This window comes from Lycorma delicatula, chromosome 6, assembly GCF_047948215.1.
Source record: "Lycorma delicatula isolate Av1 chromosome 6, ASM4794821v1, whole genome shotgun sequence".
In the NCBI taxonomy this organism is placed as follows: Eukaryota; Metazoa; Arthropoda; class Insecta; order Hemiptera; family Fulgoridae; genus Lycorma; species Lycorma delicatula.
The window spans coordinates 127,327,335-127,471,513 of record NC_134460.1 but is presented as its reverse complement, the minus strand read 5'-3'; the positions used below and the strand labels follow the sequence as shown (position 1 = coordinate 127,471,513).

Sequence of the window (144,179 nt, the reverse complement as noted above, 5' to 3'; positions counted from 1 at the left end):
GGTTCAGCTTTCAAGAGAAGCCATGCCTACGGCTCATACACTCTCTGGAAAAAGGCAGAGGCATCACCGGGGAGTAAATTACGCTTTACTACTAAACTGATCAAAGGTACTATTTAGGCTAAATGCCCATATCTAGCTCAAAATAAACTGTTCTTTTACAACGATAATGGGCCTGCAAGCACTCCATGACCTATGTTTCAAAATTCTATTCCATGAGCCATATTCGACATATTCCACTTTTCTAACCTGATGAAATGGGCGAAAATTCACATCAAATGTTAAGGTTAAAGCTGAGATAACCTCTTATTTTACAGTTGGACAAATCGTATTATACTAAAGGTATTAAAAAGTTGAAAAATCGTTTGCGTAAATGTGTCGAACTGCAAGGCGACTTCGTTAAAAAATTAAATTTTTGAGAAATCTGTTTTCTTTGTAAGACTGAGAACTTACGAACCAACCTCACAAATAAATTCCAATAAATGACAATATCCAAAAAAATTAAGCATATAGTTTGACATTTTAGTTTCAGATCAAGCTATAAGACATACTGCTACATGCATCTCAGCATAAGTTCAATAGACAAGTATGATTTGTCCACGACTGAACATTACAATACTTTCGTTAAGTCTAGCTTTGAATATTTAATTCATATTTGTAGTTTACACATTTCAGTTACATGCTGTAAAGTCTCAGGTACATTTTAGTAAATTATTCTATTTTATTTCTACTATAAAGACTAATTTCTTATAGTCTTTATAGACTATAAGAAATTAGTCTATACAATAACCTACAAACTATTCTAGTAGTTTGTAGGTTATCGAATACAATTTTGTTGATTCCAGATTGTAGGCAGCTACATCCATTGTTTGTAACATTACGTGTATCTGTAACTAGATACGTCTTTTAATTGCCAGATCTGGATTAGCATTTAAAATAAACCGAATTTAATAGCCCTAAAATGTCTACTTTTAGCTAGAAAAAGTAAGTGCAAACCATCTTTGCTAATAAGACAGGATATGATTTGATAATAAATTATAAAAACAAAATTTTAGATTATATTATCTAGAAAATATTGTTTTAAAAATAAATAATTTTTTTCTAACATCAATATTTATTTGTTTAATTAATTATTCTTATAAGAATATTTCTCAATTTTTTTGTTAGGCATCGTAACTAGTTGATTGTAGGTTACCACATGACACAAAAGTCATTATAAAAAAAGACATAGCCTTACCAGAAGAAACAAATATTCATAGTAGACACCACAGGCTTCTTCGCTGCACTGAATGTAGTTTGTTCATCACTATTTTAGCCTACCAAAATATAGGTGACATTCAGTTCTAAAAGTCACACGTTATCCTTTTCATCACAGTAACTGAATATATAACAAAATATCATTATTCTCAGAAAAATCAGCTCTGACTCTGTCTTAAAATGTGTTCCGGATAAAAAAAGATACGAAGCAACAAAAAATATATTAATATTGTAATATGGACTTACAATAGTACATGTTAAATTATTCTACTCAGTAAGGGAATTATCTAATTTACCGAAATCAAATTATGAAATAAAACATGATTTTTGTTTAATTCACGTAGATATTAGTTTGCTTCTTGATATATCTTGCCAGATATGTATTATGAACCTTTAATTTTATTTCAAAAAATGAAATAATATGACCTTGTTAAAAATTTTGCATTTTTTTTTGATTTGATGTTTGGGAAATTTAGAAACTTAATTTTTGGTACTTCGAACTACCGTATTTATTCGAGTATCCCCCGCACACGAATAACCTCCACACCTAGATTTTCCGGACCGAAGATCTAAAAAAAAAAATCGAGTATATACTGGTATTTTAAAGTGCAACAGATATGATAAAAAAATACGTAAATACGAAAATATTCAGAAAGTAAAGCATTTAATTCGTTCATTTAAATTACAATATTAATATTACATTAATAATTAATTACCGTAAGTACTAGTTTAGTTCAGAATCAGTAGGCCAGTAAAACGAAAAGAAAGTATCATGTTGAAAAGGATCATTTCAAAAGACTTTTTAATGTGGGATTTTATTTTTAATTAATCACTGTCAATGTCTGTAGAAGAGTTACCGGTAGTCTCCACGTCGCGCTGCCAAAGGTGATCGCCTTCACTACCATCAAGTTCATTAGATATTCCGCATTTTTTTAAAACTTTTCCTTACTAATTCCATGGAAATACCTTCCCAAGCATCTTTTATCCAAACACAAATTTGGTTAAAATCTGGGCGTTTGATTCTTCCTGTAGGCGTGAGAAAGAAATTTCGATCAGCCATCCATTTACTGTACAGTTGTTTTAATGCAGATTTGAACGGTTTATTAAAGCAGACATCTAGTGGTTGCAATAGAGATGTCAATCCGCCTAGAATTATTACTTGGTCTGTCATATCCTTTTTTAAAATATCTTTCACTTTATCAGTCGTATACCCCCGATAACTATCAATTACTAGCATACTGGTATTTTTTTTATTAAGTAAATATCCTGATCGCTTTTGCCATACACACCTGATGCGATCTAAAATTAAGATTTCGTCCCTCCAACCTGATTCCTGTGCTCTGATAATAACTCCATTTATCTGTACGGTAGGAAGAGTTTTTTTTTTAAACAATGTACGGAGGTAATTTTGATCCATCAGAAGTAATGCAAAGCATAATACTACACCTTTGTTTTTCATTACCACCAGTGCGAATCGTAACACTTTTTTCACCTTTTTAGTTTACGGTTTTGTCAAATGTCATTTCCAAATATAGGGGGATTGGATCAGCGTTTCCTATTTGAGAAGGCCTTTATCTTTTCTAAGATTTATTATGTATTTGTGAAAATGTAATATTTTTTGTTCATAAGCGTCTGGAAGTCGTTGAGAAATGGTCGCCTTTAGTCTTATTGACAAATCATTTCATGCAAAAAATCGTGTTATACATCCACGGTTTGCTTTAAAATCAACTTTATTCAATGATTTAGCGATTTCACGAGCATATGATTGACACATTTCTGTCGTGACAGCATAACCGCATATCCTATTTTCCATAACAAAGTCGTACAATTTTTTTTCTATGTCTGTGTATTTTGGTTTTAAGCCACGAAAAGCCCTTTTATTACCAGTGCCTTTTACCAGAAGTTATTTCTTCTTACGCTAGTCTCGAATGCAGCTTTCATCTACGTCAAATTTTCTTCCTGCCGCCCGATCTGGAAGTTTTTCAGCCTCTTCTATAACGCGCAGTTTTTCATTTACTGTAAAAGATCGTAGACGCTGTCATTTTGTACTCATTTTAATGCCGTAATTAAAATAAATCACCGTGTTAAACTTTACAAGATAAACTAAACAGATAAAATACACATAACCCTCCGCATATACAAACAGTACAACGACTATGGCGAATTGAAAAGACGACGATGGGTAACTGATACTGTAACTGTTGTGTCATTAGAAGCGGATGCAGCCTATACAAAATGAATTAGTTTTATAAAATACTGTAACTTCGTTCCTGTCGATAACATGAACAGGATGTTAATAATTAAGGATGTATTCTGTATAAGCGGCATCCGGTATTGATAAACGAAAGCCTAACGTAAACTATATTTATGTGATTGAATTAGGTACTTCTAAGAAAACGTTTACTTCACATAAATTATCCTGGCTAAAGGCTATGTTTCAAGTAAGCCCCGCACCCTTATTTTTTCTCTCCAATTCAAGAAAAAAAGTGCGGGGGGTACTATATACGGTACTGTATATAATAAATATGGTATTTTCTTTAAATTTCATTCCGTGAATTTAGAAACAATGTTTTATAAAGACAGGCAGTAAATTTCTTAGTCAAGTATAAGATTACGGATATAATGAATTACTCTTTGATATTTTTATATATAAAATTTATGATATATTGTAATTATTTAATTAAAAAATTATTACAACTGCTTAAATAAAATAAAAATGATTTTTACTAATTAATTATGAATTAGATTACTTCTGGTAAAGAAAATTAAAAAACGTTTCACTGTTAAACATATATAACACATTAATTGCCAAAGAAGATGATTACAAAACTTTGTACCGGGTGTTAGAATTCCTGTTATAAAGTACAAATTGGGAAGAGGTATACAAGTAGAAGTTTATATTTGAATAATAATACGTGATTTGTTAATTTGCAATGACGTTGGTTGTTATTACAACTACAAGATGCACCATTGTTGTATTTCTTTTTTCATCACACGAATTCGTAATTCCTGTGTATGTGATTCTCTTTCTTTTTTCTCTCCCTCTATCATTCTCTTTTTATCTATTACATTATATTTTATTATATATGTATATATATATATATATATATATATATATATATAGAATGCAACTGTATTACGCGGCAGTTTATTTTCTCTTGTATTCCATTTTCTTTAAATGAAATCCTCCAAGAAAAGAGGCACATCATTTTGTTGTACTTTACGTTTTGTTTTTCATATTGGCGTTGATATTAAAGCTTTGGATATTTGTCAACAAAAGTATAAAAAGAAAGAAATTTAACTAGATGAGAAGAAAATTTTCATCAGACAAAATGACATGCGGATAGAAACAAAAACTACATAACTTTAATATTCTGTTTTTTAGCTTCAATTTTTTTTTATTTTGTAAGAGGACTGAAGACTTTATTTTTTTTTTACCTTAATTCAAGTGTAACATAAAAATATCCTATGCATTCTCTTTAAAAAAAAAAACATTTGTAATATCTTTTAAGTCCAAAGTATTTTAGATTTGCAAGTCTTACTTCTTTAGAATCATAAAATGATTGAAATTGTTTGTGACTACTTGCCCATTAAATCTTCTCTAGTTGTTTAAATAAAGTCTATAATGCAATACAAACTATATAGAAAATAGCTGGAATTTTTTTTCCAGCCATTTCTTAACAAATATATCACTTTAAATTAATATTTGTTACACGATTAAACAAAAATTTTCTTTTATTTTATTTAAAATTTTTAATTTAACATTAAACTACTTTATCATAACTTATCAAGTAAATGCAAAATTTCACACAAAATGGATGTCAATTTTTATAAAGAATGTTTACATTTAATCTTTTTACTTCCTTGTACGAAGCAGAGGAAGTATTGTGATTGTGAAAAATTTCTGTTTTTAGATTTCAACGGAAATATCCATTTTGACTACTTTCGGCGTGATGTATGTACGTTTTTATGTATATACGTATGTATCTCGCGTAACTCAAAAACGCTTGATTAGCCGTGATCGCGTGATTAGCCGTAGTATGTTGAAATTTCGGATTTTGGACTGTTGTAACATCTAGTTGTGCATCTCCTCTTTTGATTGCAATCGACTGGATCAAAAGGGTTAAAAAAGCCCAAAATCCAAACCTTAACCGCAGAAATAAGCCCTCATTAAGAGCTTTTCAACGATGTATCATAAGTGGTACTTATTTTCATTTGTTCCAGAGTTATAACCTAATAGAATTTTAATTAATGAAATACTTGGAACGTACAAGGGGAAGGCACATCGGTTTGAATCTGACTTCATCTCCTTTTTTTGATTTTTTTTTTTAACAAGTATATTGATTTATTAATAGTTATTAACATCTGATTGCAAAAAAATCTTTACAATAAATTCAGTAATTCAATAATAACAATAAAAAAAAATATATATATTAAAAAATATCACAAGTTATTAATGAAATCAAATTTTATTTAATTTTAATTTTAAAAGAATGTGTATATGTAATTTAATAGGCGTACAAGGAAGTTATGTGGTGTCCACATCAATTTTTTTCCAAAAGTTTTCAAATCAGTTTTAAATCTGTTACTTAAGCAAAATATTTTAAAATACGTTCCTTAAAAAAGTGATCTATAGTCATTTGCTTCAGTTATTTTAAGATAAATTCATACACAAGCGGGAAGGTTTATTTTACGATTAAAGTAATGCAATTTTATTTTTACAAACAATGAAATTAAATTTAGTAGATCACATAACTTCCTGAAGAAGTCGATATTGACATAGGCAGCGACTGAAGTTCATTTATTCATATATTTTTCATTTTTACTTATGATTTTTTATATGGTATTGAGATTTGAACTGTGATAAACATTCCGGGGATCATAAGAAAGCTGCAGTTAAAATTTCGTAATGATTGGTTCTACCTTTTCGTGGTTATCAAGAATAAACGAAAAAGACGTTTCTTCTTTGAACAGTATTGAAATTGACCAAAGCATAAGTTATTTTAAAGATTAAGTATATATATATGTATGTATATATATATATAAAATTTTGTGTTAAAAAGATTATCTAAAAATTTACTAGTTTAAGTTTACACTTACTATTACTTAATAGTAAGTATTTAAATTTAACATTAAGTCAGGTACAAAGAGTAATTTTTTTTTTAAATAGTGTTTTTGTTGATTTTGTTATAAATTATTCAAATATTCCAAAATTGTTACATTGAGGCACTTGCCTGATTAAAATTTATGTTACATATATATTAATTCATTCGGAAATGTGTGTGCGCTTGTGCGAGTGTGCTCGCATGCGTGGGTAAAGCATTATGAAAATTAAAAATACGTAGTAAAATAAAAATAATTTTTTTTTAATAAAGAAAAGCATTTACCATACTTCCGTGAGAACTTAATTGACATCGCTGAAAATAACATTCGTATATGGCTACATCTTTCTTTATAAGTCCATTGTTTTCAACAAGGTTATAAAAATAAATAGCAGTATTTGACAGAAATATTAATAATATTTGACATTAATTAATAAAATAAATTAAGATCAAAAAATGGCAAAATAAAAAAATTTTGTTTTACATTTGAAATAAAGAACATTCTTAATAGTAATTACCATACATTGTGTTTTATATTGCTCTGGATTTTTATAAACTAAGAAAGACATCATTAAAGTAAAGTGATGAAAATTGTTTGGTTTCTTAAATGTCAGTGATAGTAATTTTTGTGTGATTTAGAGTAATAATATCTTATCACACGTTGTGATTTGTTTTGTTTTAAATAAACATCTAATTTATTATAAAAATGTTTTCGTTTAACTTTTAATATACAAAATTAATTACTTGATTTGAAATTAGGAAAAGTTTCTCTAATGACATCCCGAACAGCCACTAAATTACAAAAAGTATCTTGTACCCCTAACCAAGAGTGTTTTATACTTGATAAAGAATTTTGATATATTTTTTATTATTTGAACTATTCACAAATATACGGAAATCAGAGATCAGAAACTACAAATAACAAATCAAAACCATTTTGAAAAGTGGAAAATAAATAAATAAATTCTTGCGCATTTTTGCTCAGGAAGTCAAACATTTCCTTATTTTATTTTTTATAATATTTTTTTGCGTAATTTTTTTGCGCAAGAAATATATAAAACAAATTAAATGAGATAACTACAATATTAAATTTAAAAAATTCTTGACTTATTTCTTCATCTTATGATATCACTTTAATCTAGAAAACATTCTTAAAGTGAGGGTATTAAAAATAAAATGATGATATACGAAGTTTGGTTTGCCAAACTTTTGGAGAGTGTGCCGAAACTTTACGGTAAGATGTGTAAACCTAGTGATAATTTCCTCTTGATAACTAATGACAGTGCAGGTACAATCGTTAAAGACATGAAAAAAACTTTCCCTCAATATTTTTAAAACTTAAAAATGTAAAGAAATAATAATAAAACTACTAAAATAATAACACTGTTTTACTAAAAAAATAGTATTCGTATTTACTATGAAAATATTACTGAAATATTAATCAATGATGAAGGAATAGACGAAAAGAGATCTGATTAACAGGCTTATTAATGGAACAGAAATAATCTTTACAATAAAAAAAAAAGATAAGAAATTCAATTTTGTAGTAAATTTAAGGAATAAATATATTTTATATTCCAAAATAAAAATTCTAGATGTATCCGTTTGTAAATATCCATATAAAAAATAACTTTCTCGAAAAAATGCTGTAATTAAAAATTTGTTTATATTATATACAAAATTAGCTACATTCAGTAAAAATAAAAATAAAAGATTTTTCTGGATTTTAATTTAATTTTTTTATTAAAAATAAAATTAGAAAAACAATAATAATATTATATATAAAACAAAAGTACAGTATTTTAAGTGATTGTATCATAATAACATTTCCGTCCAGCCAGCCTTATTCTGTTTCTGAAGAAAAGCAGACGGTCTTCTAGTGGTTATTAAATAGCAATACAAAACGCATTTACTGAGAGAAAAAGATAGTCAGATGCGGAATGAGAAAGAAAGAGGGAACAACAGCTGCACATGACGAGCCAAAACAACTAAAAATTAAAAAGTAAGGCAAAATGATAATAATTAAAATGTACTGGGTATAGAAGTATATATATATAACGTAATTTAAACTTCTAAAAATTATGGCATTATTCAATACTTAGATTGTTTTTAGTTCTTAATATATTTTATAATACGCTTAGAAATAACTTACCTTATTAATAAATAGTCCTAATCCTCTTGCAAAGTTTTAGGTAAAAATTAACATCCATAGTACTGCAAAATAAGTACTGTATTTCCTGTGAAGTTAACAGAGTGGAAAGATGTGAAGGATTCTCTTTAAAATTTTTCTTCCTTTACCTTATATAAAATGTAATCTTTACTTAAACTGAATAAATTACCTGCTAACAGTACATTTATTTAGGATAAACGGTAGCACCAAAAAAAAAAAGAGATATGTACATTTACGTATTTCTTTGAAACAGATTCCTGTAATCACTGAGTATATTTTCATTAAGTTAATGTTTTGTAGTACAATTAAATTGTCGAGCCAAATCACTACATAAAATACTGCCACTAGTATTATGGTTTAATATTCATGCATTCATTCATAGTGTTCTGCCATTAGGGTAGGTCTTGTTCTCATCTTTGCTAACCTCTTTGTTTCAGAATGTTTTCCCTTTTCTGTAATCTCATTCATAACCTCATTCGAAATCTCTTTCTTTCCTTCCCTTCATGAAGCCTTCTATCATATCCACTAATAAACATCTTCTTCTCGTACAATATCCTAGCCAGTTTCATATCTTTTTCCAAATATTCTTTTTAAATATCTTTTTTTCAATATTCAATCGCATTAAGCATTTTCCTGTTTTCTCTAATTCTCCTTAATACTTCATTTGTTACATGGTCTTGCCATCTGACATTTATCATTCTGTGCCACACCCACATCTCAACATTCTCAATTCATTTTCTGTTTGCCTTTCCCATCATCCACGTTTCAGCTCCATAGAGCATCACACTCCATATAAAACATTTCATTAAGCTCTTTCTTAATGCTAAGTTTAACTTTCCACAGAGCAGTCTTCCCTTCATATTAAATGCCTGCTTATTTCTTCATATTCTTGTTTTAACTTCTACTGTGCAAATCAGATCATTAGTTATAAAGCTCCTAAACTACTGAAAGTTCTTCACATGCTCTAAAACTTCATTTCCTATCTTAATCTGAATCATCTCTTCTTGTCCATCCAATACCAAACATTCTGTATTTTTTTGTTGATCCTCATACCCTGACTTTTGCAAGCTTCATTTACATCATAAAGCATTTCATTTAGTTTACTTGGCTCTCCACCAGTACCACCATGGTCATCAGCAAAACATATACATTGTACTCTTCTTCGCTCAATCTTTATTCCTCTTTTCCCATTCAGACAGTGTTTAATTATTTCTTCTAGATATACTAAACGGTGTTGGTGATATGTAGCATCCCTGCCTCCTTCCCCTTCCAATCCTTATTCATCCTGCCACTTTGTTTCCTACCCTTGCATTTATTCTCTGGTTGTAGTATAGCTCTTTTATTAGGCACCTCTCTTTCCAGTCAACTCCCTTCTTTTCCAAAATTAGCAGTAATTTAATTCTAAAATAATATCACAGCTAAAATACATTTATCTCCATCAAACACCTTTTATAGGCTAACAAGTGCATCATATACTCTCCCCCATCTTTCCATGTATCTATCAACTATTACCCATAGCAGCTCTATAGCGTCCCTTGTTCCAACAGCTCTTCCTCATACTATTCTTCCTCAATACTGCAATCCAATTACTTGTATAAACTTTTATTTAGTACCTTAAATACCTTAGCTGCATGTGACATTATGCTAATCGTTCTATTTTCTTCACACTTCTTTGTATTTCTTTTCTATTGGTACCATTATTGCATCTCAGAAGTCCTCTGACCTTCTTCAAGTACTCGATTGCAAAGATGTAGTAATAACAATTCTCCTGTCCCTCCTAATGCTTTGAACAGTTCAATTGGTATTTCATTACATCCCTTGGCTTTTCCTTTTTCTCATAATTTTAATTGCCTCATTTATTTTACTTTTTAATATACTGTACCGTTTTTAATCTTTATGAACTTTGTACTCTTTCTCCACTACGATACCTACTTCTTTTGGTTTTTCTCCTAATGCATATAAATCCACAATGTTTTCTTCCCATCTCCTTTTTATTTCCTCCTTCTCATTAAGTGTTTCCCCATCCTTTGCCTATATCTGATATTTTTTCTTCCCCTGTTTCTCTTTAAAAACTATTTCTGAAGCTTCTTTATACATTAGCTCATATCTACCTTTTTTCCAAGTTTTCTGTCACTGTATATTTTTCCTCTGCAAAATTTAAAGGTCACAAAAGTAATTTAATATATTGATTAATACATTTTTTTATTATCTAGGTTTTCTCTCCTATGAAGTAAAATAAATATTCGTAACATGTACATTATACAAATAAACTCACCGTTATTAAATATTTATCTATGTATACTATTTATTTATGTACTTTACTATTTATTTTATTTATGGATACTTTTATTTCCTTTTAAAATACATCATGGTACGAGTAAAAATATCAGAACAGTTTCAGGGTAGATAAATATCATTTTTTTATTTGATCAAGTAATTACGTATCACATACATGTGTATTCAGTAAATTAAACACTTTAACCTTTTCATACATTTATACTTACAAATGTTCTATCTTTGTTTAAAAAGAAGACATTTATTCCAAAAGAAAACAAATAAAAGTATCCACGTTTTTCAAGTCAAGAAAAAAGAACTATTTTAATAAAACCGACAAACATCTATACAGTTTAACATACTGGTTCAAATATGTTGACATATTTTTATTATAATTTAGCTACACAAAAAAATATTACATATCAAATTTATGTGAACAATTCTTAATTAAACTTTACCACTTGATGCGAACACAATAAAGAAGCAATTTGCTTGACTTATTACAAAAAGCAAACTACAAAACCACTATTTCAAAATAAAAGAAAACCAACATCAACAGACATACTTTCCCACAACAACTCAAACCACACGACCTCACAACTCCCTTACATTTTACTCTCAGCTATTAGAACAAAGATTCACAGGCTTACTTAATCCATTTTACCATAAGATTGTATAAATATTTCAATAAGTACAATTAAAAAAAACTACTACATATGTATTAGGTGTATTAGGTTTTTTTTAATTGGTAGGTGTTCTTTAACATTATTCTTTTTTTAATTTTTATTTAATTATATATGTATAATTATATATATATAATTAAATAAAAATACTCGCTGACTTAGTCCTAAATAAAATTGCTTCAGGAAAAAAATTAATGACTGTTCCAAAAAAAAAATCACATTTATATACAATAAATACGATAAATATTTGATGTTAATAAAAAGTAATAGGGAGTGGAGGTTCAGTGAGATATGAGATTTGGTCGGTAGGGCGCAGGCAAACATACCCTCTCTTAATAACATCCATCGGAACCTGTTAGCGAGTTCGACACTCCACTCCGCCCGTAAATTGGGTTCCTCAGACTCATCTGAAACAAAAAAAAGAAAGAAAAAACTTAAGTAAATTCAGTCCGATTTGTATATTTAAATTAATTTTTTTTTTTTTTTTTGTTATAAATATTTTTTTTTCATTACCGAAAGATTACTACACTAATTTACGCTAATTGTTTCAGTTTTTCTTATAGCTGTCTTGTTCAGTGTCCCAGGGATAGCTAAACTCAAGGGACTGATTCAGAAAATCAAAATAAACAAAAAATTTTACTTAAACAACCGCTTTATTTTCTCTTTGTTCGTCTATTTTTATTTATTTCTTATTTTTTTTCAATAAAAATTTATATTCTAAGAACGGATTGAATTATCTTAGTAAAATCGTACGATAAATGCAGTCAATTTTCTTCCTATTTTCATGCATAAATTTTCGATCCAATTTCATAATTACAGCCAAATCTCAGCTATATATCAACCGATTTGAACAAATAAGATCTTACTTTGTTCGTATTAAAAGGCTTAACTTTTTATCTAAATATGATCCGATAAAATAATATTTACGGTGTTATTAATAATTAAAAAACATTCAATGACATTATGGAATTTTCTAAGGTAAAATTTCAATTATTTTTTTTATTTAGTAGTTGTTGAACAGGGTACCTGTTCACTAAATTTCATTAAAATACCTCAATTCGTTTTTAAGATAAAAACTTTTATTGATAAAAGACAAAGTGACGAACAGTGGGAAAATAATGGTGGACAGAGGATTTTTCTACCTGAACCTTTTGTTTATTGTGATGTCCTGAAGCAGTTCCTTAAATTTAGCCTACACCTCTTGAGATACTCTGTATGTAAACTATCAATATTTACCAATCAGAATAACTTATTAAGAAAATTCTGATGTTAAATCACACCATTGACTATGGGAAATAACTGAAAATAAACCTGAATTTTGGTTGGTTGACATTGTGATATAAAGCAACGTATTCAACTTAGTGGAGATGCCAGCAGGAAACCACTTCACTCCTTACTTTCCCTGAAAATTTTAGCTCTGTTCAGTATTCTTGAGAATAATTATATTTTATTTTATAACTTGAGCCTCATTCAATATTTTTTTAAGTGGACCCGGGTTCAATTAGTATAAAATTTCTATTGTTTCTAATCACGATTGTAATAATTTTAACATGTTAATAATTTTAATTGAACAGTATAAATAGTCGAAAAACCAAATAAGTAGTTAAAATTGAACCGCAAATGTTTTGATATTTTAATTGGAACTAATAAATGTAATTTTGTATTTTAAAAATAAAATAACAAAAACAGGGAATTTATATTCAGTATAACGATATACCCTACTGAGTATATTGTGACAGCTCGGTGTAGTCTGTATGAGCATATTACAACAGGCCCCGTACGGAACTCACCCACACTGATGAACACAAAAAAAATTTTAAAAAATCGTTAAACAAAACAAACTTTTTTTTAATATTTCTATCTTTATTTAATGCTTTTATTACTTTCAAATTTAGCGACAATAAAATTATTTACATTGGAAGAAATATATATGAGTAACAGGAGATGGTATAGCAATATTTTTTTTAGATCATGAAATTAAAAATTACATTTTTTATATTAATTATAGAAATTTGTTCACTAAATACTTTCTTTCGTTTTTTTTTTTAATAAAAATTTGCATGTATTTTTATTTTAGAGAAAATGTAATGCAAATTTCTCAAATGTGTAAAATTGAGAAAGAAAGAACTTAACGCTGTGGTCAAACTAAAAACACTAATGTATTTAATTTAAGAGAAGACTGTCAGTGAATTTGAAATTATATATTTTACCAAAGTAATTTTTTTATTTACCTATTTATTTGTTTTTTTAAATAAATACTATATTCAGATTTGTATAAAATTATATATTATATTAATTAGATGTGATCCACATCTTGAAATGTTTCTCCAAGGAAATGAAAATAAAATTTGTGTAGAATTATGAAAAAAGCAATAAATAAATCTTAGTTGGATAATTGAATCACGAAATAGTAAATGCAATTATGTGAAGAGAATAAATCAAATATATTTAGAATAAAGTAATTATTTTAAAACCGTTAATTAAAATTGAATACATATTTAAGTACGCTTAAAGCAAGAACGAAGAAAGTATAGGCCAATTTAGTTAAGCTATTTAAAAAAGCTTCAACGAAGAAACATTATTTTAGAAAAAGAGAATTTTTTAATTTAATTTTAATTAAACATTGGTTAGACGGGTTTTTCATCAAACGTAACCGTATAGTTTCTTTAATAAATATTTACAATAGTTATAAACTACTTCCCACTAACAAAACAAAGAAAAACTCTCAAGCGATTTCACCTCTTCATCTCATCATCAGGAGTATAAAATAATTAATAATTTGTGTAAAATAAATCATAGTAAATAATATTGGTGACCATTTTTGCCTGGATATTTTAAACAAATGATAATTTCTAATTTTTTTATTAACTTGTGCTCATGACGATGGCATGAATACTACGAAGAAAGCACTGGAAGATTTTTTTTTATTTTACTTTATTGATGAGAGGTGTTTTTAAAATTTGTATTAATATTTTTATATTCGATAAATTATTAAAATATTTCAACTGAAGTGTAATAAAAGTCGGTTTTTTGTTGGCCTCTTGTGATACGAAACACGAAAATAATTTTTTTTTTTTCTGATTTGAAGAAAGTGAATATTTTTATATTTTTTATAAAATAAATTACTACTATCTTAAAAATGGTTGCATATCTATAAGTAACTATATACGAACAAATATTTATCTATACTATAGCTATAAGTATTAGGCTATTAATACTTTACCTAGAGTATTGATTCTCAAACTTTTACGCTCACCGCCCACTTTGAGAATCAAACATTTTCTAGCACCCCCACAATTTTTAAACTTACCATCTGTTAAAATTAATAATAGCAATTATTGTTTTTAATCGTGTCATATCCTATTTCTGTGTTGAAATTTACATTTTAAATGAGAGCAATCTCTCATTGATTTTTTTTTTTATGATTTTTGAAGTATACTGTTGAAAAGTAGAGTAGTCAAGCTTTAATTTTTTTTTATTCGTCTCTCTAAGCCTCTTGGTTGCAGTGTTAAAGTAGTTTGAATGCAATCACTTTTTATTATAAAATATAGGTGTTCTATAATTTTTTGTACTAGTGAAATAGGTAATTAATTGTAGTTTGAAATATCAGGAAAATATAATTTTGGCCTTTTTTTAATCAGCCATTCCCTTCCTAGAACGGCTGAACGCCCCCAATTTTCTTTTGCCTTTCTAATGAAGGCCTCCAGCGTTCTCAAAGGAGCGTTATCGTCCACTTTGAGAACGAATAACCTTGAGTATGAATTCAGTAAATAGGTGTTGTAGAAATGACATTGTAAAAAAATTACATTAGCTTAAAACTTAACTAAAAACCAAGTAAAATGAATGTTTTTAGTAATATTTATGTTATAAAGTATTAATATGAAAATAAACGTTATTTTTTGAAAAATATATAGATGATAACACCAAAATAAAAAAAAAACAGTTCCGATTTTCTTTTAAATTTCCACTTGTAAAATATTTTTTTTTTTAATTTTTAAATAACCACATATTTCATGACATTATAAGTTTTAAGCCAAAAATTATCCAAATATTTTAGAATACCATCCGAAAACATTCAAGAGATATTGATCCTGGTCTTAAAAAACATATTAGGAAATAAGGAATGCATAGTTCCAATTTGGAGGAGAAGAAAACGAATGTTAACTTATTATTCCAAAGTTAATCATCATAAGTTTTCTAACTTATTATTCCAGTTTCTGTTAAAATAGGACCCGGGACCGTAATCCCTTATTATTTTTCTTTCTTTTATTTTTTTAATTAACAATTATTTTACTTGTAAATTAATCAAGTATTATTTTAATTCAAATGAATCATTACAGGTATATATGATTATTTCTTCTTGGTATCTTAACTTGTCCATATCGCTAAAAATAAATATAATTCGTGCTCTTTTGTCAACAAGACGTATAAATTTGAAATACGATAAAATAATATCCTATTGCACAGATTCTATTATTTTCCTGTTAAATTCTATACTCCAGCTTTTTATTTGTAACGAAAATATAGAATTGCTTTTCATTTGTAAATGAGGTGGCATTTTTGTTAGTACTACTAATTTTGAGAAAGTTAGGAAAACTATTTAATTGTTTTGAAGGTTACGTGAGAACATTTTGTTAAAAAAAAAATTACTCTTCTAATTTTAGTTTAATTAATTCAGTCTTCATAATTTTTTATGATTTACATAACTGTTTATATTGTAATAATATCTATCTGTTTGTACGCTCTGTTTTTTCTGTAATAAAAATGAATGTACTGTAATTTAAGTAATTGAATACTGGAGGAAGTAAAAGTACTTATTTCGATTACAACAGAATAATCTGTGATCTAACACGTAAAATTGGTAATCTTAGAATTTATATCGAATATTTAAGATAACTTTATACATAACATTTCCGTGAGAGAGAGAGAGTGTGTGTATGCTTGTTTTTTTACTGAAGGTTGCTTAAAATGTTTTTAATTTGATTGATAAGAATTTGAATCAATCTGAATTACTTTAGGGGTAAATTAGTCAAGATAGCACCATCAATGGAAGTGGAATAAACCCCCAAGCAGTAAGCGTGTCCTACTTTGCCACTTATTCTTATTCATCATATACTTATATTTACTCATATACATTTATCATATTTTATATCATTTTAAAGTATGTCATCTAAAAGATAAGAAGTATGATTACCACAAATCAAATTTAACCGAATTTTATTTTGGTATTTCATTTATATTTGTTGAAATCTAATCAAAACATCTTGCAAAATTAGTTATTTAATGGAATATTTACACCAATTAACGTAAGAAGCACATAAGACGTACATTTTTCTGAAATAAGCGCTGTCTGTCTGTTCATAAATAATGAAGTTATAATTAAGTTATGTTTTGTTATCTCTTTAAAAAAAAATTTATTTTCATTTTACTTTTCCATTTCATAAAAAACAGAAACAAAAGGGGTTTTCCTTTAATTGATTTATTTTCAATTTGTGCCTCTTATACCAATTTGTCTGTTTTACTATTTAAATGGAATTACACATGAACAATATAAACCGTTTCAAAAAAAAAAAACTTGACGAATCAACGTATTTTAATTAGACTTATCTAATTCTACATGAATGAAACCTTAGCAATTTTTTTTTTTTTTCACTTAAAATATTTACAAGAAAATTGCCCCTCTTTAAGAAAAATGAACGTTTGGTATTTACTCGCTCTAAATTCCTTTTTCAAAAGGAATACTTTTCTTCCAAAAAAATAAACTGGTTCTTTTCTTATCAGAAAAGTATTGAATCTGATTTTCTTTAGGTAAAATCTTCTTCTTTTTATTTAATTTACCCGATTTCTGCTTCACAGCAAAAATGTCAAGTTAAAAAAAATTGAAACAAATAGAATTGTAACAAATTTAGAATTTTTTAAAATTTCAAATATGGGTTCCTTTTTCCATTTTTTCTTTGATTTTTGTTTTTGGAAGGAGGAATTTTGAGTGAGGTTTCCTTCAAAGTATTAATAAGAGCTGATGCCTGATGGAATACTGATGGGATTCAGTTTGCGTTTTATTAAAAATAAAAAAAATTGTTTAAAAAAATGAATTTACTTTACCAGTGCAGAAGTCATGCATATCATAATATTTTTCTTTATTTTTATTAATTCTCTCGTTCAAAAAAAAGAAAATAATCTAAAGGAAGCTTTTACATAAAATTAATGGTACCCCACTTCCTGCATTAGCAGGAAAGTAGCATTTTATTGAGAAACCATTACAGTCCAATATTTCGCTATCCAATCCATTTGAAAAATTAAAAGACATCTAGAAAGTTCAACAGAAGTCGTTGAAGATCTTTTTTAATAGAAAAAATAATAATAATAATAATAATACATAAAAAAATTTAATGAATAACAGTTTGTAGTAATTGCGACTGTTTCATTTTTACTGTGTAGAAATAAAAATAAGAAATAGTAGAGAAATGATTAAACTTTCATGTTATAGTTATTGATTCTTTTCATTTTCTGTTTGCTTATTTGAATATAAAAATTTTAGTTTGTTCATTCTAAAATAAAATTTATTTTTCTCATTCATGTAATATCTTAAAAAATTCCGTTCTGCTGGTTTTCTTCAAAATGTTTCAATCTTTTACAGTTAATTCGTGTAAAGTTTGTGAGTGTATTCTTCCAGATGTGTATGTATGTCTGAATTTATTTTTCAGTATTATTAAAATTGTAATAGATGAAAAATATTTTATTTTTCTTTCACACTTTTGCATGTTTTTAATGTATCAAAAGAAATTAGAAAAAACTGACTTTAAGACCTCAATCCTAGTAAGAACCTTTTTAAAGCTATTAGATGGGAAAAGAGTCTTGAAACAGATCTATTTTTAGATCCTTTCCAAAACTTTAAAAATATTAAATAATGCTACAATTCGTTTCTCATCCTTAACATTAATTCGGTGAGCATCCAATCAAAGCCATGGTTCACCATGGTGGGAAAAAATCCCTTTATTTTTCTCTCTTGATCTTTTGAGGGTACCCCGATAATGTAATCCCTCCTTTTTTATCTTTTTGAATTAAGTTTAAGGTAATTAGATAGAAATTAAGAACTTAATTTCTATAGAATTAAAAACAGATCTACATTCTTACACAGGAAATGATCCAAGACTTTTTCTAGTCTGTGAGTTTCCATACTAGTTACAATCCTTCAAGCGTTTAGAATGAATTTACCTAGAATGGGATTACTTCTATGCCTAGGGTGTTCGGGCCTACACCCGAACACCCTTATATATTTGCGCAAGAGTGGGTGGGTCGGAGTTCGCCGATGATGGCATAGGGGAGGAGGTGTGCATGGGGGGACGTGTAACTGTGAAGGACAAGCGAAATGCGTGTTTGGATTAGATACAATAGGGACGGGAGGGGTACTCCCCTGCGGAGAAAAGTTCTGATCACCGGAAGAGGTGATTACTATGTTTTCGAGGAGGCACGGGAGACCCCGATGGGATGTCCGAGTTCGGACGAGCTAGGGAGGACAGACTGCGCTGCCACGTCACCCTGAGGCGACTGTGTTAAGCTTTTTAGCGTGGGCTGGTAGTCTTAGGGGAGTTTTAAAAAAAAAAATAAAAAAATAGAATGGGATTACTAATCACTTGTTTATCATGAGCAACCAAAAACAAGTAGATATTGCCTTTTTTCCAAACATTAAAAAACTATCCCAAAATCGTGTAGTGGGAAGTATTCGCATATCACAATAACAGGAAAATACTTCTTTTGGTGTATTATAACACCCAAAATTTTAAAAAAATTTTATATTTTGAGATGATTAAAAAAAGAAAAGTCAAAAATTAATTTCAAATGTAAATTCTAAAATTATTCAGTGAACCAAATATTGCTGCTATTCATTTAATTAAAAATGTTAAATACTTAATCCTCAAAAATTCTTAGTATTTTTAGCTAGCACTCGGTAATGAGGGTTAAAGCAAACCTAACTTAATTCATTCCTAATGGGTTTTCCCAAGAATATAACAAAATACATAAAGAATCACCGTCGTCTTAAATACTGAAACAACACTCTGCAAATGAACACTTTATTATACAAAGCTTTGAACATTTTTCGATTTTAACTGTTTATATTGTTTATCTTTATTTTTAATTCTATTTATGGCGTTGGCAACAGGTTTTATTAATATTGTAAGTTATAATCATTATAATTACTAAAATAATTCTTTAAATCAATAAATAATTAAGTCAGAAGCTAACGTTAATGGAGTTATTCACACACGAGTAAATAATTAACAGCACACAATTACCATTCCCAAGCTTTGTTGTTACATTCCATTTTTATAAATTTTCATAAGTTTTGTATATTTGGATAGAACATATTTTTTTTTTTTTTAATTAATTACTTGTGTATGAGTTTTATATAATTACGTAATTATAATTTTATAGTTTTTTTATTCATAACAATATTAAACATAATATTTAAACATTATTAACTAATATATTGTTTAAACGTATTTAGTTTTACACCAAAAGTCGATGAATACAGATGGTAAGAGACATTTTATAAATTTCATATCTTAAAATTATACTTGAAAGTATAATTATACTTGATGAAAGTAAAGATGATAATGTTGATGTTGATGGAAGTCAAAAACAATGAGTGATTAACTTTTATGAAATATGTATATAAATAATACAGAGGGAATACTAAAGTTTTCGACCTGACAAAGAAAATTACAACGTTTTCAGAATTTTTTTTGGTGGATGGAGAATGGAGGCATTGTATTACCTTGTAACGCAATGCATTTAGGCGAACAACTTTTCAATTTTTTTACTCTTCATATAATTTCGTTTCTTCAATTTTGCAAAATAAGTGTTTGTGTCAGCGTTGACCTCATAATTTGAAGTGAATCTTCGTCCATAGAGCTGTTTTTTCAGGTTTAAGAAAACGAAGAAATCGCTAGGAGCCAAATCCGGTGAATACAACGCTTGTGGAAATACCTCTATGCTTAGGCCGTGAAGTTTTGCAGCAATAACCCTAGACGTGTTTGCAGATGAATTATTGTGGTGAAAGAGCCTTTTCTTAATGGCCTGACTTTTCGCCTTTTCGCCTAAATAGTACTCTTTAGTCGGTTCAGTAGCGAAGAATAATATTTTTCTACGGTGGTCCGCCTTTATCAGGTATTCTATAAGCACCACACTATGATAATTAAAAAAAATCGTAGTCCTGACTTTCTGCGGCTTGAACCGTTTTCTAAACCCTTTAACCCAATCTCATCTCATATTTGGATTGATGTCTGGTCTTTTTCGTATAAAGATGAAATCACGTTTCATCTACTGTTATGAAACGACGAAGAAACTCAGTGAAATCCCGTTTAAATAAACTGAAACACCCTTGAAAAATGTTCGGTCGAATACGTTTTTAGTTAACTGTTAACAAACGGGCACCTATCGAGCGATAAGATTTTTCATATCCAAAACTTCATCTAAAATTTAGTGGATGCAGTCTATCAAAATGTTTGTAATGTCAGCAGCAAGCTTACGTACCTTCAATCGGAGATTATTTAATAAGGACATTGTGATTTTTTGTTACGATTTCGTCGGTTGAATGGACAAACGAGCATGTTTAAATTCATCAGTACTCATTTTTTTCAACATAAAAGAAAAGGAAGAATTTTTTAAAGTAGAATCTAGTTCTTTTGCATATTTATCGGGGTTAATCCTTTTATAACAAAGCACTTTATTATCTCAAACTTCAATTTTATCCATTTTTCAGGAAATGTCAAAACTTGATTTCTTTATTTGGTCGCCAGAAAAAAGCAACTAAATCATGCTTCTGAAACTTTGCAGCACGCCATCTAACGGGTAATACTTGAAAAGACCATAGCCATTTGGTCATAGTTACTTATCTCTCTGTTACGCCGAGAACTTTCCGAACGATCCTAAAAACATTTTATGATTCCTTACCTCGTACGTACATATCCTTTAAATAACACACGATACAAATATATAATTTTATTATGTAGATGTTACGTGTTTTTAGTACAAATATTGCATAAATAAACAGCCTGTAATATATTTTTAACTAATCAAAAGTTTTAAGTTAAAAATATGTGAATAATGTTCCCCCATTTTCGTTTAATGATTTTTAAGTACAATTAGTTAATTTATATTATACAGTTACGAATCTTACAAAATTGTAATTTTCTTGGGAATATTTTTTATAAATTCTTAAATTGTCATTTTTGTTGGAAAACTAGAAAAATCTATCTAATTTCTTAACCGTTGAATATATCTAACTGGGATTTTTTTATGGATTCTCTAACCAGAAAATTAGATACGTTTTGTATTAAAAAATAAAATTCATCAATTTTTTCTTAGAAATACTTAAAAAAATATCTTGAATTAGTATTATAAAATAGTTTTCCTGTATCTCTCCAATAAAAAAAAACCACGGTACGTTTGTTAGTTGTATGCGCTCACATTTTTATTTTGAATGACGCGCACGAATGATTCATTCGTTCACATGATTTATATTTCTTGATACGAACGATTAATCAACAATTACATTTGTCTTTTAAGGAAACAAAAAAGTAAAACATTCCTTAAAAAGGAAAACATTGGGGTTAGAGCTGTGGTTAAAAAATCACAACTCAAGGAACAGCTAAAGATATTCAGCATTTTGAAGCTTTTCGTTGTAAAATTTTTTGTTGCTGTTAATACCCTAAATTCATGAACGTTATTTAATTACAATTTCCAAAAACATTTAGCAAAATCATGTGTAATGAAACATAAACGATATAACATTTTCGTTGCGGACCATGCGGTATGGTCACCTTTTTTCTAATTTATTTATAAAATTATACGCCATTCGTAGATTTTTTACCTTTTTACCCTTCCTACGTCAATTAATCCCCACCATTTCGTCTTTAGTTTTGCATTTCATCCTAACTTATACTTGCTCAGAACTGAAATTTTTTATAAAATTCATAAATATTATTTACGCTACTGAGATATTACGTAAGAAGTCAGTTTTTTCAGCACTATACATTATTTTTTCCTTTTAACCACATTATCTTTTTAACAAAAGAAACAAATAAAATTTTATTGGGCAAAACAAAGAATTCTTCTTATTCAGATAAGACCATTACAATAAAAATATACAGAAATTTCTCAACGTATAAATCATTTTTAAAAAAATGTATTATATAAATGATGAAAAGAAGAAATAAAAATAAAAAATATTAAAAAGAAAATTAATATATAATTCATAAATAACCAAAAATGGAACTAAAAAACAAAAACTTGGGAAGATTATCATACTGCAAACGCTTCTTAACTTTGAATGTTTATGAAATAGATTGCCAATAGTAATTTCCTAGAACAAATTGTATTTTTTTTTTGAAACAGAATTTTTACTGTTATTTAAATAATATTTTATATGGGTTCTTTTACGGATTTGAATACTAAATAGTGGATACAGGTCTACTTTGGTGGTTGGGTTCAATTAACCATACATCTCAGGAGTGGTCGGCATGAGTCTGTACAAGACAACATCTGATTTACATGTCATCTATTTTACATTCTCATCTCATTAGGCCATTGGAGGATTTATTATTGTTTACAAGTTGAACAGATTGCAACGTACACGTTAGGAATTTAAAAAAAATAATCTAACTAACGGTCGTAAAAATACATTGATTTATTACAATTATTCAAATATTTAAATTGTTTATTAGTTAAAACTTTTAGACAAGGACGTAGAAAACGGAAGAAAAAGTAGATATTAAAATTGTCCGAAGACTAATCATGAAAAGTAGACAGTTTTCCTTTAAGATCAAGATAAACCGTTTATTGTTCGATAGGAACGCACTGTATTATTCTAGCTTCATTTGAAGTAATCTTAGTAGAAAAATCTAATTTAAAATAAAAAGTAGTGTTTCTCCTGTCTTAAATAGACACTAAAATATTTTTATTTTACGTAGATTAGACACGCTATATACAGTTACTATTATTTTTCTCTATACATTTGCTAGTTTCGTTTTATTTAGCTGTTTATTTCTTCTCTTTTTTTCGACATTGATATGAAAATAATACGATGGCTCTGAGGAAAGTAGCCTCATACAATCGTAAAGTGATCAGGTGACAAGAGGTTTATGAGACAGTTTTGTTTTATCGTTGCAGAAAAAAAGTAAAGGGAAAAATAGAATTTCAAGAGATGGTGAGTCTAAGCTAGTGAATATTTGACAAGATGTTGGTGGAGCCTTGAGACTGCTGGAGTCACCGCAGTGAGTGCTTCAGTACTCCTTAGCCGCCTAATACTCTACAACTCTGCTTCACAAACCTTCCCTTCCTCTCCACCGCTCTTTATTCTCTGCGTGTAAAGCCACCTTTTATTTTTCTTTTCCCCTTTATTGTTGTTTTAAGTGAGCAAGACAGAACCAGAAAAAAGAGAATACTATTCTCAATTCTGTTTCCAAGTAATTCTTACTCTAAGAACCTTAAACACGCATTGGTTGGGTAAATTTACTTTATTCCGAAGAAAATTCGATTTATTAAAATTTCCTATTCACTAAATATTTATTGTTTAGACTATATTCTCCATCTACCAATACATAAATATTTATACAAAAATCTGACCAGTACATTTTTCAAAATTAGTTACCTGACATTGTCATGTCCTGTATTTTTTATTTCTACTGAAGATAAAATGGTCTATAATTCTTTATATATTGTCATTTTTAATTCTTTCTTAAAATTAAAACATAATTAAACTAAAATCTTTTATATCATAATAGTTAAAAATAAATGAAAAAATAAATTTATATTTCAGCTAATAAAAATAAAGATTTTTTCATGTTCCCAAACGGTTGTTTTTTATCCTGTTAAAATATAATATTAAAACAGAAATACTAGTTTTTTTTTTCAAATTGTAACTATTTGAAATTTAACTTTACCTTTATTGTTATTTTAATAAAGTTTTATATTTTACAAACTGTTTATTTTAAATATTATTTTCAGGCAGGATTTCATATTTTAAATACGAATCTGTTTTCCTCAAAGTAAAATTTACAATCGGTTACACTATTACAGAAACCTATATAAGTATATGTATGTGATCAAAACAATCACATGTAAAGAGGCTTCCATCAAAGTTCCACAAATATTTACATACTAATATGTAGAACGTGCTTTACAGAATATTTAATGTAAATACACAAAAAAAGTTAGGTCAGAGAACAGTTCCATTGGTAATTCAACCCAAAACAAAACCAAATATAAGCATTAATAAACAAGAGAAAAAATGGAAATATAACCATAATTAAAAATGAAATAATAATAATTAAAATTGAAATAAGTGAAATAATGATATTATAGGTAACATTAAATTGATTCAGTTCTACCTCAAATCACGTAAAGTTACCAAGGTCCAACAAGTGAAGTCGTTTTAGTCTTCTAAGGTCATCAGTAATGTCTAGAAGATTATTGAAAGGAAGTTCACATGGTTGTTAAGCCGAAATTTATATTTTGTACGGAATCGCTGTATTTCTCTTGAACATACGGTGTAAACCCAGATATTCCTGAATTTTACTGTTTATTACGAACCAAGACGCCTCTGTAATGCTCCTCTGTAGTTAATTTTATGGAATCGCTTAAATATGAATAGTAAAACTTTTTTTTTTTTTAAAGTAATGTATTTTTTTTAAAAAAACTTGTATTTCTGTATTGTATAATTTTCTGCACCTATTTTTGTGCACGATTTAAGTTTATCAGATTTACCTTTCCTTAGTATAAAAGTAAAATAATTTGTGAATTAATAATAACTTTGAACTAACCTGAGCAAAAATTTTATATATCGATTTTTAATTTTTTTTTTTCTAATTAAATTTTGAGTTTTAAAAAGCCCGCATTTTATTAACATGAAGAATGATAAGATGTTTGGTTTCCTGCAATAGGAATGGGCAGATTTGGAACAAAAAAAAAATGATTTTGTCGCTTTCATTTCGTTTTATTTTAAAATAAAACCTTTTTATAAAATGGAGATTTAGAATTAATTGTTTCTACTTAGGCGTAAAAAGTTCAAAAATCGACAGGTGCATAACAATATCAGAAATACACTAAACAGCCACTTTAAAAGCGGGCTTGATTTGTTTAAATTAGTAGATAGAAATACTATTTTTAATTTATTCAGAGTGATGACATTTCTAACACACGAATGGCCTTAATCTACCCTCAGAATCTGACTTTGAACTCAACTAATCGGCTACAACCCAAATTTCCTTGATGACTTTCTTTGCCGAATTCTAGTAGGAATGTAAACGTTTGAGCCTATCATCCGGAAGGTCCCAAGTTCGAATCTTCTTATAGTAGATTTTTTATTAATATAGAAGATTTTCATTTTGTATTTTTACAAGCATATTCAAGAATATATGATGAATTAACAGTATATATATATATATATATATATATATACTGTTATAATATATATATATATATTTACCTTTTTTCCATGCAATTTTTAACTAGTGTAGGTTATTCCTTGTTCACTAATCATTAATCATTTGTTTAGTTTTGTAGTTTTATTTGATCGCTCCAAAGGTCCTAATTTTATTTCAAAGGTTTTTAAATCACACATTCCAAATCATTCTTTGGAAGTTATAAAATTAGTGAGGATTAAGTTGGCAAGACAATAGGAGAATTGCAGTATGAAGAAATGAGCTAATGCTCAATGCTGACTTTTTATTTTTTTTTAGATTTATATACTTGGTTTTTAAAATGCAAAACTATTGCCTGCAATGTTTATTTAAGTTTTTTTAGTCTTTATCTTTTTCACCTATTCTTGATCATATTCATGAAACTGTATGATAAAATTCCAACCTTAAAAATAAAATTTGGCAGAACTAAAAATATATTAAATTTGATTTACACCAATATACTACACATTTTCTACTGTACTTAAAAACCCGTTAATTTTTATCGTATGTGAAGAATGTAATTTAAAAATTATACTGATATCCCAAAAAAAAATGTTCTAAACAATTAATACGAAGTATACTATGCAATAAACATGTAACAGGAACCAGAATAGAGATATGAAAAGGAAAAAATCAGATACCAGATGATTACTAATTCGTAACCAATTACTGAACAGAAATTGTTCATTAACAGTAATTGTTCGGCTAATATTCTGACCCCATAGGGTAAAACACCCTCCATGTGACGGTTTCGGTCGCCACGCCACCCCCTCCGTACCTAGCCCTTATGGACTTTACCGGAGGTCATCTTTAGTAGCTCGGCAAAAATAACTTTCAGTCAAGCTTCAGCCAGCATGCCAATGATCGAATAACACGAGCATCTCCATCGTTTTACTACTAACTAACATAAACTCCAAACAAAACACATCTAGCCAAGTCTCAAACAAGACTGAATGAATTTCTAAGAACGAAGAAACTGAACTCTACCTACCCGAAAGGTAGAAATGAGTTCGACACACGACCAATACATATCGTAACATAACTAACGAAAAACAAAAAAAAATTCAATATCAAACAGAAACAAAAACAGGAACGTAATTGCAATAAAACCAAACACAAAGAAAGAAAATCCAAGCGAACATCAGCGATGCTTTCTTTCGCCAAATATGGAATAAAACTTTCTACTATCATCCATTCAAGTGTTGACCCGATAATATCAAGCCGACAAATGGTCTCCATGCGCATTAAGTCATACTTCTTTTTTTTTAACCTCCGGGACCACCGAATGCCAATTTTGTCGCGTGTGAAAATGCCAAGCCTGACCGGGATTCAAACCCGGGACCTTCGGATGAAAGGCCGAGATGCAATCACTCGCGACATAGAAGCTGGCACTTAAGTCATACCTAGCACGTTCATATATCACATGATAAGAATTGTCCAACAATCCGCATTGCGGACACATACTAGAGTCCGCCAGGCCGAATTTCTGTAGTCTGTCCCAAAAAGCGTTATGCTCTGAAAGAAATTGCGTCATATACTTCTGACGCAATTTCACAAGTATGTGACAGCTGTTACATGTTGATCTAACAGCTGCTTAGCTTATTTCTTATGTCGTTACATACCGATCGATCTTAAAGTTTTTCTTGAGTTAATAGAAACAGTTAATTTTTAAGTCTCCAGTTTAAAAAAAATATTAGTTTTAAATGTATTTAATCCTTTTATTTTTAACTACAATGAAATGAAAGCAACAAAATCTAAATATATTTTTGTTCCAAATTTTCCCACTCTGTTTTTTCCAGGGAAACAAAAAATCTTATCGTTCTGTACGTTACTGAAAAACGGGCTTTTAAGACTCAAAATTCAATTGAAATAAACTTAAAAAATCAATAAATAAAATTTTATTTTAATTCGTTCAAAATTATTACTATTTCAAAGGATGAAACAGTGATGTCATGTGATTATAATATAATGAGGAATTTTTTTTACGGGATAGATATTTGTTTTAGCGCTGGTTACTTATTTATTTATTCTTATGAATCTTCTGGAAGTCTCCATACATGTATATCCCATGCAACCTTTTTGATTCGGAACCCGTAGGCAGCCCCTTCCCCTGATTGTGATGTTTGGCTGAAAAGTAGTTTTTTACAGACTCAGGCCGACCATACCTGAGACGTGTGCATCAATTGAAACCTAACCACCAAACAACACCGATATCCAAGATCTAATATTCAAATCCAAATTAAAGCAGCTATTTTTATTAGTATTCAAAATTCAGAACTCTACTTCGAAATCAGCTGATTTACAACGACGAATTTTACCACTAAATCAACCCGGTAATATAGTTTGACTAATATATTGTACTTAAAATACGTTTATATATATATATATATATATATACAGATTTCTTTTAATATATTTTCCATTACCCATTAAACAAACATATTCCAAAATTTGTTTGTTTCAGCAACGGAGGATTTACTTTTTATTATACCATGAAATTATAGTTCTATTTTATTTCAAGAAATAGAAGTAATTAAATTAAAGATTAGCATAAAAATGTTATGATTACAATACTTAAAACAAATCAATTTTTCTACTTTTAAGAAAAATTTAACGTAAAAATTAAAAAATGAGATATCATAAAGAAAGACATTATTTTTGAGAAAACTTTAAATTCAAATTCAGTTAAATGGTTAAAATATTCAATTTAAATAATATAAAATATCGTTTTGTTTCGTTTAAGGAATGCAAAAGCAGCCTGTGTTATCTTTGCTGTAATATTTTCCTCTTCTTTTACTCTTTTAATTTCCGTTTTTACTGGGCTGCGAAGCTCTTTTAATAATATGTCAGTTGGCTTGAGATATAGCTGTATTATCTCAGTTCTGAGTAGTCTATACGAATACACTTAATTTTAATCCATTCTTTTTTTGCTTTCTTTAATTGATTTTAGTATCATCCGTTTTAAATGTAAAATACCTAAGATATAATTATTATTTTTCCCCTATTTGTCGGTTATTTACATTCATGAATCATTTTTTTTTATATTGACATAAAATAACATTTTTTGATGAAGAAAATTCTATTTGAAAGCTTCTATTCGGTGAGTATAGATAATTGTTTAGCATATAAATAACGTATATTTTTTATTGTATATATAGTTTACTTGTAAATAAAAATGTTTTACTCAAAATGTTTTGTTAATGTTCAAAAACTGAAAAATAATAATAATTTTTTATCAAAAACCAGCCATTAAATTGGATATGTTACCTTTAATACAAATATTAATTAAAAGTTTAACACAGAATTAACACTGTTAGATCGGTTACGTTGCATATAACAAAAGAAAAAATATAATAAGAGGTTTTTCTTTTTAAATTACATCTGAAGAAAAAACATAATAATTCTAATAAATATGACTATAAATAAAGAAAAATAAATTACAAAATATTTGATTAAAAAGTAAATATTATTAAAAAAAGGAAATAATGAAAATATCTAAGAGCTGAATAACTCTGGTTAGGCAAAAGAAACGTACTTTTTTTTACTACAATAAGCAAAAATAAATAAGTGTCTTGCCCTCTCAGTCAAAAATCTCCGTGGTGTCGGAGACTCCATTGTTGGTGTTTTAAAGTCTTTATTTTCCAGAATCATTACTTCTGATTTCGCAGATCCCTCGATGGAAATTTTTTTCTTTCTGTACCTTGATTTTAAATGTAGTTGGTTCAGTCATTCTCTCAGTTACTGCTTCTTTTGACTTAACATATGTGTTATATGTAGGCTTTATGAAGCTCTTTTCGACGGATCTTTCTGCTTTCTTCTGCGACGGCTTAGGACTATTTCCTCTTGACGATCGACTCTTCATTTTAGTGATGATACTTTTGACCATCGTAGCCAAAGCTGGTGTTAATTTTGATAGCACATCTTTTGATTTTATAGAAGCTGTAGGAGTTGCCGGAGCGGCCACAACTTGTGCGTATGAAGCTATCTTTGGCGTTCTGCTAAGCGCAATTTTCCTTGCGTCAAAGTAGCTTACTTTCCGTGTTGTCTTAATCTCTTGGACAACTACTTGCTTTTTATAAATAGGACAATTCCTAGACCTTACATAATGATGTCCATGACAGTTGACACAGACAGGAGGTTTCCTACGCGGGTCATCTGAATGTAATGGTTCACCACATAAACATATCTGTTTCCTTGTGCAACGAGCCATCGTGTGTCCGATTCTCTGACACCCAAAGCAACGCAAAGGTGTTGGGATAAATGGACGCACATCCAACCAGTGAAAATTAGCTTTTATCTTCTCCGGAGACTAAAAGTCTAATGACTAAAAGTCAACACGTGTGAGGCAGAGGATTGAACTTCTCGGTTGCAACGCATTTTATCGACGGCACGCAACAGCACCTTGTTTTGAAGTTCATCTACAATTTCCTCTTCTGTGCAGTTTAACAAATTCCTGCAAACGATAACATCCTTTGAGGTGTTGAAAGTAATATGGGGAGATGCCTCAATAACCAAGACTCCTATTTTCTTGGCTTTTAATAATCGTAAAGCTTGAGCGTCGTTGACAGTTTCCACAAAAAGTCCCACCACAGTTTTTCTTGTCTCTTTGATCGGTCCTCCAACAGCTTCCGTGATGCCGCGAGCTATCGCGAAAGGGTTAGTTTTCAAAAAATCACCATCTATCTTCTTTATAATCAAATATTTTGATACTTAACCACTATTCTTCGGTCTAAACTTACGAGTTTCCTTGTTCTTATCCAGATCTATAACCTCTTCTTTATCACTAAATTCTATTCTCTTCCTTCTCTTCGTCTGCGAAGACAAAGGCTCTCCAGAACGACTATTTTTACGTGGACCCTCTGCTACGAAATACATGGATGTTAAATTGGCCATAAACCTAAATTATGCCAGCCGTGATGTCACAAGGTGTGGGCGGAGAGAAGATTGGGCGTGTCCCAGATCATTGATCCGGCCTGGGTTTCTCAAGTCAGCCGCAAATCTAATCACAAATTTAAACCGAGCCGGGGAGTCAGGTACTACTTGACCCACGATACCGACATCCCAGGGCTCGCACGTAGCAGTAAGAACAACGATACCCTTACCCATGGGACAATCCTTGCCAAGGGCCGAAGTGACTGACTCTCGCTGGATGTCGCATGACTTCGGCGAAGCAACAAGCTCAAAGAAGCCCACTCTCAAGCCGGCTCCACAACTGAGAAGAGGGATGGGCACTTCCCGTCCGCACTCCACACACTTATGTCGGCAAACAGATCACGGTCATGCTTCCCATCCCCGCTGCGAACAGCAAAACCGAGAAGCACAACTGCAGCCAGCTAGGACAGCTGGGGACCGCCAATCCCGTACACCACAGGGAGCTCCTGAGCAAGACCATTTCCCTGATGGCCGACATAAGTACAGGTACTGAAGTACCACGTCGTTGCCCGCTCCTGACATATGCGGAGATGTTTTTGCACGGACGTGGGGTTGGATTTATCCGGGCATCATCATCATCATCATCATTATTATTATTATTATTATTATTATTATTATTATTATTATTTAAAAATCAAAATCAACATCTTGTTTTAATTTTATTGGTTCCCAATTTTTTTTTTTTTAATTATGTTTTATAATGAATTTTTTTTTCTTTTGAATACGGATATCTTTTACGTTTCCTTTTTTCCTAAAAAAAAAGAAAAAATGCATGTTTTTGGAAATCACTTCCATAAATGTGAGTTACTAGAAAATCTGATACACCTGTATTCAAAAAATACTTTTACAGTACGAGGTATCTGCCGTCCTCTTTCTTTCTAGTTTATTGAGGATAGAACTATCATCGAAACTTTTAACATTATTGTTTAAACTTTGCCAATCTTTATTTATATGTAGAACAAAGTCATTTGTTTGTTTTCATTATTTGTTTTTTGAAGAAACCCTAAGGTTTGTTAATCAATTCATCATTCATAATTTTTCTTAATCTTTCTCTGTGTTCTGCGATTCTCCTGCAGTTGTTTCCTTTTCAGTCTTCAGCCACTCTAAATCTTTTAAATTCATGTAATTTTTTCAGGAAAATTTCTCTGTCTAAAATTTCTACTACTCTTATTCTGATCTCTTGGAGATCTTTTCTTATCTCCAGAAGCCAATATTTTTACATTTGAGATTATCAAAGAAGTAAAAATCTTTCTTGTCAAGCTTTCTTCATTCATTCTCAATAAATGATCATTATCTTTAAAACACTATTCTTCGTTTATTTAATAATGTCGATTATGTTTTCAAATTTTCTACAAATTTCCTACTTTGAATGTTTAAAACATTTTTATTATTTTCACATTTCAGGCTAATATTTTACTTTCCTTTTTCAAAATATTCTCTAGTCTTTCTTGATTATTTTAATATAAAAGTTTCTGCGGCATAAAGACTTTTATAATGTTTCAGGTTCTATCTGAAAATTTCAGGTTTTATAACTGTGATGTAAATGTATGAATTTTGCGTTGTAATAAATCGATTTTTTATTGTAAGATTTTTGGTTAGTTTAAAGTCCTTTTTTATTTTATTTGGCCGATTTTCTGAACACATTCTAGTCAATTTTTCTGGATTAGTTGGCCTAGATATTTAGATTTATCCACCACTTTAATTTTCCCGAATCTTGTTGCTATTTCTCTTCGGTACTTTAATTATTTCTATTTTTCAAATGAAATTTACAGTCTAGTTCTTTCGGCGATTTCCTTCAAAATTTTTATTTTTGGGCTGTGTTTAGATTATCAGTGAAGATCGTTAGGTTTACTACAAAAGTAAATCAATCCCATTGATATTTCTTTGTGTTTTTTCCGATTTTTTTGATTGAAAGTCTTAGGTTTTCAATTTCTTTTCGCCATTCAACAATAACTGTAATTTACTTAAAATGTTTTTATTAATTAACGAAATTAGTAATAAAAAAAAAAAGTATTAAAAAAAGCCCTTACTTAATAGTGCATAAATATTCTGTCACATTTACGCATTTTATTTTTTTTTGATGCACATAGTAAATTAAATAACAAGAACGTAATTAATTAGTAATTTATATTAATTACTTTTTTCTTTTATTTTTCAGAAGTGGTTAGTTTACGTCTAACAGAAGTAAGGATTGCTCATCATACGGTACGAGGTAACAGCACTGTTTTGGAATGTGAATTCGATTTACAAGGGGAGACGTTGTATTCAGTTAAATGGTATAAAGATGGTAACGAATTCTATCGATACGTGCCGAGAGATAATCCACCAGCTCAGGTTTTTCCGCTTCCTGGAGTACATGTCGATGTAAGTTGAATATTTCTTTTTCATATATTTATTTTTTTATTATATATATATATATATATATATATATATTGCGTAATTTATAGCGAAATGTATGTAGAACGAAGAGGCAATAGCAAGTAATAAAAATATAATCAATTGTTTTATAAAACCTGGAAGGTTTATTTTTGAGAAGAGTATTTAACGAAAATTAAAACACAAGTATTAAAAACATTAGGATAAAACAGAACACAGAAACAGTAAAGAAACACAAATATTTAGATACATGAAACAGAGAAATGTTGAAGCTAAAATATTAGCACAAAATAGAAAGGTAGAAAGGGTTAGAGAAATGCATCAAGCCATTCAAACAACTTTAAACCCCCCGAAGAAAAAATAGTATTTAATTGCTTAAATTTATTATACTCACTAATTTTGTATATAAACTGGTTTTACATATTACACAATGATTTTATACATAAAACACAATGTAATCATTAATTACATTGATTTCGTCACTTACCCTAAAAAATTCCAAACGTCTAGTCTTCACTTTTATACATCCCTTTCCATTAAATTTTACATTTTTCAACAAAAACGCTGACCACAGATATTTTTGTTCGTTTAATAATGATTAAATTAAAACATTAATTAATGGTTAATAAAAACAAGACAACTTAATTTTTTTTTATTTTTCGTACATAAAAATATGAAAAATTGGACCTTGGATTTAAGAAAAAACGCGCAATTTAGCCTTTTTCTTTAAAGATAATAATATTGTTTTTAAAAGAAATTAAAAAAAACCATCATAAAAAAATTTGCAAAAACCAAACGGTAATAAGTGTTTAGTGTTCAGTATAAGCGTTTAGTTTATATTTTTAAGTCGACATCAAATTATAGAATAGTATTTTTATTATATTTTTTTTAATTCAAACTCAGCCACCAAATAACATCAGTATCCACGATCTGGTATTTAAATCCGAATAAAGAAGCCTTTAAAAATGAAAAAAAGCCTTAAAATTTAAAATTCTTAAAAAAATGGATTTTTTTTAAGGTTCAAATCCAAACCTTTATGAGGATTTAAACCATAGAACTCTCGACTTCGAAATTAGCTGATTTACAATAATGAGTTTTTCCACTAGACCAACCCGATGGTTTAAGTAATTTATTTTAATGATTCTAACTTTAAAATCTAAATTTCAAGACGAAATTAATTTAGGCTTATTATATATCGGTAATTTATTTTTTTTATCTTTATGGACGTTCCGTTCTTTTAAAAATGTTTATATGAATATTTGGGTAGGTGAATATTTGTTCACAAATCAAATACCAAAATTGCCTTACTTATGTATCTTCCTTTTTTCTTGTAAAAGTTATCAGTTCCATTTGAAACAATCTCCTTGCATTAATTCTGTAGTTTTTAATAATTCCTGCATTATTTACACGTTTTTTAGTATTATAATGTACTTTCTTTTCAATCATTATTATTAGCGATTCAATTTTTTTTTTCTGATCGCCTTTTTTATCTTATTTCATACGTTCATCTATATATTTTGTAATGAACTTTTTACGAGTATTCAATAATATCCCTGACAGTAAGATGCAACAAGATTTTGAATTGATTGAAAATTTGTTTTTTTTTTAAAACTAAAGGTAACAATGATCGATTTTAAAATAGTTTTCTTTTTACACTCCGTCAGTTTTATTTGTCCATCGGAAGTTAGAGACAATGTATCCTTCCCTTTAACTAGGATCTTAATCTTATTATAACTTCATTAAAAATTTCTCACGATGTTAAATGAAATCATAATAGAATTTGTAAAAGAATTTAGGTATAATTATATTTTTATGTATATATCTTGTGAATATAAAGCATGTTTACTTATTTATTTATTTAATTTTTAAGCGGTTTCAGGGTAATCATTCAATCATCCCATAACAGTTAATGAATTTTTATAACTTTTGAAAAATTTGAAACCTAGCTGGGATTCGTACCCACGATCTACCGGATGAAAGGCCAAGACGCTGCCATTCTTCCATGGTTGTAAAAGTATTTTTATGGTTTTTTTGTTGTGAAGTGACTACACTTCACAATTAAAAAACGAATCATTAATATTTATGGCATATTGTTTTTTTATTTTTATATGTTAAATGATTTTTAATGTATTTGAAAAAAGTCAGATGACGTACGTATATTTGTACAATTATAATATATTTATTTTAACGTGGATTATATCTTAATTTAACATATATTTAGGCAAAAATATTTCATATCCAAGTTCTTAAAGAAAAAAAATGTTATCGAATAAAGGATAAGCGAGTTGTATGAATTAATTTGTAGTTCAGCTATAAAAATAACAGCGATAAATAAAATATCGAGTCACGATTATCAAAATGGCATTCGGGATGTGTACCTTTGATTTATCTCTCTACAAGCTTTGGTAGATGGAGTAAAGTGGAAAGAGGAAAAGCTGATGGAAGTAGAGAGGGTAAATTTTAAGGTTAGGTTAGACCTACAGCCCCAATTTTAAGGTTAGGACTGCAGTCACGCCAGTTCTGCACGCTAAGGTAGACTGTCGTCCTACATTATTCCGCAGTTTGGTCCCTGAAAAATGTAATCCCCGCCCCCAAGGGGACCCGCACAAATAGACATGTTATTTTATGATGAGCCTTCTTTTAACTGCTCTTTTCTAGAGTATTTGTTTATTCATCCCTTGACTGTACATTTTTCTTTTAATACATTCCGGTGAAAAAATTATACTTTCAAAAGAAATTATGGTACATTAATGGTACTTTTATAACAAATATTCTCTAATTTTATTTTATTTTAATTCAATTAAAAATTTGGGTTATTAGCCATTCAAGACGTTCTTTCTATTTATTAAGAAAGTTTCGTATTCAATCTTGACTTGCAACGAAATCTTACAATTTTTAAAAATAATTGAATTATTAAACAAAAAATGAATTAATCTATATTTTACATCGATTAGTAACAAATAGAATAATAAAATCTACTAATCGATGAAAAAACGGGATTTTTCTAGTTCTTGTTCAGTTGCTCAAAAGTATTTATTCATGATTTAATTCCCATTTGCTCTTTTGAGAAGTATTTTTATAATAGCAATAAATTATATTTAAAAAAACTGACAGATTAAATTACTTAACAGATTTAACAGAATTTTTCGAATTTAACAAAATCCCTGTATGGAAATTGTGCGTAATCATTCTGGCTTACTACTAAACGTTTTTCCGAATCCTTGATTTTCCTTCTAACCAGTTATGTTCACGGGTTTATCCCAGTTGCCCGTTAGATGCATTATTAGGATAACCCGTTAATTATGTGATTATGATTCTGTAGTTCAGCTCATTATCTCTATATGTTTTTGAATCTGAATTTTATTCTATTTATCCGCACAAAAAGATCATTTGTCGCACTAAAATTGGAACAAAGATGCTTAACAAGTTTATTAAGGCCTTGTAAATTCTAATCATACCTATCTTTTGTCCACCTTATTTGCAATCAACACGTTTTGTTGGTATGAGGATAGTATTTTTGGTGCTTAAAGGACTAATTAGACTACACAGTGCGTAGTCTAATTGGTTAGATTTAGAAATAGTTTTTGAGTGAAACCTTCGATGTTAAAGGAAAGCGCGGGGATCGCGTTTCCGCGAATCGATTTATTTAATAGTTGTGGGTTGTATGTTATGGTAGGTAGTTGGAAAAGGTTATACGAATGCGGTATTAGGTTGTGTAAATACACTGATGGAAATGTCTGCCGAGGTATTTGTATCGGTGGCTTCCTGCCAGAGACCAAACTGATAACTGTGTTGTGTTATCAAGTTTAGAGGGTCTAAAACACGACCTACGGTAAAAGCCATCAGGACTTTGAACAGACGGGGATGGTATGGCGACCGGGATCGTCTTAAGGACGGAGTCTTCCCCTACGGGGGTCAGGGTGTCAATATTCAGTTTCGTTTGTTTCTAATAAAGAATGGAAATACCTATATATTTTTTTTTTATTAGTAAATCTCAGCATTATGTTTTAGTCTTTACATATATAGAGTACGTGACGATGGAATCTACTGTTATAAAATTCCAACCTTTGAGCAAATAAAATCATAAATTAAGAATCAATGAATTAATGTTGTAAGGGTCAATAAATTTTTATGTAAATTAATTTTAAAAACCGACATTTCAAAAATATCTTAGATTATCTTCATTTTATTTGGTACAGATATTAATAAAACTGACTTCCAAACAGCTAATCCTAGGTTAAATTAGTATTTAGGTAAAAATCTGATATGGTGTTTAAAATTGTACTGTTTTGAAAGTTATTTTCCTTACTAGTAAGATAAAATTACAATAATAATTTTTTTTTAATATATATTATATTATTATTTATTATCTGTTCAAATTGTACAAAATCTATTCTAATAGATTTAAATCTTATTGAGATTATGAGTAAAATTAAATAAAATATTTATTTTATTCCTACAAAATTTTTGGATGAAAACAAAAATTTTCTTATAATGACTTATAATTTATTAAATCATTTTTGTAAGAAAATGTTAATTCCAAGTTCATAATATTCATTGAATAAAAGTTAATTAAAATGTAGTGATACGACAGTCGTTACAATCTTAGAATGTAATATTAATTTATTATAATTAATGAGGGTTATGAAACTTTATAAAGTTACGGCTTTTTGTTATTTCCCAAAAAAAAAGGATTTTAAAGACGTTGATAATAACAATAATAGATTTGCATATATAAATAATTAATTAATAGATTTATTTTAATATATATATATATTTTTTTAATTATAACCACGATAGGTCTACTAAAAATAAACAAGAGATTTTGAATTATAAATATCTTAATTTAAAATTATATATTATTTATGAAATGTTTTTGTACGAATAAAAGAAATATAATTAGTAGTTCGCGTTAATAAATTTTTCATCTCAGAAAATGAAACTGTGAATATTTTAAAGTTGGAAAAAACATAGTACCCTACCTAGTTTCGCTATTCATTATTTCTTTTTAAAAAAACCAACACTTCCTGCTTAAAATTAAAAAAAAAAAATTGAAAGTTATGAACGTCACACTGTCGTGAATCGGAAACTCGCTCTTTGTGACACCAGTGAATATAAACCTTTATAAAAGCAATTTTGGACAAAGTAACTGGAGTTAAAGGAGATGAAAATTACCATTTTAGTTCATTTTAATTTCAATTTGTGTAAACAATTAAGTAACGTTTTATAGGTTATTGGAAACTCCTTCAGTTAAATAGGAAATCTTTAATTAAATTTAATTTAAGAAAATCATCTTTAATCGTGCTTTTCTTTCAACTGAAATAACTTTCAGTTGGATCATTCTTATACTTATGGATAAATTTGTTGGGCTGCATATCAGGAAAAAAAAATATATATATATATACAAATATAAAACTTTAGGTCATATATTTATTCTTTTTTTTCTTTGCTTGATGGAATAATTCACCACAGAAGCTTTAAAGCTTGCACGGGAGAATATGGAAATGGAATTTTGTTGCGTATGAAAAATGTCATACCTGACCGGAATTCAAATCCAGGAATCCAGAATGAAAGATTGTGATTAACTATTAGAAAAGTTGAAAGAAATAAAAATCTATCATTATTAAAACGGATTTATTTTGTTTATGTATCTTGTAAACGAGTGCAACAATTTTAATACTCGGTAATATAGTTAACTGTGATTTAAAGTGAATTGTGAAGTGCTGAAAAGTGTATTGATTTTGATCTGCCATAAAGTATATCTTATCTTATCTTAATCATTTTGTATTATAAAAGTTGAAAATTTCGTGAAAAAATATTCAACTACAAAATATATATCAATATAAAGTTGTCTAGATCTACCAAGGTTACTAAAACGTCCACCTATGCCTACACTCTCTACGGGGAGTTGATATATATATATATATATGTATATACTATTTTTTTGGAATGATGAATTAATTCATCATAGAAGCTACTTGAAGTTTGTAGGTGGGAATATGGAAATGGAATTTTTTAGCGTATGAAAAACGTCATACCTGACCTGGATTCGCACCCGGGACCTCAGGAAGAATGGCCGAGACTCTACCACTTCAACACGGAGATCGGCCCTTGTATTTATGTGGATGATTGTTTGATTCGCTTTCGTAGAAACTCTTTCAGCTTGATTTCGAAAATTTTTCTTTCTTGAGTATATTTTCAGTAAAAAAATGTACAATATATTAATATCAACTCTTCTGTAATAGGTAAAAAATAACAGTTTATTAGAAATTAAAATGAAACAGTTAATTTATTTTCCTTCTAGAAACTACAGCCTGCGCCTAGTTATAGCTATCCTATTTTTATTTTTTTAATTTAATCATTTTGTAGCTAGTGAAAAAATACCGACCTTGACCAAAATTTTAACCAGAATATATAGAAGGTATATGTTAGTTGAATGCATTACACAAAATAAAAGCAATAAAATTTTATGAACAATAAAATTAAAATCATAATTTAATGTAGGATTTTTAAGAAAAAATTTATTTTTTTAATGTTTAAAAATTGCTAGCATAGTAAAGATATTTATGACATGGAGTTTGAAATGAATTCTGACAATTTTTTTTTAACAAAAACCAAATGATAATTTCTGGGAAACAATTGTCAATATAATTAATAGAACATCAAGATTTTTTTTTTAAATTCGTAATAATGGTAAGACTAAAACGTGTAGATCCGAAATATTTTTGTAATATATGCAAATTTTTGTCAGCCAGTGGTTTAAGGCGCTTATAAAATTTACGTAGATCAACCTCAATAACCGGTTTAAATATCTTAATTCGTTGTCCGAAATTATTAAATCGTGTTTACTAATCATAATGAAACCACTTTTTATTAAAAAATAATATAAGCGCAGAGTGTTTATAATAGGAAATAAAAAATTAAATGTTTAATCCTATTGATTTTTCAACGAAGAAATGTAACTTTTCTTAATTTTTTGTTGAATTAAATATCTCATATTCGAAATAATTATGGAAACTAACAAAATTAAGCATAGGAAGCAGAACGTATCAAATAGAGATCTTGCGATGAACAATTCTGGATTTGATCTGCAAGTTAATTGAAAAAACGAAAGGGATGGAACATAGTTGGTGGCTTTCTGAGATTCTTAGCCCTGCGGAGGATTACTGAGGAGATCTGATGCTGTTTTGGATAGATAGAATAACAACCCGGGGGCAAGATGCTCAACTGGGTGCTTACTTCGCCAAGATAGGCCTTTTGGCATTGAGCTCCAGTTAGCTGAGATATTCACTGTTAGGATGAGAATTGATGTGCAGAGAACTTTGTGATGGAGCTGTGGAAGGGTATAGGCATTGAACTCGCTTCCGAAAACGGACTAGAGTTGAGAGAGATAGAGAATGTTTTCATTAGAATCTTATTAAATTCGTGAATTTCTTTCTTGATTTTTTAGTAAATTAAGAAGACTTTGAAGTAAATTGAATTACAAGAAAAAATTGTCGTTGTTGCGATCAACACTTGTTTTGGTGGTATGAGAATAATATTTTTGGTATTTAAAGACTCAGTCAAGTAATGATCTAAGTGCATAGTCTAATTGAAGATAGATATGTGAAGAGTTTTTGTGTGAAATCTCCAGTATTAGAGGAAGGCACGGGGATCGCGCTTCCGCAAATATGTTAATTTAATAATTCAGGGTTGTAAGTTATGGTAGATGTTCGTGGTTAGAAGAAGCCACACAAAGGTGTATAAGGTGGATAGTAAGTTGTGTAAATACATTGATGGGAATGTTTGCTGAGACATTTGATTTGATGGCATCCTAACAGAGGGCAAACTGATGATTGTGATTTATTATCAGGTTTAGAGAATTTAAAAGATGACCTCCGGTAAAGTCCATCATGGCTAGGAACGGAGGGGGTGTGACGACTGGGATCATCACAACGGAGTGTCTTCCCACACAGGGGTCAGGATGTAAAAAATGTTAAACATCTAATGATTATTAATGAAAACTAGAAAGTTTTAGGAGAAACTGGATTAAAATAAACCGGTTCCAAATTCTTGTTACAAGAAAAAGTAGAATGGCGGGTGACATATTAAAGTAATCAGCTTAAGTAAATTTAAACTTTGAAGTGACCGCAAAGTTTTAAATATTAAGAAAAAATAGATATGCCTAAAATAAACAATTAAAATTATATGATGTACCTAATATTCCACATTTTAATTAAGAATGTAATTTAGATGCTTATTCTGTGTAGAGTCATTTTATATTAGCGTACTGTTTCATGAAATAAAAAATTTGAAGTAAAAAACAGTAACTTTTTCTTGGTGTTATTTTTTTTATTTTTTTTTTCCTGTTTAGCGGAAACCTTAACGGTAACTACCGTTTAGATAATTCTTCAGAGGATGATATATATGAGTGTAAATGAAGTGTAGTCTTGTACATTCTCAGTTCGACCATTCCTGAGATGTGTGGTTAATTGAAGCCTAACCACCAAAGAACACCGGTATCCACGATCTAGTATTCAAGTCCGTTAAAAATAACTGGCTTTACTAGGACTTGAACGCTGGAACTCTCGGCTTCCAAATCAGCTGATTTGGGAAGACGCGTTCACCACTAAACCAACCCGGTGGGTTTCTTGGTGTTATTTGTCCCTATCTTTCTTTCGCCTGTGACATATATAAAGCAAATCAGGTTTAAAAAATATTAATCATTGTGACAAAATTATTATTCTCAGAGAACGTACTAATAATTTTTTGTAGAGTATTAAGTAGGAAGTAATAAGGTATAAAACAGTCGCTTTTATTATAATCGGCTGAGTAAAAGTAGCAATGAGAAATCACTTCACACCTCACTAATAGATTGCGTTGGTTTTTTACGTTATTTCACCGTTTGTATGATCAATTTTTATTTCATATTAGAAATCTTAAACTTCATTTCAATTATAATAATTTTCAAGTACAAAGTTAAGGTAAGTACACTTTGTTAAAAATAGCGTATAAGATTTTAGAAAAATCTCTCAAATTATTTAAGTATTTTATGTAATCAATCGAAAAAATTTATGATTTTAAATCCAATTATTCATATTCTCGTAAGTGAAATTCTAAATTCCAACTTTCAATACAATGTTCTCTAAAACCAAAGGACGAATACGATGTGGTATTGATGAATCTTAAAATTTGCAAATGTGTCAGAAAAATATTTATTTTTTATTTTATTTTTAACGTAATTTTAGATATTAAGTAATAAAATAAATACATACAACTGTTATAGAATGCCTTTTATAGCTTTAATTCAATAGTGGATGACTCGATATTTCTATTTTATTTTTCGTTAAATTAAATTTTTTTTAAACTATTTTTGGGTTGAGTTAATTTATTTATCAAATTTTCGAAGAAAAGTACGATATTAAGTTTGGTCACATGGTGGGAATGGGGTTGAAAATGGATTTTCATTAAGTTTTGATGTTTGAAAATAAAATAATATAAACTATTTTAATAATGTAAAATACGAGGGTTATTTTTTTCAACGTTCGATCGATCGCGAAATAAAAAACCACGCAAAAATCGGATGAACCTTTGCGCATATGTGTTGCGCAGCGTCTCTAGTATGGCCTTCAATCACGCCGCGTCACTTCGTTTAGTTTTGAACACGCAGCTAGCACGTAAACATGTCTACAACTATAGGATCTCCCGCCAAGTGTGAAGTGCGTGCAGTAATTCGATTTCTTCAGGCTGAGAGGTGTAATGCAGCTGAAATTCATCGATGAATAAGTAATGCGTACGGTGAAACTTTAATGAGTGACAGCAAAGTGCCACAATAGTGCAGGAACCTTAAAGCAGGACGTACAGATGTTCATGATTCAGGCGGTCAGGGAAGGAATCGAGTGTCAACCGATTATCTCGTTGAGCGAGTGGATGAGGTAATTCGAGAAAATCATCGGTTCGCAATTTCTGTATTGAGTGATTCGTTTCCTGAAATTTCAAGATCAGCTCTCTACAACACAGTGAGAGAGATTTCAGTACCGCAAACTGTGTGCGAGATCGGCTCCCAAGATGCTGTCCGACCATCGCAAAACAATGAGAATGGACGCCTCCATAACGTTTCCCCAGCGCTATCACAATGGATATGCTATCACATATTTTGAACAAAATTGTCACAGGGGACGAGACATGGGTTCATTTTGAAACAATCCTAATAGTGGATGCATTCTCATTCTCCCAGTAAACCAAAGAAATTCAAGCAAACCTTCTCCAACTTTCTGTTGGAGAAGGCTACTGTGTTCTGGGACCGGAATGGAGTTCTCTTGGTGGAATTCATGGAACGTGGCACGACCATCACCGCAGCCTCATACTGCGTGAGTCTTCAACGTCTACGAAGGACAATTCAGAATAAGCGGAGCATCAGGCATTGTCTTTCTCCATGACAATGCTCGGCCGCACACTGTAGCTGAAACAAAGTAGCTCCTGCAGCGTTTTCATTGGGAAGTGTTTGATCACCCACCATACAACCCGGACTTGGCTCCATCCGATTTTCACCTCTTTACTCACATGAATCGCTGACTAGGAGGACAAACGTTTGGCACAGGCATCGAGCTACAGAACAGCGTAGAAACATGGCTGAAAACACAGGCGGCTCCGTTCTATGACAAGGGTATCGGAAAATTGGTTCCACGCTACCACAAATGTCTAAATCGGAGTAGCGACTATGTAGAAGAATAGCGTAACTATGTAAGTACTTGGTACAAATAACAATTTTTTTATTTTCACTGTGGTTTTAATTTCGTGACCGAACGGATCTTGAAAAAAAATAACCCTCGTATATGGATCTTTTCCACTATAGGACTGCACGGCTTAAAAGTTTTGATGGAAGTCAAATATTAAAATAATTTGAATACGGGAAGAAATTACTGAATTTATAGTCCCAGAATTATTAAAATTATTAAATAATTTCTCAACAATAAAAAAAATAATCAAATAAAAATAGATTAATTTTGTTTCTACAGAAACGTTGTTAATAAATTCTCATTTCTCTAAAAGGAGTTACAGATTATACACGTACAACTGCCTTTGTCACAGGAATGAATTTTAAGTGGATTTTACAGAGGGTACCTCCCCTCCGATCCTGTTATTATGCCAAAAACACAACACAAACAAGTTAGGTGAAGTTGAGGGGAAGCGCATGCATCCCCTCAACTTAAATGTACTTTAGGACCGGGAAGGGTATCTCCCCAGAGGAGGATTGGTAAAGAAAATTTCGGCTTGTTCTCAAGATTCAGGGGGGCGCTCTGTTAGATTAGGTGAGAGTAGGTCAGAATAGGTAAATGACAATGACACATACACATGCCATTTTCATTAACATTTCCACAATGTACACCAACACAGGGTCGCGAGACGGGCGAGTATCGAACAAAAGTTACATTTATGTGGTAGAATACACTAACACACAAGTAGGAATTCACACGTAGGGGCTTGCCTGTCAAATGACGTAGATATCAAGTGTGTATTAGCAGGAAGGAGTGGACGTTCCCTCACAATATTAATTTATGTTTTGTTTCGAGAAACGAAAACCAAAAACACAACATTTTTAAAGAAAATAATAAATTTTCACTAATGTATTAATTGTATTTACAACGATAACTTTTAGAATAAGTGCTTTTCATTAATATTATTAAAGTAAAATTACTAAGTAAATTATAGGTAAAATTGTTTCTTATTCACTATATACTATAAAAAGCTGAACATAAAAAATTATCTCAATTTATTCAAATAGTTCTATTTATTACTATAAACAGTTACTCATGAAAAATACCTAGTTGATGTAGAATACATTTACGAATAGAGTAGTATAATGTGTATTACAAGCACCTTCCTCTCACAGCTAAGCTTATGTTTTCGTCTAGCGCACTCTACAAATAACTATAGTACTAGGAATTTTTTTTTAATTTACAGAACTGATCAAATTTGACTCACCTGAATAGCTTAAGAACTATTATGAAAGATACCTATGCTTGTAATATTGCACTAGGCTTTGTGTAAATAACAAATATCATTTTAAACAGTATGTGCGAGAGTCAAATATAAGCCGAATATATCCCCCTCAAATAGAACACGAACTTTGTCTTCAAGGCTCGAATATGAGCATGAGGGAGCTGGCGCAAAGGGAGATGTAAGAAGAGAAGGAAGATTCCAGCAGCCTCCGTATTTCTGATCAGCAGCGTCTTGTCAAAATATTATTAGCGTGGTGTCAACCGATTATCTCGTTGAGCGAGTGGATGAGGTAATTCGAGAAAATCGTTGGTTCACAGTTCCTGTATTGAATGATTCGTTTCCTGAAATTTCAAGATCAGCTCTCTACAACATTGTGAGTGAGAGACTTCAGTACCGCAAACTGTGTGCGATATAGGTTCCCAAGATGCTGTCCGACCATCGCAAAACAATGAAAATGGATGCCTCCCTAATATTTCTCAAGCGCTACCACAATGAAGAAGAAGATTTTTTGAACAAAACTGTCACAGGGGACGAGACATGGATCCATTTCGAAACTGAAGAAACAAAAGAACAATCCAAACAGTGGATGCATTCTCATTCTCCCAGTAAACCAAAGAAATTCAAGCGAATTTCTTCAACAGAAAGGGTATGGCTACTGTGTTCTAGGACCGGAATGATGTTCTCTTGGTGGAATTCGTGGAACGTGGCACGACCATCACTGCAGCCTCATACTGCGTGACTCTTCAACGTCTACGAAGGGCAATTCAGAATAAGCAGAGCATCAGGCATTGTCTTTCTCCATGACAATGCTCGGCCCCACACTGTAGCTGTAACAAAGAAGCTCCTGCACGTTTTCGTTGGGAAGTGTTTGATCACCCACCATACAGCCTGGACTTGGCTCCATGCGATTTTCACCTCTTTTTGATCACATGAAACGCTGGCTAGGAGGACAAAATTTTGGCACAGACATCGAGCTGCAGACCAACGTAGAAACATGGCCGAAAACACAGGCGGCTCCGTTCTATGACGAGGGTTTTGGAAATTTGGTACCACGCTACGACAAATTTCTAAATCGGAGTGGCGACTATGTAGAGAAATAGTGTAACTATGTAAGTACTTGTTACAAATAAAAAATTTTTTATTTTCACTGTGGTTTTAATTTCGTGACCGATCGGACCTTGAAAAACAATAACACTCGTAGAATATAAATTTTTGAGTACGGAAATAGTAATCACTTAAATGGTGTTTTCTTATATATTTATAGGCCTGTGTATAAAATTTTGATGTTTGAAAATCTCAAAAAATAACTAGATCAATTTTATTAAAATTAGATATGCTGTAGTAGTGAATTTTAAGTTGTGCATGTGAACATTTGATCAAGATTGTCTGCGTCTTTCTTGAACTTCGTTCAATTTAAGTCGAAAAATTTTTACAGGGCTAGTTGGAAGCATGCTTCGTCTTGATGCAACTAGGAACATTGACGTTTCTTTATCTCCGGTATCTATTGTTAGCAATATTAACCAATTAACGAAAAATTGGTTTTCTTGAGCTAAAGTTTTTTTTTTTAATTATTGCCTTATTTGCAGCTTTTCTCGCATTGGTTTTAATCAGTCTTTATAGTGATTACCATGAATAACAAAAATCTTCAAAATGCAATTGCTTTGTTTCTTTTATTGATCAAAGTTCTATTTTAATAAAGGATGTTAATTGTAAATCCTACACGACTTGCATTACATTAATACTTAATTTTTAATAGAATTTCTTTTTAGTTGTTCCGATATAATGCAGTATTTTTAGTTGAAGGATTGATTTTTCCTAGCGTTTCAGCTTAAAGTAAATAAAAAGCTAAATTTTTTGATAGAACGATTAAAGTTTAAGGTGTGTGGGTTAGAGTAAAAGAGAGCGTGTGTCTGTGTATTCAAAGTTGGGCTATACAGGTAAAAATGGATAATTGGGTTGGTAGCGTGACTTTACAACAGGCATCGCGGCGCGTCAACGTCTGTTGCTAAACAAATGAACCGTTATGTGATGATGCTTATTATTATTTTTATTATTATTATTATTATCATTATTATTAATACGCTATTATAATAGTTTTGTAAATGACTTCATAAACTCTTCTTCCAGTAAATAAATTTTGTATTGGTAATATCCACTTGATAAATCTTTAGTATATAACCATAAAAGGTTGTTTGAGGTTGTCATATTTGTCAACCATCCAATTTAGTGTTATAATAGGACACATATTATTATTATTACTATTATTATGTTGTTGTTATTTTGATGTCTTCTCTTTTGTATTATTGTATAGTCCATTAAAAAAGACCCGTTTATTACAGAAATGTAAATGGCTAATGTATCAAATTTCCATAACCGCAATGGTTTTATTATTATTACTATAATTATACTAGAAAATAAATTTACGTCATTCCTGTCGTTCCCATGTATCAATATTAAAATGAAATGTAAAACTGTTTATCTCAGTCAAACATTTCTTTATGCTTGTAATAAGAAAATAAATAAAGAAAATTTATGATTATTTCTCTGCATGAATGTTGATTAATTTTATGTATATACAAGTATATTTTTTTGTAAAGGAAATAATAATCTAAAATAATGGTTAGCTAATACTATGGAAACTTTTAAATTCATAATATCGAATTTTATTCATTCAATATTTTGAAATATTCGAATAAAATAATGTGAAAAATGTAAAAATAAAAATCTTGGAATTATCGATTTTTTATTTCCTTGTACGAAGTATTGTAATCACAAAAAAATCTCGTTTTTCAAATTTCAACGAAAATATCCATTTTGATAATACCTGAATCCATTTTGACTAGTTTCGGCGTGACGTCTGTGTACGTACGTATGTATCTCCCATTACTTTTTTTTAACCTCCGGGTCCGCAGTCAAGCAATTCTTTCCGCAGAGGATGAGATGAGTCTTTTGTAGCGTGTCTGAAAAATGCCATGCCTGACCGGGATTTGTACCCATGACCTCCGGGTGAAAGGCGGGACGCTACCACTCGCGCCACGGAGGACGGCATCTCCCATTACTAAAAAACGATTAGCCGTAGAATGTTAAAATTTTGGATTTAGAACTATTGTAACAACTAGTTGTGCACCTCTCCTTTTGATTGCAATCTACTGAACCAAAAGTTTCCAAAAAGCCCAAAATTCAAACAAATTGGAATTTTTACTTTTTCTTAAGTACAGTAATAAGCCCTCATTGAGAGCATTTCAACGATATATCATAATTGTTACTTACTTATTTTCATTGGTTCCAGAGTTATAGCGAAATAAAATTTTAATTAATGAAATATTTGGATCTTACAAGGGGGAAGGCACATCGATTCGAATTCGACTTCATTTCCTTTTTTTTAACTTTTTTCTTTTTAATTTAAATATACTAATTTATTAATAATTATTAAACTCTGATTGTAAACTATATGAAAAAACCTGATGTTGGCACCACTTGACTTCCTTGTAGGCATATTAGATTACATAAACACCATTTTTTTTTTTTGAATGAACAGTATATAAAATTTTATTTCATTAATAACTATCGTATTTTCTTTTCAATCAGAGGTTAATAATTATTAATAAATCAATATATTTAAATTTAAAAAAAGAGTTAACAAAACAAGGAGATCTGCCTTCCCCCTTCACCCAAATATTTCATTAATTAAAATTTTGTTTGGCTATAACTCTGGAACCAATGAAAATAATTGCATGATATATCGTTGAAAAGCTCTCAATGAGCGCTTATTATTGCAGTTAAGAAAAAGAGCAAAATCCAAACTTTTTTGAATTTTGGGTTTTTTTGGACACTTGGTTTAGTCGACTGCAATCAAAAGGGGAGGTGCACAAGTAGATTTTACAACATTCCTAAATACAAAATGTCAACATCCTACCCATAATCTTTTTTTAGTTACGCGAGATATATACGTACGTACAGACGTCACGCCGAAATTAATCAAAATGGATTAAGGGATGGTCAAAATGGATAGTTCCGTTGAATTCTAAAAACCGAAATTTTTCGCGATCATTACTTCCTTTACTTCGTACAAAGAAGTAAAAAATCAGAAGTTATAATTGAAATAACATTTTATGTACGTTTCATTTTAATTCAAAAGTTTTTACAGAGGTAATTATTTACTAATAAATGAATATATTTAAGTTAAAAGAAAAAGTAAAAAAAAAATATATATATGTATATGAAGTCGGATTCGAATCGATATGTGCATGATTACGGATCCAACACTTCTCAGTTAAACTACATAACTACTTGAGCGATGTGAAACAAAATTAATATATAAACTAATATAAAATGATGATACGATCACCACAAAAAAATGTGATGCAATGTGGTAACCACCACATTACAATTGTGTAACTATCCACTTTATTAAAGAACTGGAGGATCGTATCTCAGTTTCAAATGAAATAAGTTTAAATGAAGTGTAGCAAAAGATATGTATATGTAATTTAATAGACGTACAAGGAAGTCATGCGGTGTCCACATCAGATTTTTTATTTTTAAGGATAACTGAACTTTTGTAATATTTATATTAATTATGTTACCTTAAAAGTCATTTTTAAGCCTGTCTAAAAACTATTTATATCGCATCAAAATGTTTTTCTTGCAAGAATCAAGTAAATTATAAAACTAATTATTACTCGATTATTCAAATTTATTATTAGAATTACTATTACGTAAAAATAACGTAATTATAATAATTCAATCCAGGAAATTTCTTCCACAAGTTTATTTTATTGATTTACAACCAAGAGACACTTTATCGTAATTCTGAGTAAATAACAATATAAATGTACGCTTACATTTTATAGTGATTTAAATTAAATTTTATTTACGTAGCTTTATTCGTAATTACTCTGTTACAGTATTCATATACTTTAGGCAATACTGTTTCAGAGCGATGTTAACATATTTCATTAGTTGTCATTAAACAAAGATGTTCCACGGGATGGGTCTGTATACGTAATATGGAGTGTAATAAAATATATATATCAAGGAACCATTACGAGACACCATGAGTAGTAGGAGTGGAAGGGCTGGGTTGTTTAATTGAGAAGGCAGTGGGGTCAGTGGTGGACATAAAGTGTAGTACCGGGTGTGTATAAAGAGGCGCACACCTGCCATGGTCGTACATGCTTCTCTACTGCTATCCTGTTCATATCCACTACATATGCGTGTGCCTGTGTGTTCATGTTTATATGTATATATGTATGCATTTTATCCTCCTTCTCAGGACAACATCCGACCACTTTCCACCGTCCAGTCCGTTCCTTGCATGGCTAATAGCCTCCTGTGTAACACCTTTGAATATACGTACGTAATTCTACTGGTAAACCTATCTACAATCATATATACTAGTAATTACACTTAACTCATTGTCGCATTAAATTAAAATCAGTAAATTTTACGTCCTTTATTTTACCCTATTTTGAATATCATTATTGTATGTAGATTATTAAAAATTCATAAATTATTGTTTTTATTCGGATTATCTATAACAAAAATAAATTTAATCTTTCAACTCATTTTGATCCCCTTTTTTTATATTTTAGCAAATCGGCCTTATAAAAATTAATCGTATTTAAAGGACTACGTAATCATATACAATACAATTTTAAGGTTAAATCCTTTTTTAAGAGTATAAAACCGTGAATTTATTTATTTTAAGAAATAAATTTAAAAAAATCATTTATAGTTGGCGAATAATTTTTTTTAATAGAAACCTTTAGAAAAAACAGTGGCAGCGAGAAAATTCTATGAAAAACATTTTCAATTCAATAAAATTATTATTTTAAAAACTTTCCATGTGTTTCGAAGCGGATATTTCCTACAACAACTAAATTAATCATGAGAATCATTTTTACTTTCTAGAAAAAGTTTTAAAAAGCAACTTCAATTTTCAAAATAATAAAAATAAGTTATATTAGACAGCATTTTATATTTTATTGCGGAAAACTGCAATCCAATCATATAATATTACTGTTATATTTTTACATTGTATATTTTTTTCTAATTCTCTCTTTTAGCTAAATATTTTTGTCAGATATTGACAATAATTCTGCATTTTGTTTTTTAAACATATAATACGAACTCTAAAAATACTACTCCTTAACCCACATCAATCGTTAGAAATTTTCTAGTTCCCTTTTAACTATTATATTTTCTATTTACAATAATTTTATTTAATTGACTTTTTCACATGGGAGAAGTAAATTTTAATTATAATTTATTACAATAAAAAAATTTTTTTCGTCTATGATAGAATTCCTTTTTAATTTTATTTAAACGATTTTTTCTTTACACTGTTTTGATGCATCATCAGTATATCGAATAAAATTTTATTATACTAGTAAAATATGTTTAAATAATGAGAAGATTAGAGGATAACTCTGATTATCCTCAGATCGAAAACATAAAATGTAAAAATAATTTTTATCGAAATTCTTAATGAGCAATTACATTAGAATTCTTATTTTTATTTGATAAGTTATTTAACAAAAAAAAACTATTTATTTGTTTTTATGTGAAATAAATTTATTGAAGAGGAGAAAAATTCGATTTGAAAATAAATAGCTGTAAAACAAAAATAATGAAATTTTACAGAAAGAAGGATACGAAAAATGAAATAATAAGATAAATGAATTAATGTATTAAAAGTTACAGAATTTTTTTATTTAGGGAAAAAAACTACAAAACATGAACAAAATAATCAAAATAAAGAGATGAAAAGCTGGAACAAGCAAAAGGAAATTAAAAAAAAGGGTTGGTTAAACAAAAATATTGATGTAACAGATAGAAACAAATTCTATAGAATATTTGTATGAAGTAAAGTAGATTAAGGTTAGACGACAAGGAACAGAAGTGAAAATTTGAAATATACTGTAGAAAGACATTGAAAACTACATGGGTAGAGGAAATATGAAATGAAAAGATTTTAAGATTAATATAAAATGAGAGAAATTTTTTTCAGGACTCTTCTGGAGGATTAGGTTGATGGGGCTAATGGACGGATTAATTGAGTACCTTGATGAGTTGATGAGAATTAAATACATTCAAATCTAGTTAATTTGAGGATAGAAGGATGTATAAAAAGGAAATGCTTGTAAAAAAAGAAAGGATTGAAATATACTGAACTAATAACTGAGGATTTAGGGTGTAGCAAATATGTTAAGGTTAAAGTTTGGCACAGAACAGAAACAAATAGAATACAATAAAAAAAGAAAGAAAAATTATATTTTCTTCCAATAATTCCCTACTTCTAACAGATACCCCCCCCCCAAACTTTTAATACCATAATTCTAAGACGTACAATAATGTAGCCCGTGTTCTATAACACGACAACACGAAACTACTACCTGCCTGCGTACCTACCCCAAAATAGTTTAAGGGTTCTGTTACAGTTCAGAAAAACATTTAATCGTAACCACAGTTAAATAAATAGAAAAAACTGCAAATATTTGATTAAAAAATAAAGTTTTAGGCAGCATTATATTAAAAAAAACCGTTTATCAAAATTGGAAATTTAGAACTTTCAGTTAAAATTTTCTAAAGGTATTTTTGGACTAAAGTAATTGTTGATTATATGGATTTTTATATTGCTATTCAGTTTTCAATAAAGAGTTCAATGAATGGACGCTTGATCAAGATCTTTCGTAAGCAAGTACTTGTAAAAATAATATTACATGTAAAATGATATTTTTATACTAAAATTTTCTAATCGTAAATTTAATTATCTTAACTCATCTTACACATCGATGCTTCAATAAGAATTACGATATGAAAGCCGGCTGTAAAAATGTTACCTGCAACGGTAGCATGACGTCATATACAATCCGTTTCTTGGATTAACTAAAATAATTAAGATTTACAACTGTTCAAAAGACATTTAATTCTGAATTCAAAGAGCATTCGACTCAGCTGTATCCTTATTTGAAATCTAACTGTATATCTGATACCTCGGATGATACCACAGTGGTATGTACTACTTACTACACCACAGTAACTACTGTGCATACTGTGATACCACAATGGTATTTTACGTTATCTAAAAGTGTCCTCTATGACAATCTATTAGGTTTTAATTCGAAGTAACTGTGATGGTTTATGAGTAATAAGGAACAACTAAAAAATGAACTTTTAAAAGTTATCTGTATAGACTTATAAGATGAAACTTGAAGTGTTTCGAAATTGTTAATATTACGTGCTCGTAATTCTGCAATTTGAAAGGAATTATGCAATCATAGTTTAAAACTTTTCAGAGTAATATTTTAAATTAGTGAATGGAGTACATTAACTGAAATTAATAATAATTACAACGAAATCTTGTAAGGATAATTTGTTTTTAATTTCTTTTTTATTATGGTAGCTTAAAAAAAATAAACTGTTAAAGATTATTACAAATTTTAAATTCATTGTATAAATTAATTTTTCTTTATAGACCAAAGTTTAACGGCATTAATTTATTATTTACCTAATATGCTGTACTATTATGTTGGCATTATAATAAAATTTTATATAACTTTTCATTGTTTTCTTGTTTAATGGTATGCGTGACTTATTACAATAAAGATAAAAACTTTATTCGTTGTTTTTATTGTCAAATAAATAATGAATAAATGTATAAAAAGGCACCCACTGTTTATTGTTAACAGTAATTTATTTTACAGTGTTTAAATATTTCAATAATTGAAAGATAAAAGTCTAACCCATTATCTCTAAACACTATCACATTTTCATATTAGCGGCCCTTTAACTTTCCTAGATTTTAGGAAGACCTATCATTTTAAATAAAAGTCAGGATTCTTTCCACCCTATTAAATAAATTAACAACAGTTTCAAAATCTAATGTATTATTTAGTTAGTTATTGAAGAAAATAATTTAAGAAACTATTAAAAATATTTTGAAGAATTTTAAATTATCTCATAAGTCGACTAGACAAATAAAGAAAAAATTTCATTTTAAAAGGCCTTTCAGAGAATAAAAAATTTCGCTCGTTTAAGTTGAGTTTAAATTATAATTGTTGTATCTAAATCAATTCACACGAGCGTTTAACCGGACAAGCGTACACACACACTCATGTACACACATAAACAGTGTCTACATTTTTGAAAGCCATGTGTAATTCGTCATAAGCGTTTGCCTTGTAAATTGATGCAGTTTAATTTTATTTAAGTCGAGTTAGAGATTCTGTCGCGTTCGGACGTATCTTTGTACGCTCTGCTAGTATTCTGGTTTTATCGGTTCAACGGTGTTTGTTTCTGATTTGGAAGATTGGTAATTGTTGGTGGAAATTTACTGGAAGCGTCTTTTAAATTTTATGATTTTTGGATACGGACTGACCATTTTATTTAGTTTTTTTAGTTGATCAACCTTATTGCCTTTGACAATAAGGTCTATAGTCTGCTGGTTACAATAGCAAGTTAGTGGGGGTTGTAGTGTGTCAGTAGATTAATTTGTTTACTGTTCGGGGAATTGTTTTTATCTTTAGTAGATAGTATTGTTATAACTGTTATCAATTGTGGATAGGGAACTATCATAGCTTAGACTGATAAACGCTGTTTGAAATTAATTTTATTAATTACTATTGTAGCTTACTTCAATAGACAAGAATAAATTGTTGTTAGCTCACCGTTCTTAACTAATAGAAAAAAAAGCCACTAAGACCAGCTTATGGTCAGACCCAGAGGAGCTGGTTCAACTTTGGACATAACGGCAATTCTGCAGAGGCTTTTGCCTAGACTAGACTACTGGAAGGTACTTGAAGAAGATTTTTCCAGCCATCATTATGCAATCCACTTTAATATTCAGCTTAGAGACCCGATAACGCGGAGAAAAAGACACAATTAAAAGCCAACGGAGACACAAATTGCAGCCTTCTCGGAAGCAGTGAACATCAAGTTGAAGACCAGACAAGACTGGAGCCCGGAAGACTTTATGCGATGTTTAAAAGAAGAAAATGACAAACTAAGACTGGACCTCAATCCAAGGCGACGAAAATTATGTTGGTGGTCTCGAGACACCGCAGGCTTACGAAAAGCAACATTTGTGAACAATATTGATATAATTGATATCGTAACCTACAGCGAGTCGTAAACTACAGCGAGTGAAAAGGCGACGCCAAAAGAAGCGGAAGAAGCAGAACTTGCTTATAAAAGTTCCAGGAACACTCTTTGCGCAACGATTAAAACCGCCAAGCGTGAATCATCGAAAAAAAATGGTAAAAGAGCTAAATGACGATCCTTGGGGGAGGGCGTACTGGATTTTGATGAAAAGATTTGGCGCGCCCCTCCCCCTGTTAACTAGAGGGCAGACTCAAAGAGACATCCGGGAGCTTTTCATAACTGAGGAAATCAATCAGGCGAATATCACATGTAACGATACGATAAGATTTAGCATGAGTGAGCTTTTGTGGGCGGTCTCTCGGGTGATCACTAATAAGAGCCCGGATCCCGACGGAGTACCGGGAAGCTTACTAAAGGGGCTGACGGTGACACACCCCTGGCTTGTTCTGACAGCACTCAATAAAGCCCTTGGATGCGGTAACTTTCCGGTTTCTTGGAAGCAGGGACGGCTTCTACTAATTCCGAAGACGACTACAGACGATCAAGCTCGAACCTATCAACCGACATATTTGTTGCCTACACTTGGCAAATTATATGAACGAGTTCTTGCTGAACGGGTTTGGACGGAGTTAGAGACATCAGGTGGTCTTTCGCCGTTACAATTCAGTTTTGTTAAAGGTAAATCAACGGTTGATGCACTATGTAAGGTAAAAGCTGGATTGATTGTATAGGGCTGGTACACGGAGGACCAGGAAGATTCCTTTGCTGGTCCTCCTAGACATTCACAGTATGTCTAGAGGGATAATGGGGACGCAGGTTATTAAATTATCCAGCTTCTTTCCCTTCATGGGGAATACAGAGCGTACTTGCATAGATTTGAGCGAAGACACCTACCTAACTGTATATATTGTAAATTGATAGACTCGCCCTATCATACCTTGTACGAGTGCCATAGATGGGAAAGACTCAAGCAAAGATATGGCATGGGGTGGATTGCTCCAGAAACCACTGGCATACATGTTAAAAGGCACCGCAGAATGGCAATCAATTGAAACACTGGTTACGGAAATAATACAGCAGAAAGAAACTGAATATCGAGAGTGGCGAATGGTCTGAAAAAAAAATAGCAAGGCTGAGTCTCGGCGTCTGAGGCCGGGATCCGGGAACGCCACAACTGGGCCCGGTCTCTCCCGTCTCAAAGCTCGAGACAGGCAAACAAAGTTAATTAAAGACCGAGTCCCGGCTGGCGGGGCAGGGACTCCGGGAACGGCACAGCCGGGCCTGGGTTCACCCTATCCCGTCAGTTAGAGGCAGGCTAATGATGGTAAAAGATCCAGAACCGGTGGGCCGGCCTGCCGTGCCGGACATACTGTCGGCGGGTAGGAAGGCCCATTAGAGCCACAAGACACTCCGCTGGGTTGAGTTAGTCTCCACGTGGTTGATTGCAGGACCAACCCAGGAGAGCAGAAAAAAAAGTTTAATTTTATTACAAGTGTTCCATTTAATAATATATTTTATTTTATTGTAATTAATGTTTTTCAACTGATCTCAAAAAATCTGATGTTGACACCATATGACTTCCTTGTACGCCCATTAAATTACATGTACACATTTTTGCTGCACTTCATTTGCACTTATTTCATTTGAAAGTGAGATATGGTCCTCCAATTCTTTAACAAAGTGGACAGTTACACAATTGCTGAAATATTAGTTTTTATTATCTTACAATCTTACATGAAATATTAAAATAGAGTAAAAGTCCCTTTATTACTCGTTTACTAGATCAGTATTATTTGTATCTTAGTGAGTTGCTGATTAACAAAGGTTTTAGATTTCTGTTGTGTCGTATAAATAAAAGTTAATAATAATTAAACTATTTCGTTTACTGAACTGTATATTGGTTACAAATATTAATTTTGCCTTACGGTACAAAATATTCAGTTTTTATTATTGGATTATTTGACGAATAATCAAAAATTAAAAAGAAACAATCACACAGGAAAAAGAAAGATAATATGAAGAAATATATCTCAAAAAAATGACAAGATGAATATGAAGGGGAAGAAAATGTTAAGAACAACGGAAGAATAAAAAAAATTAGAGAAGATGATAAATATAAAGAGGAAGAAAACGTTAAGACCAAGGAAAGATTAAAAAGAATAAGAGAGGATGATAAATATAAAGAGAGAGAAAATTTGAAAACTAGAGAACGTGTACACAAATTAAGATCAGAAAAATTATATAAATCCAATGAGCCATTATATGATCGGCAACAAAAAACAAATCAACGAAATGATGATCAACTGCGAGACTTAGGGAGAATATTGTCCGACAATTTCAGAGAAATAATGAACTAAAAGATAAGAATTTTTTGCAATTTATTAAAGATCGGGCATGTATGCTTCTCAGTGTACATGTTGTTCTTGTGAGGATCTATTTTTCAGTCACTTTGTAGTTAACTTTAATGTAGATAAAATTAAAAATAAATTCCAGAATAATTAAATAAAATTAAACAGAAGTTAAACTAGAAAATCCAAAAAATAATACGATTCTCAAACATAATTTTCGATCAATATTAAACAATGAGATGTTTCACCAAATCTATTACATATACACATATGTAATAATGACTATTAAATTACATATACACATTTTTAAAAGTACATACATTTTTTTTTCACTAATAACTTCTAATTTTTTTTCTTTTTATTATTGAATTATTATTTATTCTATTTTTTTTTTACAACCATGGGTAAATAATTATTAAATCAATTTATTTAAATTTTAAAAAATAAATGAAAAAAGTTTAAAAAAATGAGATAAAGACTGATTCGAACTGATGTGCCTTCTAAGATCCAAATATTTCAGTAATTAAAATTTAATTTGGCTATTACTTTAGAACCAATGAAAATAAGTACCACTTATGATATATCGTTGAAAATCTCTCAATGAGAGCTTATTACTGCAGTTAAAAAAAAGTCAAAAATTTAAATTTTTGGAGATTTTGGGCTTTTTTGGACACTTTTGGTTCAGTCGATTGCAATCAAAAAGGGAGGTGCTCAACTAGATGTTATAAAAGTCCTGCATTCAAAATTGCATAATCCTACGGCTAATCGTTTTTGAGTTATGTAACTATTTTGAGATGTGCATAAGCATAACTAAAGGTTACGTACGTACGTACAGACATCACGCCAGAACTGTCAAAATGGATTCACGATGGTCAAAATTTATATTTCCGAATAAATCTGAAACCGACATTTTTCACGGCCACAATACTTCCTTTCCTTCTTACAAGAAAGTAAAAAGGACTTGGACCCGTACCTATTTCTTTTTTTTGTTTTTTGTTTAAATCTTATTCGTAATCAAATGCACAGATTTCGGCAGTAGATTTTTATTTTTTTGATTTAGTGGTTAACTCCTGGTTCCAAATCAGTCGTCCAACAGCTGATTTTCGAAATCGAAAGTTCTCGGGTTCAAATTTAATGAAGGTTAGTTGCTTTTATATGGATTTGAATACTAGACAGTGGTTACCGGTCTACTTTGGTGGTTGGGGTTCAATTAACCACACATCTCAGGAATGGTCGGCCTGAGTCTGTACTAGACTACATGTCATATATATCATTCTCATCTCATTGGGCTTTGGGAGGTTGCTTTATTGTTCACTAGATATATTTATATAATATTATATTATTTATGCATGTGAGTGTGTGTGTGTGTGTGAGTGTATGTATATATGTATGTAAATCTTGAGATTCAATTCTGAGATTCTACGTATGTTAACATATATCTTCAACAAAAAATTAGTTGGAAAACTTAAGCTAAGATGGTAATACTTATTACTAGTTATCTTTAGTTCATGTTCAGTGGTATTAGTTTAATAGAGTTTCTCTACATTGATAAATATCGATAAGAAATAGAATTTTCATATATATTATTCATTTCAATCAGCTCTTTTCATATAAATGACATCTTTTGTAGTTCTTGCCACATGTTAATTAAGTAAAATAAACTTTAAAAAACAAAAATTGACAGAAAACGAAAAACTTAAAACATAATAATAGTAAGCTGATTGAAAAAGTTCGAATTTTTTAAGTCGGTTTTTCTTTTTTAAAACGATTATTTTATAAACTGTTGATCAACTATGCTTACTACTAAAATCTTATCTTTTATAAAATTTTGTTATTATTTCATATTAATAATAAGAAAAATGCGAATACTTTAATGTTATTTTAATATAATAAATTATTTTATATTCAGAAAAACGTAAAATTAACAGAATTCTATTTATCAAATCAAGATTTTATTAAAAATTATAATTTTGATCTAAGCGTTCGTTCACTAATCTATTTCTGGAATTTTTTTCTAAATATCCATATTGAGATTAGCTATAACATACATTTATATCAATAAGAACCTGTCTTTCTAAAATACTGCCCATCTTAGCGATGTAAAGTAAGCGAAATACTATTATTGAAATCTCCACTGTATGCTTAAAAAAAAAATAAAATCTTGTGTTCAACTGTAGTTCACAGAAAAAGATTTAATTGGTTAAAATAATTTCTCTTAATACACAGGGAAATTATTGCTTATAAGGCACTGATAAGAGTTTAATTTTAAGAGTATGCGTATTTATCATTTAAAAATGAAAATGTTTAATATAAAAACATTAAAATTAGATCGTAACGTATTATTTATTAATACTAAATAGTTTAACCTATTTCTTAAGAATATGCTTAATCGCCGGTAGCCAATACGAATTATCATTTAGTAGTTTATCGTCTTTGTTAATAGTTTAACTCGTGTTTGACAACTTCTATCACTTCACAATCACTCGCGATTTATTTGTTACCCAAAAATTCCTGCAAGGCCTCTTTGAATAGATAGAGGATTTGAAGATACATTTAATACATTGAAAACACAATCCAAATTTTTTTCCGGAAATCTTACTCGATGTAGTTAAATCTTGTTACAATACTTTTATCTTCATCCACAACCTTTCATTGACTTCAGAATGTACAATGTGACTTACGGAGCGTTTCACAGTAGACTGGTTTGAAATTATTCTTCTTTCTGACACAGAATCTATCAATGATTTTTTTTTTTTAATTTCATCATTATATTTTTTTTTAATTCACTGATAATAATCGTGTGTTACCAGATAAGTATGTGGTTTTTGTTCTTGTAAGTTTATTTTACCATTCCGTAACTGTTTTCACCATTTTCGTTTTAATTTTTTTTTATTCATTAAATTAACAATGTTCACAAAAAAATAATTTCTTATGAATTTCAGCCAGTGACGCGTTTTGAAAGTTCAAGTTCAATTCGATTATCTTATTCAATTTTAAAATTTATAATCCACAAATAAATGACCCTATGAAAATTTGGTAAACGGCACATAACAGAAAATAATGATAATAAACCAGTCGATCTTGAGCCCTATAATTGTGCCAAATTTCTAAAGAAAAATAATTTAACGAATTTTACTTACAAGATATGTTTATATTTTATATGGAGCTATTTTCTTGTCTTTATTGAACCAAATATTTTTAAATGTAGCCAGGGCACTCAATAATTAGTGAAATATTTTTAATTGTATTTCATTTTTTCCTGCACAAATTAATTTTTGTCTTTGGTCATTTGAATGGTTTAATGAATTTATTTTTCCATATTTTCTATCTTTGATAGAATTCGATTCCCTAACCTCTCAATATATCTCTAACATACTGCACCCTCAATTATCTGTTTCATGCAGTCTAATATTTGCCTTTCGTAACTTTTTTTAATTTCTAATACGAATTCTAGAACAAACTTTTGTGTGATTTGTCTTTCATAGTTTATCTTGCTACCAACTTTATTGGTCCAGCAAAATTGACTCATTTTATAAAATTCTATCACAATATTCCCTTCTCTATTTCGTCACAAAACTTCTTGATTTCATACTTTATAAATTAACAAGAATTGAACAAACAGTGAATCCGGAAACTGTTTGTCAACATTTCTGTTATCAATCGCCACATTCCACACAAATATTCAATTTTAACTTTTAAATCTACGTTTGATTGCAGCAGAATTTATTTACAATGAAGTTCTTTTGGCTTTTAAATTTTAATTGCTTCATCCACCCTTTCTAATTTTACTAACTAAATAAAATTCTCTGATAACTGATAATTTATGTTTTAACTTTTAATTATCTTCCTTTCCCGCATCTCATCATTATACTACTTTCCAATCGCATTTCATTACATTAGTTTTAGTCAGATGAATTAATTTCCTATCAATGAATTCATATTCGTTACTTCTAACTTTCAGTCAAAATAGTAATATCATCATTGAATAATCTTAATATTTTTATATTTGCTTCTGAGCAATTATTTCGTTCAAATTTTTTTCTAAGATCTTTTATTGTTTCTTACATAGACAAATTAAAAGTAAATCGGATAGGTCCCACTATTTTTTAAATATCCTTTTCTCATAATTTTTTCAGAGCCCTTTCTTTCTTCATTTTTTACTTTCATTATAATTGCTTGTTTCTCGTAAAATCTATTTCAATATTTTTAAGTTTTTTTCTTAAATTTTACCCATTATTTTTCTAAGTAAATTATCAAATTATTTTTTTATACCGCAAGATTTACAAATCTTGATATATATCTCAATAAGGCGAATTCTCTCATAAACTTTACTGAAATAACATGTATTTTATTAGTTAAATATTTAGAAGAACATTTATGCCAAAAATCTAACACCTAATTCAAATGAAAATGAGTTTTGCAAATTTACATTTTTAAATTGAATTATTTTAATTAATTATTTATTGATTTAAGTCATGCAAAATTTTGCAAATCTTTTTTTTTATGAATAATTCACCATATAAGCTTTCAGCTTAAGTTGAAAACTTATCCACTGGAGTATCAAATGGAAATTTTTTAAATATGAAAAATGTCATGCCTGATTGAGGGATTCGAACCCGGGACCTTCGAATGAAAGGCCGAGACGCTACCACTCCGCACGAAGATTGGTTTTTGAGTCAACTTATGAATCAAATTAAAAAAATTAGTTTCAAATTGTGTGTGTGCGTGCGCGCGCGCGCGCGCGTGTGTGTGTGTGTGTGTGTGTTGTTTTCAACTGCGTCTCTTGATTTGGTTAATAAGATAAATTTTTCGTAATAATTCCTTAGATAACAGCTAAATATTAACCAAAACAATATATTGTATATTATTTATCATTTATTATATAAAATAATTGAAAATAAATCTATAATTGAGTATGTGATCTTTTTCAGTTGAGTTGTTCTACTTAAAGTTAAATGGAAGTAGTGCTTCTTTCATTATTTCACAACATATGTTGAGGTTTTTGTTTTCATTTTAACAATAACACTTCACTTTGTGGAGCAGAAAAATATATATCTTAATAAATCTCTCTCGCTGTATCATTATTTTTACAATTTCTTTATTTCATATTTTCTTTTTATTATATCGTACTTACATGATAAGTAATCTTTCGTTGGTTTTGGTTTATAAAATAATATACAAGATTATTTATTTATTCTTGTGAATTCAAATGAACTTTTGCATTATTAATTACTGTATTGTTAAAAAATGTATAAATAACTCAATAACTTTTAAACTGGCCAAGTATCATTCAATTTAACGAAGTTTTCTTTAGTTTCTCTCATTCTCTTTGTTTTTATCTTTGCTGTATAGTTTTGAAATCCTATTATATTACTGACCGAAAAGTTTTAAAGAAATTCCTACGTAGAATATCGTATTTTTAAAATACTTTTGTACAGACTGAATCAGAATAAATTAATTTGTAATCTGTTAATTTGTTTTAATTAGGTCGAGGTTTAATTTTTTGATTTTTGTACAGATTTATTGCTAGTAAGAACATAATATTAAATTTTGTACTTTTAATTGAATCCTTATAACTAGAAAATGTCTGCACTAATTATCATTAAATAAATACAAGATGACTTGTATTTTAATATTGTTTAAAGAGACAAAATTAAAAATACTTTACTTTTGAAATTTTTTAGAGACGTCATTCGGAATTCATACTGAAAAACAAAATGAATAAAGACCAGATAAACGTATAAATTTAAATTAATGAACACATTTTTTATTAATCCGATAGAGTGGATTCATCAGGAATGTTCTTGGTTTAAATTTCTATCAGGCATAACCCATATGCTAAGAACTGTCATTCAACAATAAGTAACAGTGGAGTCCAAAGTGTCGTTACTGGAGAAAAGAATAAATATTCATTTTACATTTTAAAAAAGTATTAATTTTCAAATGTAAATACTAAATTGTTCGTTTGAATTCGATTGATGATACTATGAGTAATGTCAAATAGTTGAAAGATATTTAAATATTACAAAGTGATTTTTTTAGAAAGAAGTCTGTCTTCAGAAATTGTATGGTTTTCTTTTTCTTTTTTTTTCATAAAATAAATTTTTAAAAGTAAGTAAATAGAACTAAAAAAAAAATAAAAAGTAAAAATATATACTTATATTTCTTTAATTCTTATTTAAATTTCATCTTCTAGAACTCAGTACTAAATTAAAAAGCCATAATAACTAATCCATAACTAAATCCATAATTTAAAGCGGTTTCAAAAATTCATAAATTGAAAAAAGAATTAGATTAGATATTTATTGCGTACGCTGAGATTTTTTTTAAACTTGTTAACAAGAGATTCAAACGGTGCAAAGCATACCATCTTGATAAAAATCTATATAAATGAAGACAATCTTCGTTTTGTCTGTACCCTAATAACTCAAAAACTACTTAACCGATTTCTTTAAAAATTTCAAAATATATTATTATTTGTCCTGGGAGTGTTTACATGTTATTAGTTTCATATATTTGTTAGCCTGGCATGACATGTTTGTTATGTATATGAATCGCCAAAAACTTCATATATTCCAGAGCATTCCAATGATTTTGAAATAGAGTTACTATTGAATTGATATTGTACATTTTATTTTTTCCGTTATATAATTTTTCAAATATACTGCAAAATTTACTTAATTCATACACTCAAATTTATCAATAGTGAAGTATTGCCGGGTCTACTAGTAAAAAAATAAAAAACTATATTAAATAATTATCGCTGAATATGTACGCTAAAATGTCCGAAAATTCAGAAATACTTTTTTTATCTTAATTTTCCTACTAAATGTTTTGATGTTAAGTGCAAAAATACTTCTAATGTCAAAGTGATTTCAGAATTTTCAAGATATATATTTTTACGCTATAACAATCTAACATTAAATAAAGAATGAAAATATATATACATATCTTCCAATTAATAAATCAGACCGTTGTAAAAATTAGTTTAAAATATTTTCCATTTAGATTATCATGAAGAAACTTCAGAAGTACCTCCTTTAAAAGCACAAAACGAATCATCGAACTCGGCCCATTTAATTAAGGTAACGTTTAAATTTGCATGGAAAAAATAGTTGCAAGTCGAATTGAGAACTTTTTTTTCAATTCGATGACGATCCTGTTACTAATTAACTTGTTTATTTTACTCAAAAATCTTTGTTTTTAGAACTTTTTAATCTGTTTTAGAATCATTTTCAAAATTATAAAAAAAATTAATAGGTTTCTCAACAAATATTTTTACGATGATAACAAACTTTTTAAGATTTTTAAAAAAAATTAACCTATAAACTCGAATAGAGTGAATATAACTGTTGATTTTAGTACTGATAAAAATAAAATTGTACTACGCCTTCATAATTCTTTTTTCTTTCTTTCTAATTTAATTATAACGTTTGTTTTTAGGTGGACAGATCCAGTGATAGTAAAGTTACGCTGAGGAAATTGGCTTTAGCTAGCACGGGACGTTATCGATGTGAAGTATCAGCAGAAGCACCCTCTTTCCAAACAGTTTCTGATCATGGTGATATGGTTACTGTTGGTAAGTTAATTATATTATTTATGCTAATTTATAAATTAAAATTACCCATTTAACAAAAAAACATTTTACGAAGAATAATTAATTAACGGTTAGAGAATACGAATTTGTACTAATTTCATATAAGCAGTTAATTATCATTTAACCAATTTTTTAAGCTTATATTTCCTTCTGAAAATACTTTACTTAATCACATAACTAAATATTATATTTACTTGAACCTACTATTTTTTTTCATTTTTGATCTTGTTTATCCCACAAAATAATGTTAAATACATTATAATATAATATCCTAAGGTATGCATCATAATATATCCTAAGGTTTCTGACTACTATTAGTAGAAACACATGTAGCAGTCTATCAAAAATGTGGCAAATGTTTTAGATTATATCAGAACACAATTACTTAATCTGAAATTTTATCATTCGATTTACTAGTCTAGATTTCAGAATGATGTCTTAGGATTAGTATTTTTTTTAATATGTTTAATCAACCGGCCAGTTAAACAATATAAAAGTTACAATATAACTTCTACATCAGCGTTTGATTCCTAATACCTGCTGAATGATATTTTCACTTACCATTTTATCCATTTAATCTTCGTTAAAATAGGTTTATCAGGTACAAAATTATGCCGGTCTCCGTGGCGCGAGTGGTAGCGTCTCGGCCTTTCACTCAGAGATCCCGGGTTCGAATTCCGGTCGGCATGGCATTTTAACACACGCTACGAATCATTCATCTCATTCTCTGAAGCAATACTTAAATGTGGACCTGGAAGTTAGAAAAAAAAGGTCCGAAATTATAATGGTAAAATTAAAAATATATTCTTTGTATTTTTACAACAAACTTTTCATCTCTGAGTAAAACTTCTGGATTATATATTATTGCATTTAATAAACCAAATTTTTTAATTTTTTTTATATTTTTAATACTTTTATTTATAATCGCATCAACAATTAAAGTCATTAGCGACTTATCAGTGTAATGTAACTGTACCGGTAAATTTGTAGTCTTGAACAAACTCAGGTGAACTACTCCTGAGACGTGTGGTTAATTGAAACCCAACCACCAAAGAACACCGGTATCCACGACCTAGTATTCAAATCCCAATAAAAGTACCTTTATTACCTTTATTAGGATTTGAACCTGAGAACTTCGACTTCAAAATCAGCTGATTAACGACGATGAGTTTACCAGTAGACCGGGTTAAATTCTTTCTTATTTCTTTTAATCTTACAAAATAAATTTTGTTTTTAATTTTTATCTGAATTTACACTCCAGCGGGAGTCTAGATGTGTAGTTGATATTTCTGTTGAATATTATCTTACACCAGACAATTATAAGGATACGTAAAGGATTTCCTTAAGGAAGTTTTAATCTATACTCAGGCTTCTCTGCAGTATCAGGAAAAAATATTTTTTTAGGAATAGATATGAGCTGGTCGACATAAAAAAGAATCGATTTCTAATTGGCTGCTCTCACTCTGAGAATTAATTTTCCGATCTCTGGGTGGCTTATGAGTGTGATGGATACCCATTGCCTGGGAAAGCCTTGAATCATTTCTCAAGAGCTTGTTTGTCTAGTTTTCCCATCTTTCTACAAAACAGAAAAAGAGTAAAATATAGTCCGTTTCTTACATCCACTTTTTTACACTATTCTTTACATCTTCTCGATATTAACCGTATCCTAAATATGTTTGGTCGTTTCTGTTCATGAATTTACCTTGGAACTTTTACTTCCTTTCCGTTGTTTGCACAGAAAGCTATTGAGTAAATAAAACCTGGAATGGAACCTCCTAATATAACATAACATGATAAGATTTTATGTTAACCGTAATTTTAATTTATAACTGTGTTATAGTTGTCTATACTCGTATATGTTAAGTCATTTATATATTTTTTTTTTTTTTACAAACTGTTAAGTACTGATTTTATTTCTTCGATAAATCGCTAGAATATTCTTAAGATTTATATTTTATTGTAAAACACGGCCCATGGCTTTCTAAATGAACCATTTAAATTCAAAAAAAGCGTAATGCAAGGCAAAGAATTGTATCCAGTCTTCTTTTATCTGTATTCGAGATAAAGTCTAAAATAATGGGGAAGAGCTTTGAAACTAAATAAGATGAAAAAACAAGAATTGGTTACAAAAAGAATAATCTAGAGATAGATTGTTTTCCCTTTTCGGACCCTCTGGCAAAAATCGCAAACAATTTTGATGTAGAAAAAATCCAGTTTGTAACTTTAAAATAAATCACAGAAAATAAGGAATTACAAACTTCCTATGAAAAAAAAACAGAATGTATGACGAATATTTTTAAAAAAGAAACTGAAATCTTTAAAAGCAAACTACAGTAAAATTCAAATAGTTGAAATTTTAATTTTCAGCCGGAAAGTAAATCCAGTTTAACGCCCTCGGGGACTCTGGACCCTAAAGGCACCTCCTGGGCCCGCGCAATGCTTAAACTGCAGGACCGACCCCGGAGGAGGAGAAAAGGTGAGATATGAGTTTTTGTCGGTAGGGTGCGGGTACACATAATAATATCTAGCCGGACCCGTGCGCATCCGACACAAACATTTATGGGGGGGGGGGGGGGTAAATGGCATTTCTCAGACTCATCTATAACAAAAACAAAAAAAAATGTTTAACGCCCTAGAAAGATCCAATTCAGAAATAAAATAAAAACCAACTATCCTATTTACTAACCGGAAACATATATAACAAAAAATTTCTTTATTTTCATGTAAAATTTAAACACTACAACATAACCAGTAAAACAGAATGCTTATATGCTGCAGAAACAATGATGACAGTCAAAGAATCAAGTCTGGAAAAATAATTAAAAAAGAAAGGAAAATTTGAAGAAAGATTTAAAAATCTAAATGGAAAAATAATCCAAATATTTTAAAATAAAATGAAGAAATCTACCAGAAATTTGAAAAAATAACGGATTGACTCTATAAAAAACAAATTAAGCTTTTAGATACAGTTAAAAATATAGCGGACAAGAGATTAACAAAAATAATTTTTAATTATCTTTCTAGATTAAAAACTAAAAATAATAATTGGTTTCGAGAGATCGAAAGAGATCTAAAAGAATTAAATATTAAAGAAGAAGAAGAAGTTTTGGACCGAAATACTTTCAGAAATAAAATTTAAAATTTCAAGAGTTTTCAGGAAAACCAAGATGAAGAAAATTTTCCCTGAAGGAGAAATCAAGTTAGTTAAAAAAGGGTACTGGTCCAAACGAAAAAAAAACACGGTCTTGAATGTAAGAGTTATATGAATTTAATTTATGTTGTATATTTATTTTAACTAAAACAGAATCTTTTTAGGAACTATAGCATCTGTCTATTTTATATTCTGATTTTTAATAATTTAGAAAATGTAACTTCGAAGTGAAGGGAAAAAATCTGCCGAATAATAAAACTGAAATTAACTTGTAAACTTTAAAAATAATGTTTAAAAATATTCATTAAAAACATTATACGGTTCGATCAAATGTGCTGTAATCAGAAATTCTTATTGATTTTATTTTATAAAGAATATATTTTCATTTTTTTTTTTTTTTTTAGAAGATTGAATTTTTTTGTCTTAAATTATTTTACGTACGTATGTCCCTTTATAATTTTCATTTAATACTATTTAAAAATGAATACTTTGCATATTTTTTATGTAAAAAAACTTTAAAGAGGCTTGAATTGATCAGAAGTGAAGTTTTATCCTGTAATTTTTTTTTTTTTTTGCAAAGTATAAGAGAACAGAAATGAATTTTTGTCTTTATTCCAAAACGGTAGACACCGCCTGCCTAACGCCTTTTACTTTGAAATGATCAAAAATTAATTAACCTATATATTTTGCGGCACAAAAGATTTTAAATGAAAAATGTATGAGAGGAATAGGAACACATTCATTAAAACAGAAATATCTGAAAAATCACAAAGAAGGAGATAAATTATCTGAAATTACAAAAAAAAAAGAGAGTAAAATATTTCTTAAGAAAATAAAAGAAGGATTTGGAATGCATGAGCGCAGAAGAAGGAATCTCATAAATTATAATAGAATTCTTCTTCTTCTTTAGTGGCAAAATTGAATCGTGAACTGTTGCGGGAAAAAACGAATGGTACCGAGACGATTCTGCGGTGGCTGGAGGGACAGTAAAGATTGTCGAGCAGATAGAGGTAGCTATGCAGGGAAGGGGTAGATTTGTAAGTGTGTGACGTCATCAATCGGATGATGAAGAATGGAAGTAGTGGTTTATAAATTCTCCTCACTCTATCTTTTTCTCCGACCTCCTCCGGATCACGTTACACGACTAAATAAAGAAATTTTATTGTTATTCAGTCACAACAAATAAACAATCATTTTGTACTTCTTTTAGCAAATAAATATTTTATTGATTACTTACTTCTATTTGTACTTTAGTTAATTTCATAGCAATATACTTTTATCAAAGTAAATAAATTAGATTTTGACTTTCTTCCTTTTCTTCTATTTTTACTGTTCGTCTTCTATGCTCTCTCTTTATTCATTTTCTTCCTGTCGTCCTTTTTCTTCAACTTTCCTGAACCTCCTTTTTTCTCTGCATTCTTCCACCTCCTCATTTCACCATCTTCGTTTTATTTATCTACTCTTTCCATTTTGTACCAACCTACCTCTCCTCCTTAAACTACTTTCATACAGTTAAGGTTTTCTTTTCTGCATCTTACAGTGATTTATTTATTATGATTTCTCTATTTTTACACTAACTTTCTCCATTTTTGTGTCTCTTTTAACCATCTTTTCCTCTCTTCACCTACAACTTCAATTATTTTGGTTGTTGTCAGTTTTTTTTTAGTTTCTTTTTTTTTACATATTCTTAATAATGATTGATTTTAATAACGTATAAGAATCAATAAGACTTTTGTTTAAAATTTACATATATACTAATTTTATTTTATCGTGCCATATGTTACTCCTTTTTGACTAACATACTAATTATAAACTAACTATAATTTCTAAATTTCCAGCCAAATTTTTTTTATAACATTTATTTTTTGTCTTTAATTACAAAGCCTAATTTTAAATTGACGAAATGCCTGAAAATTATAATTTTTCTCCTTATTTCTTAAACTAAGTCTGTTGGATTTATATTTTTATTTATTTTAAAAAAAAGACTATTACTAACTAGAATAAAAAAATGGAAGAGAAATATCATCACAAAATTAATTTCAATACTGTTTATCTACATCAATCATTGTTTTTGTGTGATGGGAGAAATCATAAAATACCATTTATGTTTAAAAGCATGATTAGTTAACAATTTACATAGTAATTGCAATTTAGAGAATGTATATCTAAAATTAACTGCTATTTACTTTAATTCTAATTGCTCTGATATTATTTCTCTAAATGTAAAATGTACCGTGAATATTTCAGAATACAATGGTTTTTTACCGCTAATTTAATTTTTCAAAAACAGTAATATTTTTTATAACAAATTAGTAGTTCATTTATTAATTTAAAATCTCTATAAATATAGTTTAATTGAATAAATTAGTGTTAGAAATAGGTATTTTTTAATTTAAAAGTTTCTATTCATCTGGTTGTTGGCGTACATCAGTGTGGATTATTTTGTAACTTTTGAAAAAAACGTTGAAAAATGGTTGTTAAGCAATATAAATTTAAAATATAACTACTTTAAAAAGCTAAAATAATTTGTCAGTGGAAAACTGTCTTAGTTTCTTCAAAATTTTAAAGTTTTGGGCATTGATTGCTAGTAAAAAAATGAGGGCGATATGTTAAACCCAACCAGAAAAAACTATAGAATTACTGATTATACTAAAAGAAAATCATTTTTTTTGAGATAATATTAATCGTTCCTATGGTTCGTAAGAAGTTTATTTTATTTTGTAATTTTTTTTATATTTTTTATTACATGCAATAACTACAAAACATACAGGCGACCTGATATGAATAACAGATCACTCAAAACAGCTTATTCATTCTTAAAAATAAGTAGACCAGTCTAGGCTTTCCAGGACTGATATTTATTTTTCTGGGAAAGTTTTAAAGAAATTAGTTCCACTCTTCTGTTTTCATTGAGTCAAATATACATACCTTCACGCAGAGTTCCTTTATTCTGTTCACTACACGGAATCTTTTTATTGTGATATCGTTGCTCTTAGATAAAACAATTCTAATTCTTGTATTTTAGGTGATATATCTGCTTCATAAATATTCTCGCGTGGTCGCGGCTCGTTCAAGATATTGAGAGACTGGCAATTGAAAATGTTTATATAATTACAATTTATTGGTTTAAAGACAAATAAAACAAGACAAATCAATAATAATGATGGAGAATAGTGATAATAATAATAAACGACAATAAAACAAATAATTAAAAAAGTAATCACAACCACAATAATAATCAGAATAATAACAAAGAGCGATTACATACAAAACAGAATTTACAGTAATTGTCAGGATTTATTTACAGGTAGTTCAATATAAATCAGTTCCATTGACGAAAGACATTAGCTTAACCGCTATTCTTAACACTTTTAACTACTACTCATGTATGAACAAAAATAGTACAATAGGTAAGAGAATTATAAAGTTCTTTCTCTGAAAATACCTTTGCTGTTCACAAATAAAACTACCCAAACAGTTTATGAATGAAATTTAGTACATTATCTCTTTCACATATCGTCTGACAGTGACTCACCGAACCACTTCTTGTTTTCATGTACTACAGTTACTTGTGACGTCACCTTACTCGCATCCAATTTTGTACTCACTAGAGATTCGTTTTTTAACTGTCCTCCTCGCGGAATACTCTCTCGCAGAATCTCCTCGCAGACTGACATCTCGCAGAACTAATTGTCAATTGGTCTTTTCCGGAGTATTTACTCCTATCTTCTTTACCTTTCGGACCAGACCCCAGTTGAGCATGAGAACGATCGACCGAGCCCTTTCATTCACATGAATTCCTAACCTTGGTCCGGTAACTCTTCTCACGGAACAACTTATGTTTAGGTGTGTCAGCGGGCAGTATTACAAAGGACGATTGTTAAACGGGCCTGTTACCTTTACTAAAAGGGGTTCTTTTAGCCCCTTTCTAGACTCCTCTCATTATTATATTTTCTACTACTTTTTTCTTAATTGGCAGGATACCGTTACTCAGGTCCGTTGTACCGGTCTTGTTACAATATAATAAATATTGAGACAGATATATAAATCAACAAATTAATTATGTTTCATTATTTTTTCTTTCAGTGCGTAATTAATTTCATTCAGTGCGCCTTACCTCTAAATAGTAAAATTTTGATGTAAAACACTCATTTTAAAAATGTTTTCATTTTTCATTCCAATTTTATTTCTATTGTACAAAAGAAAACAGATTTTGTTTTCAGTGGTTCTTTTACAGTAACATTTACAAAGAATCTATTAAGAAGTATATAGAATTATAAATGAGCAGAATAATTACTGGAATTTTTTCATTACATTTTTTGAATTTTTTTTATTGAAAAAACTTTCATATTGTTTTATGTATAATGTGAACAATGTTTATTTAAAGTAAATCAACGTTTGAGTAGTTGTAATAGTTTTTAATACCCAACTTTTTATAGCGAAATTGATATTATAAATAAATCATAGAAAAAGAAAAATAATTAACTTAGTATCTATATTTTTAGATCAAATTATTTTCTTATATTTTTTTATCTGATTAATGTAATTTTAAACTGTAAAGGCTTTTCTGCTAGTAATGTATACAGATAAATATTTTTTTTTAATCATTTGATTTAAATAAAAACTAGTAGTCAATTTAAAGTTTAATAACGTTTGAATAAAATGTAACTCACTTTATAAAATTATGAATCAATTTACAATTGCAGTAGAATTTTTAATGACCTATATTCTGGACTGCAGTAAATATTGTGCAGCAGTTGCAGTCGTGGTTTATTCTGATAATTTATTGATTCATTGTAGTTTATTTCAACCAGGTATATTTACTGTGGCTTAATATTTTTTATTATTTAAATAGAAGAATTTTTAGTAAATGAAATAGTATATCTGTTATGTTAGATCCTATTCTATCTAACCTAATTTTAAATAATTTGTTATATTTTCCTGTAATTTTTTTTTTGTTAGTAATATGATTCCATTATTCGATAAGACCTGAGTTCCGTATAATCATTTGACTTACACAATTATAAATTAGATTACCAGCAAACATCAGAATATTTAAATATATTCATATTGTTTTCCTATATTTTTTATACTTATATTCGTATTCATTTATTAAAAAACATAGTAATAAATTGATAGTAACGAACAGATGAAATTTATTTAAATTTTACCTCCTACGTTTAAATTTGTAATTAAAACTACGCTATTACGACTATGAGGTTAGATTAAAATCAAGAGAAGAATATAATTACTTAGTAGTTTACGGTAATAAATTAAAACAATAGAAAAAACTAAGTCTAATGCTCTTTACGCTACTGATGATGATCGTTTAACATTTGAAATACCCATATAGGTTTCGATTAGTTTCTTTAGGTTTTGAATTTACTTTTTTACATTTTAGCATACCTTTTTCTTTGAGCTGAACAGTTAAAGTACCGAAAATTAAAATTGTTATCTTTCTGAGCTACCGAATAAGAATTCATCGAATTATTAAAAAAAATCTTATAAATTTTATATTAAAAATCATTTGAATATAAGATTGAAAGTTAAAATTAAAGAAATGAATAATTTGAAAAATGTAATGAAAAAATCAGGCTGAACGTTACAAATAAAAATAGTCAAGATGTTAATGGCAAAATTTATTTGAATTTTTGAAAATCCGTAAGCAGTTTTTTTTTTTAATATATATATATATTTTTATTAAATAATTATTAAAAACATTAATTATACAACACATTTTACTTAATAAGAAAATTTTCATAATATTTTTAATTAATTACTGCCTATGTTTTTTCTTTGTTATTAATTATTTTTGTTTATCTTCTATAAATCTAACAAAAGCAAGATGACATTATTTGCAAAAATAAGGCAAAAAATTAGCCAAGATATTTTTTCAATTTCTTGTAATTCAGAATTTTTTTTTGTTTTTTAATGTGCATATTCACAATATTTAACTTTTTCATTATTTTATGTTATATTTTACTGGCACATTTATTTATTCAAACAGTATATCGAATTAGAAATAAAAAAATTGTTCAATTAATATCCAAACAAAATAAAGTTTTTATTTCTTTATACAATTATCCTGTACTTTGTTCCATCTCCGTTTCTACTTTCTTCTATTTTCAGTTTTATTTAAGGTTCCTGATAGCTCCTATTTTCTTTTAGAGCGTCTATAATTTTTATCCTTTTCCTTTCTACTTTCTTTCCACCTTCTCCTTTAATCCTTTTAACAATATTTTAATTAATCCTTCCCCTCTAATGATTTTCCCCAAAAAGCTAGATTTCCTCGTTCTAATTAAACTTCTATTCTTATTTTTTTCTCTATATAGTTTTTCTTTATTTTTCACCTTGTTATCCACCCGTTTTTCCATAATCCTCTGTACCCACGTTTTAAATGCCTTTAAATTTATTTGTCCATTTTTCTTAATATTAATCTTTCACAATCATAATTATACTGCAAAAATAATCCTTTACAAGACACATTTAACAAATTTTCATAGTTTTTATTCTTTTGATTTTTTTTTATAAATTAAAAAAGAAATATTTTCATCAAATTTTACCCGATTTATTTCTTTATTGTAATACTTTTCTTTCTCGTTTTAGTATAATAGGATACGATACAAGGAAACGGAATAAGTAGAAAATGGCTTTATTTACTATGCAAATAATATTACGTGTAAAATTTTAATCCTTTTCAAAGGAGTCTTAAAATTAAACCCAAACCTACCTCCTCCAAAATTCCTTTACCGAAACGAGTAGAGTGACTTGAGTGAGTCGGTCTTCTTAAATCAGTTATTTGAGAACAGAATGAATGAAAGAGGAAAAGGTGGAAAACCGGTAAGTATATGAGAGAAAGAGGAAAATGGATAGAGACAGAGAATAGAACAAGAGAGTAGTAGTAAGGGAAACGGATGTATAGAGGGAGATTTGATGACGGCGGTAGGGTAGTGGTAGTAGATGAACATTTTAACTTGTTAGAAGAGGTAAAGAGGTTGAGTGAGAAAATAGGAGGTGTGGGAGTAGGAAGAAAGAAGAACTGAAGTGCAGAATTGTGTGGACTTAACTTAGCTCATAGATTAAAGACTAATTGAATATTAAGAGGAGGCTATGCTAATGCCTTCGCTTACCATCCTCTCAATTTTTTTTTTAAATTTTCTCTACCTCTTCATTAATAATATTTCTAAAGGAAGCGTTGCTGATATCTTCCAAGTTGTTTCACTTATAAGCACAAAAAAAAAGAAATATTAAGATATATATTAAGTCAAATTTCTTCTTTATAAACCAAAATAAAATAGGCAGTCGTAATTTTTTTAACATAATTAAATATCTTTTAAACATATAACTTATTACACAGTTAAATAATTCTATAAGGTATATTTAAATAATAATTAATTAATTATATTTCATATATTGACTAATTTTTTATCTTTTCTTTTCGTACGTTTACCATTGCAAAAATACAATACCAATTTAAATTAAATTTACCACGGTAAAAATACAATAAAACTTCAGAAACCCTGGATTGTAGACTAAATTTGGTACAAAATTTCATGTAATTCCATGGTACACACGTTTTAATAACGCTAATGTAAAATATATATATATATGCATGGTACTTCAAATTTTCTGATAGAGATTCGTTATTTTAAACGGAAATCAGAATTCAAAAGGATTTCTAAAACAAAGCTTTACTGTTTTAAAACAACTAATCAAGTATTAAAAGAGCATTTTCATTATTTATGAAAGTATAAAATATTTATTCAGCCCAATAGTAATATTTATAAAATACGTAATAGTTCACGAAAATCCTGTATTTGTTTTAGCGTCTATTTATTTATTTTGAAAATATAGTGTTTGAGAAACGGCTGTAAGGTAAAACGTCTCGTTCAAGTCCGAATGTTCTAGGAAAATACTGCTAATTTAAAGTTAACTAAAAAAAAAAACTTCTAAAATTAGTGTTATATTTGTAATAAATATTTAATTAAATTTAAAAGATAGTCTTATAGAATTACAGAACAGCTATACTGAAAAATTAATTTTAAAGCAGATTTTAATTTAACAAAATATTTTACTTTATTGTGGCATATATTTTCATAAGATCTTTTCAAATCTATTTCCAAAGAATTTGGAAGTCGCTACTATGCACCGCCATGTTTATACATACTCGTCCTATGTTATATGTTTAAGTTTTTTTCAGTTCTAACGGACGCAAATATAAACCAATTTTCATGAAACATGGTAGGGTGATGTAAACCTATTGGGAATAGAGCTCTATTGATTTTCAAACAAATCGGTTCACAGGAACCGGAGTTAGAAACAAAAAACTAGGTTTTTGGGTACGTTTTCAAGATTAACTAAAACCGAAAAAAATCGCCATTCTGGCGCACTTATGAGACAGAGTTTTTTTTCAAGTACTTTACTCAATAGTATAATGAAACAAATTCGTTTGTTTCATTATAACAAACGAAAAGTTTGTTATAATGAAAAAGTTCGGTTTGAAACGTTTAGAAAATAAACTTGTATGTGTCCAAAAAATTATTTTTTTATTAGCGTAGTATTTTTTCTACTAATACCTATGGAACTTTTTGTCAGTTTCAACTGGTTTGTAATTTATTTTACTGTTTAGGTAAATTAAATTTGTATCATTTATGTTGAATTTGTATCACACACTCTATTTAAAAAACCACATTTTCATCTGTAAAATCACAATAATAAATAGATTAAACTACAATGACTTAAATAAATATTACATTGGACAGACTGGACGCATATTCTAACTTAGAATAAGAGATCTCACCATTTATTAATCGTACATACATAAAAAAAATATTGCTAATTATTATACTTAAACAAGAAGCTCTTGCTCTCACACATAAATATTAATCAGTATGAAAATAATACACTTAAAAGCAAAAATCACATTAACTTAACATGTATATTTATTTTTTTTTTTTTTATAAAAAACAAAAATTTATTTAACAAGTATAACATGAATCAGTTATAATCTACGACCAGGTTATAACAGAATTTTCTAACCATTACAAAATGGGAAAAAAGAACCCTAAAAATTTCATCAAAAAATCAGCTAAAATATAGCCTTGAAAAAATATTCTGGAAGTATGTTTCTTGAACAACCATTGAATTCAAAATTTATACAATAAACTTCCATTGAAAAATTATACATAGGATTTTAGTTGTTTCTAAGTTTGCTACAAGGGAAGTTTCCTAAGTGTCTTAAAAAGATTGTATTAAAAGTCTTCTATGTAAAATGAAATACAAATGCAATCAACAAATCACATAATATTTATATATTAATAAATACATATATATACATAAATGAATTAAGTCATTATGACAAGGCTATCTGTCCTTAGACAGGTTCCTTACACCATCCAATCTCCGTTCTCCTTTGTGCTCAGCTAAAATTTTAAGACAACCCTGATTTCTATTTAGATTTAATATAATTTTTACTCTTTACCAATACCTCTTTTTTTCAATTGCTTGCTTGTTTTAATGAATACTTCTCTTATGATATATCCCAGCTGCTTATCTTTCCTAATCTGAATTGTTCTGATTAAGCTTCTATTATCATTAATTATCCTTATTATTTCTTTATTTTTTACTCAACTGTCCATTAATTTTCTCCAATCTTACGCACTGCCACATTCTTCTTCCTATATTTTTTCTTTATCTTAGCAAGTATATTTCACATTTATAAAGAAATACACTCAAAATATAACAATTCACAGACCATTTATTTAACAATAGCTCCATCTTACTGGATAATAAATGTTTCATTCTGTTGAATGTTTCTTTACTCATTTCTTTTCTTGTTTTTTTTTTTTTTGTTTTTTCAATCTACCGTTAACCTGGTACATAAGTATCAGTACTATTTTACTTGTTCAATTCTTCCTCTTTTTTATGCAGGCATTCAATGGCTTATTATTTGCTACCCTCATTAGTTTAGTTTTCGTAACAATCATTTTTATTTCAAGTTCTATCATAATATCTTCTAATTTTGAAATTTGAATATGGTATGTTTCATCATCTAAACAAATCTGTGTTATCTACAAACTGTATATAATCTCGTTCCTCATATTCTGATTCCTTCATATTCTTTTAGAATTTTTTGATTACATCTTTACTTAAGCACATATATTAAACAAGGACATGAATAAAAGCAGCACCTTGGCTTAGTCCTCTTTGATTAGAAAGAAGGAAGAAAATCTTAGTTCACTATCTTCTTTCAGTTCAATCTGATGATGTATAGAAAAACCATTTGGCTTTTTGTTAGATTGAAATAACTGCTCTTTATTCCCTCCGCCTTTAAGTACATCGTCCTCTTTATATAACACTAACTTCACGTTACTGTTTTTACTTTGTATATAGAACTTCATACTGTCCTTTTCTTAAAAAATCTTCTATATCTGAGCATTCATCGATAACCCATTTTTCCTTTGCTTTTCTTAATTCATTATTACATCTTCCTTGTCCCTAGTCTTCTTAATTTCGCTGACCAATTTTTTTTTTTGCTCCTGTGTTTGTATACATTTCATATTCAACCAAAACTTATTTCTACTATTCCCTTAAGCTCTAACTTCTTTTTATCAATTATTATTTTGTTCAGATTTTATTCAGCTACTTTTTTCACTCATCTCTTTTATATTACTTTCTCTCTTTACTTAACTCTCTTTAATATTACTTTCACTTCTATTTTAAGAAGTAACGGTACTTACGTATTAACTCCACTGCAGCTACAGCTTTATTTAAAAACAAAGTAGTCAATCGGATTTCGGTGGAAAATGGGCCGATATAGAGTTTAACATAGATTCAAAACAGTCTCTTTATTAATTTTAATAAATGGTTATTTATATTTATTTATTTTATAAATATAATTTAACCAAACTTAACCTATGCTCGCTTCGCTCACTAACCTTGACTAATTAACAAGAGTGTTTTGATTATTTAAATAATAAATAATTGCAATAATTACTGAATTTATTAAATAAATACTCAAAAAATTACAGTGTTAATTAGTCAAGGTTAGCAAGCGAAGCGAGCATAGGTTAAGTTTGGTTAAATTATATTTATAAAATAAATAACCATTTATTAAAATTAATAAAGAGACTGTTCATTTTCCACCGAAATCCGATTGACTACTTTGTTTTTAAATAAAGCTGTAGCTGCGGTGGCGTTAATACGTAAGTACCGAAGTAACCATCTTCCATCAGCCAAATTCCTTCCTATCAGCATAATAAATACGCTAGGTCTATTTGAAGTACAGTTTGTCTGATGGTCCCAGACTGAAAGCCATAATTGCTCATATAAGTATTTATGAAATTTTAAGTACAAAGTTAGTAGTCAACTAGACATCAAATTTGGACTGTGAATCAAACCCGTGTATTTCATTAGCTGTCGCACAGTGTTAACTGCTGTAGTGGTTCCAATCTTAGCACAGTTTTACAGTGCACAATAAATAGCTGAATAAGTTTTCAATGTAATTATGCAGAAAGCCAAAGGAGATACACTAATCATAAACTTAAAATCTGTAATATTGACCAGCTGCCAAACAGCAAAGTACTCTTGCCAAGTACCTGTCTGAATTTATGCATTTCTTATTACCCTATTTTGTTTTTTCAGTATATGGAGTAAGTAAGAAAAACCCAATGGGTTGGTCTAGTGGTGAACTAGTCATCAGAAATCAACTGATTTCAAAGTCAACATTTCAAAGAGAATTCTTAAAAGGCAATTACTTTTATATGGATTTGAAAACTAGATCATGGATACTGGTGTTCTTTGGTGGTTTGGTTTCAATTAACCACACATTGCAGGAATGGTTGATCTGAGACAAGACTACACTTCATTTATATTCATACATTTCATCCTCATTCATCCTCTGAATACCTTGTAGTGGTATCAGAGGCTAAACAAAAAAAGAAGTAAGTAACCAAAGAAACAGATTCAAAGGTTAAAACATCCATTTACAAATATTAATATTAAATCTTCTTGCTAACTATACTGAAGTTGTATAAAATATCATTTTTATATTATTCCCCATTAACCCCATGATCTTTGTAGTATTTGTATTTTTGCCCTTTCTTAACCTATAGTTTTCTTAAGATTCTCTTGTGTATTGAAAAAAGCATGTGAAATATATTTAATTATTTAAACTTGTTATTTCCATTTTAATCATATGATCCACACACAACATACACAGTCTCTATAGAACTGAGAAATTCTGCATTTCTTGAACATTAGATTAGACTGTAACAAACAATTTTCTGATATTCTATTATTCCACAGTCCAGCCCATTTATTAAGTATATTACATTATTTTGTCCTAGAGTTCAAAACAATGAAACTGGACCGAAGTGCGTGAGAGTTATTAATGTGTACAGAACTGAATTTTATTCACGTTTTCTAATCTGCCACATGAGTCTTAACTCACCTTCTAATCAGCCAGTCTAACATCTATTCTGATGGTAAAGACTATGCATAACTGTAAATAATGCCTGAATTAAACCAAACAAGTTTTGTGATAATATTATTAATTAAAACCCAAAAAATTAATAAAAAGATTAAAGCTTTATTGGTCACGTTGCTACAAAATTTTTTTATTCAGTTACTGAAACTTATTTGTTTTAGTATCTCAGAACAATTATTGTAATCTCTGGTCATTGACTGATGTAGTACGGTAATTAAATACGTCAAGATCTCTGGATTAATCAGTTATCTAATTATACTACTTATTTGTTTCAATTATTACCCTACTATAAATATTTTAAATTGAAATAAAAAAACATGTTTTAAGTAGAGATTTTATAAAAATGAAGTGATTTTATTTATTGAAATGTGGGTTACAGTTTTATCGATATTATTTTTATTTTATTTAAAAGAAAATAGGATGGAGTGTTGCGAATATATATATATTTCATGCAAAGGGTAGCAGGATGGAATGGGGGTTCGGTAGGAATTGGGAAGGGTTCAAGTATTGGCTATTCACTTGTATATGAAAAAAAAGATATATATTATAGAACAAAGTTTTACGCGAAGAGGAGAACTGTACACAAACAAATCGGCTTTGCGCGCCCGCCCGCACGCCCTTTACTGGCCGATCGCTAAAACTGAACTGAAACCCAATAACAAACAGACGTGCCTACCGTCGACCTTCCTTGCTTACAAGCAACCCGATAAATTCAAAATAAACTACCGTACTTGAACGACAACCGAAAATCTGTTGTAAAACACGGTATCATAACCTTTTTTTTATTTTGTTAATATTAAAAAATTCATTCGGCATTCTCATTGCTGAAATTTATTAAATGTATAAATTAAGTTTTCTGTTTTTTTAATCAAAAAAAAGTTTCCTTTGCTTTTAATTAAAACTCTAGCACTTACTAACAAGTTCTCTGATCCAATTGTACGTTACTATATAACGATCAGTCCAGTTACGAAAAATATGTTAGGAATGCGATAAACTTAAAAAAAAAACAATACAGAAGTAATATCATGCTTTTGAATCCAAAAACATTGTGCATGGGAGACAAAATCGACGTCAACATTAAACAACTGATACAACTTTCTTGATCTGTAGATTTCTGTCCGACTTCTATCTTATCGTACCAAAGTTAAACAGAATCCAGTGTTCGCATGTTTAATTAATTGTATTTGCTAAGTTAGTTTTACGAAATAGATCGAAATCGGAAAATCATATATTTCTATAGATTAGACATATTGTGAAAAGACATTTAGGTATAAGCTCCCGATGAAGTGTAACCTTTCATTTACTGATAATATAATTGCATTAATTTTAAAAAGAAATTTGAATAATTTATAAATTGAGTCCCTCAGACACTAGTCAATATTAATGACCGTAAATATTAATCCAAAAATTAAGTAATCCCAAGATTAAACTAAAAAAATGTAATTTCATCAAAAATGAGTTGACTTAAATATTTATTCGCGTTCGTATTATTTTATTATTATTATTTTGATATTATTATTTATTATTTTGATATTTTAACCTCCTATGAAAAGCTGTAAACCAAATCACAGTACGATAATTAATATTGTGAATCTTATATCGAACAATCTTTAGGTAATGAATATTAAACAAAATACACTTACAACACAAACCAGAGTTGTTACTGGTATTCTCTAGTATACTAATCTCCAAAATGTTTCTAGTTGGTATGGCTCGTTTTTTACAGAAACTGTCTTTTCGGCATAACAGTCTCAAACTGTAATTATTTATAAATTCATCATTGATTAATTACAAGCACTTTTTAAACAAAAAAAAAAAATTCTCACCGGGCTGGTCTAGTAATTAATTCTTCGTCGCAAATCAATTATTTAACAGCTGATTTTCGAAATCAAAAGTTGTGAGGTTCAAATCCTAGTAAAGGTTAGTTGCTTTTTTACGGATTTAAATATTAAACGCTGGATACCGGTATAATTTGGTGGTTAGGACTCAATTAACCATATCTCTCAGGAATAGTCGGCCTCCTTAACCATCCCATCTCATACGGTCGGGGAGAGGGGTTGCTTATTGTTCACTAGTTGAACAGAGTGCAACGTACACATTAAGAAAGAAAAAAGAAAATTGTGTTAATGTTTCACCCTTTTCCTGATTTTTTTTTTTTTTAATATTTCTCAATTGATCTTTGATAAATGATTGGAATATGAACTAAATTGATTTAAAAAACAGACTTCAAGAAAAATCCGTACTAGAAATTTATTTTTATTTTTAAATTACAATTTACTTTTAAATTTTTTTAAAAATGTTAACCTTTATAAACTACTGCCAAATTTTAAAAATCTAATGTATACATGACATGACTTCCTTACGCCTACTAAATTACTACGATTTTTTTTTAAAACGAATAAAATTTTATTTCATTAATAACTTCTGATATATATATATATATCAGAATTATTATTCATTGTAAATTTTTTTACAGTAAGAGGTTAAATAAATGAATATATTTAATTTTTTTTAAAATAGTTAAAAAAGGAGATGAAGTCTGATTCAAACCGATGTGCCTTCCCCTAAGATCCTTAATCCTTATTTGGATCCTAAGATCCAAATGCAGTAAATATCGTTCATATTGACCTCCAAGGGACCGACGATTTTAGGTGATCATAACCGATGTTTAGGTAGCTTAGTGGTTGAGAGTTCCAACCTTCAAGTCCTAGTAAAGTCAGTTATTTTTACACGGATTTGAATACTAGATTGCGGATGCTGATGTTGTTTGGAGGTTGGGTTTCAATTAACCATACATCTCAGGAATGGTCGAACTGAGACTGTACAAGACTACACTTTATTTACACTTATACATATCACATCCTCATTCATTCTATGAAGTATTATCTGAACGGTAATTACCGGAGGCTAAACAGGAAAAGAAAGAAGGTAGCTTAGTGTACTACTTTAATATGCCATCTACACGGATGTTGTAATAGAGTAATAATAACAATTATTAAAAATAATAATTTAATTATTTCAGCAATTTCCGAATTTCAGAAATAATTTAATTTCCGAAATTTTTCAGAAAAATCGTTCGCAATATAGGGCCGTTAATATGTATATTATTAGTCCTCTAGTACTTAAATCATTTTAACAGTACTTGATCTATATCATTCGACCGATATTGTCGATTGACCTACGCCTAATTCTGAGCGATGTCCTTATAAGTTTCGCCATTCATCCTGCTAAGTCATAATTAAATCACTATTGAATGAATTACACAAAATACGTAAAATAAAATACTGTACCCGCACGATGTGATACGCTCACAAGCAAATACTCTGGTACACAAAGAAGTTAAAGAAAAGAACTACAGTACATATGTAACACAAAAGGAACCGTCAAAATATTTCTGTAGCTACAATGTAGATATAACTACGTTACTGATGAGTCACTTCCTTCTGTCATTATAAGCGATAAAATGTAATGCAGTAGAAAAAATAAATCATTTAAAAGAGATACAGTATCATAATAGAGAACCCACTGGGTTGGTCTAGTGGTGAACGCGTATTCCCAAATCAGCTGATTTGGAAGTAGAGAGTTCCAGCGTTCAAATCCGTTGTATTCTTAATTTATCATTAATCCTTTAATTGTGCTTATATATACATTATTATTAAATTTCTCGGTGTAAATAATTCAGCAAGCTTAATTCAGTTCGAAACTTACGTTAAAATATTGAAAAATCATAGATATGTATGTAAATTGTGATATAAATGATTTATCTACTGAAGCCAACAACTTTGTTAGACGATTTTAATACGTTTTTTAAAAAAAAAAAAAAACATTTTTATCAACTAGTATTAATTTTTTAAGTTTCAATTGAATTTTCATGATTATATTTGAAACCTTTAATGCCAAATTTGTAAAAACAAATTTTTTTTAATAAAAATATACAAAAGCCATGAGTTATGGAGACTGGTAAAAAACGGCTCATATCTGTTTTGATATCACCTTGAATAACATATAGAGTAACAATAAAATGACATAATTATTAATTGGTAAGTTGCTATCTTAAAACGGTTCAGTTGTTATTGAAAATATTATTTATTAGATGAAACACTTTTGATTGTATTAATAAAAAAATAATACAAACTTTCTACCTAACGTTTTACTTGATAATATAACACTAATAACAATGACAATAACGGATAAAAAGATAATTCTGTTTTGACATAATTTTATTAATAACTATTAGTATGTTTTAACATCTCTGGAAAATATAATAAAGAATTAAACAATAAATAAAATAACAGGAAAATACAAAAAGAAAGTTAAAAGATAAATAAATATCTACTATAAAACAATAGATAAATTACATAACAACTGAATTAAAACAAAATTATCTTTCATTAAACATATTATCAACTTAGTATTTATTTTTTTTTTGTTATCGATGAGTCTGAGAAATGCCATTTACGCACCCCCCATAAATGGCGGAGTGTCGGACTCTCACGGGTACGGCTAGATGTTATTAAGAGCGTATGTATACCCGCACCCTATTGACTGAAACTCATATCTCAACGTTTCTCAAGGGGCTGTCCTTCGCCCCTTCACCTTCAAATCACTTTCTTCGCCTAAGTCTCAGGTCTTTTGTATGGAACTGATTCCTTGCTGGATGATCTTCAGTCCTCTTACTGATCTGGGTCCTAAATCAGGCTCTGTCCCAAGCGAGGGAAGCGAGCTTCCCTCGCTTTAGTTTTCAGGATACTAGTTGCTAGGTGTACTACCTTGTCCCATTCCGTTCTTCCTGTCAACATGTATGGAACAGTTTCTTGCGGACAAAGCCAGCTTAACCCGACCTTGTCTGACCACATCCCACCTCTGGCATTGGTAGATGGCGTGCTCAACGGTATCTTCAAGATCGCAGTACCTGCATAGCGGAGACGCTCTCCTGCTAAATCGATGCAAGTAGGCTTCAAATTCGCCATGTCCAGAAAGGAGCTAAGTTATATAGAAACCTACCTCACCCAGTCCGCTCTGCATCCATACATCTATTCTCGGAATTAATTTACGCGTCCATACACCAGTAGGTGAGGTGTTCCAGGCCTCCTGCCACTCGGCCAGAAGTAAGTCCTTAGCCTCGATCTTAGTTATACCAAGATAAACCCGCCGGAGCATCAATGCACGCAGCTTCACCGGGGGAATCCTGGAGATGACCTCAATAGCGTTTCGCGAAACCGTGCGGTATGCGGCCGCAATGTTCAACGCAGCACGTCTTTGAAGCGATGATATTTTATCTACATTCCTTTTCTTCTCAAGGGCCTCTACCCAGGCAGAGAGGCATAAAATATGATAGAAGAAGCCACTGTCAGTATTATACGTCGTCTAGAAGCACAAGGACCTCTGTTGTTACGCATAAGCTTACCGAGATTATCAACAACTGTCTCAGTACGTGCCAAGGTCTGCTGGAGGTGGACGTTGTAGTTTCGGCTCCTCTCCAACCGCACGCCGAGGTACTTAACGCACCCCGACGTGGGAATACTGGCCCCAACAACATTAATTTGCATTTCTCGCAGTTTTCTTCTCCCGACCAACGCTACTATGGAGGTTTTATTAGGTGCTAACTGTAGACCTCTCACCTCAAGCCAACAATTTATTCGCCGGACCGCATTATTACTACCTCCTCTACTTGTGCTTCAGTGTGTCCGGCCACGAGGAGGGCCAAATCATCTGCATATGCAACAAGTTCAACGTCCCCATCAAACTCAAGTCTCAAAAGCCCATCAAAAGCAATGTCCCACAGGAGTGGGCCGAGAACCGACCCCTCCGGAACCCCACCGAGCACGTCAAAAACCAACTCACCATCTTCTGTGGGGGTTTTAAGCCTTCTGCAATGTAGGTAACTGCTGTTAATTATGCCAAGGAGATACCCACTTACATTCTTCTCTCTTAGCACATCAATAATCGTCGGCCACTGCAGACTACCAAAGGCGTTCCTGACGTCTAGGAGGACCACTAACGGGATCCTCCGTCGACGCCCAGTGCCACTACTTTGATCTCTAGCCCATTCAGTTACACGTTTCAACGCGTCAATTGTGGACTTCCCTCTAAGAAAACCATATTGATCAGGGGAAAGCCCACTCTTTGCTTCCACCTCGCACCAGAGCCTGTCAGCGATAAGTCTCTTCAATAGCTTGCCCAGGGTGCTGAGCAAGCATATCGGACAATATGCACTCCCAAGCATGGCTCTCTTCTTTGTCACCAGGATCAACCACGCTTCTTTCCAACAGGAATTAAAGTGACAGCTCTCCAAAACTGTATTGTAGGCGTCCAGTATGACCCACAGATGTCTTGTCACCATTAATTTAACGAGAGATCCAGGGACCTCGTCCAACCCCGGACTCTCATCGCCCTAATTCGCTTGGCCTCCAGTCTCAGCTCCTCAATGTAGAATCTTTGCTCATGCTCCGGGACTGTCTTCAGCCCCACGGAGCTTCAGCTACTGGGAACACCTCCTCGACAACCCGAATTGTTGTCTCTCAAGATAGAGGGGGGATGGGTGCGCCAAACTTGTTCATGACAATTTTATATATACCCCCCTCGGATTAACGTCCAGATCTGCTACCAGCTCCGCCCAGGCTTTCGCCTTGGCCTCCTTAATGGTCGCACAAAAGGACTTTCTTGCTTGACGGTATGCAACAATTAACTCGTCTACATCATTAGAAGCTCTCCTCGTTGCTCTCTGAAATTTCCTTCTAGCAGCGATTGTAGCTGCTCTCCTGGTAGCAATCTCAGCAGTCCACCAGTGTACTCTTCTCTTTGCCGGCCCTTCAGGTCGTCCGCCTCGACTGTACTCATCACACAGTACCTCCAAAAGCCCTTCAGGTGTGATCGCCCGAGCAGGGTCCAATCAATCAGCCACCATGTCCACAATACGTTTGGCCAGAAGTTCTGATGGCCGCCACCTTTGACTACGGGCAGAAGTTCCCGACCTTCCACACTCTACCGTGAACATGCCGCTGCCAAGTGGTCACTCGCCAGCTCTTTCTCACAAATCCGCCAGTCCTTGATCCAATGGGCAATCCCATCAGAGTAGCGGTAACATCCACAACCGAGGCTCGACCCCTGCCAACGAAGGTGGGCGAGGACTCAGTATTATGGGTCACAGTATGTAGCCTCTTGGGGTAGATACCGCCTAACTCTCGACATTCGGCGTTATAATCTCCAATAAGTACCACAGGTTTCCTAGAACTGCGTATACAGGCCTCAATAAGTCATCAATAAATTGCTGAAACCTCTCATTTCCAGAATTCGGGGAGATGTAGCCTGAGACTAGGCTAAAGTCTGCAAGTTTATTATACGAGATGTCGCATATCTACCCGACACATTGAGAATCGCCGCATCCGAATCTATGTCCACTATCCATGGTAGCGCAGCCACTCTTCTCACATTAGGTTCAGCCACAGTAAGGAAATCAACATCTTGGTCTAACGATGACCTCCAAATGAGATCGTGAGCTATGGTACTCCTCTTGGCGTTGATCTGCATTATTTTCATTTGCGAGGGTGCCGGCAGTCCCTGCTCCCAATCCAATGACCGACCACACCACAAGCAACACATCTGGAGGACGCAGAGCAATTCGGTTTTTGATGACCCTGACCTCCGCAATTATAGCATTTATTACTCCTGTCAGGCCCTTTGCACTGGGAGACGATGTGGCCACCCTCCCAGCATCGGTAGCAATGGATAGAAGGCCTCCGCAAATAAACTATTGTTAATTACTCGTACATTATTGTCATTTTAAGTCACAACTGTTTCTAACAAATCATAAAGTTTTATTATGTTAGTAGTGCCATATAATACTATTGGAGGCGGTTTAATATTTTCCTTTTGTTTGATGTTCGCTGGCCTCTTCCACTGGTCGATGTTCATACAGATTGGATAGTGGTAAGTCATCCCGAGAGATTATTTTGTGACGCCTTCGGTTGTGCAATACTGGTATTCTCTGCCAAGGTGGATTGTTTGTATGTGAACCTGTTAAGTCAGTTTCATACTCATTTCCGAGACTTCACTTATATTCTCGATAATATCACCTCTAATCGGTGTACGTGATGTTGTTTTTCTAGAGTCTTTGCTTCAACACATTAGCACATTAGAGGTCCTCGCTTTCTGTTACTCTATAGTCTAATATCTACATATGTCGCATCGCTGTTTTTATTAGGAACAGCTAGAAGACGATTCATAACAACGCGCTGAAGAATAAGTTATGTAGCTTAATTAAACTGGTTGACACCGATTAAATAATATTTTATTTAATAATAATATCAATAAGACACAGTAAATAATATTTTCTGTAATTCAATACCAGATTATAAATCAGCACCACAAATTATTACACAGAATTCAAGAATATTTTAGTAACACTCATTAAACACGTCTATCTCCCTCAAGAACAACTGCTATATTCGTTTTATTAAAGTTGTGTAGATTTTTGTCCGCATGTGACGTATATTTTTAGCTTACAAACAGTTATAATACCACATAAACGCAGATTGATCAGTCAGACAAGGTCCCCTAAGGGTTACCTCGTGATGATTACAGAGCAGGTAAGGGAAAAAAAAGTGCCTGCCTCCGTGGCGCTAGTGGCAGCGTCTCAGCCTTTCCTCCAGAGGTCCCGGGTTCGAATCCCGGTCAGGCATGGCATTTTCACACACACTAAAAATAATTCATCTCATCTTCTGACGCAGTACCTAATGGTAGTCCCGGAGCTTAAACAAAAATAGTGGTCGACCTGAGACTGTACAAGACTACACTTCACTTACATTCATACATATCATCCTCTTAAGTAATACCTTTTTGTGGTTCCGTAGGCTAAAGAGGAAAAAGGTAATAATAAATTAGATTAGTTTTTAGTTTAAATAATTTTGTTTTAAATTTGATAGGCTATTTATTTTTGATGTTAATTTAGGACTTGGAAATTCGTATTCCCTCAGTAAGTTACTACTTCTAAAGTTGTAAAATTAAATTAACGTATTTTTCTTGTGGATAAATCGTTTGTTATATTTACACTTCTTATTTTAACTAAATTATTTTGTGATATATAAACAACACATCACAATATTATATTCATTAATTCTATTTTTTTTAAATTTATTTATTGTTTTATTTTATATTTTTTTACAAAAATGTTTTCAGTAGAAAGTGCTGCACTCATTTTTTAGAAGTAGTGGAAGAAAAAATAATAGATGTGATGTAACATGTCTGAATCAAGCGAAATAGTGTTACACTTGTTTACTATTTTAAATTTTAACCAGTTTATGTTTGATAAAGTGTAACCCAATGTACATTAGAGTCTCTGCGAGAGTGATTAACAAAAGTTGTGTAGTGCGGTCGTCTGTTTCTGTTTTTGGCGTTGTTACGGCTGCGGAGATTTTATTTCCGGGGTTTGCCAGTGAATTGTCAGGGTATGAGCGGATGAGTAAGAGGTAGAGAGAGGAACTCTACAGCGTTATACGTGGTATTCGTATAACACGGTGCACAGTGCAGAGTTTCTATATACATTTGTGTGTATGTATATGTATGTTTATGTATGAGTGTGAGCAATAATTATTCATGTGGGCACGGGCAGAGAGAAATGACCCTATTTGCCGGGACGAGGCGCCCTGAATCATCTTCTTTCTGTAATAAAATATCCTACCTATGTTAACCCCCTACCATCGGCATTCTGCCAATAGTTGATCAATAACCGATAACAAATTTAAATTTATTTATTCAGAGCCTTTAAAATTTTACAATCATTTTAGCAACTGTAATTTAATGACCTGATCATTTCAAAACAAAGTGTTATAGTTTACATTTTAAAATGTATTATTATAATAAATACAAAAGAATAAAAAAGTTATTCTAATAATAACGTATACAGTTTAACGTATAATTCATCAATTACTACCCATATATCATCAGCATATGAAACATATTTGTTTTTTGTTGATGGTTGGACTTTTTTATGTAGTAAAAAAGATGTTTATTTGGATTGTTTATTGCTGAAGAGTAGTTGTATAATTAAATGTTAATATTACAGCATCAAATATGTTCTTTTTTTGACAATTCTGTTCTTGCGCCTCTCTCTTTTTTGTTCCTCTAGCACCTATTTCTTTTGTTATGTTGTTTCATCCCCTTTTCTTCCCTTTCATTTCCCTCATTTTTAATTCATTTTTTATTTATTCAATTATTTTTTATTTTCGTTCCCCTTTTTTTTAATTTAATTTCTTTTGTTTCCTATTTCATTTATTGTATTCTTTTTTATCCTTGTACTTATTTTTAATTTGCTTCATCGTATTACCCATATCTCTGCTCACTCTCTTTCTCTCTCTCGCTCTCTCTCTGTCTCCTCTCTCATAACGTCTCTTTTTTTTCTTCATTTCGAGGATTATGTGCCGTTCATTTATTACATTAATAATATATCTATGTATAATTATTTTTCTATAAAGGAGTTGGAAAGTCTTACATATTGCAAGGAAAATATTATAAGATATTCGTAAGATATTTCTTGATCAAAAAAATAATCGTAATTATTTAAAATTATTAATATCATTTAGTTTCTTTCATAAACATGAAGGTTAATTATTCATCATATTCAGAAAATGAATATAAAAAGTTATTTATGAGATGAACATATTTTTATTTCCTTGATTTACTAAACTTATATAACTACTTCTGAATTCGTAAAAATCTTCTTCATTGTCATATGACAACACAAATTTCACGCTAGTATAGCAAAAATTGTTTAAGTTTGATAAAATTACCTATTCTAACTGACGATCTGAATTTAAATGAAAATTTCTCGGAGTTTAGTATAAATCAGCAAAGGCGCCTGATACACTCAACTAGGGGCACTTCTAAAAGTTTCCCACGGATAAAAAACTGAAATTTATTCTTCTAGTTTAGCTTAAATCGTGCTTAGCGTTTTTAAGTTACAGTTACCGCGATCATACCGGGGAAGGAGTCACTTTGCTCGACAAAAATTAATCTTTTCTACATTTCTTTTTTAACTTTTTATTATTGTTTATTTTTACATTTATATTCATAGTAAATTTTAAATTTTCTTTTATGTTTGCTATTCATTTAACACATTGTAAATATTCACGTAATACAATATATTTTTTTAGATCTGTGTTAATAACTGTTGTATAAATAATCTATTTTAAAATTTGTTATATATGTGAAGGACTAATAACGTCTATTTCTATTCCGTTAACCTGACAACTTTCCTTTCTTATGTAGCTTATTTTTATTTCCTAAAATTGTTTGCCTCATAAAATTCGTGGAATTTATTCTACATATAACATATATATATATATATATATATATATATATATATATATATAATTGACCGAGCGAAGATAGGTCCAGTTTTAAATCAAACTTTTACATTTTGTTTGCTTTTTATGCCCATCGATGTGCATAAATGGATCGCGCACGGTAATGGTGAAATGAGTTTCTCGGTCCTTTATCGTGGAGCGTCTCACCATTCCCTTACGTCAACTTAGCCGTATGGCACATGCTGCATAATAGCATAATATACAGAACTAAAGACTGTCCACTTTCATCGATTAAACAGCATTAAACAGTATTCTCTGATAAAGTTATCGTAATTCTTGCCTTTGGAACGTATAATTTTACGAGTAGACAGAAGAAGGTGAACGGAATAACATTACATCTGTAAGTGTATAATACATTTGTGGTTATTTCTTGTTTGTTTAAGTTTCATTTTATTGTAATATAAATAAACGACATTGGTTCTAGCCTCAAGTAGAGTGGAATTTGCTCCATCAGCCTTTTCATAAGAAAATCAATTAAAATGAGTAGAAAGAACATCATTGAAATTTTATCGCTTTTTTTTGTAGATTTCATAGTATTTATGGATAATTAATCTAAGTAAACAGTTTATAACCTAAAAACCGAAGTTAATCATAAAATACAGTTTTAACTTGCTTACGCTTGTTATACATACAAAGTTGGCTACATTTTGGGTAATATTTATTCGGTTAATAAACAAAAATACGTGTGTAAGCAGTTATAAATTAAGTGAATTGGTTTACACAAAAAAATTCCCTTTGCTTATTTAACGCAGTTCTAAATTTGCTTGTTCTTCTCAGATTTACGCTCTCCTATATTTTTATTCTCCTAAGTATTAAAAATATTTATTGACCAGTCTAAATATTTGTCTTAACCAAATCCTTTTACTTTAAATGGATTTTGTGTTTTAAGTGTTTTACAAGAAGTGTTTTTATCTTTAAGTTTAAGTAATTATGTTAATGCACTTGTTTTCCAACTTTTTTCATTGAAGGAAAATTTCAAATCTGTTGTAGGTTATTTCTTTATAAATAAAATAACAATAACCCTATTACAGCTAGTCAATTTTTTTAAAGTTTTACGGAGTCAGTGTACAGAGTGTAACGTCGATGAAACAATTTCAAATATTTTTTTGAAAATTTAGGATGTATATTTTCAGACTGTACTTTTGAATCAATAGAATAAATACAATGTTGTGTTATATTGGGTCATTCTTACATGTTAAAATTAAGCGTTGATAATTTATCAGATATGAAAATTATTGAATCAAAAAACGGCATTGTTGATTTTAAATATACAAAAACGCTTAATGAATTTCAAAAGAAACAAAGACTAAAACTAACAAATTAGTTATCCAACAAGTATGTGTTTTATAGAAATCGTAAAATAAAAGAAAGTAGTTGACAGACGCTAAGTTCTAAGTTCGCTAAGTTCATTGCAATTTTTGAGTTCAAAAATGCATTCTCAATTTGCTAGTTGTACAATTTGCAACAGAACAATTTATCAGGGTGACAGACAAACTGTTTGATTATTTATTTTGATTGTTTGATTGGTTTTTTTTTTTGGTTTTTTTTTGGGAAAGGATTTAAAGATCCATTAAAGCAGTAAATCAAGTTAAGAATGAAGAAATACTAAAATATGCTGAGATTTATTTAAAGTAGATGACATACCAATTTTGGACTACACGAGAAAAACGTTTGCTCTTGGAATTTTATGATTCCAATATTGAGATATTCATTTTGTTAAGATAATTCGAATTTTAAAGAAGAGATTATCAACAGTCGATAACTTTAATTATTTTTTAACCTATAATCATATGTAATAATTGAACCAAAGAAAGAACTATTATCATTGATTTCAGTCATAAAGTTACGCCAAAATTAATTTTATTCAGCAACATTTAATCTAAAACGATTTCCGGGTTTTTTAATTTCGATCTTTTAAGGGGTGCGACCGTGTACAGCACGATGGCTCAACCAACATAGCCAATGCCACTTTTACTGCATCTGCGACACGACTGGCTGTACCTGTCTCCGGTTACATGATTAAAGAAAATTAAATGAAAGAAAAATTGACCGTAATGGGAAACGCAAGTAACAATATAGCGCGAGCGAAGCCGCGACGGCGATGCTAGTAAATAGAATAATATTTATGCTACATTTTGGATTAAATATTGTGGATAATAGAAACTAAATGTTAATTTCTATTTAATAAACATTTATTGAAAACTACATTTTTACTCATCACTATTCATTTGTATTATTTTTATTCGTATTTATCTGCATTTAACAATACTGCATTGAAACATTTTGTAAGGTTATTTACATACCCAACCCATAGTAAGAATTTCATAATAAATTATTTAAGTACTTATTTGTACAAATAGCTCATTCAGATATAAAGTTTATTAGTAAATTAATTTAATAGTTTACTGAATATTTAAAACATAAACTAGACAAAATTATTACATAATTACATTCCATAAACAGAAATGTAGAAGTATCTCGCACAATTCAAATAAGTAAAAAAACAACGGGATTCTATTGAAATCTCTAAAAGTTACTGTCTGGCTCGACGTAAGGTAATGGGAGAAGCTCCGTACAACGCTGTACCGCGTTTAAAATTCTTGGCTACCAAGTATTTTTTCCACCTCCGGCTCCTGTTTGTATTGATTTGGAGGACTTTCATTTCCTATTTTTATGGCACTCTTTACTACTAGTCCTATGGTTGGTAGCTTCCTAAGCTGCGCATCTTTGTGCTTCTCTATACTCAGACCTTTTATGGCCGGCCTTGCCGCAGTTGAAACAAAGCATCGAATGGTCAGGGTCATTGCTTAGAGGCAAATGGCTCTTATCACAGCATCTAAAACACTTGGATTCTTCCTCTCATATGACAAAACGACAGTTGACCACTCGATGTGAATCCTGCACAAAGCGTGGAATTTATGCGCACCATCCACAGGCAGCGCCACGGTCACCTTCTGCTTATTGTCAAAAGCCGACCTGAGGGATGTAACCAACATCGAGGTTTTGTCTCCAAGGGCACGGGAGGCTTCCTCTTGCATATCTCGGGACGTGGTTTTGGCATCTAAGTCCTTCACGTGAGCGAAAGACTTTTTATCGGCCTTTCCTCTTAAGGTCACTTCAGCTCCCGCAATCTTTCTTTATCGTCTCGCGTAGCGTCTCGGCAGTTTTGCCTGTGTTTTTGACGAGGATCTTTACTTCATCGTTTCTGCCCTTCCTTATGGTTAGGATACCTTTCACCTAATTATCGGGGACCTCCTGCTTAACGAACCTCAGGAGATTGGCAAAGGACTTCCTGCTAGACTTGATAATAACAATCTTAGCGGAATCTTACATGACGGGTATTCTAGATTTCCTGAGCATGCTTATATCTTGCCCCTCGGCAAAAACCACGAACTTCTGTTCGAACACAACATCTTGTCGAGCAACGAACACAAAGCCCAATCTTATCGGATGAGACTCTAAGCCTTTATTATTATTCTTTTTCTTGTTTAACCTCCGGTAATTACCTTTTAGGTAATACTTCAGAGGATGAATGAGGATGATATGTAAATGAAGTGTAGTCTTGTACAGTCTCAGTTTAACCATTCCTGAGATGTGTGGTTCATTGAAACCCAACCACCATATCCACGATCCAGTATTCAAATCTGTGTAAAAATAACTGACTTTACTAGGACTTGAACGCTGGAACTTTCGACTTCCAAATCAGCTGATTTGGGAAGACGCGTTGACCACTAGGCCAACCCGGTATGTTCCCGCACACTAAGCCTGGCCGTGATCGATGACATCATGATTTTGGAAACCTGCATCTGCACACTTCCCTGACGGTCAGTTCCTTGCCTCCCTTGGAGGCTATAAAGACCATAAAGGTCTGACAGTGTAATTTCCACTACATCGCTTGCAAGGAACCCGGCGGCGGGACTGTCTACAAGGACCTGATCCGGTTTTTTATCCAACCCCCCCCTTAACAAGTGGCCGAAGCCAGGGAATCCTGGTGAAGGCATTCTGGATGTAGATATCTTTCGAGCAGATTGTCAGGCCAATGACAACAACTGCATCTGCCTCATGGTAGTTGCAAATGGATTACTTCACGAGCTCCGACTAGAAGCAATCCACCTGCCTGCTCTACAGACAAGGCTCACAACCTTGCCATCTTCCAACCCCTTGTTAAGGGAACACTAGCTTGTCAGTCCCCTGCTTTCTTGTTGACTGGGTGACAGCTTCCACAATCTCTTTTCGACTGACGGCACATTATGATTCCTTGAATGGGATGAAATCATCAGCCGCTTTTAGGTGCCGGGCGGTACTTTCCTTAATCTCCCGCATAATTTTGGTGTTGGCCTGACAGACTTGAAGGGCTTTGATTTCCATTACCAAGCTAGACATAACGGTATCGAATCCTAATGCCGGATAACGCCCTGGTCTGGTCTCATCTGGAGCATTGGAGGCAATTTTATTATATGATTAGTTTGTTATTTTTATTTAGATTGTTTTTAGTTGATTTTCAATAATTGTTTTTTTATTTTTAAAAAGTAAGGAAAACGACAACCGATACAATGCAACTACTTCTTCCCTTCAACCACTATCATTTAATAATGTTCCCTGGAAACATTCGTTCAACAACGTTCTTGTGATATATTGCTGATACAGTAAATTTATTTTTTTGAAATATATAAAACTTATATAATCAATTACGTTTAATAATTCTATCTTTCAAGAATTCTATCTATTCGTTGCTTCGTACTTCATTTTAACGATGATTATATTAACCTAACGTTTTTGTAGAGATGAGTTAGATTTAAAACAAAACAAGCAAGTGTACTGTTAAAAGAACTATTAATGTTACCTGTGTAAAGTAACTACAAGTGTATTTATTTATATATATATATATATAATTTACAAAAAAAATCTCCTTAGGTTGCACATGCACTTTTGGTAGGCTAAAAATGTTATGAAAAATAAGAGCCGAAATAAACTGAACGCTTCTGAACGCTTTGTTTCACTTTCAATGGTTTTCATTCTATGGTGAAATAGTAGTTTTATATTCATTGTAAGATGTAGGGGTGAGATTGTGCAAAGGAGTTCAAAAAAAAAGAGATGAGAGTTGAACGGAAGAAAGAACATCAAAGAATACATACATCAACACCACTCAGAATTGTTCTGGTCTATGATACTTTATTTCTTATTTCTTTATGTACGTAAAAAGAAAAAAAATGATACCCTTGTTCTTTTTTTATACGTTTTATTTGTCTTTGTTTTTGCCATGTACTGATACTCATATTAACGTACTCCTATAGTTTTCTTCTTTTATTTACTTTAACCGAACACTCTTGACGGTTCCTCTGTCTGTAGTATATCTATAACGATTCAGTTACAACAAGATATGAACATACATTTAGTATATATCATCTGGCATGGGATTCTTCTCTCAATGAGAAATTATACTTTATCAAATTTTTATTTATTTTGATATTGCATATATAAATTCTTTACTTCATATAAACTCTTGTTTTTTTATTCTTTTGATTCTTTCTTACTTCCTCTCCTTTTCTCTTTTTTTTTTCATTAACAGCAAAATTTTTCCAATTTTGGTCTGCTAACTCAGTAAAGATTTCATATTAAAAAATTATCATATACTTCAATTACTTTTTCTTATTTATTTATTTCTTTAAGTTTTAGGGTCATCAACTATTATGGTTATTAGCTCTCTCCACAACAAAAAAAAAGAAAAAAGAAAATGGATATATTTTCCTTCTTGACAGAAACACTTCCTGATAAACACTAGCGACTTCCGAAGACTAGTCTTGTCAACCGTTCAGTCTAGAAAATACTTGTGAATGGATATTAAAATCCTAAAAGAAACATAAGATGACAAAGGTGTAAAAGGCCCTTGCTACTTAAAACAAACAATCCATTTCTAACAAACTTTTGTCAAAACTATCGAAACAGCTACATAGTCACAGAAGTATTAATAGCTCTTCCAAGGTTTGCCCTTTCTTGCTTCTTTTTCCCATCTTCAGCAGTGAGTCACAGCTGAGATTTGATGCACTCCTTGCTAAAGCATATGGAGCAGCTGAAATCCTTGCCGTCTCACTTAAAGGCCTCTGTGCTTTTGGGGGCTCCTTTTTTGTTGTTCCTAAATCCTCTTTTTCTACAATTTTCTCTATCTTGTCTATTTTGTCTATCTTCTCACTTTTTTGCTTGAAAATTTTTTCAGTTTCTGCTTTGGCTTCAGGCATTGTGTATATTTTCTTTCACTTTCCTTTACCTTGGAACTGGTGAAAGTCTCATTCTTTGAAGGAGAAGAACACTTTTGTTTAGTAGTTGCTGTTTCTTTTGTCCATTTCGGACTGTCTTCTCTGGATGGATGATTTCAAAGTTCAACCATACTTGCCAACAGTGACAATCACATTTTTCACCTTGAAAGAAGTTGCCAGAGCCGACGCAGCATGTGTATACACATTATGTTTGGCTATCTATTTTAATAATTTTCTTCACTTTGAAGTAGCTCACCTTTTGAATTGTCTTAGCCTCTTGGATTGCTACTTTCTTTTTATACACTGGACAGTTTCTCAGTCTTACTGAATGATTCCCATGGCAGTTGTCAGAGACAGATGGATCCCTGCACAGGTTATCAGTTAGGATGCATGAGTTCACCACAAACACAGATCTGTTTCTGCATACAATGTGCTACTGTGTGTCCAAATTTCTGACATCCAAAGCATCACAATGGAGTCAGGATGAATGGATGAATGTCTAGTCTAGTCTGTGAAAGGCAGCCTTTATATTTTCTGGACACTTCAGCTTGTTAAATTTCAAAACGTGCAATTCAGAGAGTAGAACTTCTCCACTGTGTCAAGTATTCAATTATCAACACAATTTAACTCCTTGTTCATTCAGTTCCTAGACAATTTCTTGCTCTATGCAGTTTAATAAGTCCCTGAAAACAACTATTCCCTTCAAGGTATTTAGAGTGTCGTGTAGTGAAATTTCCATGATTAACAGTCCAATTTTCTTTGACTTCAGCAGCTATGACAATCGTAAACTGTTGATGGTTTCACTGAACAGTCCTACAGTAATCTTCTACTAATCTTCTACAGTAACCTCTTTTAGTGGTCCTCCAGCAGCTTCTATGATCCCTCAGGCTATCACAAAAAGACTAATCTTACCAAAATCTCTTTCTTACCTCTTGATTATCAAATATTTTGGAATTGATCCACTACTCTTTCTGTCAAAATTTTGTTCAATCCACCTTTATTGCACCTGTAAACTCTATACTTTTCTTTTGCTTTCCTTCTGAAAACAAAGGCTCTCCAAGATAAGGGATTTTATGTGGACCCTCTGTCAAAGAAATTGTGGAAGTTGATGTTTCCGTAAAAATAGGTGTGTCAGTCAAGATGTCACAAGGATTATTAACTGTTGTTTTTGTTGTTGTTGTCATCATCATCATGGTTATTTTGTTTTAATCACACAATTAAGTATTTTATGATTATAATATAAGCTAAACATACATAATAATCTGTGTGTCCTATATGAATAAAGGTCTGTCATTTTTTAGAAAGAAATATACCACAATACTTCTTTTTAATTTTAAAATATATAAATAAATACCAGAAAAATGTCACCTTAAATTAAAAATCTGGTCTGCTTAAAATAGTTTTATAGATTAATTAATTTATATTATGAATATTTTGTAAGAGAACTTACTTAATTAAACATTTTAATGGTATTTTCATGTTTATCACTTCATTATTTTAAAACAGATTCATTAAAACCATTGTACAAGTATTTATTCTACTTCTAAAAATTTGTAATTAAGGAACTATTTTTTAAATTAAAACCCATTAATTTTCTTAACAGATGTTATAATTAAAGCATGTAGCTGATAAATATAAAAAAAATATTTACACAGTTAATAATTAAATTATGAAAAAATATTTCAGTTTTAAAATTTTTATAATTTTTTTTTTAAATTACATCATTGAAATATAAATAGATAGTTAAATATTTTAATGTAAATAAAATATATAATATTTTTATTACAAACAAAATATTTTATTTAAATAAAATGGATTAAATTTTTTTGTTAATGCAAAATATCTATAACAAATGTGAATAATGTTATATTAATAATAAACTTATTATTATTCATGTGGATAGAAAAATAAAATAGAGTGAAATATCATGGATAAGAGGTATTCTAACAGAAAAATATGATACTGTTAAAAGTAACAGGAAAGGTCCAATTTTTCTTCAAGATAGAGAATGGGTTTAATAATATTCATAATGCAAGGTATATATTTATAAGAAGACTTCTTGTCACCCGTTTTTCTCTAGTGATGTTTGATAGAAGTAATGAATTCAAAATCTCGACTCGTGTCACACCATCAAACTATCTACCGGTCATTTAATAAAACTTGACACAACCAAAGCTGAGACATTCCAGTATTATAATTTAGTGTTTTAAACAAATTAAAAGATATTGGCTATAAAAAAAAGATTTAGGGGAAGAAAAGGGTTACATAGAGTAGAATGATGGGTAAGAGAGAAACGTTGAGAAGGAAATGAATGAAGACAGCAGAATAAATCCACCAGCATGGCTCAGCTTCAGCCCCTTGCTTGGCTTCATGAGCCCCATAACACTTTAATCCAACTTATATCCAGTTATATTTCACCCTCTATTCATACCCCACTCTCGGTTACTCCATTCCTCCCCTTTCCTTACTTCCTACCCGGCCAGTCTTCTATCTTTTCTTCCACTATTCTCCTTCGCTACACTTTCTATCTCATTTGTACAACCAGAAAACATTCTCATTCTGAATGATCTCGTTTAAATTCACTGAATTGATTGCTGCTTTGCTGATTCGAATATTATTCGTTCAACAATCCCATATAACCTCTCTTGTATAACACACACACACACACACACACACACACACATATATATATATATATATATATACACACACACACACCACACATATTCACTAAAGTTTTTTATGCTTCCTTAAATTAGTGGTTTATCTTACTAAAAATGTAACTCCTGAAATTTGTGGTGGCATTTATATTAATAACTCTATTATTCAAGATTCTGTCTGTTAACCTGCGCATTAGAAACATAATGTATTATCTTAATCTTATCTATCTGTATTATCTATCTTACTTATCTTAATAATCTATCTGTATTATTATCCACATTTCTAACATAAGAGGAAATTGATAATAAGGCTAATTATTAAGTATAATTAACAAAAAAAAAAAGGTTTGCATAGATTTGAATAAAGCTAAACTTCCGCTATTAAACTGTGACAATGTCTGTTATGCATAATTCTGAAAAAAGGAGTGTATAATTTATTCCTTTAATCTCTTGCAAACCTTTTCATGAGAGTGATACATGAAGATCATCAGCAATACAAATAGCAACTTAGAGTTGCTTTCTCTGATAATAATGGTGTTCAATAATATTGCCAATCTCTCGGGTGAGCAGCATGAAGATGTCACTTACACGACAGAATATTACCTGAATTTTAGTGGATCTGGCATGTTGATATGTAATTATATATTCAACTCTGTGAAGAAATCAAAGGAAAAACTTCATTCCCCATTTTCTTTGGTACGTCTGGCATGGGGTATTTGTTTAATCTATGGTAATTTGGCAAGTATATCCAATCATAAAACCCACATTGAAAATATAATTACAGTCTGAGCAAGGTATAACTTATTACATACAAGAGAGACTAACAGTATACTTGTAGTAGAAGAGCGGCCATCCTTTTCCTTAACACTTAAAAAATATTATACTTACGAAGAAAAAAAGAAAGTTCAAACAGAAAGATTCAGATTTCACGATATCGTCTGGATAGAACTGTGCACATTCATAAAATAAAAAGTGTTGAAGAAAACAGAAGGTGATTTTTACAATACATATATTACTTGTACAATCCTCTGAATATTATGTAGATTGTTATAGAATTAAAATCATACAAAATAAAGAAATAAGAGCATGTGAAAAAGGTATTGGAAATAAATATTACATTTTTAGGAGTACAAGATCAAGATTTATCCCTAATTAAAAATAAGAAAATGTTGATGTTGAGAAACAGCTTTCCTACTTGCACATTGTTATTCTATACTCAATTAAATATTTTTATCTAAACAATCATAACCTAACTAAGCTTCATTTTATGTGTGGTGCAGTTTTGAACATCTGAAATACTACACAAAGAAGAAATTTTAATTAACTAACTTGAAAATGAATTTCCTTGCTTATCATTTTAACTGAGTGCTTACGGTACCTGTATTTTACAACATGTTGTATCAGAACACTTAAAAATAAAAATTTAATTGTAACATAAAATGCAGAGTAGAGATAGTTCGTGAGAGCAGAGAATAAATCATAAAAATTCATGGATGGCTATATCCTAACATCTCAACACATCTATCACTTGTACTCTGATCTTTATAGTAATTACTTAACATTTTGCTAAGCATATATAGTAAAAATAAATCAAATCCCTCTGAATCTTCTTCTTCTTCTTCTTCTTCTTTTCCCAAAAAGAAATTATCAGTCTGTTCCGGTACTCATCTGTGTAGTGGTCTACCTATACATATCTCTTCTACCATGCAGTCTATAATCTCTTAGTCCAACTGGTAATCACTCCTCTGATATTCTTTTCATATGTCTACAGTAGACCTGTATAATTTTATACCATCAAGTAATGGGGGAATGAACAAATTCCATTAACTTGAAAATAATCGTTTATAACTTGTAATAAGTTTAAACACAATCACGTTTCATCATTCTATTCAATGAATAAAAAACATTCTATGTCTCAGGAAATATGATATTATTCAATAAAATATATCAGAAGTAACTACATAGACCCAAACTACATTTTTTAACTGGAATCAACTATTTTATTAAAATAAAAGAATTGGTAATTAGAACCAAGAATGTTCATTCTTTTTTCTGTAATTATAGAGAAAATATTGTTGTTAATAATGCAAAACTCAATAATTGTTCTTCATATAAAGCAAAATATAGTACCAGAAATAATCATTTTTAAATAAGGCTCAGTACTACTTATTGACTTTTTTGTAAATAATTTTTTGACTGGTTTGATGACCATTTTTATTCTTTAATATTATATGCTATTGTCTTAGCCTCTACACATTTCCTGCAACTTACACCCTCATTTATTTGTTTCATGTACTATAATCTTTGATTTCTTTTATTGATTTTACCCTCCAAGCTTCCAGTTCAGCCGAGCTTCCAGCTCGATCGGTCTTATATCCTATATCCTTTTAATACAAAATTTTGTATTTAACTACTTATTTTTCAATTTTTAATTGAACTTTTCATTCCATTCTGCACCCAACCCGTTTAATTTTCAACATTCTTCTAAACAGTACAGTTCAGAAGCCTTTTACATTCTTTTTTGGCTTTCCTTCAACCATATTTTTCTTTCATAAAGTAATATATTCTGTGCTTAAGGTAAGCAATTAATTGTTAAAAATAAAAAATACCTCATTTATTTATTTCCATTCTTAATATAAATATTTATAAGATAAATCACTAAGCAATAATAAAGCTTCAGACCTCCAGTGGAAGCATTCTTAGTAAATTCTTGAAAAGTAGTTAAAACTTCCACCAATATATTTACCTCTGATTCTTATGAGGGCTGTGTTTATTGATTTTAACAGGGCAGGTATGAAAAATCAACCAGTATAATTTATCATATAATTATCTGCCCTGAGGTAGAGGCCTCTTTCAAGTCTATCTTCATTTCGATAAGCTAATTTTTTTATTGTTTTGCATCCTTATTTCTTCACTATTTCTGTTGATCCTTTTAAAATAAAAATTATTTTAAGTATTTGCATCCCCATACATTTGTTGGAAAATATTTTTTTCTTAATTTTTCTAGCTTTTAAATGTATATCTATGTTAGTAAATTTATTTTTTACATAAAATTTTCCAATTTCTCTACCTAATCTTAAACATATTAATTGAATTAATCATTTTTATTTTTTTTACATTAGAAATTGAAAGTTCTCTAATTAGAAAATTTGTAATCTATAGAGAAGATATTCTGGTTTCGGTCTCTCGGCATCAAGGAAAAAGGAGTTTTGAACGTTTGAACACACAGCTATAAATAAGCAATATTATTAATGTTATGAAACTGAGAGAAGAAACAGATTCTTCAATATAGTTGTTGAGAAGCTGTCTCTTATCAACAGACAACTCTACAACTCACTTGAGGGTATCAACAAACATGTCCTACTTGCAGGAATTTTTATCAGTTGTCAAACTTGATTTGCATCATCTTCCCATCAGTTCTGATTATTCTTGACAGCTTCACTGTCATCTAGTCAAGAATACAAATGCAAGGAAAAGTTGCTAAACTCTATTAAGCCATTTCTCTTTGGCGATAGTTATGCTAGAGATTTGGCCAGCCAAAGTATCAAAAATTATCCAGTAGCATTGTTTTGGACAAATTACACAGTAACTTCTGTAGTGAGATCAGGAGTTCCTCTCTCCTCAGTACTATATGAGGCTGAGACTTTAGCTCAGACCATCTGATCAGAATCTAGTCATCACTTATGGTAAAATGCCATTGATAAGCTGTCAATACAGCTTCTCAATGTTGTGGTAAAGATCGATGAACATCGATCTTATGTTCAATGGTATAATCTTTGTAACAACCCAAAGAAAAGCAAGAAGTTGCATAAAGAAGCACTTTATACAAATAATTATTAAGCAAATAATGACACTTGTATCATTATCTGGATTATGCACACACAACACAGTCACACACACATTTCATTTAAATTCAAGTGAAACAGTGATTTTAGGTGAAGATGAAAATTTTTAATGAGGTATTTTTTTTAAATTGTGTGAGATTGCACTTATCTTTGAAATTACACCTTCTTCAAATTGTTCATGTACTTTCCGTGACAATACTATGTCCACCTAATAAAAAATACTAATAATAATAAATTTACATTACTATATCATAAATAATCTTCATTAATATAAAAAATAAATAAATTTCAAATGAATTAATATAATAAATCACATTGCCAACTTTGACCCTAAAAATAACAGAAATTCTAATAATACACATGACATTTGCTGTCAAAGTGATTCTAATTTTCTCTACTTATTTCACTGTGGTTCCTACAATAATTATATTAAGATTAAGGGTTTTTTTTATATACATATTTAAAGTCTAATTTAGATCTTTTCTCACCCAAAAGCACTATGCTGTGAAACACAAAAATAGTTATGTTAAGATAAATTAAGCAGATATTATTATTTTTCATTTTTTAGTAAACTTTAAAAAAAAGAAGAAAAATACCATTGAAATTTCAATATTTTTTATCTAAATGGACCATATTTACAGGCACCAAAGATCTGACATCTCTTCTGACAGCACTTTTGCAATCTGAAAACTCATTCTTAGTTTTTCAAGTACCCAAAAGGTGTAATATTAAATTTTGGAAAGTTGTATATGTTGACATAAAAAATATTTAGCAATTATGCCAAGCTTAATAATCGATAAGACATTTCATGACAAAACAATATGGTAAAACAACAATGAAAAAATGTAGTTTTTGTACAACAGAGAAAATATTTACAGATTTTTAAATTCATATTATACCAACTATAAACAGTTAATTAAACTTTCACTTTTGATAAGAAAAGTAAATGAATGTAGATTCTTCTCCAAAATGAAGAAACTGACTGTCAGACATTACTCCTGGTTCCTTACTTTCTTATTATTTATTAACAGTCTTCCTCAAAATCTGAAACCATTCTTTGTTATCCTCTTCACAAATGATAAACTGTTTGCATATCCAAAGACAATATTTAAAAGAATTAGAAAATTTTCCTCTAACAGTTCAAAAAAATATTCATTGACTGATTGCAACAATTTAATTTTAAATATGAATAAGACCAATAATTAAGTACAAATTTCAGTAAAATATTTAACTATTCATTTTAATAGACATAGTATTCTCATTGATATGCTAATTATCATAAATCATTTGTTTTAATTTTTATTTAAATAGCAAATATATTACAAAACAAGTAATTTTTAATCATATTCCATTAACTTCCAGATTAAAATAATAAATGTTATACTGATATAAATGCATATTGTAAAAAATATGAAGATCATGTAGTTAATTATTAATTAAATACAAAATGAGTTCTATATTGGTGTGTTTTTTATTCTATTATTTTAATAAATAAAAAAAATAAGAGTATCATCCTGTAAATTGAATTTCATATTATTTATTTTATTTTTATATTATTTTATTTAAGTGTAGCGTAATCAAATACAAAAATACTTTTTTAATTAAAGTAAATTTAAATAATAAAATCATATATTTTTTCCACTACGGTTTACTCACTGTGACGGAGACATTTTAATGTCCTGGTACATGAGCAGATTAATTGATGTAAATAATAATAATAATAATAGTAATAATTCACTGCAATAAGTCATTAAGGGTGGTTTAGTGCACCTCATATATCAGTGCAATGTTACTCATTTATTTGTACATCTACTCACTGTGACAGTGCTATGAATATATTGTTATTTTCATACAGATGCTTAATTTAAATGTGTCTTTGTAAAAGTTCTGGGGAAATTTATCAAAGTTATATTATGGTTAATATTTAACTTTTCAGTTACCTTTTAGCAGAGATCACAGAAGAAGAAATAAAAAGTATTTTCAAAAATTTTTTTTTAATACAAATCAGAAATTTTTTTCATCTTATGGTCGTTACATTTCTTCAACCCCTATATACATAATGTAAATAAAATACTTACTTATTTATACACAGAACCGAAAGTTTTATTAAATGAAACAGATTTTAATGTTAGAGACTGAACTTGCAATAACTGAACTTGCTATACACATTGATTCTGTAAAACAATTCACTATAGGCATATGATGTTGAGTATTCCACACCATCACTTACAAAAAGGACCAAGGAACCTGTGAGGTTATAATATCTGACTGGTTAAATTTGTATCAGTTAACAATAAAGAGGTTCAAAGTACTATTTATAATAAAAATAATTCTAAAGAAGTTTTTCCCACTTTATATTAATACATGAGAGATGTTTTTAAGTTTTATTCATTATCTAATCGAGATTTACTTCATTAACAACTTTATTTTCTAATGATCTTAATGGCTGTATTATTTTTTAATTGTAAATCCAGTTTTCTCCACATTCAGCCGTTGTTTTATTCTCTTAAAGAAAAATCTTCATCTTCATCTTCAAATAATTCATTAAAAAACATTGTTTTTTAAGTGTTATTTATTTTAAAAATATAAACAGCTTTCATAATAAGTAAATATTTTTTTTATGAAGATTACTTGCAATGAAATAGAAAATTATTCCAAACTATTGACATTATTTATTTTGTCTGCTTCCAACACTTTTTTATCATCTGTTCTGCTGCATTTATCAAACATCTGTTAAAAGTCTGTTGCATTAAAAAAAAATTACAAATTAGTATGAATTTAACCTTAATATTTTAAAATTATATTTAAATTTTACAGTTAACTTTATATTTTTTATTTAAGTATTTTCAAAACTTAATATTGGAGCATGAACCAGGACATAAACACATCAATATGTAATTTTTAAATAAATACAATAAGTGTAACACAAGAACTACTGCATAACTTAAATATGGGTTTATTTAAAAAATTTATATAATCACATAATTATTACAAATAGAAATATTTAATTTAAAAATCACATAGCATTAATTAATCTCAAATGAAAAAAAATTAAACATATTATACATAGCAAAAACTATACATCTCGTAAGCATTTCCTTCTACCTGGTCTGACTAAGCTGTTTAACATCCAACTGCTTGTAGCTTTTCCAGTTTACAGTAGGGTAAGAAACCACCTAATAAGATTGGTTCAAATTTAATTGTTATATATTTAAAGACTATGAATTTATGTATCTTGGGTGTACTGTACTCATGGTTTTTAGAATTCTACTCAAAGTTATATCTTTGTTAAAGTATTCCTTTAAAACACATGAATAAACATTAATGTTCCAAATATATGTAAAATAAAACTACACTATTCATGGTCCCAGTTTGCTCATTTTATAATTAAAATATTTCATTAATATTACTAATTAATGAACTCCAAAAAAAATCTTAATCTTGAAATGAATGCATACTATATGGCTCTTTCCAAAATAGGTCAGATCTCTAATCACACTTATATAAACTATTTGAACTTAACATTGTAACAGATTTCCTGCATGTCTCTATTTTCATTAGCTGATTAATTATTATTAATCCCAGAATAATTAATAAATAAAATTTTAAAAATTTATAATGATTTTATTTAAATCTAATAAACCTAGTTTTATCTTCAAGTAATCAATATTTAATTATTTTGAGTATAGACAAATAAGAAAGGTTTTATTCTAATTTGTTGAGTTACAGTCACTATGAACGTATCACTAGTGTAACAAGATCTTATTTACTACTGACTGTTATTAAAAAAAGATATTACTTATAACAGCTTAACATAGTACAAAAAGAAATACAATTTTAATATTGCAAACTTAAATGCTATGTTTACCTTTTAAAATAATAAGCACTTTTTGGAGAGAAAATACAGGAAATTTTCAAAAACCTCATCACTAACAAAAGATTGTTTTTAAATTGCATCAACCTCTGTGATGAAGTGGTATTACCCCTTCCTGGTAAGGCAAGATGTGGTACGGAAATTTTCATATGCTACAAAATTCATTTCTCTACATCATAATATACGTAAAGGTTAGCTGTAACTTGGTGTCAGCTTTCCATTGCTTGTGAATGCATAAATAAATTAATCCAGCAAACATTTTAACTACAATGCTAATAGTTACAAACACAGAACGTTGAATATGTTTCATAAGACAATGCATACTTAACGCGTTCATAATATGTACGAGTTCACACACTTTTTTTATTATTCATTTTACAAAATATATCTGAAGAATATTTAATTAATGAGGTTGGTTAAAGTAACTGCTCGTTATTCTAAATCACTAAAACCATAACTATCATTCAGTGGAATCAAATTAGGTGGATTAATCATCATTCTATGAGCACAACAAAGCTGAGCAGTCTAATTGTACACCAAAACAACAGATGCTAATTAAATAATTAAAATAATATATGATTTACATAATCAGAAAATCATATTTGATGAGGTTAAATATTACCTGTGTTATTATTTTACTACTTTACACAATAACAATACAATAAAAAAATTATGACTGCTTTTGATTAGCTAATCTTTTTAAATACCTTATGAATTTATTAGTCCTAAAATAGAATTTTATTCACACTGAACTGCTTAATTATGTCTTCAAACAACAATTCTATAAATCACCTAATATTCTAAACAGAAATTTTTATTCAGATGATGGATTCTAAACTGTAAAGATTCACAGCATTTAAAGGGTTAATATACGAGTAAAGTGTTAATTATGAAAGATGTATTGTAGTTTTAAATAAAAAATTTTTTAAAATTGTAATAATTCTTATACATATGGATACTATTAACATATGTTTATATTTTTATCTGAACTTTTTATACCAATTACTCTAGAGAAAATGAAAATAGTACAATATGGGTGATAGTTAATCAAAAAATATTAATCTCCCCAAAAGCTGACAATTCAATGCATTGAGAACGAAATATAGTACTTTACTTATAGCTGCTTAGGATATTAAGTACTAAAGGACCCATAGTATCAAGATTCCATATAACTGCTTTCATAAAATTCCATACCAGCTAGAATTTAATAAAGAAGACTGCCCTGATACAAAGGCTTATATTGTTTTATTTGAGCAATACAGTCAATACCTTGAAAAACCAGATTTAGTTTAAACATTTGCTATAACTATGAGTAATATTTACAGAAAAGCATGCAAATTAATCCACCACCGGGAAGTTTTTGTTTATTTCTATATTGTGGCTATACTACTTGACCACACCTGTTCTTTAAGTTGTCTGTATAATGTGAAGTTATTGTTCTTTTGTTATTTAGCAATGTTAATGTTATAAATAGTGTTTTTGAAAGTTTATTTCGCTTTTTATTACAAAAACATATTTTCATATCTTTTTTCTGTGTGTATTAATATATATTAATGAACATAACTCCAAGAAAGCGTTTAAAAATAGTTCCTCTATCTGAGCATACCAGTATGACAACATCAAATAGTTTTTGAGTGTGTTGTTGGACTAGTGAATGGTACAATTCCCACAGTAAATATAAATGTAAAACAATTTAACAAAACTATTTTTTTCTAAAGACAAATGTGACCATAAAATAAAAATTATCCTAACACAGGATCGGTTATTTGTGAGAAAAAGTTTTCAAAAATTAACTGCTGTGGACGTAAATCAAGAATTTGTTTATTCTCCAAAGGCATCTGAATGTCATTATTTGAAAAAGAATGAAACATTTAAGTGCTCTCACTTAGCCAGGCAACTCTCCAAACTTAAACCCAATTGAAAATCTTTGGGCATTAGTCAAAAAATGACTCTCAGAAATAAATTTTAGCATATAACTACACCTCATTAATATCAATCTATCTGAATAATATTGATATCTGTAATAATATTGATATGGTTTCCTGATGAAGAGATAAAAAAAATTTGTAGTACACTTGTTGAATCAATGCAAATTGTTTGATGTGAATTAATTAAAAATAAAAGACGTATTAATTATTAGATATTCATTCACAAATTATTCAGGTATGGCTTTTTTTCTAAATAAAGTTACTTCTTATTAAATAACATCTGTGTTCAGATTAATTTTCACACTACTGTATACATATAATTATATAAGTAATAATGTATATAATTCTAAACCAATATTTATTAATATACATATAATAAATATCTAAATTAAATAGTAAAGTTCATAACTCAACATAATAAACAAACAAAATTGATATTTATAATTCCAAAACTTTTAGAGAAGATTTTAGAAGTTGTTAAAGAAAATTATTTATTATTTAAACTCAACAACAGAAAAATATATTGGTTAAATTTATTATGATAAAAGATCAATAATTTAGTTTTTAAATGTCAATATGAGTTAGGCTGTTTTTGCCAAACTACAATTCTGAGTTACATAGAAACAATTTTAATATCTGGTTTGGTGAGGGTAGATATTTGTAGAATAAGTGACTCTTTTTAGCAAATATAGTACATTATAAATACTAAAAATTGATTGAGTTAGAATTTTTAATTTTTAAATGATGTTATTGGTCTATATGATTCATATTTGAAGGTATCAAATATACTTCATCCAGTTCTGTATCTTGAAAACTTATTCTGATATTTTTAAGGTGCCCCATGAAATACATTTTGATAGGAGCATAAGTATGCCAAAGAATATATAAATGAAAGTATTCTAATTTATCAAAGTTATAAGATAAAATTTATAGAAAATTAATTTTAAATAATATTAAAACTATTACGTTTTAAAAAATGCATATGATATAGCAAAAATGCATTTCATATAAAATATAGAAAAGTTCTTATAACTAAATTCAAAATTAACCCACCGGGTTGGTCTAGTAGTAAACTTGTCGTCATCAGCTAATTTTGAAGTCGAAGTTCTCAGGATCAAATCTTAATAAAATTTAATCCTAATAAACTTTATATTCGGATTTGAATACTTTTTCTTTTTATTTTTTTGTAGTGGTGAAGTAACCCCATTTACGGGTGCCAAAGCATTGTCAGACTTGCTAACAGATTCACAAGATGTTATTAAGTGCGTATGTGTTCCTGCGCACCACCGACTAAACTCCCACCCTTGGTTTCCACCTCTCCTGGGAATCACTTTGCAGCATTACTTCAGGAAGAGGAGACACCTGTACACACAATCAGTCACCGCAATCACAACTGAAACATCCAAACATACAATAACACAACACAAGGATAACACCAACACAAGGAATAAACAAATCACTCACACACCACAACAAGGAAAAAACACGCAACACAGGAATTTTTTTTTCCATACTGTGAACGCTCATGGTAATACACACACATATACAATATAACTCATGCAACCACAATAACCAACACCAAGAGTAAAAAGAACACACACAAAGAGACTCACAACATAGAACTTACCAGCCCAATACTTACCAAGTGGCAACTGTCTTCCATAGCAATGAGAACACCATCGAGCACCAGGAACAGATTGCCCACAGCTTCAACCACACCAAGTTACCCCTAGACTATGAGGAGGCCTCCAAGGCGCTCGGCCGTGGGCCTGTCCAACCCAGCACCTTCCAACATCTCCATTGGGCTTCTTCTGCAGCTCTTAGTTCTTTAATTATGTACTTTTTGAATCTTGCTATTGCCATCCACTGCTCTTCTCCCATCAGAATGATGAGTTCCTCCAGTGTGAACATATCTTCACGGTCCAGTACACCCAACGTACATCATCAAGCAGCTTCAAATTGCACACAAGAAAAGAAAATATGATGCGCCGTTTCCTCCTCATCATCGCAGGTAGGACAACGGTCTGAGTGGTCCAGGGCAAACCTAGGAAGGAATGCCTTGTAACCCCCATGTCTCTCCAAAAACTGCATAAGGAAGAAATCAATTTGGTCATCTTTCCTCTCAGACCAAGCTCGAATGTCCCCAATCAGATGGCAGGTCCACCAACCCTTCTGGCCTGTGTCCCACTGCTCCTGCCATATGCACATCAGTTCCCTGGTAGAGTCCTGAAGGTTTTCCTTTTTCCCCTGACGGGTGACAACCTCCTAGTTTCTGCCCGTTTCACTCTGAGGGCTATCAGTAGATCAACTGGTATTGCCCCCATCAGTACCTCCACTGCCTCGTGAGATATCGTCCAATAGGCGGACGTTATCAATAGGTAACACTTCCAATACAGTGAGTCTAATACTCCTTTGTATCTGCCTTATCTTAACGCACTAGTCCAAATCTCTACACCATATAATAGTGAGGAGTATGTCACGCTTGACAAAAGTCTCCTCCTCTGCTAACTAGGTCCTCTTGGGTTAGGGAGGAGAGCTGAAACCACACGCGTTACTCTTTTTGCTTTCTCTCTGGCCTCCAAGATATGAGTCCGAAATTTAAGCTGCGCGTTAACCCACATCCCCAGATATCTGATGGCAGGCTTTGACACAATCCTCCTTCCCTCCAATTCAACAATCAGGGTTGGATGTCATTCCCTATTAGTAATTAAGATTATCTCTATCTTTTCTGTCACTAGTTCCAATCCTACACCAGCCATCCAGACACTAACGACTCAATATGAAGATTGAATTTTGTCGGCTATATCCTTCTTAGTGCATTAACCACTAACCACCAGCACGACCACTATACCACTGCACTAACCACTAGTGCCACATCATCAGCATATCCAAAAATGGACACCTCAAGAAAGGGGATCCGCAGTACCTCATCATACGCAGCATTCCACAGGGTCAGTCCAAGGCCTATCCCTGCAGGAACTTCTCTCTAAAGTGTTATTCTCAGTAGCATATATAAACCTCCTATCCTTCAGGTATGACAATATCCTCATTAAATAACTAGGGACCTGAAAGTTCACCAGCACTGAGGCAATGGCAGTGTGAGAAACGCAATTAAATGTGTTTCTCACATCTAACGCGCACATCTTCCCTTCAGCAAGGAAATTACAGACCACATCCGTCACCTCTGCCCCCGCGTCCAATGAAGACTTTCCAGCTCATAAGCCAAATTGCCTCATCAAAAATCCACCAGAGTCCTCAATTATTCGGACCAATCTCTGCTGTATCATTTGCTCCATGACTTTTTTCCTATCGCATCAATCATCACTAGGGGGCGAAAGGAAGACAGGAGAGCCGGATCACGGCCAGGTTTCAGTACTAGGACAAAACATTATCTCTTCCAAAGTTCAGGGAAGAGCCCCTCTTCCAAACAGGCGTTATATGTCTCTAGAAAAACATCAACATGTGCCACAATTGTCTGCTTGACCACTAAATTTGGCAAGGCATCCGGGCTTGGAGCCTTATCGCGCAGTAGGCGTTTCACTGCCTGAATGAGTTCCTGGGACAGCACGAGCTCTCGATTTAAGGAAACTTTTAACTAGGATTTTATAAGGCCTGAGTTTGTTCAAGACTACACATTTATTGGTACAGTTACATTACACTGATAAGTCGCTAATGACTTTAATTGGTGATGTGCCTATAAAAAAAATTCAGAATTAATATATTTGTTTCTTTTATCTTCACAGAATTTTTCACTCAAAATTATTTAATTCATCTTTGATGTTCTCACTTTAATATTTATTTTCTTTCAATGTACCATTTTTCTCCTATTTTTTCCATCAAATAAAATATACTTTTTTATTATTTAAACTTTTAACCTTTATTTATTTACGTTTTATTTATTTATTTTTATTTTTTTGATAATTCTCTACTCTTGATTATTTTTTTTTGTAGATTATGGTTATAGTGTGCAGTTCAGTATACTTAAGCATGAAGTGCCTTAAATAAAGTAGGGCAATCCAGTTTTTTCTAGTTTATTACTGTTAAAGGAATTCACCATGTCATTTTATTTTGGTATGCTAAATGTTAATCCTTAAAGCCAGTAAACTTGAGTTACAATGAAAAATATTAATTCTCTTTAGAGTTGTAGTGTTAGGTAAAGTATTAAAATGCAAAAGTTTTGTTACAAAGCAAAAACATATTAAAACTTATGCAATATTAAATTTTTTTCTAACAATCTGTTGTTAGCCAGAAAAATGTTTGTCTTAAACTGTCAAAATAAAATATTTATATTTAATTTATTGTTTTGTATTAATTTATTGTTTTGTAATTTTACAAGAAATGTTCTGCCATCAATAAATTGACAGCAGAACATACCTTGTAAAATTTTAAATATAATATGAATATGTCTGTTACAGTAGTCAATATTAAGTTGATAAACGACATTTGCAATAAGTTTTCTTGCTGTTAAAGCATATATATAAACTTATAATATTCCTTGTATCCGAGTAGACTTTTTCATGTTATTATCATAATATTTTATTTTTTGATGTTATTTTTCATGTTATTATGATATTCTAAGTAGACAAAAAACAGATTAGTTAAGAAAGTTGTATTTTATAGATAGTCAGTATGTTTTCTGATACTAACTTATACTAATGATACTTTTTATGTCTTATTAAAAAAAAACATTTGTTTTCTATCTACATGGTTTTTTTAAATATATGTATATATATATATAAATATTTATTAATATTGTAAAATTAATTTCTTAAATAATAAGATTAATGAAAATAATTTTTTACTATTAAGAATTTTCATGAAATTTGAATTCAGTAATTTCATTTTGTTATACCATTTTTTTTATCTACTAACTTTTACTTTGAATTTTTAATATTTTTTCAAACTTTAACTTTAATTTTTTACCATAGAATAACAACATATAAACTGCTGTTTTATAAAAGAAAGTTTAGGAACAATGTTATTGATTATTGGCACATTTCTTTAAACATATTAATAATTATTTTTTATTATTATTATTATTAGCATTACCAGAGGAAGGCCCTCGCATTACGGGAGGACGTCCTCGATATCAGATAGGTGATACTGTGCGATTAAATTGCACATCTGGTCGATCAAAACCTGCTGCACATCTTACATGGTTTATCAATGGTGAACAGGTAAGATTAATTAATTATTCAGTTAATAATAATAACTGTGATAGAAAAAAAAATGTTTAATGTTTCTCTAAGTGTGATACCATTTCTTGAATTGCTTTTGTTCATACATTACAGATCTGTAAATACAATTTTTCTATCACCCTTTGTTTTAAATAAATTACGCTTCAAAAAAAATTAAGGGATAACATCTGTAAAATTTATAATTTTGCACACCCATACTTGTGTTAGAATGATTTAGCTGATGCTTTTTTTTTATAAATAGCCTCAGGCATATCCCGAATTAATGTCCAACAGTTATCGGCTAGCATGTTAGTATTCCATAACCCTTTAGAGCGGCTTTCCATCACCAAAATGTCTTGGTGGAAATGTTCACCGTGTTCGTCACTTACGTCTCCAAGGTTGTCTAGGAAAAAATCCAGATGTGAGTGGAGGAAATGTATTTTCAAAGACATATTACAAACCATAGCTCTGTATGAAGTAAGAAGGTGATTAACAATATCGTGGTAATTGTTGTATTTTTCTTTTGCCGAGAAAAGGTTTGCCAACTTCTTTAAATGAAGCCCAAGCTGCACTTTCTACATTATTTAACATTGAGTTAAATGCATCATATTTGAACAACCCTCTTATTTGAGGACCAACAAATATTTCTTCTTTAATTTTTCTTTCACTTACATTTGAAAATTTCTGCCTGATGTACAAAAATCCGGGACCATCCTTCTTCTTTGTTTTTACAAAATTTTTCATTAGTTTTAGATTGATATGGAAAGGAAGTAAATATATTTTTTTGGGTTCAACTAATGGCTTATGAATAGTATTTTTCCCATTTGGAGTTAAGTTGTCTTGTTTCTTCCACTCTTTGTTAACATAATGTTTATCCCTAGCTCGGCTGCCCCATTCGCAAAGAAAACACAAGTACTTAGTATAGCCCAACTGCATGCCTAACAAAATATCTATAACTTTCAAATAGTTCCACATATGTTCCAGCTAAGTTTGTTATAATTTATTTTTATTTACATCACATCATATATCTTTCAAATTAATACCATAAGCGATTAGTATTGAAGGATATTTGCTACAGTTGTATAGTAACACCACTTTTAAACTCTATATTTGGACGAATGTATGAAAAGGCTCAAGTCTTCAGGTTTATGAACTTGTCCTAAGTGCAACATAAGCTCATCAATATTTGTGCAATAAACCAAATTATTTTCATCAATAAAATATTGAGAAAGTTCTTTTATTCAGCTTCAAAAGCCCGAAATTTTTATCTTTTTTTGAAGTAAATTCCAACATTGCAGTCTTGATTCTAACAGTTCAACTTGATTTTTTGATAAATTTAAATCCCTAAGCAAGTCATTTAATTCATCTGGTGATATAAGATGTGGCTTATTGGAAGATAATTCAAAATCAAAATCATTGTTGACTTCTTCAGTACTGCCTGATTCTTCACCGCTGCTTTCGAAACATACATTCACAGATGGCTCAAGAACTGGAATAATTTCACTGTGAGGTACAGGCCTGATTGCAGATTGCATATGAAGGATATCTTACAGTATCTTTAGTTTTTTTAGAAATTCCAGACACACTTGTTAAACAAAAGTAACAATCGGTTACATGATCCTTGGTTCATGCCAAATCATAAGTACACCAAATGGCAAAGCCTTCCGTGTACCTTTCAGCCATACTCTTAAAATATACAGAACAATTAGTGCATACTATATGAGGAGCCCACATCTTATCCTGATCACCAATTTTACACTGTAAGTACAAATTATATTCTTTTTTACTTAAAGGTGTAATTTTTTTTCTATTTAATTTTACTGTAAATTCACCACATACATAACAAAAGGCATCCACATCATTTACACAATTTCAAGGCATTATGACACTGCACTGTTAACAAACTTAAGATAGCAATAATACTGAACAAAATTAATTCATTCCTAAATCCAGTGCTTAATACAAACTACGCAGCTGTGTTTTTAGCTACATGTTTTGACCTGCACAAACATGATTAATCTTGTCCATGAAGGCTCACTCTTCAGTATTAGATATTATGTCATAATATGTGACGATGATATTATTTAATTCTTTGTCTAGTATTGTTTATTTATAGCTTACAAATTATGTAGCAAAGATAAACAATAAAAAATGAGCTAACAAAATACAATACATGAGCTTAAAATGCTGACTATACATTGAAAAATGGAAAAAAATCCTTTAATTAAAATTTAAAATGGGTGGGTGATAGAGATTCTTAGTTCATATTCGTTTTCAGCATCAAAAAAGAGATTAAAATAATGTAATGCATGTTAGGAAAAAAAAATTATGTTTATCAGTATAATTAATAACTGCTAGAGGAAAAATAATTATTTATATTAATCACTAGAATTAAGCACCCTTAATTTAATGTCAAGCAAAAGGTTAAATTTAAGAGCTATTCATTGTTTTGAAAAGAAGCTAGCACATTTTTCTTTTGAGATTTCCAAATTATTAATATCTTTTAAGGTTAAATTACTGGACTTGGAGCATGTATGTTAAAAGTCATAAATATATTAGATGTAGATGACTTGATATAAAATACAAATAAATCCTAACAACAGCACACCTGTCCTCATAAATAACAATCATCCCACCCTAGGATTACTAAGAAAAGTGAAGTGATTCATTCTTTATTTGTCTTCTTGAGGATTCTATCTCAATATGCCAAACTCAAAAAAATGCACATGATATTTAGTCCTACAAGCTACATTTTCATTGAAGCTAAATTACAATAAAACTAGATTTTTTCTTAACAAAAAAGGAAATAAAAGCTCAATCTTTGCTTTTCCTGCTCTACTAAAACAAAAAAATGTTTACTATTATGATTCAAAGAAGTTACTCTATTTTCTATACAATCTGTTATTACTAAATTGCAATAATTATGTATTATTGCAGTAATCTATTAACAATAATTATATTCCTTCATCAAAGAAAATACTGAGTTACAAATTTTTTTCTTGTTGTTATTTTGCTTAAGATAATGTAATAATATCTCTAATGTGTGGCTTATTTAGCACTGCACTCCACTAATGAGAAGTTATGATTCATTAATTATTAACATTAGTAACAGCACTTAATTTACTTAATGTGCACCATTCCTTTATTAATTAATTATTCAAATACTACTTCTCTTAAGAGTAATGAGTTTCAAGTAATACCAGTAGTATTTGAAATAATGCATATTAAAATAAATAAATAATATATTTGTTTATTATATTTCTTTTTTTATACTAACATATTTTTTAAATGCAGTTCATTTTGCTCCCAATCTGTCAAGGGAATACAGCCATACCCAAAATAATTGTCATTTATATTTTAATTAATATTTCTAAACTATCTCAATCATTAAGCACAAAATTATGCCAAAGTAATTCTGGGCATGATATTTTAATTGCGTTAATTTTTAGGCTCCCACAGACAGCAGGTAAGGCGGTATCCCATTTCACATCTTATTATTTTTCTTCTAATATCAGTAAACAAATTTTATATTAAACTCAAAATTTAATTGAAATGTTTCCTTATAATGGAATCTTACAGAGTTATTAATTTTAAACATTGCTATATTTGGTGTTCCACCTATTGAAATATTAACAGAACCTCTAGAAACATGTTAAAGAAACTGATTTCCAAAATCATTTACTCAATTCATCTTGAATAATTTTCTATTTGTATTTAATAATTGATTTGATTGATTTTAAATAAAAATAATAAGTTATTAATATTTAAAAACTCAGTCACAAATTTTAAATAAAAATCTGTCAAGGGCATTGCTGGAAAGTTACACACCCCTTTGCCAGCATTTTGAATAACTTGTAACTACATGCAATTGATACCTTAGATAAACCCCTTCACCAAAACATTATCCTTGAGCACATAGTAAAAGATATCTTTTATATATGTTACAGTGGCAAAACGTATTATTAGATTATTGTGAGTTTTTAGATTGCATTATGTAGTACATTCAAGTGACTGAGGGAAAACTCAAAGTATTGAATTATCCTAATTACTGATATTCAAATTAGCAATGTTTCATTATGTTCAGGTCGAAAATCACTATTAGTTGATACAAAAAAAGAATATTATTTATTAACTTAAGTGACTACAAGCTGAATTATAGTTACCACAACCTTTTGTTTGGGAGGGATAATGATAGCCATTTATATAGTGCAACATTAAAAGATATCAAACACTATGATTGCAACACATGTATTGCAATATTTAGAGATTTATATGATAAGTTTTTTTTTTACTTTTATTGTTAACCACTGATCTCATACAAAAAAATTCATATTGCTGTTTATTCAAGGCCAAGGAAAGGAGATAGTAAATATTAGCATATTATTCCCACAATGCTGTGAAACATGTTTGCCTTGCAGTATAAGTTTTCTACGTCTGGATAAATAAAGCACATTTCTATGAACAACACCTGTTAACTTTTGTAGAAGAAGAAAAACTTCCATGTTCAGACTTATACTATAATGCATTTATCTACCAGTATGTTACCTGCCAAGATTATTATTTAGCCAATCCTGCAAACATCATGTAAACACAGATTGTATTGTTGCTGTCTCAGTAAAATAACTTTTTTATAAGATATCAACAAATTTATAATCTTAAGAAAATGACAACGTATAAAAAATACCAACATGCAGAAATACTGCACCAGACTTTTTTTTTTAACTAAATTAATCTTAGGAATCAGTTTAAAATATGTGATTATTTAATTTTCTCATTATTTAATCCTTACAGTGGTTAATATTATAACATAGTCTTAGTGTGGTTTGAAAATATTGAATTAAAAATACTGATCTCCCAAAATTAGCACATGTGTTTATCTTATGATGTAAATAATTATGTTATTATGAATTTCAATTTTTATTATTAAAACACTGTGAATAAATTTACTCCCTTTCTTAATATGTGAATGAATCTTCTTCCTAAAGATTTCTTCAGAGTTTTTCTCGGTTTTTATAACTTTGATTTTGGAAAATAATTTTAAAAATTTTACTGCTTCATAATAGGAATGAACAACAACCCAAAAATAACTTTTTTAGTTTTCTAACATATATTAAAAAGTAATTAAAAAATTGTAACATTCGATATTAATTTTGTGGTTATTTAACATGATTATTTTTAAATACTTAATCATCGTTAGCACACTTATATACCATATATGGTTGTACACTATTTACTTATTCATGTGGTTAATTAAAACAAACCATAAATCAGAGTTTTTATTCAACACGTCCAACTTATCTCCTTTGTTCAAGAGTCTTTATCCTTTTAAAGTTTTTGTTGTTATCATATTAAAAACATTTTAAGTAAACTTTTCTATAGAAAACTAACTATATTTAATAGCCTTTTTAAGAGAGATAATTTTATAACAAACTTTTATATAAGAAGCTTATTGTATTACACATTTAATTGCATCTAGACTATTATTTATGGTGCAATTAATAATTAATCTAACACCTTTATATTATATGTTTGAAATTTTCATAATGAATCTTTTTTGTAATCTACATTAACATTTTTCAAAATAACCAAACACAACATACATAACTCTCTCTCTGTATTTATTTATAACCTCTACCTTATATATATATATATATATATTATAAATCATAAATAGTCATAGGCAATCTGATATAAGACACTAGCCTAGCCATCCTTAAAAACATTTAACCATTTTCAGTAATAATAAAGCATCCTATGCTAGAAGTTGAAAAAAAGTCAGTGATGTTTTTAAACGAAAACAGCAAAAGTTTGGAAGTAAATTGTAAAATAAAAGGAATATATATTTCTCAAGGATTATTTAGGAGAAGAAGTAATTTATGTTCATCTGTAATATACAGATGTACTTTATACACACCAGATTCCCATCTTATTTATTGATTAGTTATTTCTATTATTATTGTTACTTGGAATTAAATAATTATACCCAAATAAAAATAAAATGAAATTTATCTCATCCATTAAATGACAAATAATTAATGTCATATTTATAAAAATTATCTGATTTCCAAACATGATTTAATTACATTTATTACAATAAAGATAAGTTACTTAGAAAGTAAATCATTTTATTTTTATTGATTCATAACAATTTTTTGTAATTAATATTTATGGAAACAGATTAAAGCAACTGAGAATCTATATTTCCATTTTCAGTATTATTTTCATGACTACTACACATTATCCTGATCTTTGTGCTCTGTTCTTAACCTGTATCTTCTTTTAAGTTAAACAAAATTTGTTTTTTCTTCAAGTAACACAATCTAAACAAAAGAAAGTTAATCATCAATCAATACTATCATTCCAGTTACTACCTGTTCAGTTATTCTCAATTTCTGATAGCTTAATGTTCATTATGTCATTCTTTTACACATTTCATTGTATTACTCTTGGTTTACTTAACCTAAGTAAACCAAGAACTAAAGAACTTCAAATTTGGTACAAAATGCTTAATACTTAATTTAAAAAAAAGATTATTATGTAAAAATAGAAAAAAGAGGAAACTAACTTATTAAGGGTATTTTCCATTCTCACCATTACAATACCTACCTACATAAGAATTTTTTTTTTTTTCTTAAATCACATAAAATAAAAGTGAGAAGATTTGCAAAGTTCTGAAATTGTTCATGATGGGTTAAAATGTTTTATGCAAATGTTACAAAACCATTCAATTAAATAGAACTCCAGATAAGGCTAAAACTGAAAAATGTTCTGCTAAATTAACAAAATAATTTTAATACTCACACAAGTTGGTTTAGAAGATTTTAATGAAGATAGATATTTTCAATCAGCTTGCATAAGAAGTGAACTTTTATTAAAGGAATTCTGAATATTTGATCTTCTATTAATGAAACTGTAAATAATTTTTTTCTAAATAATAATTTAAACAACACCTGGCCCTGACTTATGTTTTAATATACCAACTTAATTTTGATTTTAGGTTATGCACCATTTAGTGTGAGCGCAATCCACATGTAAATAAATAGATGATTGTATTTTAGTACATTAAAACTCATTTCTTGTTTTGTTCAAATTTATGGATAATAAGACTTTTTATACAGTTCCTTAGTTTTGAATGAAATAAGTTTTACTCTATGATATTATAACTACTGCGCTAAAACCCTTCTTTAAGTAACTGAGAATTATCTTTCTCTAGCATAAGAAAGCCGAAATCTGACACAAAAGTATTATGTTTCTCAGAAATACCTACATAGAATTTATATTAACTACCTGCTAAGGGAATAGACTTTAAACACATATTTTTTTAATTTCCAATCTGTTTAATTAATGGAATATAAAATTTGAATAAATTTTATACTTAAGAATATTAAGGTAAGAAAATAGCAAAAATTTTCAGAAAATCATCAAAATTAGTCTTAAAAATTTTTAAATTTTGTCCGAGAAGAAGAAACTCCTGTGCAGTATAATTTGATTTTTGCCATAAATATTTTATTTTTTTGTTTTTACATTTATTAGTAACAAAGTACAAATGATGCTTAAATAAATAAAAAAATCCTTTTTAATCTTAAATATTTAAGCAGTCAGCAAAACATAAATTTGAGCACTAGCAACAAGTAACAGATAAGAATAGAAAAGTAAAATGTAGGCGGTGGTTTATTGAAGTTTCAATGCTTAATAATTTGAAGTGATTAACTGCTTAAACTGAAAAGATATTTAAGAAAATGCATTGCATTATTCCATTAACAGATTAGAGAAAAAATATTTTCAGACACAATCCATTTATTTATTTCTGTACCCATTGATTTAATGATTTTATTAATAATAAAATGACTTAGGGACAAATTTACTAATTTGTTAATAGTGTAGAATTGTCTAATTCATACTGTCAATAAGCAGCGTAATTGCAAAATATATGTAAATTGTAGGTGGCAAAGAAATTTTTATTTTTATTTATATTTATTATTTATTTATATTTTATTGAAAAAAATATTTTTAAGATTCATGTTATTCCTCAGAACTATTAAATTATATTTTAAATTCTATGAATATTATCCACTTGGTACAGAATATTGAGATAAGACATATCTTACCTAAATTTTACCATGAAAGTACTTTCTTGGAATCGTGCATGACTGCAATATTTAATTAAACTGTACATTAAAAATACTAAAATAATGAAAATTGCGTATTAATTTATTATATGAATAGTGATACCTGTTGCAGTTTTAAAAGGCTTTCTCCATCAAACACTGCCTGATAGTTTATCAAACTGAAATTTTGTTTGTATTTATATATGTACAGAAAATTAAAAAATAACATTCTACGAGTCGGAGCGTGGAATGTTAGAAGCTTAAAAAAGGTTGGTAGGCTAGAAAATTTAAAAAAGGGAAATGGATAGGATAAAGGATGTAGTAGGAATTAGTAAGGTTCGGTGGGAAGAGGAAGGCGACTTTTGGTCAGGTGATTTTAGAGTAATTAACTCAGCTTCAAATAATGGGCAGGCAGGTTTCATAATGAACAAGAAGATAGGGAAGAGAGTAGAGTATTTCATAACTATAACTATAGAATCATTGTAATAAGGATAAAATCAAAACCTAAACCGACAATGATTGTTAACGTCTATATGGCTACAAGCGCCCATGATGATGATGAGGTAGAGTGTGTATACGAAGAGATTGATGAAGCAATTAAACACGTAAAAGGAGATGAAAATTTAATAATAGTTGGAGATTGGAATGCAAGCATTGGAAAAGGCAAGGAAGGAAATGTAGTGGGTGAATACGGGCTGGGCAAAAGGAATGAAAGAGGGGACCGACTTATAGAGTTTTGCACGAAGTATAATTTAGTAATTGCCAACACCCAATTTAAAAATCATAATAGAAGAATATACACTTTGAAAAAGCCAGGCGATACTGCAAGGTATCAGATAGATTATATCATGGTTAAGCAAAGATTAAGAAATCAACTCGTTGACTGCAAAACTTACCCTGGAGCAGACATTGATAGCGACCATAATTTGCTGATAATGAAATGTAGATTGGGGTTTAAAAACCTGAAGAAAAGGTGTCAGATGAGTCGGTGGAATTTAGAGAAGCTTGAGGAAGAGGAGGTAAAGAAGATTTTTGAGGAGGACATCGCAAGAGGTCTGAGTAAAAAAGATAAGATAGAAAATGTAGAAGAAGAATGGGAAAATGTTAAAAAGGAGTTTCTTAAATCAGCAAAAGCGAACATAGGTAGAATAAAAAGAACTGGTAGAAAACCTTGAATATCAAAGGATACAAAGGATATATTGCTGCTGATGGATGGACATATAAGAATGCTAGTGATGAAATAGGTAAAAGAAACTGTTGACACTTAAGAAATATTTTGAACAGGAAGTGTAAATTAGTGAAAGAAAAGTGTTCGGAAGTGGAAAGGGAAATGGACATTGGTAAAATAGACGGAGCATACAGGAAAGTTAAGGAAAATTTTGGGGTACACAAATTAAAATCTAATAATGTGTTAAACAAAGATGGTACACCAATATATAATACGAAAGGTAAAGTCGATAGATGGGTGGAATATATTGAAGAGTTATACGGAGGAAATGAATTAGAAAATGGTGTTATAGAGGAAGAAGAGGAAGTTGAGGAGGATGAAATGGGAGAAACAATACTGAGATCTGAATTTAAGAGAGCATTAAAAGATTTAAATGGCAGAAAGGCTCCTGGAATAGACGGAATACCTGTAGAATTACTGCGCAGTGCAGGTGAGGAAGCGATTGATAGATTATACAAACTGGTGTGTAATATTTATGAAAAAGGGGAATTTCCGTCAGACTTAAAAAAAAGTGTTATAGTCATGATACCAAAGAAAGCAGGGGCAGATAAATGTGAAGAATACAGAACAATTAGTTTAACTAGTCATGCATCAAAAATCTTAACTAGAATTCTATACAGAAGAATTGAGAGGAGAGTGGAAGAAGTGTTAGGAGAAGACCAATTTGGTTTCAGGAAAAGTATAGGGACAAGGGAAGCAATTTTAGGCCTCAGATTAATAGTAGAAGGAAGATTAAAGAAAAACAAACCAACATACTTGGCGTTTATAGACCTAGAAAAGGCATTCGATAACGTAGACTGGAATAAAATGTCAGCATTTTAAAAAAATTAGGGTTCAAATACAGAGATAGAAGAACAATTGCTAACATGTACAGGAACCAAACAGCAACAGTAACAATTGAAGAACATAAGAAAGAAGCCGTAATAAGAAAGGGAGTCCGACAAGGATGTTCCCTATCTCCGTTACTTTTTAATCTTTACATGGAACTAGCAGTTAATGATGTTAAAGAACAATTTAGATTCGGAGTAACAGTACAAGGTGAAAAGATAAAGATGCTACGATTTGCTGATGATATAGTAATTCTAGCCGAGAGTAAAAAGGATTTAGAAGAAACAATGAACGGCATAGATGAAGTCCTACGCAAGAACTATCGCATGAAAATAAACAAGAACAAAACAAAAGTAATGAAGTGTAGTAGAAATAACAAAGATGGACCACTGAATGTGAAAGTAGGAGGAGAAAAGATTATGGAGGTAGAAGAATTTTGTTATTTGGGAAGTAGAATTACTAAAGATGGACGAAGTAGGAACGATATAAAATGCCGAATAGCACAAGCTAAACGAGCCTTCAGTAAGAAATATAATTTGTTTACATCAAAAATTAATTTAAATGTCAGGAAAAGATTTTTGAAAGTGTATGTTTGGAGTGTCGCTTTATATGGAGGTGAAACTTGGACAATCGGAGTATCTGAGAAGAAAAGATTAGAAGCTTTTGAAATGTGGTGCTATAGGAGAATGTTAAAAATCAGATGGGTGAATAAAGTGACAAATGAAGAGGTACTGCGGCAAATAGATGAAGAAAGAAGCATTTGGAAAAATATAGTTAAAAGAAGAGACAGACTTATAGGCCACATACTAAGGCATCCTGGAATAGTCGCTTTAATATTGGAAGGACAGGTAGAAGGAAAAAATTGTGTAGGCAGGCCACGTTTGGAATATGTAAAACAAATTGTTAGGGATGTAGGATGTAGAGGGTATACTGAAATGAAACGACTAGCACTAGATAGGGAATCTTGGAGAGCTGCATCAAGCCAGTCAAATGACTGAAGACAAAAAAAAAAATTATATATGTAATATTTTTCTGACATATTTAATTTTATGTCATCTTTATTAATGTCTAATATTTCTTCTAAATTTGTATTAATATCAGAAATAGAATTAATAAGTGCATATAATATCATGCCGAGTGGTGCACAATAAATTGACACATGTGAATTTTGGATTACATATTTATTTTTAAATTTAATATGATTACAACTTTACATACCAAATACAGTGTTTGTGGAAAGTTCTTTTACTGCATGACATGATCAATATGACTGTTCAATATTAAGGTAAAATACGCTTATCTCAATATTCTATACTAGGTGGATTGTATTTATAGAATTTAAAATATTAGATTTTTATGTATAATTACCTAACAATCAGAATTTTGAATACATCAAGAAGTTTATTAATCTGGGTAATGTCTTGATCCACTCTTATTATATGTTTTTGAATTGTATTTATTTTGTTAAAATGGGTTTCTAATGCTTCACCCCAAGCTATGATTCCATATTGGAACATAGATTGGGCAGAGACTGAATATATAATTCTCATTATATTATTGTCTTTGAGTTGTTTATTTTGTAAAACTTATGAATAATATATTTTAACTTATGACACATGTTATTAATATGAGTGTTCCATTTTAAGTGTGTATCCATGAGAATTGCTTAATACTTTAATTTATTTACTCTTTCCATTAAGGGACACTATAAACCCCACCTCTGTCTGAATGGTTTGCAGGTCTGATTAGCCCTATGCAGTTTGGTGAGAAATATTAAATTTGTTGGGATGGTTTGCTCTAGTGAATGGTTGTCTGCTATTGAAGAAAGTGTCATATATGTATGCTTTTTTATCATTTAGAATAAGAGTGTGTTGGTCAAATAACCACGAGTCCTAGTTTGACCAAATATGTTACATTTTCTATTTATTCTCTAATGGCCTTTATAAAAATACAGACAGAATATTTGATTAAAAATCTATAACAAGGTAAAAATAGTTTAATTACTGCATATTGATAACTGAATAAATTGATAAAAGCTATATTTTGTATAGAGAAATTTAAGTTATCTAAATTACATAATGACTGTTTTTATTATTAGCTGTTGTAATTAATTTGCATACAAATGTTCATTATTTATAGTTAGTTACTTGTATTTTCACCACCACAATTATTTTCCTTTATAGGATGTAAAAAAAATATGTCCCTTGAAAAGATAAAACATGGATCAAAGGTAGTATTCCCTTGTGTATCCAGGTTAGTGTTTTTAACTAAACTCATTACACTTTTAAATAAAACTAGTATATAAAAATTAAAATGTATTGTAAACTCTGTTATAAATATTCTACATTTCAAATATTCATTGGTTTGCAAATACATATTCATCTATTGAGTTGGATGTTTAATACAGCAATGATCAGTTATTATTGTAAACTAGTCTGAGGTGAGAACTCAATTGACAGTAAATAATGAACGTTTGTATGTAAACTGATTATAGTGGTATTCACATCCATTTCAGTCCTGCATTGCGCATTGTGCAATTTACATCTATCTGTTCTCCAACTATTAGTTTTACACATAATTGTAGGTCTAATTATGTTCCTAGCTCTATATTTGAGGGTAACATTTGTACATGTATTAGCAGCCCGAATTCAACAATCATAATAGAAATTTATAACTTATCTAAAATCTTCTACCTATATTTAATTGAATTATAAAACAAAAGTTATTGTATATAGTGATTAATGTTTTATTATGAATTATTTATTCTCATTCTTACAAATATTAATTGGATATATGTTAGTAAGTATTATAAAAAGAGTTGTTTAGTGTAAAACAAAAACTTTACACAACATATTCTTTATCATTACGTGTGTGTGTGTGTGTGTGGGTGGGTGTGTGTGTGTGTGTGTGTGTGTGTGTGTGTGTGTGTGTGTGTGTGTGTGTGTGTGTGTGTGTGGGTGTGTGTATGTGTGTAAGACATGAAGTGGTTCTTTTACCTTCCAAATTATAGCAATATATGCTGATATAGTTATAACAGGAATGTAACAGATCAGTCAAAATAACCTGGAAAATTGGTCATTTTTAAGTTTTGTGCCTTAAAGGGTATTTTTATCTTTAAAAAAATTTTTGTTTTTGAATAAATTTTAAATAATCTGCTAAAAAACACTTTGTATTTCAATGCACCCAACTCCAAACGATTTATTTTTGTCAAATGGACATTTGTACTTATGTTCATATGTACGAGGTCTGTAAATAAAGTAATGAGACTGGTTCAGAAAAACTTTTTATTTACAATCCAATTATACATTGTATCTACATTGACACAGGGATTCAAGTCAGGTGAATAAGGTGGTTGAGGAACTACAGGAATGTTTTTCTTTGCCAAAAACTCATTAATTAACAGTGCATTGTCATGATGCAGAATCCAGTTGTCTTTGATGGCTGGTCTCATGTAGGCAACTCTTTTCTGCAGTCTTTCAAGAATTTCTCAGTAAACATAATGATTTACATTAATGATTAAACATAATGATTTGCCTGTAGGCAAAAATGTCTTATGGACAATGCCATTACTATCGAAAAAACAAATAAATGGTTTTTCATTTTGATTTGCTCATTTTTGCTTTTTTTGAGACGTGGTGAGTTTGAAGTGTGCTTGCTCACTTCCTTGCTCTGGTGTTTTGTTTCTGGGTTGTACTCAAATATCGAAAATTCATCACCAGTTACAACATTTTTTTAGAAAATCAGGATCAGTTTCAATTCGCCCTAGAAGATTGTAGCACACTTCCACCCTCTTGTACTTCTGTTCAACAGTGAGGTTTTTTGAACCAATTTTGCACAACCTTTTTTCATGTCCAGTTCGTTTGTCAAAATTTGATGGACTGTGGTTTAAATTCAATTGTTCTGAAATCATTCTGACAGTTAATTGCCACTCATACCGTATCAAGTCTCTGATGCGCATGGATTGTCCACAACTGATTCCTGGCCATCTGAAAATTATTTAAACCACTTAAAAACTAGGGCTTGTGACAGTGTCATCTCCATAGATCCTTTTCAATTTTTAAAACGTTTCAATAGCATTCTCATCGAGTTTAACACAATACTTGATTGACAATACTGTTCATACGTAGTATCACTCACAAGTAACATACAGCATAAACTCGTTTCATGAAAAGTTTATTGCCTTACATCTCACCTGGCAACAATAGAATAAAAATATTAATACCTGATATACATCAGCTGTTCATATAACCATATGTTTACTAGTAACTTATAAAGTGACTTGTAAAGTGGCAGTGTTGCTACTTTGGCTGCCAAAAAAATAATAGTCTCATTACTTTATTTATAGACCTCGTATGTTGTTGGCCTGCATTTGCTCTTATAACTTTGAATTCCATTAACCAATTTTCTTCAAAGTTAATAGTTTGTACCACACAGTACTACCATTGTGGTGGGAGAGAAAAGAATATATAAAGTTTTGCAAAAAACTGGAAAAGAGGAGGGCTCTTTTGGCCAAAATAAGATGTTAAATCTTTACTGGGGCACTTTAACAAAACATTTCTTTTACAAATGTTAAAGTTTTTTTAATTTAATATTCACCCCCTCTACCAAAAAATGACTATATATTTTTATTTTTTTAACCATATTTTGCTTCAGAAAAGGAGTTTTTTACATCTGTATTTCCTACATCAATAGACCTTCAAACCACTGTAAAAATATATTTTACCCATCCTAACTCAATGGCCCATGGTAACAAAAACTACTATTTTTTTTTTTTTTTTAATAAATATTTTTTGTGACAAAAAATATATTTTTTTAATTTAAAAAATGTAAATAATTTTTTTGTTTTTGAACTCAGTTTTTTAATCTAAAAAAGAAATTTAATTTATTTTAAATTTAAATCCTTATCACAAGTTACTAATTGCATTTCAAATGTAAAAATCTAAATTTTTTTTATAACCTTCTGTAGTATTTATTGAATAAATAACCAATAACTTTCATCCCCTTCCTACTTGACCAGCATAGCCAGCATGGCCATTTACAATTCAATGTTAGGTTTTTTACGGGGATTAGAAGGTTTAACAAAACTTCAAGCAGCAAGTTTTGTAGATTTTAACTAACCCACCCAAATAATTTTACATATAATATAATGTAGTTTTCACATTTTCAAAATACTAACACTGTCCCTTTTTGTCACTATAGGTCAAGATTTAATTTATAAGAATTATTTATCAATATTATGTTATGTAAAACATAAAAAAATGTTATTTCATTTGAACTAATTTTATTATTTATTACTACACTTTAATACAATTCACATTATTTTTTCAAATTATTTTTATTTTTTTACATTTATACTGACTAAATACGTTATTATTATTTTTGTTTTTCTTGATTGATCTGTGCAGATGTTAAGGTAGTTACTTTATATAAATGAGTAAATCATTTATTTTCATGAAAAAGTATACTTTTATTGTGGTCATGTTACTGTACAAAGCTTACTGTATATAAATTGAAAGCGTATCTCTTAAGCTATTCTTCTTCTGTAAATTCCCTACCAAATCATGTTTACCTCTTTTGTGTACAATGGTATTTTACCTGTAAGTTTATTTGGGCTCATCCACTTCTATTACAACACATAAGCAACAAAAGACTTCATGTTACAATGCATACTCATTAAACCAGAATCTATTTAAGTAATGTTTAAAATGTTTTACATTAGGAATAAATTCTTTATACTTGATAGTAATGTTTTCATTTAATTTATTTTTTATGTACAAATAAAATACAATTTTATGGCTCAATAAATTTTGTTGAAATTGTTTAATTTTCCAAACCCTCATGAATTGCTGATTAGAAAAGTTAGAAGTGAAAGACTTTATGAATATGCTCAACCTTGTTTAGATTATAACCGAAAGGGAAAAAACATTACAATGAAATTTAAACTCTTGATTTAGAATGATTAACCATTTTATTTAAAAAATCATTGCTTATTAAAGTTATTTATAATTGTAATACTAATCTTTTTATAATATTTATTTTAATAGTTAATATTTATCTTATTTTAAAAATGATTTTATAGCTGAAAGTTTTCCAAATAAATTAAACAGATACTGGTATAATCTGGTATAATAGAACAACAGATACTGGAAGAAAAGACAGATAAAAAGGTTGAAGAAGGTTTGGTTGGCCAAATCATATAGTTCTATAAAGGTGCTCTTATATAAGTAAGCAAGATGTGAGGAAAGATTGTAGCAACTACATTTAATTAAATGAAACCCATATGGTCAACAACATCCAAAGACTGTGTTGATTTTTATTAAGAGTAACTCTCATCATGTTGATGGCCAAGTCACAGAGTGATGAAAATTTGTCCAGTGCAATTCACTGAAGGTTTTAGAAAGTATTTGCTAAAATAAGTATTAATACCTGTTTCTCCAAGTATTAACTTAATATGAATAGGGTACTGTAAATACCTTTTATTAACTGTGAATGAGGTACTTAATATAACTAAAATCTTTTCGTGTACTATTAGTCCAAACTTGATTACTGTCTACAAAATATATTTAGAATTGGCAGAGAATTATTCCACAAACTGTTATATGTTTATAAATAAATGAAATACATCTACTTAATTTATATATAAAATTAACATTTGCTCTTTCTTTAAGAAGATTACTCAAGTTTGTCCTATCTTCTGAAAGGGTGACTAGTCAGTGGCACAGATTATCACCTTGTAGTTATATTATTAGTACCTGCAAAAGGTTTTGAAAGTACTTTCCATTCAAAGTTATTTAATTTTGTTAAGCCAAAAAATTTGTTGCACAACCATGGGTTCTATTGAGATTGATTAATTCTTTCTGTTATTTTTCTGTCTGTTGTGTTTAATCTTTAGAGGATTTTTAAAGTAATGTGATTGACATTAGACCTTTCTTAGACCTTTATAAGGTTCATCAACAGATTTACTTTGTAAATTATGCCACATTTAATATTTTGTGTCATTATTTAATATTTTTTTAACGTCAGGTAAGGTATGTCATGAAAAAATTTATAGAATGACCTAGTTGGTTAGTTATCTTGTACATAATTTTAATAAGAGTGGTTTTATTAAATTTCACATCTTTATTTATATAGATCACATGGATGATTGGTAGTTACTTTTAGTTGGTTTTCTTTAACTCAGAATGTTTTTTTTTTCATGTTTGTCCTCAAATCTTACATCCTTAATTTAACATACTTCCTGACATTGCCGATTGATGAAAGTTGTGATAGTTTATTAAGTAAATAAAATAAAAACTTCACTATGCAAAAACTTCACTATTTTGTTACTTTGTAAATAAATGTTTGATTGAACATTTTTTTGATATTTTATAAATATGTTAGAAATTTCAATATATGATGTTATCTTTTGAAATACAAATTAACCTACTAATTTAATTCATACAATGTATGATAATAATTTGATTTAAAGTATGAATAAAACGTATAAAGCAAGTTTTTAAATATTTTGAAAAGTTTTTGTAATATTCTTTTTTTTTCATCACTGCTTATTCTTATAGCACAATGAGATTTACACATATAGCCTGATGTCATTCTGATATTCAAAGAATTAACATGAAAATTTAAGAAAATGAGATGGTAAACTTGTATTTTGATTTTATTTTTATCCTAAGTAAAATAATAAAACCAATTATAGAAAATTTTCTTAAAAGCCTACTTTTATTAACTTTTTTAAAATTTTTATTTATTGTTAGAGTTTATTTTATGACACTTTTAAAGAATTCAGATCCGTTATTTGCATTTTGTTTGTTTTGATCACTTCAGTCAGCCAAGGAGTTGAATGAATTAAACATGAATTTAAAAGCTTTTAAGGACTGATGTTATGTATGTAATAGCTACAGAGATACCTTAACAGCTTACTGTCACATACATTTTTTTAAAAACTTAGCCAATAGAACACCATCACAATGAACACCCTAAATAATTTAAAATTTTCACCCTCTAATGTAAAATACTCTAATGGCTATTTGGCTATTAAATAAGCTGCTTCCATTATCCTTATAGTTAACAATATTTTAACCAATATGATGAAAAAACTCATGTCACTAGTGTCATTACTAGTGTCAACAGTGGCATTTACAAATGACCAGTCAGTTGCCTCATGTGCTTTATTTCTGTGTTATGTGGATCGTCCAAGTAGCTAAAATAACTTTTAAAAAACTATTGAATCAGATGACTGTTATATAAATAAAAATTAGTGTTAATTTCATCACAAATTTTGAATTGGATTGGAGTCAGAGGTTACTTCTTATGAATAAAAGGCTTCGATTTTTGGTTACTAAAAAATTATAACTAACTGTCTCTCTATTTAAATTGTAAAGCAAGCTACTGAATAAGGTTAAGTTTATCACTAAAACTGAAGAAAATATAGTCATTGCAATTGCAACTTTGTACTTGTATACTTACATTCAGTATTATAAAATGGTAATACTGAAAGAGAAGCAAGTGTGTTATGGGTTTTTTATCTCAAAATCTGTTAGGATGAATATGATTGCAAGACCCAGTGGAGAATTCTACCATCAGTTTTGAAAACATATTTTTATTTTATTCCAGTTTATGCCTTTTAAATAACTATACAAGACCTACAGATAGTTATCTTGTTTTAGTGCTACCTTCATTATTTTCAGATCTATAAATTAAAAAAAAAATTTCTTTTGTTCTCATGCTTTAAAAAGTTAATACTATTTTAATATGCAGATTATAAGTACAAAAATCAGCTCAAATTGTTTCATATCTGTGATCTTTTGTGTTAATAGGTATCAAATCCTGTTCACATGCTTTATTTTTAACTTCAAGTTCTTGTTTACATTAGCATAAATGAAAAGTCTCACGTTGTGTGCAAAATGTATCAGAGATATCTGACAATGTCTTGTTATCATACAACAAGTCATACATAAGTAGGAACAGTCACCATTTTATAGAATTTTAGTCTGGTGTCTTGTCTTGCATCCCAGCAAATTATGAATTGTTCTACAAATTAAATTAAATTTTACAATTTTATTCTTAATATCCAGATCATTTTCATAGGAAACATCACATCCTAGGTAATTAAAGCAATTAATTATGTTTTATTTAATAACTGATAAATAATTTTATTTCTTTTTATCTATTTTTTTCTATATTTTATTTTAGGCTAGTGGGACATATTTACGAGGACCATATGTTGTTTATACTGGTCGTGAAGGACTTGAAACAACTACTCTTGGATTGGAGTTTAGAGTTGAAGGAAGACATTTTAGACGTGGTGATATGAAATTAAAATGTTTAGCAACTATAGCAACAGTTTATTGGAATTCAAATGAAGAAAGTGTTGAAGGTGATAGACCTCAACGGCCACCAGCATTAGAAGTTAAAGATACACATCCAGACAAATCTAGAGCTGATCGTATTCAAGGTCATTATAATCATAATTTTAATAAAATTTTATTATTTATTAATACTCTTTATACTTTGAATTAATTATGTTAGTTGCTTAAGTATTACTTGGCATTGTTGATGAAAACCGTAATAATGTACTTAAAATGTTTATCATATATCATTTCCATTCAAGAAAGGACTTGAATTGATTTATGAAGACAATTATAATTCTGAATACAGATTGTAAATGTTTAAAATATAATATAAATTATAAATAGTTATATTATAATATTTTACCAAAAACACTAGCTTTAGATATAAGTTTTCGGTTATTTTTGCTTCTCACATTTTATTTCATTTTTTTCTGGATATGTGTACAGAAAAACCTATCATATGGATCTGTGATTGTAATCATGCCTTACTTCTACCCATGTGCCTGTGACATTATATACCATGCCTGTGATTGTAATCATATGTATTTATTGACCTTCCTTCCATTTGAATATATTGTTGAATATAATATATAGTTGGGATATGTAATATAAAGTGGGATAAAATTCAACCAATTCAACATTCAACCAATGGATTCCGGCTCTAATTTTTTCAGGCAGCAACGGCCTATTAAAAGTGAGGACATGGGAGGAAGAGAGCAACACTTCTCCATTCCTTCTCATGTTTAATCGCCTACATGCTAAGAGCCATGTGATGCCATTTCGCTAATAATCTCAATTAAGTAAGTCACGACAGACTACTTACTACTCCTTTGGAATAGTTTAGTGTGTCATGAACTTCAACGGTAACATCAACGTTTGTCAGTTGTTTTATTTGTAATAATTTCGCTGATTGTATGTCGTTCAGCGCTTCAATAAATAATCCAGTTTGTGCTCTTTTAGCATTCTTTATGGTCTGCCAGCTTTCGTTGCGAGTTCCTTAGCTATGACGAAAAGACTGATTTTTTTAAAAATCGGTCTTCTTTCCATTTTCTTTTAATTACGAGATATTTCGGTGTAGGAGGTCTCTTGACTGAACTATCGGCGCAAATCGTAAATCTACACTTCTCTTCTTCTTCTCCGACGATGAAGTCGAAGGAGAAATTTCAGAACGAGGCCGTTGCCCTCAAGGTTGTCTGGGTTTGCCGAAGAAGGATTTAAGTTTTTATAATCCATAATTTATTTTAAAAGTTTCGTCTCCCTAGCTCCCACCCATCACGGAGCCACACATTTTGGACGCCCATCCGGACACCAGGGCTACTAGAGAGATATAAATCCCAGTCCACCCCATACAGAGAACTAGTCCTGTCAAGGTATCTCGGGCTCTCACCTGTCTACCCGTCCTCCTGCAAGCGGAAGGTTGAATCGTAAACGAGCCGATTGACCGGCAGTGGTTAGCAAACTGGCTTTCCATTTAGTCAAAGCAGGGGCTAAAGCGCTGTTTTGCTTCACCCCAACCGTGGTTTCCTCACCGACGGCCAGGTTTCACTCAAGCACCAGGATCCCCCTTTCTAGTGACACAGGTCCCCACGCACGGCAAACACGTAGGGGAGTTCAGTCTCGAGATGAAGAACGACCATGATCTATATACTTTTACCAGTAGATGACAGATGACCGTACTCATCCAGAGTGAACTTTCAACCTTAGCTCCGTTAGACGACTTGTAGTTTACTACAAGTCTTCGACAGATACAAAGCCATTGTTCCCCCTGGATCGTAGATGTTAGTTTATTTAATATTTTTAACGTAAAACTTACTTTAGAATACATAAATTACTCATCCTTTGTCCCTACACAATTTTATCAGTTTCCAAGTGTGTTTAGTCATTCTCATCCATATTGAAGAATTAAATACATAAAAACAATCTCCAATAGAAGTTTTTCAGCTACTCAGCATTCCTTTGTTGCAAATGGGATATTTTTCTATGCCCTAAAGGGTTGTTACAGGTTTTTAAGTCTGGACCTCTAGGAGATATTGAATTTCAGAGCCCATACCAATTCTTATCCTTACCAACCCACTACCCTTCAAAGTTTTCTTTTAAAAATCTCCCTTGAGCTAGAGCTCCATCTACCTTTCTGTAAAATGGCAGTTAATTCTATTTTGATCAATCTAAGAAGAGGAATACAATAATTTTCAAGTATGTTAGGGTATGAAATACTATTAACACTTTCTTCAAAAAAAGTAAGAACTTATCAGATACGTTTTAGATAATGCTCCTCACAACATTACACATGGTGGTGGTCTGTTGTGATTTATTCACACTAATGATTAAATAAAGCAATAAATTCAAATCATATTATAAAATGTTATTTATTAGTAACATTATAAATTACTATTGCTTATTCCTTGCAATAAGAAAAAAAAATTTAATCTTTTGTACTCTTTGTCAGGAAAAGAAAACAAGAAATAGTTTCACTGCATTTCTTTTAATTATTTTTTTACTTTTTTTTTAATTTTTACAAGTATATATCTAAGTAATTTACTTTTATTTAGTTCAAGATACTTTTGTAAATGTTTATAGTACATTAATTTGCCAGTGATAGGGACACCATGTTTTAATAAATCCCTTGATTTACAGCACATTATGTTATCGACAATTGGTTATGGTTATCGACAATTGGAAAAATATTTCTGTAACAATTAGATTTAACTATTTTTATTTCCATAATTTTTTTTTTATTACTTTAATAAAAAACATAGAATTTATATATCAATTATGATTTGTTGCCATACTCATTCACCTCAAATTCCTATTAGCCTAAGCCATCTAAATCCATTTTAATAAGAAGTTTTTTATTCAGAGTTATAGCATGAAAATAAATAACTGCATAGTCTTTAGTAATGTGAGATAGTCTATTTGTGTCTACATCCATCAATTGATAAAAGAACTGTTCAAAATTATCTTAGCAAATTGTAAAACTCTCCTCTGTTTTTCCATCATGTTTGGTAATACTACATCACAAATAATGTTGTCATTATAATTTACACATTCTTATTTATTTCAACTGCAACAATAATATTATTGAATTATTTTTTTATAATTTTTTTTATTTTTTTATTTATCTACAATTCTATGTTGCTTCTAATAAATATTTATGATTACTTAGCACTTTTTAAAAATTTAAATTACTTTTTCACTTATTATATTTGTTCTGACCTAAAGACCATCTTTTAAATTTATTGGATAGATTTAGCTACCATATACTAATTGAATGGGAAGTTACTAACACCCTGTTGGATGTAGATAAAGAATTATAAAAATTTATGAACTTAAAATAGAATTAATTGTAGAGACAACGTACTTAATACTTTGTTTCTCAATAGAAGGGTTATATTAATTTGTTGCTTTACTTTATCTGTCTCAATTTTTCTGTAGTGCTTTACACATATAAAGATTCTGAGACACAAGAGGCACTAATTAGAGTTACATTCTCTGAAAATTATAATTCTCACTATACAACCAGTCTCTGTTGTGAACAGAGTTTATATATCACTTGTAGAGCTGAAGATTTCCTGCATTTTGATGGGCTTAGCATGCTGATATGCAATAGTATATTTGGATTAGTGAAGAAGCCTCTGGGAAATCACTTCATTCCTCACATCTTAACCATACCTTATGAGATATTATGATAAAATGATAATTATTACTATTAGTAATAATTTTTTTTTTTTATTAATTCTTTCACAAAGTGTAAAGTCTCTTTCCACATAAAGAAATAAACATGAATTGTTTTTCATTCATTTATTTAATATTAAATAAACATTGTTAAACAAATGTATCAATGTTCTGTTTCTTTCTTATTTTTTTTTAAATAGTAATTATATAATATAAGATTACTGATAAGATTAAAATTACTGATAATATGATAATTATTACTAATAGTAACAATTATCATTATTATCAGTTATCTTTTGTAATTAGCCAATTTCAAGAATGACTTATATCAGGTCACCCACAACCATTTTGGTTATGGCACCTAGCTGACATGCAGAATTAAGTAATATAACTTATGTACATTGATGTATATCAATATATGAATGAATATACATAATTACAAAATATAAATAAGTAACAAGTGCTACAAAACTGAATATAAAATGGATTTATACATCAAAAATTACTATGCAATATATTTTAGTATACTATTATCTGGAACAATGAAAAAAAATTATATAACATTTGAAATGTTACCCAATACAACATAATAACCAATATATATGTCGTAACCAATAACCAATGGTTATATATCATATAATTATATTATCACATATAACCAATGATTATGTGTCATAACCAATCTAACCATAATTAGAAAAAAGTTAAACTAAATAAATTCAAAATTTTATTGAGATGAAAATTCCTTCTTATAGGTTTGGAGTGTCGCTTTATATGGAAGTGAAACTTGGACAATCGGAGAATCTGAGAAGAAAAGATTAGAAGCTTTTGAAATGTGGTGCTATAGGAGACTGTTAAAAATCAGATGGGTGGATAAAGTGACAAATGAAGAGGTATTGCGGCAAATAGATGAAGAAAGAAGCATTTGGAAAAATATACTTAAAAGAAGAGACAGACTTATAGGCCACATACTAAGGCGTCCTGGAATAGTCGCTTTAATATTGGAAGGACAGGTAGAAGGAAAAAATTGTGTAGGCAGGCCACGTTTGGAATATGTAAAACAAATTGTTAGGGATGTAGGATGTAGAGGGTATACTGAAATGAAACGACTAGCACTAGATAGGGAATCTTGGAGAGCTGCATCAAACCAGTCAAATGACTGAAGACAAAAAAAAAAAGTTTATAAAAAAATTCAAGAAATTTTGAAGAAATGACATTCTGTTGATAATATGGCTAAAAATAATTTCTGACAATTGTAGATGGCAACCCCCCAAAAATCCTTTTAAATGCTGTAAATTTTAAGTTTGATAGGACTAAAACCAAACCGATTGATGAGTTTCTTTAGAAACAGATGTGCTGTCATTAAACAGTGGTATATTAATAGAGCAACAACTAACAATTTCAGTTTTTATATATAAAAGCATATAAACAAAGAATACCAGTTATTATTTGTTGATGTGATTTGCTACGTTTGTTTAGAAATTTCTAGAACTTTTAAAATAGCGTATCAACATAAACCCATAATGTTATTTATAAGTGGTGTTGTGTAGTATCCTTCATAACTAATCTGTCATTGTAACTAAGCTGCAATATACTATTGTGGTTATTGATCGAGCTACAACTGTTTCTTCATATGCAAGTATGAGTTTTGCAATATTCAAGATTCTTAATATGAATAGTTGCTTTGTCATCTGTCAAGAAATTTGTGTAATCTTACAAGGATGAAAGCTTTTTAAAAAAATAATTATTAAACGGTGATTAATGCAGGTTTGTAAATTCATTATGAATACAAAAGTGCTCTTTCACAGTAATTAACTTGTCAAAACCAAAAAAGTCACGGTAGATCAAGCTGCATGTGATCATCATATAGACTTCATTTTTGATATCGATGGTATATATCATGAGATTTTACCTCAACTAATTTTGAATCACCAAGATTACCTCATAAAATTAAAACATCATGAGAAGATACCAAAAAGGCCTGAGATCATAAAGAAAAATGTTTGGATGTAGGACAATGTACCTCCCCATCATGATTCTTCATGAAATTCAAGTGTTTTTTTTTTTTTAATTTAAGCAATTCAAATGCTGTATTATAAAAAAATTAAAAAATAAATCATGACATAGAGATTTAGAATATTAAAATTAGACATATGATAATACTTTGCAGATTTGCTTATATGAAAAATGTAACAAGTTCTGCTTCTTTCTTATTATTATTATTTTTTTTTTAATAAAAATTTGATAATATGCATTTTACACATTTGTATGCAATTAAGTGTTAATCATTTTATTTTGTTTCAGCATCAACAGGATGTTGTCCAGTTTTAAGTGTGAAATATTTGTGTCAGTTTGTCACTTTTGTCACTATTCACTTATACTTAATTCCATGTGTTTCACCAAGTGTAAGGTAGCAGCCATATTATGTAAACAGCAACTTATATAATCAGATCAGAGACTGACTGCATCATACAAGCACCAAACCACATAATTTCATTTTCTTTTCAAGTATGGTTTAGTCTCTCTATACAGTCATCATAATTAAGTTGCCTGCAGATATATGTATATATGTATTTTAAATTTGTGTAAGTAAACATAACTCATATTATTTGCTGTTGATAATTATTATTTTTTTAAACTAAAGTATGTGTAAATGTAAAGTATGTGAATGTTTAATTAAACATTCTTCATTATTAAAAAATTTCATGTAATTACCAGTACTAAAATTGCACGGTTTAATCATTCATTTATGACTACTATTAAAATTATTATACAGAAAAGAATTAATTACTCTTAGTTAAAATATGTTTTAGTACTGATAATTATATAATTTGTTTATAAGACATTTAAACTATTTTCTACTTAATACCATGATTTCATAGGATAGGTAAACATTCTTGGAGACAAGCAGCAACTATAAAAGTAGTATTGATTTTAAACCAGTCATTAAATGCCTAATCATGAATCTAAATGGAAGAGATTATGGCATTTAAATAGTTTTAAATGCAAGATGCACTATGGTGTGATGTACATTTGTATTGTAAGAGGAGATTCAAAACATTCCTGAAAATTTTTTTTTCTGATACATTGTATGTATGTACATTTTGCTTACTCATAATTATGTATCTCTACCAATATTTATTTGCAGATCTTATATTCCATTTTGTAATCCAATTTCCTACTATTTTGGAGCATTCAATATCATATTCTGACATTATAAATTAGCAATTATACACAATGATTCTTTTATCTATGTCCTTAGTTACACCAATGGTTACAATAAACAATGTATAAAAATGTTTTTCTATTTCTTAAACATATTTTTCTGTTTATAAATTTATTTATTCTTCTTTCAAGTATCTATTCAAAAAGACTCTGTGTAATAGCTATTGATGATGATAAAGTATGAATTTCATAGTATTTGATAATTGTCAAACCTGACCAAAATTTGAACCCACAACCTTCTGTATGAAAGGCTAAAATACCATAGAGGTATTTTAGCCTTGTGGTATTATACCACAGAGCTACCACTCTACTACAGAGGTTGACACAAAGTAAATCTTAAAAAACATAGTATAGCAGAAGTTAATGTTTACAGTTTGAATAATGTTCTGTTTCATCTGGTAAAATAAAATGGTAATGTGATAACAATTTTAGATTATTGATGTCTTTATCTTTATGCCTTAAAATGTGACAAATGAGCGGTGGCGTTGTTTTGTATCATTGTTTTATTTAATATGTTCTAGTCAATATTTTCTTACTTAGCCTCTCAGATGTTTCATTACTATTAAATAAAAATCTTAGTGATGGTTTTAAACTACGATAGAAATTCTTCATAAACTTACAAGAACTGCCATAAAATAACCTTTGTTTGGAAAAACATTTGCCTTGATTAATATTCTCCACAACATATATAATAATAGCACCAAAAATAACTTATACATTTCTGTTAATAGCTTATTGCTATATACATTTTAAGTATGAAATAAGTATGAAACAAAATATTATACTTCTAAAAATTCTTTAGTTGTTTACCCCAAAAATTCTACGAGGACAAAAACTCTAGAAACTACAATACGCACATGTAGATTTCAATTTTATTAATAAAAATAAATAAACAAAACAGAAGAATTGACATTGTTACAACACTTTATTCTTTTCATTAGTTATACCATAATTATAAAATAAAACAAAAAAGTAAATGAAAAACATAGTGAACAAAAAATCAAAATAGTGTACTTATTGGAATATTCTTTTCAACATACTTAGCTAGCCAGTATTCTTGTTATGCATATCGTCAGACTATTGTAATGAGCAAAACCACATATTACAAAACATTAAGCATATTGATAATATATCATATTTTTCAAGACCAGTAAAAAGATAACGTCAAAGTACAAAAGGTGTTAAATGTATAATATAAAATTTGAAAGGTTTAATAAAACTCATTTTAATATATTATACATAAATAATACCCATTTCCTAAATTATATCAAATTGAAGCCCATTTGGTTTGTGTAGAGTTAGCACCTCATCTATCTCACCTTCCTCATCAAAATATCTGTGCAACATGTATGAAAACATATGAGTAAAATAAAAACAATAGTTTAAAAAAATATACAACAAATATTCAAGTAAGAGGTAATCAGTATCAATAAAATGTTTCATGTAATAAAAAATAAATTTCATAGTAGTAATTTATATCAAATAAGTAAAAATTGCAGTCGTAAATGGATGCAAAATGCTATAATAAACATTATTGTTAAAGTAACTATAATTCTATTTCAAAGATGTGACTGTTAGTTTGAAAAATAAAACATTAAAATAAGATTCTATTATATAAATATTATTTAGATATAAATAATTTATAAATCTTTATGTAAACATATAGCATTTGTTTATATAATATAAAATGCATGGTCCAAATTTAAACTTCAGTGTACTTTACTGCAGTAGAATACAATACACAGTGT

General features: G+C 29.7%; 1 protein-coding gene across 1 annotated transcript; it reads left to right on the top strand.

Moving 5' to 3' along the window:
- Positions 1-28,869: 28,869 nt before the first annotated feature.
- Positions 28,870-135,703, top strand: LOC142326931 (junctional adhesion molecule 2A-like; the record flags this gene model as incomplete). Its single annotated transcript, XM_075369660.1, has 5 exons — positions 28,870-28,894; positions 33,039-33,241; positions 65,131-65,266; positions 115,890-116,023; positions 135,377-135,703. Coding segments are annotated over 5 exons (825 nt in total), but the record flags the coding sequence as incomplete, so codon positions are not given.
- Positions 135,704-144,179: the final 8,476 nt, after the last annotated feature.